General features: G+C 45.5%; 1 protein-coding gene across 1 annotated transcript; it reads left to right on the top strand.

Annotated features, from left to right (window-relative positions):
- Positions 1 to 42,817: 42,817 nt before the first annotated feature.
- Positions 42,818 to 123,945, top strand: USP40 (ubiquitin specific peptidase 40). Its single transcript, XM_088457577.1, has 32 exons — positions 42,818 to 42,916; positions 44,781 to 45,006; positions 49,064 to 49,131; positions 53,892 to 54,005; positions 55,461 to 55,625; positions 60,127 to 60,273; positions 60,457 to 60,600; positions 61,390 to 61,518; positions 64,585 to 64,668; positions 82,721 to 82,831; positions 83,241 to 83,514; positions 83,619 to 83,700; positions 84,700 to 84,871; positions 96,763 to 96,847; positions 99,249 to 99,319; positions 101,270 to 101,589; positions 101,740 to 101,866; positions 104,119 to 104,176; positions 104,310 to 104,360; positions 105,126 to 105,214; positions 106,731 to 106,817; positions 112,352 to 112,388; positions 112,499 to 112,566; positions 113,410 to 113,484; positions 113,590 to 113,695; positions 114,388 to 114,482; positions 114,720 to 114,838; positions 116,565 to 116,630; positions 116,764 to 116,974; positions 117,228 to 117,323; positions 118,274 to 118,368; positions 122,074 to 123,945. Exons 2-32 carry the CDS (start codon positions 44,802 to 44,804, stop codon positions 122,159 to 122,161), a joined length of 3,639 nt encoding a protein of 1,212 aa, XP_088313703.1. The 5' UTR covers positions 42,818 to 42,916; positions 44,781 to 44,801; the 3' UTR covers positions 122,162 to 123,945.
- Positions 123,946 to 144,179: the final 20,234 nt, after the last annotated feature.

The raw sequence follows: 144,179 nt of genomic DNA, 5'->3' as shown, positions 1-144,179 counted from the left end.
GAAACTGTAGATAGATAGATAGATAGATAGATAGATAGATAGATAGATAGATAGATAGATAGATAGATAGATAGATAGATAGATAGATGGATGTATAATCCCCCAGAGAGTGAGAGTGTAGATAGATATATAGATAGATAGATAGATAGATGTAGAAACCCCTCAGAGAGTGATTGACTGTAGATAGATGGATAGATAGATAAATGTAGAAACCCCCCAGAGAGAAATAGACTATAGATAGATAGTTAGATAGATAGATGTAGAAACCACCCAGAGAATGAGACCCTGAAGGTAGAGATAGATAGATAGATAGATAGATAGATACATAGATAGATAGATAGATAGATAGATAGATAGATAGAGATAGATGTAGTAACCCCCAGAGAGAGAGAGACTCTAGATAGATAGATAGATAGATAGATAGATAGATAGATAGATAGATAGATAGATAGATGTAGTAACCCCCAGAGAGTGAGAGACTAGATAGATATATAGATGTAGTAACCCCCAGAGAGTGAGTGACTGTAGATAGATAGATAGATAGATAGATAGATAGATAGATAGATAGAGAAACCCCTCAGAGAGTGAGTGACTGTAGATAGATGGATGGATAGATGTAGAAACCCCCCAGAGAGGAATAGACTATAGATAGATAGATAGATATATAGATAGATAGATAGATAGATAGATAGATAGATAGCTAGATAGATGTAGAAACCCCCCAGAGACTGAGAGTGTAGATAGATAGATAGATATATAGATAGATAGATAGATAGATAGATAGATAGATAGATAGATAGATAGATAGATAGATAGATAGATATCTGTAGTAACACCCAGAGAGTGAGAGACTGTAGTTAGATAGATAGATAGATAGATAGATAGATAGATAGATAGATAGATAGATGTAGTAACCACCAGAGAGTTAGAGACTAGATAGATAGATATATGTAGTAACCCCCAGATAGTGAGTGACTGTAGATAGATAGAGAGATAGATAGATAGATAGATAGATAGATAGATAGATAGATAGATAGATAGATAGATAGTGTCGAAGCTGAATAATTGGGTGAGACAAGTTTGGTTTAAAATTTAATCGCAGCGACGCCATCTTGCGAATGGTCGCAAGACTCCATTTTAGAAATTAGATCACAAGACTCCATTTTGCGAATGGCCGCCTAAGCGCCATTTTAGGTAAACTCACAGTATAGTACATGTGGCGATTTTTATGTTAGCACTATGCAATTGCTTCTTTCATCATTTCTCATACACACAATCATACCCACAAGAGCGCTATTAACTAGTCGCATATTAGCGAATGCATAAGACTTTGAATGAAACGCCTAAATTGTGTATATATCTATTGCGTGTAACTGACTGTACTTTTACCTGAATAATACTTGTGCGTTGGAACCACAGATTCCACTCCTGTCTTTATTTACGTCAGACTGCGTACGTAAATTAGCGTTATTCTTAGAGGTTTATAGGAAGGATTTTAGAAGGTATAGGCAGGGGTATATAAAGGTTCTGATCCAGTTTCGTTAGTTGGGGGCTCGTAAAGAAGTCACTTACCTGCTCACACGGTACATACGGTCATCGATATTTCAGCAAAGGGTGGAGTGGCCACATGCAGGGTTTGCCTGCAACCGCTTTGTGCTGAAAGATCGCTATCCGTCTCCGTGAGAATTAAGGAAGCTGACTAGAATCCAGGGACAAGAGAGGAAACAGTTTGTTTTCCTCTGTTGATAAAACCTTGCGTTTAGAGGGGTGCCGCAGTATTGCGTACGTGGCTAAAACGCATTTTTGCGTACGCAGTTAAAAAGTCATTATATGGTTGTGTGGTAGTCGCATTAATGTGTTTGCGGATGGTGGCACAATAGCATATACACACTTCCGGTTCTGCTGCCACGTGTTTGAACACAGCCATTGAGGTTTACATTTTTTTCTATTACCAATATCTGGGTTAAACGTGTATTTTTCTGCGCAGGAAAAAAGTGTGTAACAGTGAATACTTGTTGAACAAAGTTAAGGGTGTCGTATGATCCTTAAGGGCTAGGTGCAAGGGTTAGCCTAGTCACTCAGTAAGAAACCCCCCAGAGAGTGAGAGACTGTACATAGATATATCGGTAGATAGACAGATAGATAGATGTAGAAACCCCCCAGAGAGTGATAGTGTATATAGATAGATATATAGATAAATGTAGAAACCCCCATAGAGTGAGATACTGTAGATAGATAGATCTAGAAACCCCCCAAGAGAGAAAGAGACTGTAGATAGATATGTAGGTAGATAGACAGATAGATAGATGTAGAAACCCCCCAGAGAGTGATAGTGTATATAGATAGATAGATAGATAGATAGATAGATAGATAGATAGATAGATAGATAGATAGATAGATAGATAGATAGATGGATAGATAGATAGATAGATAGATAGATAGATAGATAGATAGATAGATGTAGAAACCACCCAGAGAATGAGACACTGTAGGTAGATAGATAGATAAGATAGATAGATACCCCCCAGAGAGTGAGAGTGTAGATAGATAGATAGATAGATAGATAGATAGATAAATAGATGTATAAACCCCCCAGAGAGTGAGACACTGTAAATCAATATGTCTTGCAACCATTTTAGCATGGCCAAATAGCAAAACTGTGACAGGGCATGCTGCCGATATGTAGTTCTACAACAGCTGGGGGGCTGCTTATTGTCTATCCCTACTGTAGATAGATGTAGAATCCCGAGAGAGAGAGAGAGAGAGAGAGACTGTAGGTAGATAGATAGATGTAGAAACCCCCATAGAATGAGATACTGTAGATAGATAGATAGATAGATAGATAGATAGATAGATGTAGAAACCCCCCCAGAGAGAAAGAAACTGTAGGTAGGTAGATAGATAGATGTAGAAACCCCCCAGAGAGTGAGAGACTGTAGATAGATATATGGGTAGATAGACAGACAGATAGATGTAGAAACACCACAGAGAGTGATAGTGTATATAGATAGATAGATAGATAGATAGATAGATAGATAGATAGATAGATAAATGTAGAAACCCCCACAGAGTGAGATACTGTAGATAGATAGATCTAGAAACCCCCCCAGAGGGAAAGAGACTGTAGATAGATATATAGGTAGATAGACAGATAGATAGATGTAGAAACCCCCCAGACAGTGATAGTGTATATAGATAGATAGATAGACAGATAGATAGATAGATAGATAGATAGATAGATAGATAGATAGATAGATAGATAGATAGATAGATGTAGAAACCCCCCCCAGAGAGAAAGTAACTGTAGGTAGGTAGATAGATAGATGTAGAAACACCCCAGAGAGTGAGAGACTGTAGACAGAAATATCGGTAGATAGACAGATAGATAGATGTAGAAACCCCCCAGAGAGTGAGAGACTGTAGATAGATATATCGGTAGATAGACATATAGCTAGATGTAGAAACCCCCCAGAGAGTGATAGTGTATATAGATAGATAGATATTGTCACAATCGAGGGATCTAAAGGCTGTGTTCCCAGACTGGGTCTTGGACCTGTATTACTTGGCGCAGATGCTCGCTGGAGGAGACTTGGCTTAATAAAGTTCCTCCGCATGAGAGGGAGTTTGAGTAATATAGACGTAGCGTGGTAGCTTGGGAGCCACTTGGAAGAGTGGATAGCCGTGAGTGAATGCTAGGAGCTGGGAAGCTACGTGGAGCGGCTGGGTAGCCGTGTGGAGACGTTGGTAGCTGGGTGGCTACGTGGAGCGGCTGGGTGGCCATGTGGAGACGTTAGGAGCTGGGAAGCTACGTGGAGCAGCTGGATAGCCTTGGGTAGACGTTGGTAGCTGGGTAGCTAGGTGGAGTGGCTGGGTAGCCGTGTGGAGACGTTGGTAGCTGGGTGGCTACGTGGAGCAGCTGGGTAGCCATGTGGAGACGTTGGTAGCTGGGTGGCTACGTGGAGTGGCTGGAGAGCCGTGGGGAGACGTCGGTAGCTGGAAAGCTACGTGGAGCGACTGGAGCACAGTGGGAAAGCTCACTAGTAATCTAAGAAACTAGTTGCACTGGCAACTTGTGTCAGCATTGGGGAACCTTTTATAGTGGACGCTGGGAGTTGACAGGATGAGAGAGAAGGAGAAGACTCCTCATTGTTGGTAGTGGAGTCACATGGGCAATCCAAGATGGCCGCGCCCATGGATCGGAGGACAGCGCTTCTCAGAAGAAGTCAGCGGGGACCAGCGACCAGCAGGAGTCAGCGTGGGAGCAGCAGATCAGCGGGACCCTCCAGAGGACAGCGGAGACCGGCCAGAGAGAGAAGGAAGCAGCGCACAGCGCGGGAGCTGGAAGACAGCGCGGGTCAGCGCCCGAAAAGGTAAGCAATGGGGTCTGATTCTGGGGTCTCCAGGGCGGCATGTGACAGTACCCCCTTCTTCATGAGTGGCCACCGGACACTTACTTGGTTTATGAGGAAATTTCATATGGAACGCTTTGACCAGACGGGGCGCATGGACATCGGAGGCATTTATCCAGATTCGTTCTTTTCCGGACCATAATTTTTCCAGTCGATGAGGTATTGAATACGATTGTATCGACAACGGGAATCTAAGATTCTGTCAACTTCGAACTCCTCTCCTTGTTGTGTTTGAACACTAGAAGCTTTGGGAAGGACCTTCTGAAATCGGTTTAAGACCAGTGGTTTTAGAAGAGAAATATGGAAAGAACTTGGAATGCGAAGAAATGGAGGAAGTTTTAGCTTGTAGGCCACAGGATTCAAGACTTTGACGATTGGGAATGGACCAATGTACCGCGGGGCAAATTTCATTGAGGGAACTCGGAGTCTTAGGTTTCGGGTAGAGAGCCAGACCATATCCCCAGGTTGGAAATTGGGAACCGCTCGTCTTTGGCGGTCAGCAAATCTCTTGTACCAGCCTGAGGTTTTAGTTAGAGAGGAACTAACCTTTTCCCAGATGTTGGAGAACCGTTGAAGAGACATCTTGGCCGCGGCACATCTAATGTTGGAAGAAGAGGGAAATCTGGCACTCGAGGATAATGACCAAAAACTGTAAAAAAAGGAGTTGAGTTGGTGGACGTGTGATAATGATTATTGTGAGCAAATTCGGCCCAAGGAAGAAGTTCAATCCAGTCATCTTGAGAGGAGGAGACAAAAGTGCGCAGGAATTGTTCCAGGTCTTGATTGACCCTTTCGGTCTGACCATTGGGCTGGGGGTGATAAGCGGTAGAAAATGTGAGTTTTATTTGAAGGGCTGAGCAGAGTGACCTCCAGAACTTCGCTACAAACTGTACTCCCCTGTCGGAGATGATCTCTTGAGGAAGGCCGTGGAGCTTGAAGATCTCTTTTATAAAACTCTGGGCGAGTAGAGGTGCAGACGGAAGCCCAGTAAGAGGTACAAAATGAGCCATTTTAGAAAAGCAATCCACGATAACCCAAATTGTGTTGTGGCCCCGAGATGGAGGAAGAACAGAGATGAAATAACTCTGTTATGAGAGGAAGAGGGTAGCGATTCTTAATAGTTATTTCATTAAGACCCCGGTAGTCTATACACGGGTGCAGCCCACCGTCTTTCTTTTTTACGAAGAAAAATCCAGCCCCGGCTGGAGACGTGGAAAGTCGAATGAAGCATTTACTTAAGTTTTCCTTAATGTACTCCGACATGGCTTGAGTCTCAGGGAGAGATAGAGGGTAGGTTCGGCCTCTAGGAGGATTCTTCCCGGGAATCAGATCTATGGGACAGTCCCAATCACGATGGGGAGGTAATAGATCTGCGCTCTGTTTGCTGAAGACGTCCAAAAACCCATCATAAGCTTTGGGCAGGTCTGTAGAATCCTGTATGATGGAAGATCGGACAGGTACTACCCGCTGAAGACAGCCTTTGAAACAATTGGAACCCCAAGAGGTTATTTGCATGGTGGTCCAATCAATTTGTGTTGAATGTCTCTGTAGCCAGGGTAGCCCGAGGACTAAAGAATGAGAGGCTTTGGGAATCACTAGGAAGGACAGTTGTTCGGTATGAAGCACCCCAATGGTAAGTCTAAGTGGTTCTGTACGATGGGTGATGGTTCCACTAGTAATGCGACTACCATCGATGGCGGTTAAAGTGATGACTCGAGGCAACGCTTCTATGGGGATTTGATGTTTCTGGGCAAAGTCCGTAGTGACAAAGTTCTCTGCTGCTCCAGAATCCAGGAGAGCTAATACAGCTTTGGAACCTCGAGGAAGCTTTAACTGAGCCTGGATGGTGGAATCAGACTTCCTATGTGATTCGATGGCAACTCCTAACTTAACCTCTCTGTCATAAGTTAGGAGGAGATGTTTCCCGGATGAATTGGATGGATGGGACAGGATCTAACTAAATGTTGAGGAGATCCGCAGTACATACAGAGGTTCTGTCTCCTCCTTTTCTGACGTTCCTCAGCCGATAGACGAGAGCGGTTGACCAGCATGGGTTTTTCGCCCATAGGAGGAGAGGGTAAACGGGAAGCTGGATGTGGCCTTCCGCGATCAAGCCTGCCTCTTTCCAAGGCACGCTCCCTGTGATGAAGATCCACCTTGTTGCAAAGGGAAATTAAATCATCCAAGTTGGTTGGAAGGTCACGGGAAGCTAGGTCATCTTTGAGTCTTTCTGAAAGGCCACTCCAGAAGGCAGCGATGAGAGCATCCTCATTCCAATTGAGTTCTGAGGCCAGAGTTTGGAACTGGACTACATATTGACCGACGGTCCTGCTATCCTGACCGAAGCGTAGAATATCAGCTGATGCGGAAGTGGTTCTTCCAGGTTCATCAAAGATCTTGCGAAATGTGGAAATAAATTCGGAGTAGTTGGAGAGCAGAGGATCCAACTTTTCCCAAAGGGGCGAGACCCAGTCGAGTGCTTGGCCAGAGAGCAGAGAGATGATATATGCCACCCTAGTTCTGGCTATCGGAAAATTGGCGGATTGTAGCTCGAATTGGATTTCGCATTGGTTTAAAAAACCCCTGCATAATTTGGGGTTGCCATCAAACTTACTCGGAGGGGAATGCTGAAGATGAGCAGGAGGTAGAAGCGGGGGAGCAGGTGACACCACAGGAGGAGAGGCGGCTTGGGAGCCAGCGGGAGCGGGATGAGCCAATAAGGACTGAATGTTGTCCAAGCGTGACAACATATCTTGGATGAACTGGATCAACTGGGCCTGAGAGGTCTCCTGTCTTTCCAGATGAGATAGTACATCCTGCGAGGGATCTACCCCAGATCCTTGACCACTTGCCGAGTCCATCCGGCCAGTGCAAACTGTCACAATCGAGGGATCTAAAGGCTGTGTTCCCGGACTGGGTCTTGGACCTGTACTACTTGGCGCAGACGCTCGATGGAGGAAACTTGGCTTAATAAAGTTCCTCCGCATGAGAGGGAGTTTGAGTAATATAGAAGTAGCGTGGTAGCCACTTGGAAGAGTGGATAGCCGCGAGTTGATGTTAGGAGCTGGGAAGCTACGTGGAGCGGCTGGATAGCCATGGGTAGACATTGGTAGCGGGGTGGCTACGTGGAGCGGCTGGATAGCCTTGGGTAGACGTTGGTAGCTGGGTGGCTACGTGGAGTGGCTGGGTAGCCGTGTGGAGATGTTGGTAGCTGGGTAGCTACGTGGAGTGGCTGGGTAGCCGTGTGGAGACGTTGGTAGCTGGGTGGCTATGTGGAGCGGCTGGAGAGCCGTGTGGAGACGTTGGTAGCTGGGTGGCTACGTGAGCAGCTGGGTAGCCATGTGGAGATGTTGGTAGCTGGGTGGCTACATGGAGCGGCTGGGTAGCCGTGTGGAGATGTTGGTAGTTGGGTGGCTACGTGGAGTGGCTGGGTAGCCGTGTGGAGACGTTGGTAGCTGGGTGGCTACGTAGACCGGCTGGGTAGCCGTGTGGAGACGGTAGCTGGGTAGCTACGTAGAGCGGCTTGGTAGCCGCGTGGAGACGTTGGTAGCTGGGTGGCTACGTGGAGCGGCTGGGTAGCCGTGTGGAGACGTTGGTAGCTGGGTGGCTACGTGGAGTGGCTGGAGAGCCGTGGGGAGACGTCGGTAGCTGGGAAGCTACGTGGAGCGACTGGAGCACAGTGGGAAAGCTCACTAGTAACTGGCACTGGCAACTTGTGTCAGCATTGGGGAACCTTTTATAGTGGACGCTGGGAGCTGACAGGCTGAGAGAGAAGGAGAAGACTCCTCATTGGTGGTAGTGGAGTCACATGGGCAATCCAAGATGGCCGCGCCCATGGATCGGAGGACAGCACTTCTCAGAAGAAGTCAGCGGGGACCAGCGACCAGCAGGAGCCAGCGTGGGAGCAGCAGAGCAGCGGGACCCTCCAGAGGACAGCGGAGACCGACCAGAGATAGAAGGAAGCAGCGCACAGCGCGGGAGCTGGAAGACAGCGCGGGTCAGTGCCCGCAAAGGTAAGCGACGGGGTCTGATTCTGGGGTCTCCAGGGCGGCATGTGACAGATAGATAGATAGATAGATAGATAGATAGATAGACAAATGTAGAAACCCCCATAGAGTGAGATACTGTAGATAGATAGATCTAGAAACCCCCCCCCCCAGAGACAAAGAGACTGTAGATAGATATATAGGTAGATAGACAGATAGATAGATGTAGAAACCCCCCAGAGAGTGATAGTGCATATAGATAGATAGATAGATAGATAGATAGATAGATAGATAGATGTAGAATCCATCCAGAGAATGAGACACTGTAGGTAGATAGATAGATAGATAGATAGATAGATAGATAGATACCCCCCAGAGAGTGAGATTGTAGATAGATAGATAGATAGATAGATAGATAGATAGATAGATGTATAAACCCCCCAGAGAGTGAGACACTATAAATCAATATGTCTTGCAACCATTTTAGCATGGCCAAATAGCAAAACTGTGACAGGCCATACTGCGATATGTAGTTCTACAACAGCTGGGGGGCTGCTTATTGTCTACCCCTACTGTAGATAGATAGATGTAGAATCCCGAGAGAGAGAGAGAGAGAGAGAGAGAGAGAGAGAGACTGTAGGTAGATAGATAGATAGATAGATAGATAGATAGATAGATAGATAGATAGATAGATAGATAGATATAGAAACTCCCCAGAGAGATAGAGACTGTAGATAGATCACATACAAAACCAAAACTTACTTCCTCTGTAGGATGTGTATAGGAAAGATTCCTGGACTGCACACTCTAAATATATATAATGGGAGGTGCTACCTGTTGAGACTTCTTGTAGGCACAAGAACATACAAATCACAGGTGCACAACTCCAAGTGACTGATTATATATATAAATACATTATGCAATAAAATTTTGCAATCAATAGAGGTTTTTACCATAATCATGACCAAGGTTATGGGCCGACCACAATATCCAGGTAACCTCTGTAGGGTAGGTCCTTAACATACTAGGGTTCAAATCCAGAGCGCAGGACACCCCTAAATCGGCGCAGCTGAGCTACCCCAGGGCATTGCCATAATGAGAAAAGTGAAATGTGAAGTAAGAAAGGTAAGAGCAGCTGCATATGGTGGGTAGGCCCATAACCTTGGCCATGATTATGCTAAAAACCTCTATGGATTGCAAAATTTTATTGCATAATGTATTTATATATAATCAGTAATTTGGAGTTGTGCACCTGTGATTTGTCTGTTCCTGTTCCTCTGTAGGATCCCAGCAATTGATCCTCCTGAGTGGGATCTCTGGAATCCCCCTGAGTCAGGTCTCTCCCCCATGCTACATGCTCCAGCCTCTGAGCTGCATGCCATCCCTCAGTTAGTTCAGCTTTCAGTTTGTGGTAAGCACTGCAGGGCCGACTTATGGCAGATGGGACAGCACAAATGGAGATGAGAGCATCTAGCGGCACCTGACAGTACTGCACCCAGCAGCGACACTGACAGCAGCTCTCTTTTCTGCGCCTGGCCAGCTCATAAGAGCCATCCTCTAGTCGGAGCTGTAGATAGAGTGTCTGCCGACCGGTACTGATCGGGGGGGGGGGTCTGGGTATTCAGAAACCCCCCTACATGCACTACTGTAGAGCATATTCTAAGGTCAATATTAAGTACTTCAACCATTCCCATTGGTTTATGGTTTTATCACTAAAATAACCTTATGTAGTAAAAAACACTTACAAATCTCCATTTATTTTGTTGAAAAATTTTCTTCTGGGCCCCTCCGAGGTTAGGGGCCCTTAAGCTTCATTAGTTTCACAGTAGATCTGCCTCTGCCTGGGTCACACTATTAGGTGGGGTTGCACTACCAACAACAGGGGGTGTGGAGTCTAACGCACTTGTGGTTTTCACCAGGGACCCCTACAAGGGGGCTCTGGCTTTCCTGGGCCAAGTATGCTGGTTACGGACCCTTGAAGTGGTAACCGTACTCAATAAGAGGGAGTCTAGTAACAGAGCAGATTTGGCATAACCACAAAAATAAGACAAGTGAATGATGAGGACCCTAGCTGATGTCAGGAACATAGGAATTATATTAATGCCCAGGGTAAATCCGAATAGAAGGGGGCGAGGAACAAATATATAGTTGTCATATACTGGTAAAAATAACAGAGATACAAGAACGCTGGAGATAGTTTATCATCATAAAACGCATTTGGAACTCGGAAGAATGGAGGATAAACCACAGAATTGATAATATGTGAAATTTGAACAGATAAATATACTATATACTTGGGGCCTGATTCATTATGGCTCGCTATTGCAATCGCAGCTACGATTACTCATGCAGTCTCACTGTGAAAATATGCTGATGATTACAATCGCAATGCCGTCGCAGCCTAACATAAAGTTACCACCCCCAAATGCTCACTTCCTATCAAGCACTCTGTCATGGGTCTGCGTAATCACTGCAACAGAAGTCCGATGGAAGTGGAGACTTCACATAGCGCACTGCAATGCATACACATGCGCAGTACACAACAATTGGCTGTCTGTGTGTATAATCGCAGTTGCGATCGGTAATGAATCAGGCCCTTGGTACACTACAAGTAGATAACCAGCGTGGTCACCAGGTAAAAGTTTGGGCACAATTTTCCTTTTGTGGTCTTATGAATGTTGGGGGATTTCATGAGATTTTTTCTTACTAAGGGCCTGATTCAGTAAGGATCGCAACTGCGATTGCAATAGCGGTTACGCACACAGGCTGGTGATGTCAGTAGGGCCGCCCACAAACGGCAGGCGTTCCTTCAGGAACGCCTCAGTTTATCCAACCCCACCCCCACCCCGCCTACAAAATGGGGCGAGCTGTCGATCAACATCGACAGCCTCCCCTTTGTAGCGAGTCCCGGAGCGAGAGAATATCTCTCACTATGGGGTTTGCGCACGCGCGCGGCACACGTGGCTCGTGCGCAGTGCCCCACCATTGACCAACTTGCGAGCGCATAGCGCTTATGAGCGGGTCTGAATGAGGCCCACGGTCTCACTGCGATAGTATGCTAATAAATTGCAATCACTATGCCATCACAGCCCAACATATGGACGCCCATCTTACCTTACACACATCCGTAATACTTAGCAAGACTGCGAAACCATCGGTAACATCGAGTACCATCACAGCCTTACACACACCGCGAGCCGGCCACTGTGATCGGGACCGCGATTGCAGTGGCCGGCTCGCGCACTGCGATGCATACGTATGCGCAGAACGCAACAATCGCTCCATTTCGTGCATAATCGCAGTTGCAATCGATAGTGAATCAGGCCCTAAGTTCCAATATTATTAGCAGCAAGAACAGACAAGCAAACCAGAGCTTCATAAATGGTCGATTGAAGACCATATTGGACATATAATGGACAATAGGAGGCAGCTTCATGAAACAGATTATTATGAGCAAATTCCGCCTAGGCCAGGATTTCTACCCAGTTGTCCTGTGAGGCGTAGCGGTAAACTCTCAGAAGCTTCTCCATATTTTGGTTCAACTGCTCTATTTAATCGCTAGACTATAGGCGATAAGCTGAACAGTAATTTTGCTTGATTTTTAAACATTTGCACAAAGCTTTCTAGAATCTTGACACAAACTGTATTCCTTTGATGTTATTTGATGTGGAAATCCATTTAACCACTTGCCTGGCATGGACGTAAGCTTCTGACCACACCAGGCAGTTCTTTATCTGTACTGGACATAAAATTTCATCCAGACAGATAAACATGAGGGCGGCTGCAGGAAGAGAATGTTCCCGCAGCGGCTGCTCTCAGAGGAACCTTCCGGTCCATCTGCTTGCCAGCACCCTCTCCCCCTCTGTCTGCTGTGCTGCCGATCACTGCTGATAGGTCAGCAAAGCAGGACCCCTTACCCAGCGCCTGCAGAACTGAGCAGCCGCTGGGGAAAAGTAAGTTAACTTCCCCCCTTACTCCCCTTACGTACCTGGTGTCTGGATCCAGTATTGCCAACTCTGAAATGGAAAACAAGCAACCTATAAGTAAAAAATAAGCCCAAAACAAGCCCAAACCAATCCTAAAAAACCCAATAAAAAGCCCAATTTATGGGGATGTCTTTTTCTCCTCACTCTCTACCTAGTTAACTTCCTTTATTCCCCCTCTACTCTAACCTAAATATGTTAGTGTGTGCACAGCCTTATTATCTGCCTATATTGTTTTTCTCCCTCTACACCGGCCTCCATATTTTTACCTCCTCCCTCTTTTCATACCTCATTCCCTTGCCAGTCTTCAGCTGGGTACACACTTGCCGATGTGTGTACCCAGCGATGCGATACCTGACCACGCAATATACAGTATATCGGGTGGTCGATACATACTGCACGATGTGGTGACCAAACATCCGATATGTAGGGCACCGACTCCATCCACTATGCCAGCGTCGGCATCTGGGTCGTTCCATCGGCCCTACATGCAGGCCGACGGAACGACCCCGATGGACGACCCGCAGGAGTGCGCAGGGTCATGTATAGTGGGTACACACTGGCCAATTTGGATGGTATGTCAGCCCAATCAGCAGGATCAGGCAATATATCATCTAGTGCAGGGTTTCCCAACCTCGGTCCTCAAGGCACACTAACAGTCCAGGTTTTAGTGATATCCATGCCTGAGCGCAGGTGGTAAAATAAAAATAACTGCAGTACTAATTAACACACTTGTGCTCAAGTATGGCTATCTTTAAAACCTGGACTGTTAGTGTGCCTTGAAGACGGTGGTTGGGAACCCCTGATCTAGTGTGTACCCACCTTTCCTTTACCTGACTCTTCTTCTCTGCATTTCTCTCACCCCTCTTCTTTACCTCCTTCATTCCTGTCACTTGTCTAATTCCATTATCCCCTCTTTTTAACAGCCTCAGTAACTTAAACTCGCCCCCATGTACCTGCCTCATTTCGATCATCTAGTCTTCCTCTCCTTCTTGCCTGCCCCCTCCAACTTCATCCTGTCCACTGGCTATGGCCCTCTATTCCCCAAACACAACCTTCCCCCCTCCCTCAGTCACTACCAGTGCAAAACACATAGACACACACACACACTTACTTACCTCCAGGGGTGCCTCTGCAATGCACACAAAAAAATAAGCCCAAAAACAAGCAACCTTATAAAAATAAGCCCAAAAACAAGCAACCATAAAAATAAGCCCAAAAACAAGCAACAAGCTTCTTGCAAAAAAAAGCAACTTGCAAAAAAAACAAGCCCAATTCCACTTCTTATAAGCGGATTTGGCAACTATGCCTGGATCCGGTCTCAAATTGAACGTCGCGATGGTCGCAATGTTTCCGATGTTTTCGATGGAGGTTCCGATGTTCCAGTATTTGAAAAACAAAACGATTTAAAAAAAAAAAAATCTTTAAAAAAATAAAAACTTTTTTTTTTTTTTTTAATGAAACCATTTAAAATAAGTTAAAATGGATGTTCCTCACCTAATTCACTAAAAAAAAGACCGACAATTTTTGGAGCGGCTTTTAGAAAAAAAAATCATCAGTTAGTGGTTAATCTGAAAGTCTCTATAACGATGCATGCTGCCAGTTTTGGAGCTGAGGGAAATCTCTTGAACTGTATGAAGTGTGTGTCTTTGGAAAATGTATCCACCACCACCCATATGGTGTTAAAGCCTTGGCATGTAGGTAAGTCTGTGGTGGAGTCCATTCAGTGTCGGACTGGAGCATGAAGGGCCCACCAGGGGAATCCAGTGGTAGGGGCACATGCTTTGGGGCATTGTCAGTTACCACAAGGGATGAGGCCGGCCCCCACATAAGCTTGGACAGACATTAGTGATCATTTAACTGATCTTCTAAAAGAATAACAATGTATAGTTCAAGTGCACAGTCTGAAGCTGACATTAGAGCAAGTGGTAGGGCCCTCAGGCAGTGGGGCCCACCGGGGATTTCCCATGTACCCCTGTGGGCCAATCCAACCCTGAGTCCATTGACAGATGACACCAGAGGCACTCAGGAGTGGGCAATAAAAGCAAAGGACCTATAGGAGCCTCTATGGGCACTTTATGCTGAGCACCAGTAGCAGTACTGAAGCTGGGGCAGTCCAAAACATAAAGAGGGTAGGCACACCAACTGCACCCCCAAATGCTGCCTAGCTGCCCCAGCATTACAGAGTCTGTGTCACTAGTGGGTGGGCAGATAGCTAGCCAATGAAAGTCGACTGGCAACGGAGTCTGGGAGGCAGGTGATCCACTGCCACTGTACCGTGTGTGCAGTACCAGGAAGATCACTGATGGCTTCCCGCTGACTCTCAGCCAGCAATGTTGGGGTGGATGGGCAGCATTTGGGGGTGCACTTGGGGCCTCATTCAGAGGCGGTCATAGGAAGCAAGCAGTCGCTCAGAAACAGGGCGGCCGCTTGCTTCCTGAACGGCCACCTCCATGTCGGTCGTTAGGCTGTGGGTTAACACCCACAGCTCTAACCACCGCTAAGGGAGATGGTCGCGATGGTCAAGACCATCGCGACCATCGGGGCTTACGACGAGACCCTAGGGTAGGGTCTCGTCAACCTTAAGCCCCAGGAAGCTTCCTGCTCTGTTTGAGCAGGAAGCTCCCCACTGACATCACTGATGATGTCAGTGGGGATGCCCACAAAACGGCAAGCGTGCTGAAAGGAACGCCTCTGTTTGGCCGGGCATACCCTCTGCCTGCCCGGCAAACGGAGCGAGCTGTCAATCAACATCGACAGCTCGCTCAGTCTGCTTCGAGCCCGCTAACGACGGGTGATCCGTCGTTAGCGGGGTTTCGCGCATGCGCACGACGGAGCCGTCTCCGTCATGCGCCTTCCCTGTGGACCAACATCGAGTCGGTTGCGAGCGCTCAGCGCTCGTGACCGACTCTGAATAAGGTCCTCGGTGTGGCTCCCCTCTTTTAGCTTGGACTGCACCTCAGCCTCAGAAGCACCACTGCTGAGCACATTGAGAACATGCAGAAGCCGTCTTTGACATCGGCTCGAATAGAAGGCAACCAATACGAGCCAAGGAAGAGGAACTCTAATATCTTGTTAATTCCAGAATGGCCTGATAATTGAGAAGCATGTCAACACTGGAGGAATGAGACTTGGGTGGTACAAAGGTTTTGCCAAGTGGGACTTTCTGGGTAAGTGATATGTGGCTGGATGGATCCAGGATAGTTTTATGCCTGAACAGTAGTTCCTTATCTTGGGGATCAAAAAAGCGTTAGAAGGCACCTGCTTTCTTGGTCTTTTCTTCTGATTGAAAGGTAATAAGCAGGCTGGAGCAGGTACAATAAAGAAACCAACAGGGTTCAAAGGGATTCATACAATGGAGAGAAAGTAATAGCTTTGAATTTTGAAATACACCATAATCACTGACCACTGGATACAAGTCACCATCCCCATTTATGCAATATCAAACATATAAATCATCAGATGTAATACAGTCGATGCAATAGTCTGCGACTTGTTAACTCACTTTTTCTGGACACTGGCAAAAATGGGAGATACTCAGACGGAGGTTCTTTGAAACACACAGAAGGCCTGATTCAGAGCCGGACGCTCTGACCAGAGCGCTCGCTCTGAATTAGGGCCCTCCTACCTGAAAATGGAGTGGCCTCTTGGACGCTCGCATAGCTGTGGGTGACCACCCACAGCTATAGCGAGCGTCCATGATGATGGTCGCGATGGTCAAGACCATTGCGACCATCGGGCTTGCGACGAGAACCTGCGGTAGGGTCTCGTGGCCACAAGCCCTGGAGTGATTTTGGCTCTATCAGAGCCAAAATCACTCCCACCGACATAACTACTGATGTCAGTGGGGCCGGCCCCAGACGGTAGGCGTTCCCATGGGAACGCCTCCGTCTGGCAGCCACACCCCCGGCACGCCCACCAAAGGGGGCGTGCTGTCAGTCAACATCGACAGCACGCCCCCTTTGGTACGAGACCCGAAGCGACAGCTTGGCCCGCTTGCGAGCGTCTGCGACTTGTTAACTCACTTTTTCTGGACACTGGCAAAAATGGGAGATACTCAGACGGAGGTTCTTTGAAACACACAGAGGGCCTGATTCGGAGCCGGACGCTCTGACCAGAGCGCTCGCTCTGAATCAGGGCCCTCCTCCCTAAAATGGAGCGGCCTCTTGGACGCTCGCATAGCTGTGGGTTACCACCCACAGCTTATGCGAGCGTCCATGAAGATGGTCGCGATGGTCAAGACCATCAGGCTTGCGACGAAACCCTGCGGTAGGGTCTCGCTGCCGCAAGCCCTGGAGTGATTTTGGCTCTATCAGAGCCAAAATCACTCCCACTGACATCACTAGTGATGTCAGTGGGGCCGGACCCAGACGGTAGGCGTTCCCATGGGAACGCCTCCGTCTGGAAGCCACGCCCCCGGCACGCTCCCCAAAGGGGGAGTGCTGTCAGTCACCATCGACAGCACACCCCCTTTGGTGCGAGACCCTGAGCGACGTATTCCTCGTCACTCGCCGGGTCTCGCGCATGCGCATGACGGAGCTCTCTCCATTGTGCGCATGCGCATTCGGGCACCATCGACCCGCTTGCGAGAATCCTTCGCTCGCGAGCAGGACTGAATCAGGCCCAGAGTTCTACAGTAAATTGATCAATAGCTCCTCTCAATCTATCATCTGTCAGTGAAACCAAACTTGCTTTAAACTTTGTGTTTGTGGCTGATGAGGCTTTGCCTTTCACCACCATCTTTTGAAGCATTGCCCACATAGAACACTCAATCACCAGGGGCATATTTTCAAGTACAGGCAGGGGGGGTGGTAACAAAAATACCTTTGGTATCATGAGCAACAGGTTCCACATCTTCCAAAAAGTAATTAAACTACACATTGACAATATAGATTTGGTGGCACTGGCCTGAGGTCTTGCATAATTATTTATGCTGTAAACAGTGCCATAAGAGCAGGGATGTGCAGTTAGTGTAGGCAGGGGAGGCAGAGCCTCCCCTGTCATACTCCTGAGATTTGATATGAAAATGATTAGAATAATACAAAGAAGATATTTATAACTTAGAAACATCTTCTTTGTTCATTGTAATCATTTTTATAGTTAACACTCACCAGCTTTGTGGAGCTCCCTGGGACTGCAGGGAGATGAGAGATGAGGCAGCAATAGCTCAGCATCACTTCTGTATAGTCAGACACTGCTTGCAGAGTTGGGGGCAGGGGCACACAACAGGCAGTAAGCTGCACAGAAAGAGAGCTAATAGAGGCATGCCTCTGAGTATCGGGGGGGGCGGCACTGATGGACACCTTGTATGTGTCCTGTGACCAGGAAGTGCACTGCAGTGTTTTGAGATCGGAGCTGTCAGCAGCAGCAAGAGAAGACACAGTGATGCAGGTAGGAGATCAATGGATTAGATACCAAAGATTAGTGTAGTGAGTAAAGAAATACAGTGAGTAGGGGGTGAGATAGGCCCCCAGCACTCAGACCCATCTCCATGTGTGCCTCCCCAGCCATTGACCACACCGCACGCCACTGCATAACAGGACTCTATGCGGCCCCCCTAAACTCATGACGTCATACTTAGGGGGTGGGACCTCAGGCTCCAATAAGTAGAGCAATGCTCCACAGACTGCAGAGTGCCGGTCCTGAGTATCCCTTGGATGTTCCAGTTAGCTCTGCAGTAGTGCTAGTGGCTACAGGGTGTCATTCCAGGAACCCTGCAAGCCACATACTGGTGCTGTGGGGAAGCGACAGTGTTGCCCACAGGGCCCAGCACTCTCACCCCACTAGTTATGGTCAAAGTATGTCTACTGAACAACAATGCCCAGCAAGTTTGGAGAATGCTTTGGAATGTGCTGAAGACGTTGCTACATGGACACTGCTACAGTCTAAGCCGCTGAGAACACCCTCTGAATGGGCTAAATGGAGCAGGGAAGATTACCAGGCCTATTTTAATGGTGTGGGGGCTGCCCCATTGCAAAATGATAGTGTGAAATAAAGATTATACCACATGTTATGTTTCTGAGAAATAAGGTTTCTGTAATCCTATTAGCAGTGTTGTAAATGTTAACTTACTATGGTATTGAGGCAATCACCCTCACGGTCATCCAAGGCATCAGCTGACAGACCAGCACTAGAACACCCTGCCCTGTCATCAAAGTTATCAATTGTGCTTGATGATCTCTGGGCATCCCGCCCAATTGTGAAAGTGAGTAGAACATACTCCTGCTAAAGAACATTTGAATAAAGCCAATTATGATTTCCAGGGGAGCAGTTATAAAGGGTGCAGGGTGTGCAGTGCACACGGACCCCTGGGTCCTGGGGGGTCCACACCGCACACCCTGCACCCATATTATACTTACACTTCGGAGTCCCACGTCGGCACTAGTGTAAGCGCTGTAAAAAATACCTAAAAAATGGCCACAGCAGCCATTTTCCCACCGTTTTGCGCATGTGCAGTATGGAGAATGAACGATAATCCAGGAGTGTAAGAATATATGGATGATAGTTCGCTTTTGCCTAATCATTCATAGCGAATATTGAACAAAGTTTAAAAGTCATGAATTTGCATGTGCTAATGTGATACCCCTAAAGTGTTTATTGGCCAATTCCTATATGTACTGTATGCTCTGTTGGACTGAGAGAGCTACCCATTCATGTATGAGGTACCCCCCTTATGGAAGGAGAATGGAGCACGCTGCCCACCCCGGACACAGAGAGTCAGTGGGCACGCAGCCAGGAGTGGGACATTCCAGCCACAACAGAGGGGGAAAGAGAGAGCCCATAGAGGGCTATTTACAGGAGCAGCAGAGCGGCGCGTGCGGTCGTCGGGAAGCTGACCCGCGTGCGACCATTGTTATGTAAGGGGACTCACGCGGGGATTGCCGGGTAGAGTACCTGAGGTGAGCCAGTGTGAAAGAAGCGCTGCACTTACCGAGAGGAGTGGGGGGGCTAGCGGAGCCCTGAGTAATGAGCAGGACTTACCAGGAGCTGTTGTGTATATCCGCGGGTCTCCGGGAAGTGAGCGCTGGGACCGGAGCTGCCAAGTAGCGAGGAGGCACTGCCGTAGGAAGTCGCGTCAGCAGGGGGCCGCCTCTAAGCCTGCCCTCCTAAGAGACTGAGAGCCGGAGAGCTGAGGAGATTGCTGCGGGGGTGTTGATAGGAGGAAGCGGCCTCAGCAGTGGAGCCGCCCTGCTTCCGTCCCCCTTCACATTGACTGACAGCCGGGGGCTGGAAAAGAGGAGGGAGAGCTATCACTGGTGTAACCAACGGAACAGGACTGTAAGATGTTTATTCATTGGCACCTCAACACTATCACAACTGCTTAGCATATGCACAGTAGTACAGTGCCAGCCAGACTTTCAGTCAGTACAGTGCCAGCCAGACTTTCAGTCATACCTTGCCCTGTTCTCTCAGGAGAGATTTAGGGCCAAATGTAATAGGTAGTCTGTTTTAGTAACAGTACAAACTCGCACTTTCTCACACTTTTAAAAAGTGCGAGTTTGTACTGAAACTCGCAAATTCAATAGCCTGCGAACTTTTCAGCTCGAGGCTACTGCATTGGCGAGTTTAGGCGAGTTTAGGACTATGTAAACTGACACCTTTTAATGCGAGTAGCATTAAAAGGTGCGAGTTTTAGAGAAGCCATCACAGATCAGTGAGATCCGTGAAGGCTTCTGTGTGTGTAAAAAAAAAAACCGTGCACCCCCTCCCCAAAAGCATAACCAGCCCCGGGCTTTATAAAGCCTGTTCTGGTTCTAAAAATACAGCTGCCAAAATGCGAAGGGGGCCCCTGTATATTAAGAACCAGCACAGGGCTTTGTTGAGCTGGTCCTGGTTCTGGAAAATCAGGGGACAAAACGAGTAGGGGTCCCCTGAAAATTCCAGAACCAGCACCGAACTCTTTCTAGCGGGGGGATAATGCCACAGCCAGGGAAAACCTTTCACCGGTTTCCCCGGCCAAAGCACTATCCCTGACCGCTAGTCAGTCCAGGCTGGTGATCCCTGGGGAGTTGGGTACCCCCCCAATAAAGGGGTACCCCTCTCCAGGGCACCACAGGCCTAGACTGATAGCCCGGGGCTATCCCCGGCACCCTAGGGCGGTGGGTGCCGGGTTGATAGTGTTAGTGTAAAGTGTAAAATTAAATTTTCCATATTGTCTTTATTTGTAGAACCACTAGTACCAGCAAGCCTCCCCTGCATGCTGGTATTTGGAGAACCACAAATACCAGCATGCAGGGCATTACAGGCCCGCTGGCACTTGTAGTTCCACAATGAAAGATATACGTAGATAAACAAACATACACCGTGAAAGTAAAATTTTAATAAAACATACATGCACACTCACATTCACACTCACACATACTCACCTAGTATCCAAAGTAATCCATAGGGGTGTACCTGAAAAAAAAAATCCATACTCACCTCTCCTATGCGTCGATCACGTCCACTGGCAATCCAGGGGTTAAAATACAAAAAGCAAAAAAACCCGATCCATGCCGGACACAGCAAAGATATATGTGTATACATATCTTTGCTCCGCGTAAATGACCGGGCAGAGCCGGATTTAGACCTCATGGGGCCCTAGGCAAGATACCAGTTTGGGGCCCCCCTACCTCAAACAATCCATAGCACTTTATTTGCATTCCTGATTCATGCAAAGCACCCCTACCCTAATCCTGACCCTAACTCAACCCTAAGATCAAACCTGATACTAACCATAACCTCTAACCCTAATACCCTAACCGCTAAACCCTATACCATCCTTAATACCCTAACTCAAACACCTAATCTGACCCTAATACCCTAACCCAAACTGATACACCAACCCTAATACCTTATCCTTAATGCCAAAACCCAATCTAAACCTAATACCCTAAGGTTTTACTCCTCATTATCCATTGAATACATCACATAAACCTGAGGAGTACTAAGGATTAGAAGGTAGCTGCGAGGTGGCATCTGCAGTGGGGGTTGTGGTGTGGCCATGCCCAGTATTGTGTGTGACTGTGCTCAGCTGAGTACAATGATGGGGATGAGACAAGACTGCATTATAGTATAGTATATTACAAGTACCTAACATGAATATACCATCATCCTGGATTGATGTACTAATAATACTAATAATGTCATGATCATCATAATGTATATTATTATTTGCTTGTAATATAACACAGTCCTGTCCACTTCCCAGATCCCATCTGCCATAAAAAATAAATCCTACATAAATCAATCTATATTAGAGTAGTTGAGAATAGCACAGTACTTGACCTTACCTGCCTGGCTGCTGTGATTCCCTGAGATCTGGATCCTCGGTCACTGTCTCACTCAGCCAGACTCTGCCTTGGCCTGTCCCTCTGCAAGCCTGGCAGTCAGTGGCAGAAGCTGCTGTGCTGGGGGTGGGCTGGAGCTGGATGGGGCTGGTCGGAGGACCTGGTGACCCTCGTCCTCCCTCTTATGCACAGTCACTCTGTGACAATGCAGACAGTGGTGCCGCAGCAGGACTCTACAAGTGGGTCCTCGTGACATCATGACGTCACATGGTACTTGTACAGTGCTCCTCTGGGAGCATTTTGACTGCCCAGATTTCTTGGGGAAAAGGGGCCCATCTAGGGTCCTGCGAGTCAAAAGGGGCCCATCCACGGGCCCCTTGGGACTTGTGGGTCCCTAGGCGAGCGCCTAGGTTGCCTTGTGGGAAATCTGGGCCTGTGACCGGGGCACACGTGTGCCCCGTCAGTGAAGGAGCCACCAGCCAATCAGGGAGCATCTCCGTCGGAGCAGCTCCCTGATTAGCTGAATGCGGCCAGGCTGTGTGTCCCATAGACTGCTATGGTGAGAAATCCCCATAGACGTCTATGGTGGGAACCGCTACATCGTAGCCGCAAGATTAATTGAGGTTAATCTTGTGGTTATATCACTGATACAATGTCGCGACACCTTTATTGGGGGGGTACCCAACTCCCCAGGGATCCCCAGCCTGGACTGACTAGCGGTCAGGGATAATGCTTTGGTCGGGGAAACCGGTGAAAGGTTTTCCCTGGCTGTGGCATTATCCCCCCGCTAGAAAGAGTTCGGTGCTGGTTCTGGAATTTTCAGGGGACCCCTACTCGTTTTGTCCCCTGATTTTCCAGAACCAGGACCAGCTCAACAAAGCCCTGTGCTGGTTCTTAATATACAGGGGCCCCCTACGCATTTTGGCCCCTGTATTTTTAGAACCAGAACAGGCTTTATAAAGCCCGGGGCTGGTTATGCTTTTTTTTTTTTTATTTAAAAACATTTAACATAAGTACACACAGAAACATGTACATATCTCATGGATATGTGCATGTTTCTGTGTTAATCTGACCTGCTCAGGATGTACTCGCTAGCCTGAAGCAGGTCTATTATTTGGGGACTTTTGGTAAACTTTTTTTTGCGAGTCTGAAACAGACACCCTATTACATTGGGCGAGTTGATTGTTTTCAATGTGAAAACATCTGGATGTGAGTTTGAGAATGGAGAGTTTTAGTAACTCTGAAAAATGCGAGTTTTAGTGAACAGACACCCTACTACATTGGAGAGTTGTGAAAAATTGCGAGTTTAGAACCAAACTCGCAATTTACCAAAACAGACACCCTATTACATTTGGCCCTTAGAGTCAAAAGGCAAGTAAACGCTGTGACACTAAAGCAGGCTACCTTCTAAACCTTGCAGTATCAGCTAATATAACCAGAACTCTATATTCTCACTCAGCGAAAATAGCCAGAAAGGACTAGCAGAATATTCTCGGCTGATGGCAGATTAGAGTTCTGCAGGGAAAGAACATCTCAGCAGGCGTAATTAAGTCCGAGGCTGCAAGATTATTATAGGCACCAATCCTCTGCAGGGATAGCAAAGAACTTGTAAAAAAGCTCAGGAGGGCACCTGGCATAAGTCTCAGTAAGGACATTGAGTGGAATTATCAGTTTCTCTCGGCCCAATTGCAGGGAACATAGCCAGGACAGGCTGTTACAATTTATCCCTAAATGAGTTTAATTGGAAACAGACTATCTACCCCAAAGGAATTGCGCAACAGTAAATTTTGTCAGAAGAGCAGTCAGTGAATCCATCTAACACATAGCTTTTTAGGACTTTGTAATAAATAAGGATCTGTAAACTCTTCCTCTAATAAGCTACACTTCAACCTGGGCAACGGTATACCAATATTAAACTGATAGTCAGTTATCTCTTGCATGCAGAGATAGGACAAGGAGAGACTAGTGAATTATAGGTTCAGGTGCAACTGATGGTAGTGGGACATTTGGGACTGAGGGCCTGATTCAGACCCGCTCGTGAGCGCTGAGCGCCCGCAAGCAGGTCGATGGTGCCCTAGAGCGCATGCACACGACGGAGGGAGCTCGATTGTGCGCATGCGCGAGACCCGCATAGCGACGGCCAAGCCGTTGCTATGGGTCTCGCACCAAAGGGGGTGTGCTGTCGATGCTGAGTGACATCGAGGAGGCCGCTCCAATTTTAGGTAAGAGGGCGCTGATTCAGAGCGAGCGCTCTTGTCAGAGCGTCCGGCTCTGAATCAGGCCCTCAGTTAAGCTATCGCACCAAAGGGTAATGCTATATGATTTTTGCTATTAACCCATTACTCTCACAGGTGAAGAACATACCAGAGTTCCAGCTTAATAAAAAGAAACGGACCAGAGTGTACTTTAATCTTTAAAAAAAAGTGTCCATTATAGAATTTTAAAGTATATTTATGTACTGAATGGTATCTTGTTAATGCTTTCATTTGCTTTATTGTACTCACTTGTTTTTCACGTGAATTTGTGAATAAATTTGCTTTGTTATCTAAATGTGAGACCATATTTAAAGTGTTAAAGCCTTACTACAACTGAACCAGAACAGTCAAGCGGATTGGTAAGCAAATTGATTTGGGGTAAAATCTCATCACCCCACATACCCCCTACGCAACTTAAATCTTAGAAATTAAGTGTATATTACACTAATAAACTCAAATATGTCTCTAATCCTCAATCTGCTTAGGCTATGAGTATGCGGTTTTTCCCCACATGTGTGAAACCACTATCCCCATACTCATAGCCTAACCCAAAGGCGTCTTTATAATGGGTGCAAGGTGTGCGGTGCACACGGGCCCCTGGGTCCAGGGGGGTCCCTACCGCACACCCTGCAACCACAGGTAATCATACTTACCTCTCCACCGATTCCCGAAGTGCTGCTCCGCAGCGCCAGACTGGCACTGCAGAGCTGCAAACACTCACTGGGAAAATGGTGTTGGCCATTTTCCCAGAGACCCGCGCATGCGCTGTAGATTCTGGCATGAAGCTAAAATCTACAGCGCTCAGTGCTGTGCTGAGCCACCGACAGAGAGGAGGGGGCCCAAATGGAGGCTGCACATGGGCCCCCTCCTCTCTTAAAACGCCGCTGGCCTAACCAGATTGAGGATTAGAGACATATCTGAGTTTATTAGCACATGCAAATTCATGACTTTTAGGGCCGTATTCAATTTGGCTGCGATGACGTCATTTTCGCATGTTTCAATGGAATTGGTATGTAATACCGCCGGCCGCATGGCAGGCAGTTTGATTCCCGGCAGCGTCAGGCCGACAGAGGAAGAGATCCCAGCAGCGGCAGCCCGACAGCGCTGGAAATCCCGATCGTCCCCAGGTAAGTATGAACTAACCTAACCTACCCACCTAACCCTCCCTTAGGGGTGCCTAACCCTAACCTCCCCCCCAAGTGCCTAACCCTAATCCCCCTTCCCCGCTGCCTAAACCTGAGTCCCCGGGGGGGTGCCTAACCCTAACCTCCCCCAGGGGTGCCTAACCCTAACCCTCCCTCCCCCTAGCCTAACCCTAACCTCCCGGGGGGGTGCCTAACCCTAAATCCCCCCTGGGAGCCCTAAACCTAACCCTCCCCGCCGCGGCTGTCCCCTTGCAGCGCCCGGCATCGGTGAAATGAGCGGCATCTACATCTAGACGCTGGTCATTTCACCCTCGCTGGGATATGACAGTCGATTGCATCCCGTTTCAATTATCCCCGTATTCAATTACAAAGACTTTTCGCTGGTGCGAAAAGTCTTTGTAAACAACGGGGATAACTTTTTACTATGTTTTACATGGCGAAAAAAAAGTGCAGAATTGGGGTTTAGGGGTGCAGGCTTAAAAAAAATAGCCTGCACCCCTGGGAATGACCAATAAAAAAGATCTGTGTAAAAAAAAGAATTAAACTAAAAATCGGAACACCCCAAAATGAATGTTTAATTTTGGGGTGTTAAAACAATAATTAGGGAACACAGTTCAAAAATAGTAAAATAGATTCCAGAGGGGTTCCCTTAAATGCGGCAGGTGTTTTCTTCATTGCAGGAGTAGCAGCAGGTGCATTTTTGCAGAATTTTTAAATATCATTTTAGGGACTTAAAAATATACTTACCCCCATTTTCATGTACCCCTAGGAATAGTTATTTTTACCAAAAATAAAATCTAAGTGCTATTTTTCACCACTTCTTCATAGCCGCAAATATGCACCTGCCACGGCTATTAGAAACCCCAACTTCCTTCAGAGGGTAAAAATGGGGGTACCCATAGTGATCCCCTATTTGTAGACATCTTTAGGGTGGTCCCTGGAATTCCCATTTTTTGGCGATACTTACCTTTCTGCCGGCTCCCGTTATCGTTGATTTCTAATTGATTACGGGGATAAAGCGGGCACGCGCCCGATACTTTATCCCCGGAAAACCTCCAATGTGGAGCGAAAAGTCCAGCACCGACTTTTCGCTCCAAATTGAATACCCCCCTTAAACTTTGTTCAGTATTTGCTATGGAGGATTAGGAAAATAACTATCTCCTTACACTCCTAGATTACCGTTAGAGACATTGCTATTTGTGTTTCATTTGTCATTGTTACAATATATCATCATATTTAAACAATTACAGTGTAACTTTTTCAATATGTGAAGGAGCTATTGTACATTTACTCCCCATGTTTATGGTTTAATATTGACATTGCTATTTCTATGTACTCCTGGGAGTCATTTAAACTGTGAATTACTTGTAATAAATATATGCATATTGGAATATGAATTATTATTATTGCCACAGTTTACTGCACATTTTCTTCTTTGTACCAACTTTTGTGTGCAGGGGCATGTCCTAATCACAGGAGGCGTGGCCACGCCCCATTAGGTAAAAAAAAAGTTTTGAAGCGACGCTGCATGCTGGCAAGGGGGGTATAGTGAGCCCCCTGCAGCCCGGCGCATAACCAGTGGTGGGCATGATCAGCTTGATCGCTCCCCCCACAAGCATAGGAGATTGCTGTGGCTGCTTCTTAGCGCCGCAGTCTCCCAGTGCAGCCCAGCACACAGCAGCGTGTGCTGGGCTGCTGTGATGTAAGAGGGGGGGGAGGGGTGCCGGACCCAGGCCCCCACCGGGCCCCTCCAGCAAGCCTGGGCCCTGGTAATTAGTACCCGTTCCCCCCTCTCGGCACCACTGCATTTGGGAGCAAATTGTTGATTGTCATTTGCTTTCATACCTTACCAGGTTTTCATTCCAACCAATCAACTAGTTGGCTGGTTGGATGTAAGTTGGTCTAGTGTGTGGCCAGCTTTAGGCCGCAAATTTGACATTTGCAACCAACAGAGGGGGGACCACTTACATACGAGCCTCTTGCATTTTGCCTGGCCCAATAAAATTTTGGGCAGGAAATAGGCTGGCAAAGTGGGTGCAGGCACCATACTTTACCATTTTGAATAAGTAGCTGTAATGTTGCAAGTGTTAAATAGCCTTGGGCCAGAAATTTGACAGACATATGTCCAACTTGAATTTTTGCCTGGCCCAACAAGGTTTTGGGCAGATGGCAAAGAGGATACAGGCACCATATTTTACCATTTTGAATAAGCTGTTGTGTTGCAAGGGTTAAATAGCCTTTGCCAAAAATTTGATACTTGCAACCAACAGAGGGGGGTCACTTACATATGACACACTTTGTCTGTCCCAAACAAGGTTTTAGTCATGAAATAGGCTGACAAAGTGGGCATAGGCACCATAGTTTACCATTTTTAATTAGTAGCTGTAGTTTTGCATGGGTTGAATAGACTTGGGCCACAAATTTGACACTTGTGTAACCCTGGGTAAGGATTAAAAGAAATGTTGTATTAATGACTATGGGGCCCATTTATTAAGGATCGCATTTTGCAATGCGATCAGGGCATGCAGTACCGCCCATGATCGCATTGCAAAATGCGATCATACCGGCCGAATGTATGACCCGGCACATGCAGGGAGACGGGCTCCGAAAAGAGCCCGTCCCTGCGATGTGGCCGGAGCGAAATCCGGGCTGCTGCGCATGCGCAGTCCTGTGGACTGCACACGAGCAGCGCCCATTGCAGGTAATGCGGGTAAGTGCCCATAGGACACAGCGGCTAACGCTATCTTCAGATATCTTCAGGTGTTTTCGGGGACTTTACCTCAAATGCACTTTGATAAATGGGCCCCTATATACTGAGGTAAAATATAAAAAAATATATATATATTTAATGTATGTACAAGTTGTGAGGTAAACTGTGTATACAGATATATGTTAATTTATTTAACTATATTGTTTATTGAAGTGACTTGTATATAAATTAATTTACGTTTATATAACATGTGTATAATATGTATTAATACCCTCTTGAGGTAAAAATATGGGAGGATATAAGTGGGTACAAGTAGCAACATGGGAGTTAGTAACCTGGTGTCCCTTTTAGAGGTAAAAAGGGGGGGTTACATTTGAGCAGCACCGCCTCCCCTGCAGTAACCAGAGACGGTAACAGCTGCTGGTCTCTGCATTCCAGCTCCGCTCCACTGTGTACCCACTCAGCAGTGCCTACAAATGTAACCCCCTCCCCTTTACCTCTAAAAGGGACACCAGATTACTAACTTCCATGTGGTTACGTGTACCCACTTATAACCTCCCCCTAAGTGGTGTACAGCCTTTCATCAGTACCTCCACCCAAGTATAAGTAAATAGTGTTGGCCTACTTGGGAAAACCCATACTAACAATTTAGGCTTGCTTGGGTAAGCCTAGCAAATATGTAGAGTGGGTTATGTTTCCTATAAGTAATGGAGGAAGAGGAGTACGAGACAAAAGGGGGTAGACGCAGAACTTGGGATGATGATTATGTATTGAAAAATACATCATATAATGCAACACAATATATGCTTACATAAGAGCAAACCACCTGTTCCGCAATCTTCTTAATGCTTAAAGACACCAGATGCCACACATCAACCCCCTCCAGGTAAGTAATACAAAATTATGTTTGGTTTTCTGTAATGTTTACTTTGCAAATATTTAGCTACCAGATAATTGATAACAGATCAGATCACATTACATATAGATATACATATATAACGATTCATACAATGTAACTGAACAATGAAGCGAGGATATATATAAATGGTGATAACATATACAGGTAAAATTCCTTAGTGCTGAAGTCTATAAGTCTATGGCCATCCTTAAAGTAGTGAATCCTTAGTTTAATAGATACAACTGTCACTGTAATTCCAAATCCATCTTATATTAGAGTAAATTGGAGATAAAAAGGTTCCATTGCAATTTAGATGCTGACCTCCATTGAGAGCTGGATAATTTTAATAAGTTATGCTCCAAGATATTGTGGCAGTATCACCAGATGTGGCACTGGTGAGCAGCAGATTCTGTGTGGGGCAGGGGAGATCCACCCACACAGACTAGAAAAGCATTGTGGGAAGATGCCTAATTGCTGCCTTGTGGATAGAGCTCAAGTGTGGGCTGAAGAGAAGGCAGACCAGTCAGGCTGCTGTGGGAAACAGTCCATGTGGGATTGTGGCGGCAGAGAGCCCAGTGAAGCTAAGCTAGCCATTGGGGGCCAGGAGGCCAGTGTCTGAACCTTGCAGGAGGCAAGGGAGGACCACAAACTCTCAGACTGAGTGACATTGAGGCAGCTAAGCTGCAGGCTGAGGAAGCCAGGGCCTCTGTATACCTGGAGGATACAGGGAAGGCACATAGACTGTGTTTGTAAGCTGAGGAAGCTATACTAGGCCAGGAGGCCAGGTCCAGTCCTGCATGTGGCAGGAAGGACCACAATCTCAGAGACTATGTTGGCAGACTAGCTGCTCCCTTATAGAGAGGATTGAAGAAGTGAGCTAGTGCCCTAAACAAGGGCTAGGTTTGTTTGTTATTTTCTGTTTCCTGATTTCATATGCTGGAAGTAAAGCATCAACTCATTTATTTCACCTGACTGCTGTGTGTGGACCCTCATTAAGCACCTAAACACTGCACCCATTCACCCTCTAATTAACCCCAAGACATCACAATATATTGTATCTGTATTGTATCTGTATTTCTTTCTCAAATGCCTTTTCCTTTGTACATATATTTGTGGAATCCAAATAGCATAGATAACTTTAGGCTGCTTCCATACTCTGAGCTTTGTTAAGCTATACAGTTAGTTTAGCAATGAACCTATATTTCTCCAAACCTCCGAGGGGAAATGTTCAACAACTGTCTATATGGTGAATTGTACAGTACAAGGGCTGGATGTACTAAAGGTAAAAATGCGGTAAACCCCCCGAAAATGCAGTTTTTGGGGGGTTTTACCGCATTCCCCGAATGTACTAAGCACCAGAATGCATTCTGGTGCTCTGCCCCGTTAGGTAACGCCACCTTCAGGTGGCATTTCCCAAAAGAAGCCTATGGGATTCTTATCGGGATGCTCCTGGCTGGGAGAGATCCGATCGGATCCCTCCCATGAGCCCCCGCGTCCCGCATCCTTCTGCGCAGGACGCCAGAGGAACTCCTGGGTGTTAAACCTGGCGGCATCGCAAAGGACAGCTCTTATCGGGAGAGCTGTCCTTTGTGAAATTCTTAGTACATCACGCCCTAAATGATCTACAATCTGTCCTTTTTTATGGCGGAAGGTACCCAATAGACAAGGGATACTAATGTTTCAGTGTATACTGCTGTGAGAGACTGTGGGGACTATTCATCATCGATAAATGGCCCGTTAAACATGTGGAAATACTAGTTTCCGCATATTTTACTTACCGGTCCATTCATCATCAGGAGTACGATATTCAGCAAACTCCAAAATCTGTCCGTTTTTGGAGTTTGCTGCCGAGAACAAGCATCATCTTCAGACAGCGCTTGTTCTCGGATCCCCACTGCTTCCTATGGGAATGAGATTCGGGCAGGGGCGTATCTACCCATTGGCCAGGATGGCACTTGCCAGGGAGGCCGACCAAAGGGGGAGCACCATCCGGCAGTGCCACCAGCAGCCAAGGGGTGGACAAGTCGCCCGGCCCCACAAGGGTAGGGAAGACCACAGTGAGAGCTGTCTGCCTTACACAGTTTACAAACAGACAGCTGCCAGCAGCAGCTGTGTGCTTGTAATAGCAGCCAGCCAATGAGAGAGTGAGACAGAGGAGGGAGCCAGCTGGAGCTCACTAATGAGCTCCGTCTTCCGACTCCCCCCGCAGCATGTGATGGGAGAGACGTCATGACTTCTCTCCCATGCAGGAGAAGAGCGGGCTCGGACTCAGAGCGGACAATAGCAATCGCGTCAGGAGCGGGGATCGGGTAAGTTGTATTTTTTTTCTGTGTGTGTGTAAGCCTGGCACTGCAGGGGGGGGGTGCAATGAAATAGTGGGTGGCTGCTACTGGGGGCACTTTATGGGGGGTGCCCACAACTCTTGGCACTGTACAGGGGTGGCCACTACTGGGAGCAATTTAGGGGGGGGGATTATGCTGACCCTGTCACAATACATTAAATATATATTTATATATATATATATATAATATTTTACCTCAGAATATTGTCATTAATACAATATATCCTTTAACCCTTAACCAGGGTTACACTTGCAACCAACAGAGCAGCCTTGAGTCTCTTTTTAGAGGGATTAGGTTGAACACTACACTCGTGTTTTACATATTGTAGTTGAAAACCGGACTATTTATTTAACTTTGGGGCAGGTTACTATATCATAATTTTTTTTGTAGAGATGTGTGCCGACCCCTGTGTTTTGGTTTGTTTTAAATTCGTCGGCAGGTTTTGGTTTTGCCATAACCGCCCTCACGTGTTTTGGTTTTAGATCTGTGGTTTTTTTTTCAAAAATTGATAAATACAACTGACATCACATCATTTGGGCCTCAATAACATTAATTTCCAGTCAATTTTGACCACTTCACAACTCACAATATTGTTTTCATCCAGTTTAGGTTAAAAGGCTGCACCGAGTTAGCTGGCTGACTAAACTTAGCGACAGCAGTGAGCGGCGCAAACACGTGGCAGTTCAACTTCAAACATGGCACATCTAGGAAACAGAATGGCACTGCAGTGGCAGAAAGGATGGCAGTTTAATATAAACTATACAATGCTATAGAATGTTTTCATTAATCAAGAATCAGATCAGAACTACAGGGAATTGGAGGTGGAGTATGTAGTGGAAGAGAGATTGATTGAATTGATTGGTAAATCATTATTTTAGTACTATAGTAGTGCTATAAAAAATCAAATCAGAGAAGTGGAAAATGCTATTAAAAAACAAGCACCCAAAATGGATGAAAGTGATGCATTAATTAATTGATTGATTAATTAATGATGATTGATTGATTTATTAAAAAAATTAAATTTAAGGCCATAAAAGATTACGATGTTAATAGCTAAGGAACCCTCACAAGGGTTGAAAGAGAAGCCAAGAAAATTAATAGCTGCAAACTCCAAATCAGCCTGTCTTATACTAACAGATATAAGGAAGCTGACCTATTAGCCATACTACCCCCCAATTGGGTAACATACCCCTGTAGTACATTATGAGGTGCACCAGAGAGTCTGAGTATGAGGGACAATACACACAAAAAAAAATATTTTACTAAAAGTAAAACAAAAGAGTGTCCACCAACTGCAACACACTGTGCAGATATTAAGCCAGTGGCCAGTGTCAGATTAATGTCCACATGGGCCTGGAGCTGAAATTTATAAAGGGCCTATTGTGTGCTGCTGCTGGGGGTTGTGACAGTGCTGCGGCTGTGTGACTAGTGATTTGGGGGGGGGGGAGGCAGTACTTGCGGGTGTGGTCAATAGAGGAAGTATGGCCTGTGCAGTGTCTATCTCAATGGAGGTCATAGTTGGCGCCTACCTCCTTACCTTTAACAACTTTATAGTGGAGCTATAACAGAAAAATGTTGGGTTTTTCGTGTAAGGGTGAGAACTGTACTGTCTGTCTTTCTTTGCGTGCTAAAATAGGTTAGATTAAAAAAAAAAATTTGAAAAAAATCCAAAATTGTTCACTTATAATTGGCATATTTCTACGAGTGTTCATCCCACATCCCTAGCCACTGCAGTAAATTAGCTGTTGCCTTTTTTGAAAAAAAAAAAACTAAATAGCTACAGTACAATGGAACTAATGTAGCAAGGCAGTAAATATTATATATATTTTCACACATACATACATATGTTATTTTTAATATGTGGGGAGAGTTGGGAATATTTATATGTACGGTATATGTATACATACATGGAGGGGTGAAGCTAGGCTTTCTGTTACCCAGGACAAAGACAAGACTCGACTCAGTGCCTGTGTTTCTTGGGTTTCTACTCTTTTCAATGGAACATGCAGACTCAGCCAGGGGCGTATCTATAATGGGTGCAGGGTGTGCGGGGAACACGGGCCCCTGGGTCCAGGGGGTCCCCGCACCGCACACCCTGCACCCATAATTTTACTTACCTCTCCGGAGTCCCACGTGGGTGTGGGGGTCCGGCGCTGTAAAACGACTGGAAAATGGCCACAGCGGCCATTTTCCCATTGTTTGCGCATGCGCAGTACAGGGAAAATGGCCACCGTGGCCATTTTCCCGGTGACCTGTGCAGACACTATAGACTCTGGGCACACTCTAGTGCCCAGAGTCTATAACTCCGGCGCTGGCCGTGCACAGTCAACTCAGTGCGCTGCCGGCCGCCGGGTGGAGAGGAGGGAGCCCGTGTCGGAGACTCCTTTCTAGAAACGACCCTGGACTCAGCTGTCTCAAAACTCAATTGCTAAGTATTGCTGCCTGTACTACACTACCTCGCCAATCACAGAGCATTGTAGTAACCACCTTTCTATACAGAGAGCATCGCAGTGACTTCCATTTAATACAGAGACCACCAGACAATGCAGAGAACATCGCAGTGACCACAATATAATATATAGAGCATCACAGTGACCGCCATGTAACACAGAGAGCATGGCAGTGACCGCCATATAATACAAAGAATATTGCAGTGACTGCCATATAGTACACCAAGCATTATTGACCACCGCTACACTACAGAGAACATTGCAATGAGTGCCATATAATACAGAGAAGTGCAATGACCACCACAAAGTACATAGCATATCACTGCCAGACACTATGGCCCCTGGAATTGGATAAATTAAACAGCAAGCTGCTGGCAGATCTATAACAACTATAATATATATCAGGAATAGATGGCTAGCACTCTGGACATCAAGGCCTGATTCAGAGACGAACGCTAATGCAATTGCAGCTGCGATTTTGTACGCAACGCAGCTGTGAAAATATGCTAATGGTCCCAAAGATCCCCCGGGCATAAGGACGCCCGCCGCTGCATTTTCATATACGTACGACGTCGCTTACCTGCATAAATATCAGTAATATCAACGCACATCGAGCAGTCATCTTGCCCATGCGGAAGGTCTGACCATGACTTGCAGAGAGCTCTCATGCTGCGTAGGAGATCACAGGGGCTAATTTACGCACGCCCATGTAAGAGCGTTTAAATAGACATGCCTGTGTTTTTCTGACCACCCTCCTTTACCGTCCCCAAACGCTGACTATCTGTCACTCACTTTGCGATGGATTACTCTGTGCGTCCGTAAATGCAGTGAAGCTTATATGCATGCGCAATGCAAAACAATCAATTGATCTGCGCACGTAATCACCATTGGGTTCATATCTGAATCAGGCCCCTAGTACAAAAACACAGGAGATCGACACATTTTGCACATATGAACACTGGTACACACACACACACATTTTGCACATATGAACACTGGTACACACACACACACATTTTGCACATATGAACACTGGTACACACACACATTTTGCACATATGAACACTGGTACACACACACACATTTTGCACATATGAGCACTGGTACACACACACACACACACATTTTGCACATATGAACACTGGTACACACACACACACACACATTTTGCACATATGAACACTGGTACACACACACACACATTTTGCACATATGAACACTGGTACACACACATACACACACACACACACACACACACACACACACACACACACACATTTTGCACATATGAACACCAAAACACACAGAGGCATTAAAGTATTTTTTTTTTATTTTGGTCTGTTTCGTTGTCATGCAGATGCAGGGGCATACAAAAGAGCAGTGACACACAGAGCCCTCTCTATGAGGGGAATTCAATTCAAAGCGATGTTGAATAGCCGCGGGAGGGAGCTCCTGAAGCTATTCAATACAATGCTCTTTTTGGGCTGCCTGGGGATGTGAGGAGAAACCCAACAAAAGTGCCAGGCGTGCAGCTGGTTTCCTGTTTAGCATGGCGTTAACAGCCGTGCACCCGGGACTTTACACACGCCTTTTCTTGCGCCTACACACCCATGTTAAGTCGTGCAAACCGACATAACAGCGCACTGAATTGAATAGCTCCAGGGACTCCCCCCCCCCTGCGCTATTCAATTCGCGTTGAATTGAATTCCCCCCAAATATTATCTGTGTTATGGTCATTTATAAGCCATGAATAAATTAGCAGAGCTACACATAATTTTTTCCTAGAATTTGCCTATTATAGGAGCACACTCCAAAGCACTCTGAAAATGTGGCCCAATAGAGAATCACTTGTGACAGGCAGCTCATACCTCCCCCATTTCTTACCTGCCCTGATGTTCTGCTCCCATCTAACAGTACACTACCTCATTACTGTTGTCACCAGGTACCTGGACAGTTGAGCCTAGACGAGAGCACCCAATGAGAGGCATCTTAACACTTCACCCGGTCACCACTGTGGGATATACAAATCTCTGGGGGGAGGGAGGGGTGAATGAGCAGGGCATCAAAAGACTGGAGCTTTAATGCCATGCACACAAATGCTGATGGACCAGGAGGTGGAGCTTAGCGCAATTGGGGTGAAGCTTCAGGCAGCATGGGGGTGGGGCTTCATACAGCCTCCATTGGTGAGGGGGGTGGGGGGTAGAGTAACGGGGTTTCGGAGCTCGGATTGGCCATTCAGAAGATGAATGGATTGGGGCATTGGAGTCCTGTAGGTGGTGTCAGGAGAGAAGTTTTTTTCCAATCTGCACTGGAGCGGATCCTAAAAGGGCCTATTGTCATTCATACGGGGCCTGGAGCTGTAGCTCCACCCGCCCCATCATTAATTCGGCCCTGGCGGTGGCCCTTGACCACCTGACCATTACTGTTCTTAAACACTTCTGCATCACTGCCTGAATTTTTTAGAACACACAAAAGATTATTTTGATTTTGATAAAAGTTAAATAAATAAAACAAAAAACACCACCAACTGCAACACACTGTGCAGATATAAAGGCGGTGGCCCTTAAACCTACTGACCCTTACTGACTTATATATCACAGTCACAGTACCACGGCCTGAAGTTTTTCCCACAAAAAAAAAATATAATATTCACTCTCGGACACACTTAGGAGTATAAGTGCGCAGGGCTGGCTCTAGGGGTGTTCGACCAGTGCGGTCGAACAGGGGCTCCACCCATAGAGAGTGCACCCCTCCCCAACATCCCAAATTCAGCGGGACAGTCTTGTCCCGCTGTTCCACACGTGGGCCGAAGTGGCCCGCGGGTGGTCAAATCAGGAGGTTGGGGACCCCCACCGCTGCAGCTGTGCGGTGGTGCCGGACCCCGGAGTCTGCATGGATGCTGTACGCATGCACGCGCCATCCATTCAGTGACGGGAGAGGGCTGGGGAAAGCCCAGCTAGTGAGGCTCCCCACAGCTTGACGTTATTTGGAGGCGTGCCAAATAACGTCACGTAGGGGGTGTTGCCTATGGTAATTAGGCCACGTCCACATTTATATACGCACTGTGGGGCAGTGCACAGGTGTAATAAAAACAATAGAAAATAATATATACTTTTAATTTATCCTACTTATTTTTAATTCTCATCTCACACTGCGTAGAATTACAGCGCATTTATATGTACAGGAACAAACGCATTGGGGGAAAGCGCAGAGACATAGACCCTGATTCAGAGCCGGATGCTCTGACAGAGCGCTCGCTCTGAATCAGGGCCGGGCTTTTTTTTTTTTTGAGCGGCCTCCTGGCCGCTCGCATAGCTGTGGGTGCCCACCCACAGCTATAGCGAGCGGCCAGGAAGATGGTCGCAATGGTCAAGACCATCGCGACCATCGGGCTTGCGATGAAACCCTTGTGGCAGGGTCTCGTTGCTGCAAGCCACAGAGATATTCTGGCTCTAACAGAGCCAAAATCTCTCCCACTGACATCACTCGTGATGTCAGTGGGGCCGCCCCCAAATGGAGGCGTTCACATGGTAACACCTCCGTCTGGGCAGCCACCCCCCCGGCCCGCCCACCAAATGGGTCGTGCTATCACTCAACATCGACAGCACGCCCCGTTTGGTACGAGACCCGGAGCAACGGATTGCCCGTCGCTATACGGGTCTCGCGCATGCGCACGACGGAGCCGGCTCTGTCGTGCGCATGCGCTCTGGGCCACCATCGACCCGGTTGCGAGTGCTCAGCGCTTGCGACCGGGTCTGAATCAGGCCCATAGTACAAACACTAGAAAATACATATTTTTCATTTATCCTTCTAATTTTTAATTTGCAGCTCAGCTCACACTGCATGGAGACAGCACTTTTACATGTACATGAACAAACACACTGTGCGACATCGCACAGAGGGCCTGATTCAGACCCGGTCGCAAGCGCTGAGCGCTCGCAACCGCGTTGATGTTTGCCCACTGGGCATGTGCACGACGAAGCCGGCCTACCACAAGGGTCTCATCGTAAGCCCGATGGTCGTGATGGTCTTGACCATCGTGACCATCAACCTGGCCGCTCGCAATAGCTGCGGGTGGTCACCCACAGCTATGCGAGCGGCCAGGAGGCCGGACAAAAAAAAAAATGCCCTGATTCAGAGCGAGCGCTCGTTCAGAGCGTCCGTCTCTGAATCAGGCCCAGACATTGTGCAAACACTAGAAAAAAATCTGCTTTTTTTAAATTTGCAGCTCACCTCGTACTGCGTACAGTCACAGCGCTTTTTTATACGTGAACAAATGCAGTGGGGACAGCGCACACAGGTTGTATAAACAAAGACAAAATGTAAACTTTTTTTTTTTTTTTTACTTTTTCCGTAAATGACACACTGTAGAGTCACACTGCTTATATTGCAGTGGGGTATGGCCTGCGGAGTCACAGTGCAGCACCACTGGGTGTGACAGTTAGACTAGTAAGGGCGTGGATGGACACAGCAGCAGCCATTGAAAACAGGAAGTGGATGGACACAGCCAGGGTCGGACTGGCCATCTCGTATTTCTGGCAAGTGCCAGAAGGGCCGATGGCCAGATAGGCCGGTCCGGCGTTAAACCCTAGTCGAGCAGCTCTGCCTCCGTGTGCTTTGCTCGGCTGAGATACTGACTCGTGGCATGCCCCCGTGAGATGTAACCACACCCCTTTTGTAGTGATGCCATACCCTTTGTATGGGCACGACCGCACATGGGGACTGCCAGGGCTGTACAGCAGCCCCAGAACGTCCCTTGTCACAGCACAGCATCAGCCACTGGAGTTGAAGAGGATGGACACAGCACAGCAGCCACTGGACACAGGGAGTGGATGGACACAGCAGCAGCCACTGGACACAAGGACAGGAGTGTACACAGCACCACAGCAGTCACTGGACACGTTATCTCAGCACAGACTGGAGTCAGTGTGAAATGGTGTCCAAATCACAGCGGGACTTATAGAGGATCCAAAAACCACAAGAATCCAACGCCAGGATGATGATGTTTTGTGTCGATTTGGAATCCGACCAAGGCTGTAAAACCTGAACCAGAGCTTGCATTCACTCAGATCATACTTGCCGACAATCTGGCTGCTCCTTCCGGGAGGGAGCAGCCAGATCGGCAGAACAGGGGGCGTGGCCGGCAAAAGGGGGCGGGTCCAAACAAGGTGAGGTCAGTTTGCGGGCGTGACAGGGGGCGGGGCCATGCGATCGCGTCATTTTAGCCCCGCCCCCGCTACACAATGCAGGAAAAATAGGCATTGCAAAGCAGGGGGCGGGGCCAAAATGACGCGAATCGCGTCAGTGGCCCCCCCGCTGCGGGGGTTTATCAGGTAATTCGGAGGGGGGTCGGGGGATCGGCGGCAGGCGGGAGGCTTGCCTGCCTTTCCGGGGGGGCGGGAGCTGCACCCGTTTATCGGGAGGCTCCCGCCCGAATCGGGGGGGTAGGCAACCCTGACTCAGATCCATGTAGTTTGGGTGGCCCCAGTTTTAAAAAAAACAAGCCCGCAAATCTCTACTTTTTTGGTACCAGTCCCGGCTACCCAGCACTAACTGTCTGTTTAGTATTGGGCCATTGTCATGCTCTTATATCTCCATGTGTAGTAAATCAATATGAACGTTGTTCTTTGGCTTTTATATTGCTTACAGAATGCATCAGTGCCAGATGATGGTCCACCAGCACCCCGGGGTGTGTGAACAGTGTTGTGGTTTTGTGACACAGTAATCCCTTTATAACACATTATGCCACACAGTAATGACCCTTATAACACATTATGCCACAGTAATGCCCCTTACAACACATTATGCAACACAGTAATGCCCCTTATGCTGCTCGCAAACCAATTGGAGCTCACGGACCGGCAGCCTCTGCTGATTGGCTGCTGGTCCACAAGCACTGATTGGCTTGCAACCGGCACCACATTCGGTGTCTCTGTGTCTATCAAGGCCGAGCTGCAGCTCCAAACCCACAAGAGCAGCACCCTAGCCTCCCGGCACTCTCTCCCCGGCGCCTCCTCAAGTCCAGCACCCGGGTCACGTGCCCCCTTAGGGCCCCCCCAGTTGCGGCCCTGCTCCCTCCCAACTCTACTTATATCAATAGTGTAATGTTAATCTACAGATGAACAAAGGGAACCACTCCTTGTTAATGTGACCTTACTATGACAAAAAAGAAAAATGGCACTTAATGATGACGAAAATGTGAAACCCCTCTACAAAAGAGCATGCGGGTCACTTAGTGATCTCTCTACATAAAATCTCTCTACATAAAAAAAAGAGAGACCTTATCTTACTACAAGCTATAGGGGCCTTTTTATTAAAATATGCTTTCTGCTCCCGAAATTTAAGAATTCTTATTGTAGTAAATCGCAGCAATAAGAATTTTTGATCCGCTCTGATGTATTAATTTTAGTAGGACAACAGCTCAGATAACAGCCTGTACCGGCAATATGGAATAAGTGATAGCATCCGCGATCACTCTACTTCTATCTACAGACCCCCTTTGCTGCTACTGCAAATGCGCGACTTTCCAGCTGGGCAATGGGGCAAAAGCCACTAATTACTTCAGGACTTCCTGTGGTAATATATACATTTAAGGGCCTATTCATCATTGAGGGGCCATCCTGCCCCCAATAATTAAGATTCTAACTTAATGCGAGTAGCGTCGTTGGATAATTAGCAGAGCAATTCAGTATTGCACAGGTGCAGAGAAAGCTGCTCCGAAAAGCAGCTGTCTCTGCGATCCCCAAACATTGCTACAGATCGCTCTGTGCGAATGCGGCAGAGGGATCCGCTTAAATCACTCTTCACAATCCCATAGGAAGGAACGGGGTCCAGGAAATCTCAGAAAGCATACTCTGAACTTTCAGTTTTCTGAGTTTGCTGAATATTAGGTGGCCCTATCGTGTCACTCATAATAAATGGGTCTGTTACATAAAATATGCAGAAACTAGCGTTTTTGCATGTGTAACGGGCCCATGAGTGATGATAAATAGGCCCCTTAGTGACTTTTTTAGGAAAGACAAATAAAACAGCTATCACTCTATAGTAAACAATTGCTATTCCGCATTAGGGTCATATAATAGACTACAGGTATAGGTGAGCCCATATGGAAAAGGATTAGTGTGTGTGCTTAAGGGATCATAGAAAAATCGGGGTCTTTACAAGGGACACTGTTTCAATTATATTTTTGCATAGGGATGGCTAATAAAACAGCTGTCATTCCTTAGTAAACGTTCGTCATTCTGCATTATGTGACATGTATAGTAGTGTATAGGTGTAGACGGGCGCATAAGGAAAGGGATTAGTCAGGCTTGTCTACCCTCCTGATTTGGCCGGGAGCCTCCCGAATATCGGGTGCTGCTACCGGCCCCCCCGGAAAGGCAGGCAAGCCTCCCGGCATCCACCAATCCTCCCGACCTCCCCCCCAGAATAAACTAGAAATCCCTGCAGCGGTGGGAGGGCGGTGACGCATTTCGTACTGAATTTCGTCATCGTGGCCCTGCCCCCTGCTTCACAATTCCAAAAATAACGGTATTGTGAAGAGGGGGCGGGGCCATGGTGATGCAATTGTGCAGCCCCACCCCCGGCTCCGCCCCCAATGTGTCATAACTCAAAACTGTCCGGACACCCCCCCGCTGTTAGCCGACAGGAGGGAGCTGATTGTCAGCAAGTATGGGATTAGGGTGTGTGCTTAGGGGATCATTGGGGTCTCTATCTGAGACATATGCACTCTTTAATGAGATTTTGCTTAGGGATGGCAAATAAAACAGCTGTCACTCCATAGTAAATGGCTGTCATTCCGCATTATGTGACATGTATGGAAAGGGATTAGTGTGTATGCTTAGGGAATCCTAAAAAAATGGGGTCTTTATATGGGACATATGCACTATTTTAATATAATTTTGGCTTAGGGATGGCGAATACAACAGCTGTCATTCCAAAGTCATTCCCCATTATGGGCAACCTTGCCTATTCTCACGGAACGGCCGGGAGGCTCCCGACAATCAGGTGGCGCACCTGCCAGCTGGAAAAGCAGCTAAGTCTCCTGGTGCCGGCTGCCACCCCGGCCGTCGCCGATCACTTCCCGAGTGAAGTGGGCTGTACAGCTGGCTGATGACGCGTCATCTTGGCCTCGCCCCCCGCTTCACAATGCCAGTATTCACTTCAGCTGCTCCACTCCCCTGCAGTGCCGACCCAAAGGACAGCAAGTATGATCATGTGACATGTATAGAAATGTACAGGTCATACTTACCCGGGAGGGGGCAACCAGGTCGGCTGACACGTCACAGCAGGGGGGCATGACATCATCATAGGTGAGCGGTGCAGGGGGCGTGGAGGCTCAATCGTATCATTGTGGCCCCGTCCCCTCTATACAGTGCTGAAATTACAGGCACTGTAAAGCGAGGGGCGGGACCAGACATGCCTACTTTCCCGGTTTGGTCGGATGCCGTTCCAGACCTCCCGAAAAAGTAGGCACATGTCCCGTTAATAAAGCCCCCCTCCCACCGGATGTATTAGCAAAAATATTTACCTGCAGCGGGGGCGTGTGGGGGGGCTGATGACGCGATTTACACTAAATCGCGTCATTGTGACCCCACCACCGGCAACACAATGCTGAAATTAAAGGCTTTATGTTGCCAGGGGTGGGGCCGCGATGACGCGAATTGCAAGGTCACGCCCCGGCCCGCCCTAAAAACTTTGCCACGCCCCCCAGCTGTGCCGAGCTGGCTGCTTCTCCCGAAAGAGGCAGCCAGAAAGTCGGCAAGCCTGGGCTGGGCTACGATGACACGATTCAGCCGTCCATTTTTGCTCAGCAAGTGGGCGGCCACGGGGGCGTTCTGGCAGCTTGGGGGGGGGGCTACGGGCAGCTTAGTAGGGGAGGCCCTCCGGCCATTCCAGGAGAGTAGGCAAGTATGGTACAGGTATAGGCGGCATATGAAAAGGTATTAGTGTGTGATTCTAGAAAAATCAGGGTCTTTATGGGACATATGCACAGTTTTAAATATATTTTTGCATAGGGGTGGGGAATACAGCAGCTGGCATTCCATAGTAAACGGCCGTAATTCCATGTCATTCCGCATGTAAAATATGTGAAATCACCTTAGCAAGAAGTGTGCTGAAGATATAGTGCATAGGTTTTGAGATTTTTTTTATTAATATACTTTTATTACGTCCCTATTATTTCTTTCCCCTCTATTCATCAATAGTGATTGTACGTAGTTTGTGATATTCCTCCCTAATAAAGCTTTTCCGTTTTGAAGGCAAGCTCTGTATTTCCTGAAGCCGGCGCACAGCATGCTGGTATTTGTAGTTCTTGCGGCATTGTGTGACACATCTCTTCATCCTCTAAAGACTACACATCCCAGCAGCCATCACTGATCCGAAGCATCCACAACAAACATGGCGGCTCCCAGGTAGCAGGTCTCCTTCTTGGACAGCATTTCTTTCCACTGGGCTCGGTTGCTGGCAGGTAAAGCTTGTTCCTGCAGCTGTACTTGTCTGATCCCTGCTACAACTGAGATTATTTTGTTTTCTAAATCCAATATTCATATCCTGAATCAACATCTCATCCCTGCTCCTTCTGTCTTGACACCAGTAACACATACAGCTCTGATGTGTAGCTGTAGCAATGCCTACCAACAATTATATATTTTTTCCCTTTTTCTCTTAGATCCCTTGATCGAAATTTCTTTCTTTATTGCATAACAATGCAAGTAAAGCCATTTGATTTGTTTGTAATAATAAACATGTCCATACAATTCTGGAATTAAGAAACCTCATCTCATATGAAAAAATGACATGTATCCAATTATGCATTGAAGTTATAAAGTAATAATTTACACTGTGATGCTATGTACCATTTGAAGTGGATTTCCACCTTCAGACAGCTCCATCTCTATTTGTATGTACGCTCCCTCTTACAACTTTTACTAAATCATTGTTTCATCCTGCTAAGCTCCTTCTGTTGTTGTTGGGTTTTTTTTACAGCAAAGTTCATCCAGGCAGAACTGTTTATTTTAATTGCCCTTAACATATAACACAAGATTTCTATGTGTATACAGTTGTATTAAATAATCAGAGTAGATCTGTGCTTTATCCAATAGAAGAATGTTGTATGTTTGAAGCTTTGTGTTACATTGGGCAAGATGAGCCTAGAAATGCACTCCTCTTCTGTAGTGCAACTCAATGGGACGAGATATGTGCCACTAAAAGTATGGGGTGAGACCTGGGGGCAAATTTACTAAAGTGAGAGTTTTTAGAAGTGATGTTGCCCATGGCAACCAATCAGATTCTACTTAACATTTAACTAGCTCCTCCTAGAAGATAATAGCTAGAATCTGATTGGTTGCTATGGGCAACATCCCTTTTAAAACTCACTTCTAAAAACTCTCACTTTAGTAAATTTACCCCCTGATCTCCACTGTTTCTGAGCTGGTGTAAAATTGAAGTACCTTTGTTTTGCAGAGTGGAACGCCCCTTAAAAGGTGATATATATTTTTTTAAATGTATTAACTTATTTTAATAATCCCACTGGGGCAGTGCCGTATTTTGGGTAGTGTTATGAGCCCAGGGCTCAGAGTCTAGGGTACGGTACAGTGGGTTCCAGTTAATAGATAGACATTAAAAAGGTTGACAATATCTATATAGATGACAGATGTTAGACAGGCAATACATCACCAGGGACAAAAGATCGATATGGGTAAAGATCGACAGGTACAGAATGTCGACACAATTTTTTTTAATAGGGTTAGGCACTTACCTCGACAGGGTTAGGCACCAAGGGGAGGATTAGGGATAGAAAAAGAAAAGTGTCGACCATTGTTGTGGTGACCTTTTGCCCCTGTCAACCTTTCTTTTTCCTTTCGACCTTTTGTCCCTGTCGACCTATTGCCTGTCTAATATCTGTTGTGTATCTAGACATTGTCTATCTTATTCTTGTCTGTCTTTCTATATTTTATACCTAACCCCGGTACAGGTGCTCATTACTTGCCCTGAAGGAGGAGTTGTAGTATATGCCTTCTGGAGGGGACAACTTTTTCCTGTCTCTTCTCAGTTGACCAAAGATTAATCCATATATCAGGGCTGCCATAGACTGCTTCAAAAACATTACACATAATTTTCTTATGATAGTTTGTCTCTCTCCCAAACAGTGACTTGGTTTGTGATCCCATTATTGGGAGGGAGGGGTGATCATGGTCTATTATCTTTACCATCCAAGTAAGAATATAAAATAAATAAATAAATACAGTATGGTATCGGTATGAGGCCTTTTGTAGCTGCTTTGTGGCTTCTTCATCTTCTTGTACCATGACTGACTTTTATTTGGTTTTCAGATTTACCCCTCTTGACTAGAGATGTTTGGAGATCTGTTTGAAGAAGAAGAGGACTTCTCCTTCCTATCACACAGTCCATGCACTAATGGCAGGAAATCAAAGTCCAAAGATTCTGAAATACTGGAACCACGGGGAGAGACCAGACTAAGTGGCCTCAGGAACCAGGGCAGCACCTGCTACCTTAACTCTCTGCTGCAGACCCTTCTTTTTACTCCAGAATTCCGAGGTATTCACAGATATTATTTACAGCACTGCTAGTAATTATATGAAACAGGAAACATATATGTTATAAGTCACATTTGCAGGTGAATAATATGGCAAAAAAATATTATCATAGAATAAAACCATCTCAACTAACCTAGCATTACATCTAGCTAGACATCTACAGAATACTGCTCACTCCCAATGCAATGCTTTAAAATTGAGTGTACAGCCTAGATCAGTGGTTCTCAAACTCGGTCCTCAGGACACCACACAGGTCACAGTTTCCAGGTAACCCAGCAGGTGCACAGGTGTAGTCATTACTCACTGACACAGTTTAATAGAGCCACAGGTGGAGCTAATTATTTCACTTGCGATTCTATGAGGAGACCTGGAAAACATGCACTGTTTGGGGTCCTGAGGACCGAGTTTGAGAACCTGTGGCCTAGATTATGAATAGACCTAAAACAATATGCTTTGAAAAATGGGAATAACAAGAAAGTGTCATAAATTCATATTGACATTAAAACATCCATGGCTATTGCATAGTCTACTTTATTCATGTTACTTCTCTGTTGTTTTCACATTACATCTCTATGGTCCTCTTGGGGGACACCAGGATAAAGAAGCTTATGCTGGTGTTTGGGCACTTTCTATAGCAGGGAAACCATTTTTTTTAAGTGCCACCTGGAGTTGGTCACTCTTTTCCTAGGCTACCATTGGCAGAGTTTTTTACCAAAATATTTTTTTTTATTTGTTTCACTTCTGTCAGCATTACCACAGCTGTAGTGGCTACTGGATGACAGTGGGTCTGCCTTTGGGAGTACTGGTAACTGGTAGTGACTTGGGCAGTTAAGTATCTAGCTCCCAAACCCTCAGATGAATAGTTGGCATGAAGGGCAGGCTGTCCACACAAGAACACTCATGGCGAGAGCCTGTTAACTTCTCTTCTGGGACCAGTCATTTGATGTCACCTCAGTTGCCTTGGTGATCAATCATAGATCACAGGAGTCCCAACCAAGACAATTTATTACCACTGGCCTTCCTAGAGACAATATAATATGTTTTGCCCCATAAGAATTAATATAGTCCTTCGACTCATTGCAGTAAGGGAAGAGCTGAACTCAAATCTCTTCTTGGTTCACCGATCAGATGGATATTTTTGGATCCTTTTGAACTTGAAGTCCCTAAACCCCCAACTTTGGATGGACTGGTTCAATATAGAGTCTTTGAGGTCTGTGATAAACAGCATGGAACAGAATGAGGTCATGGCGTCTATGGGCATCAATTACGGGTTCTTTCATGTTCCAATCTAGGGAAGACGTTAGAGCCTTTTCATTTGCAATTCAGTGTCATCAGTTTCAATTTTAGCCTCTACCTTTTAAACCTAAAAACCGCACTGAGGATGTTCATGAATATTATGGGCCTTGTGGCTGCTCTTCTGAGGTGTAGGGAGCTGACTGTTATTCCCTACCTGAATAATCTGCAAATTAAAACAAGATATTTGACCTGCTCCAAGCTCAAGTCCAAGAGACGGTCCAGACATTAAAATCTCATGAATGGATCGTCAACTACAAAAAAGAAAACAACTTCCTTTTCAGCGGGTGGTTTCCTGGGGCTGCTGTTCTTGCAGGAGGGCAAGATTAATTAATTACAGGGATCACTAGAGTCTCTGCTAGTTCATAGACAGATGTCAATTTTGCGCAAGTGTTCATGAAGATGGCACCTCCAGTTTGCACACTACAATTCGAGGCAGTTCCAGATGATGGAAGAAGTCCCATCATCACCTGTCTCCAAAAGTGCTTCAGTTGCTCCTCTGATGGCTGAGGATTGACAGCCTCAGCCGGGTTCACCTCTTTATCCTTTGCGAGCTTCTTGGATTGGGTTTTCATGACAAAAAAAAAATACACATACAAAGCCTCAGATAAAGACACACAATGGCAAACATCGTCTGGAGTTGTATAAGTCACGCCATCCTTGGACTCTGCAGTGCAAATGCATTCTCTGGAGTGACGCGTTACGCTTCACCATCTGGTAGTCTGATGGAGGTGTCTGTGATTGGCAGATGCCAAGAGAATGCGTACTGCCAACTGCAAAGTGTGATGCAGGAGGAATAATGGTCTCGGGCTGTTTTTCGTTGTTTGTCCAGGTCTCCTTAGTTCCTGTGGAAGTAAATCTTAATTCCTCAGCATAAAATTACATTGTAGAGAAATCTCTGCTTCCAACTTTGTGGCAACAGACTACAGAAGTCCCTTTTCTGTTTCAGCATAGCAATGACACCATGTGAAAAGCGAGGTCCATCAAAAAGTGGTTTGACTCATTTGGGAAGAGGGAAGGGGAGACTGGTCTGAACAGACCCATCACCTCAACCCAGTCGTACACCTTTGGGATGGATTGGAACTCTTAATGCCAGCCATGCCTTATCACCCTACATTAGTGCCCAAACTCACTAATGCTCTTGTGGCTGAATGTATTCAACTTCCGAGTCATGTTTCCAAATCTAGAGGAAAGCCTTCCCAGAAGATTGGAGGCTGTTATAATATCAAAGGGGGCGTACCAGCTCCATATTAATGATCGTGGTTTGGGAATGAGATATTCAATAAGCACATACCGTTGTGATACTCTGGTGTCTACATACTTTGGGTCATGTAGTACATAAGAGATTAATATAAACTCCCTGATTGGAAGAACCAGAGTAAAAGCCTCTGGGAACATTTATGAAAACTGGTTAACATGAAGGGGGGAATTCAATTCGACCCACAGCTAATTACCTGCGGCCAGCAATTCAATTAGCGGGTTTAACCCACCGCCTCATTTCCCAGAGGTGGACTCCGCGAGACAAAGGCACCATCGGGGATTTAACATGCAGGGAAACCCATTGAAATTTGCTGTTTACTCAGAATCAGTGGGTTTCCACGTGGGGAAAATACTATTTAACAGCATTTCCCCACATGGCGTGGGGTAATTAGCCGCGGGGACTAATTGAATTCCCCCCTTAGATGTTATGTAACAGATTGTGGTGATTTTCGTCATTTGCTAAACTGTGCTGGAGAAGTGACTGAATATTAATGATTGCTATGAATTTCAGCACTTTCCTGATTTAGATGTGGGCTGCCATGTTAGAGACCAAAGAATAGATAACTCACTAATTAAATGAATCAAAACACAGGGCATACTTGCAGCTAGCATATATACATCAAGTCACACTACTGAAACGTTTCATAAGTGATTGTTTAAGGCTCATTCACGTGGTAACAACAACCATAAATACTTCTTGTTAAGGTGCATACACACGGTCAGATGAACAATTGAACGATTTTACCAACGATTTGAACGATTGAACAAACAGTATTAAAATGAATGGAATCGTCCAGATCTGACTGCAAACACATCAGATGTCAGATATCGTTATCTGACAAACGGGAACGCTCATCGCAGGCTGACATGTCAGATTCTCTTTCAGATATGAACGATTGAACGATTTATAAAATCGCTATCGTTCAGACCTGACCAGAAAATCTGACCGTGTGTATGCACAATTACAGTAACAATATTTTCTTCTTTATACCGTCTAAGTCGTCCCTCCAGCTTCTGTAGAACTACACCTCCCAGCATGCCCTGCCACAGTTTTGCTATTGGGCATGCAGGGATGTGTAGTTTCACAGCAGCTGGAGAGCCGCATGTTCAATAGGGGATGTAGTTTAAATCCTGGCGTGCGGGATGCCGACGATCAGAATGGCGGCACAGGAATCCCGACACTAGCCAGAATCCCGATCCAGACATTAAGTAGTGGGGTTAGGGGAAGGGTTCGGGTTAGGCACTAGGGGAGGAGGGTTAGGTTTAGGCTGGGGGGGGGGTTTAGGTTTAGGCACTAAGGGGAAGGGCTTAGGGTGTGGGGTGGAGGGGTAGGGTTAGGATACCTACCGACAGGTGTCGGTGTCCTAACACTGTTGAGATGCTGGTGTCGGGATTCTGACTGCTGGGATCCCAAGTGCCGGAATCCTGTACCCAACCCGTTCAATAGCCCTGGTCTAAGTGCTAGTGATGCAGAGTCATTGGGATCTCTGTTTGTGTTTTGACAGAAGCCCTTTTTGCCTTGAGCCCTGAAGAGCTTGGATCTCTAGAGGAGAAAGATGTTCCCAATTCCAAGGTATTCGTGTATCTTTCACTTGCATGGTGTATGTGTTATTTGTAAGTGCTCTGAGATTATTCTATTATGACTAAGAGGCCTATTCATCATCACTTAATTTTAACAAAAGCAGGTGAAAAAGCAAATTTTCACCTCATTAAGAAGGTGAATCAGGAGATATCACAGATATCTCCTACTTACCTTCTGTTTGCGGAATGGCCCGCTGTCCCCATACACTAGTATCACAGATATCTCCTACTTACCTTCTGTTTGCGGAATGGCCCGCTGTCCCCATACACTAGTATCACAGATATCTCCTAATTACCTTTTGTGGAATGGCCCGCTGACCCCATACACTAGTATCACAGATATCTCCTACTTACCTTTTGTGGAATGGCCCGCTGTCCCCATACACTAGTATCACAGATATCTCCTACTTACCCTCTGTTTGCGGAGTGGGTCCCCATACACTAGTATCACAGATATCTCCTACTTACCTTTTGTGGAATGGCCCGCTGTCCCCATACACTAGAATCACAGATATCTCCTACTTACCTTCTGTTTGCGGAATGGGGACAGAATTCATCAAGCTCCGAAAATATAATATTTTCGGAGCTTGACTGCAGGGGAATTCTCCATCTTCAGATGGCGAATACCCCCGCTTGTTCTTCGCCGCCCGCTCTTCCCTATGGGAAGAGGGACCGGCTTGCGAGAAGGGATCCTTTCAGATCCCTCCTCCCCTGTCCGGCTCCTTCCGCCGGACGTCGGGGCTCTTGTGCGCATGCGTGACCTGTAGCTCCGCCACCCCCCTCGCCGTCACTGCTCCTAAAGGAGCAGTGAAAAGATTCATTGCTCCGAAAAGGAGCAGTGAAGCCGCTCGCTGGGGCAGCTGATTTTACATCAGCTGCCACCATGCCGGAGCAATGATGAATTTCTCTGGTGGCCGCGGCGAATTAGGATGTTAATTATCGGGGTCCATTCAGACCCCGTTAATTAACATCATGAATAAGCCCCTAAAGCAGAAGAGGAAAAACTCAGAACTAATACTGGGGCTTTCAGTTTTGTGGCTCCAACCTTTTGGAACGCACAGTTCGAGAGGCCTCCACTCTAGAATCCTTCAAAAATAGTCTCAAGACTCACCTATTCACCCAGCATTTCACTAATGTCCCTTGTTTAAGCTTATTTAGCATTTTGTACTGTAAATGATTAGCACTATATAAATTAAATTATTATTATTACAAGACGAAATATTACTGTATCTTTCTACAGCCCGGGGACAAGAGACCGGGCAAGACATTGGGGAAAAAATCTGACTTTTCCTTTCCCCTATTCTGTTCTACTGCTCCTTTTCATGTTTTTCCCAGTGCTGTGCATAGGAGGGGGCCATACACTGGTATTCGTTGCTATATTTTATTTTTCCTTGTGTCCTTGTAGCACCCGTGGTGAGGGGCTGTCCCAGCTCTATCCTGTGGTGCCTGCACTACTTGGAGGAACACTTTTGGCATTCCCCTGAAGCATGAAAGGGGGTATAAGACTCTGATCTACCCATCAATATTCCAACAAAGTGTATGCCGAGGGAGGAGCTTCATCAGACAGCTCTCATACCGTGTTTCCCCGATAATAAGCCCTACCCTTACTTTTGTAACCCGGGCTAAATTAAGCCCTACCCTGAAAATAAGACCTACCAAAATCCCATTTTGAGCTGGGAACGCTTCAGAGGCCAGCGTTCCCAGTCATGCAGTGCGCGGGTGACGTCATGACGTCACCCGCGCGATGAGGATCCTGTGCGGCCGCGCCTGCTGGATCATGTTAGATCCAGTCAGCGCGCAAGTGAGAAGGACATCCCGGATGGCGGCAAGTCAGGTAAGTACCGTACTGTACTGGTGGGTGGGGGATCAATTACAGGGGGGCTTGCAATGCAATAAGGGAGGCTGCATAAGGGACACTGCTACAGGGGGAGGGGGCTGCATAAGCGGCACTGCTACCGTACAAGGGAGGCTGCATAAGGGACACTGCTACAGGAGGGGGGGCTGCATAAGGGGCTCTTCTACAAGGGGGCCTTCATAAGGGGCACTGCTGTCAATGTTAATTAAAATAAGACCTACCCCGAAAATAAGCCCTATGGTGTTTTTTTTTAACAAAAAAAAAAATAAGACAGTGTCTTATTATCGGGGAAACACGGTATTAGGGATGTGCTGTCATATTTGGAGAACGCACCTTTGCACTCTGTCAGGATAACAGCGAGAATGTGGTGGCTCCGACTTGTCCTGCTGCGGAGTTGAGCGATGGTTTAGGGTTTCTTTGCTACTGCGCATGAGCCAAGATCCTTAAAAACTAATGCGCATGCGTTACACAGTGTGTACACACAAAGGCACTGTTACTTAGCCTTGGAGAGTGAAAAAGTGGAGAGAGATAAAATACCAACCAATCAGCTACCAACTTTCATGTCACAGGCTGTGTATGAAAAACGACAGGAGGTGAACGGTTGGTACTTTATCTCTCTCCAAGGCTTACTACATAGACCCCAGTATCAGAAATGTCTTGGAAAAGTGCTGGGCGTTCCCGAGCAGTGACTGGTAGGTGTCTAAACAGATGCACGGCGATGACCCGTGTTATGGGACTGTTGCCGGCTGGTCACAATTTATTCGAATTTCAAGCCATACTCAGTCGGAGAATCTGCTCCTTCCAGCAGGGCTGGTGCAGGTTCGATGATGCGACCAATGGGGGCATCTAAAGACACCTGGTGAAATATTTGCGTGGAGAATGCTAACAGTGGGCTCTTAAGGTGCCTACACACTTGGCGATATTTTACCTGATCTGACCGATTCCGACGCATTGGAACGACAGATCATGTAAAATATGCCCAAATCGTGAGTCCCCACTCACGATCACGATGCGATGCGCGTCCCCACTGGCCGTACAGCGCATCGTCAGATCTGCCGTGCTGTAGGGTACAATTGCCAATCTGCGACACAATGCACTGGAAAAAGTCTGGATGCACGATAGATCGTTTATAAATTGGACACTTTAAACATCAAATCATGTGCAGAGCTGCCGGGGAGGAGCTTCAAGGGAAATCGTACACATCGTGAGATCGTGAGCAGGTTGCCAAGTGTGTAGGCACCATCAGTCCTTGCACATACGGACACACGGATGTACACCAGGGAAAGGATATGTAGCGTCATTTTCAGAACGTTGCTGACTAGCAACCGCCAAAAGTCGCGGCTGCATCCACCTCTGAATCGGGCCCAATGTTTTCTCATTCTCCTTGCTGGGCCAATGCGAGACGGAGGGTGAGAAGGACAGTTATTGGGGAGAGGGGCACTTTGCCTATGAGGCAGGCATGGGAATAAAACAAACACATTTGGGGGACTTTTCATGTGTGTCGGCCACTAATGAATATACTTGTGCACCAGATCTAGTAAACATGCACTCATATAGCCAATCTATAGGGTCAGTTATTAAGGGTTGGGTATGGGTTGCCAGCGGTCTAGAAGTAGACGCCCGGCATTTCCTCGATGCCGGGAGACCGGCGCCCGGCATCCCGATCGTAGGGATGCCGGGCGCCGCGAGAGGACAGCCGCTGGGGGGAGGGTTAGGTTTAGGGCTCCCGGGGGGGACTTAGGGTTAGGCACCCCCCGGGAGGGTTAGGGTTAGGCTAGGGGGAGGGAGGGTTAGGCTTTTAGGCACCCCCGGGGGGAACTTAGGTTTAGGCAGCGGGGAAGGGGGGGATTAGGGTTAGGCACTTGGGGGGGAAGTTAGGGTTAGGCACCCCTAAGGAGGGTTAGGTTAGTAGATACTCACCTATCCACGATCGGGATTTCCAGCGCTGTCGGGCTTCCGCTGCCGGGATCTCTGCTGATGTCGGGCTGCCGCTGCCGGCGGTATTTCATACCAATTCCAATGTACTGACACTTGTTGGTCGTTATGCTAAATCTCCCCCTCTCTCTATCCAAACCCTAACCCTCTGTTACTGGTGTTTAACCGTAACCTCCCCCCATAGTGCCTGAACCTACCCCCTGCACCCTACCCTCCCCCTTAGTGCCTAACCCTAGCCCTCCCCATAGTGTCTAACCTAACCCCACACCCTAACTCCCCGATACTTACCTTCGGGATGCCGATGGTCGGTATTGTGGAGCCAGGATCCCAACTGCTGTCGGGTTTCCAGCGCCGGTATGTAGACCGTCGGCATCCCGTCAACCGGGATGCTGATTACACCTCGTTATTAATACTGTATAATAATACTCTATCCAGTACATAAGGAGACCAATCTATACATATATGTCCAGGGCAGTGCAATGTTCTTTTTCTTCCCCCCCCACCCAAGATTCCCGAACTTGCTCAAATGATCTGGAATGGAGCCCACATCTGAAATAAAAACATTCAGCTCAGGCAGGGTGGTCCTAGTGCCGCATATATAATGGCATACTGTTATCGCTTGTCCTGTATATGTCAGAAATATTACATACCTCCGTATGACGTATATTATAGCTGGTTAGGTGATGATTATGCCCTCTTCATGGACTGGCCACACATGCTTTAAAATCTTAAAATCAAGCATTTGGAAACCCCCCTCTGCGTTTGCCATTGTGCCTTATAAAATGGAGTGTAATATAATTATCTGACTGCCCCCCCCCAAACATAGCAAACTGTGCCGTTACTAATGTGACAGATGTTATAATGATCTGTGTAATGTATGAAATGATGGTTATAACATGGAACGTGCATCAACCAATTTAGCCATAGCTCCATCCTCGCTTACTGTACACCTTGATTTTCAGGTTCGGATCATTCCATTGCAGTTACAGCGACTTTTTGCACAGCTCCTATTGGTGGATCAGCAGGCGGCGTCCACCTCTGACCTTACAGGCAGCTTTGGCTGGGATAATAACGAGGTGGGTTTGAGAATTTTTAGATGGTCATGTTGGTTGTGTTCTAATTTTATTTAAATACAACTCTTCATTGGCTGCGACACATAAAAAAGATGTCCTGTTCTCTACAGCCACAATATTTGCTGATGAATGTGCAGGGCACTCTCTAAGCCAGGTGTGGGGAACCTTTTTATCTGCCGAGGGCCATTTTGATAATTATAACATTATTTGCGGGCCTGGTGGAGGCCACGCTGGTGATTACAGCAATACCCGAGGCATCCTGAGGATGGTCCGGGGAGCTTATAAGGGCAGCCGTGTGACTGTCTGAAGTGTCCTAAGGACGCCCCAGGTGGCACTGCTGCATAGATTCTGGCTGCAGGGTGCCATTCTACACACCCTGCTAGTCAGATGAGGCTAGCAGAAAAAAGCTTTCGAGGGCCAGACCAAATGGTTCCGCGGGCCTTATACGGCCCCTGGGCCTGAGTTTCCCCATCCCAGCTCTAAGCAATGTTCCCTGTAAGCTGGGCGATCTGGAAGGGAAAGAGTTAAAACATATTGGCTCTTTTTAATTTCCTAGCAAGTTCGATTTTTAAGAAAAATCATTTCCAGATCGCTTCATTTAAAGTGTACAACGCTTACTTGAGAGGGTTCGGGGCATCAGTGCTTTGTGAAACTTTTTGGTTTGGAGACTGAGGGCCTGATTCAGACCCGCTCGCGAGCACTGAGCGCTCGCAAGCGGGTCGATGGTGCCCTAGTGTGCATGCGCACGACGGAGGGAGCTCCGTCGTGCACATGCGCGAGACCCGTATAGCGACGGCCAAGCCGTCGTTATGGGTCTCGCACCAAAGGGGGCGTGCTGTCGATGGTGAGTGACAGCACGCCCCCTTTGGTGGGCGTACCGGGGGCGTTGCTGCCCAGACGGAGGCGTCCCCATGGGAATGCCTACCGTCTGGGTCCGGCCCCACTGACATCACTAGTGATGTCAGTGGGAGTGCTTTTGGCTCTGATAGAGCCAAAAGCACTCCTGGGCTTGCGGCAGCGAGACCCTACTGCAGGGTCTCGTTGCAAGCCCGATGGTCGCGATGGTCTTGACCATCGCAACCATCTTTTTGGCCGCTCGCATATGCTGTGGGTGGTCACCCACAGCTATGCGAGTGGCCAGGAGGCCACTCCAATTTTAGGTAGGAGGGCCCTGATTCAGAGCGAGCGCTCTTGTTAGAGCGTCCGGCTCTGAATCAGGCCCTGAATTCTAACACAGATACCAAAGAATGTGCCCAGAGGCTTACAGACTGAGGAGAGGAATGGCTAACACAAAAAAACATGTTCTTTGCAAATAAAGTAATGCAGAATTTTTTATTTTTTTTTGAATTATTGAAATTTTTGTTTATAACAACGGGTCTCATTAAACTTCTCCCCCTGTATTTCACATTTTAATTGATCTTTAATTGTATCCTTTGTTACAATGCCTGGTCCTTGCAGGAGGCTGGCCAGCATGATGTCCAGGAGTTAAACCGTATTTTGTTCAGTGCCTTGGAAAGCTCCCTGGAGGGCACCACCGGCCGCAACCTCATAAAGAGCTTATATAATGGGACGTTGGTGAACCGTATACAGTGCCAGGAATGCGGATGTGTCAGTGAGAGGCAGGTGAGATGTGCTGCATGCCAGCTATAGGTACAATCAGAAACGGGAATGGTCAGTGAGATGTGCTATATACCCGCTATAGGTAGAATCAGAAACGGGAAGGGTCAGTGAGAGGCAGGTTAGATGTGCTATATACCCGCTATAGGTAGAATCAGAAACGGGAAGGGTCAGTGAGAGGCAGGTAAGATGTGCTATATACCTGCTATAGGTAGAATCAGAAACGGGAAGGGTCAGTGAGAGGCAGGTTAGATGTGCTAGCTATATACCCGCTATAGGTAGAATCAGAAACGGGAAGGGTCAGTGAGAGGCAGGTGAGATGTGCTATATACCCGCTATAGGTAGCATCAGAAACGAGAATGGTCAGTGAGAGGCTGGTTAGATGTGCTATATACCCGCTATAGGTAGAATCAGAAACGGGAAGGGTCAGTGAGAGGCTGGTTAGATGTGCTATATACCCGCTATAGGTAGAATCATAAACGGGAAGGGTCAGTGAGAGGCTGGTTAGATGTGCTATATACCCGCTATAGGTAGAATCAGAAACGGGTAGGGTCAGTGAGAGGCAGGTGAGATGTGCTGTATGCCCGCTATAGGTAGAATCAGAAACGGGAAGGGTCAGTGAGAGGCAGGTGAGATGTGCTGCATGCCCGCTATAGGTAGAATCAGAAATGGGAAGGGTCAGTGAGAGGCAGGTTAGATGTGCTATATACCCGCTATAGGTAGAGTCAGAAACGGGAAGGGTCAGTGAGAGGCTGGTGAGATGTGCTGTATGCCCGCTATAGGCAGAATCAGAAACGGGAAGGGTCAGTGAGAGGCAGGTTAGATGTGCTATATACCCGCTATAGGTAGAATCAGAAACGGGAAGGGTCAGTGAGAGGCAGGTTAGATGTGCTATATACCCGCTATAGGTAGAATCAGAAAAGGGAAGGGTCAGTGAGAGGCAGGGGTAGATGTGCTGTATGCCCGCTATAGGCAGAATCAGAAACTGGATGTGTCAGTGAGAGGCTGGTGAGATGTGCTGTATGCCCGCTATAGGCAGAATCAGAAACGGGAAGGGTCAGTGAGAGGCAGGTTAGATGTGCTATATACCCGCTATAGGTAGAATCAGAAACGGGAAGGGTCAGTGAGAGGCAGGTTAGATGTGCTATATACCCGCTATAGGTAGAATCAGAAAAGGGAAGGGTCAGTGAGAGGCAGGGGTAGATGTGCTGTATGCCCGCTATAGGCAGAATCAGAAACTGGATGTGTCAGTGAGAGGCTGGTGAGATGTGCTGTATGCCCGCTATACGTAGAATCAGAAACGGGAAGGGTCAGTGAGAGGCAGGTGAGATGTGCTGTATGCCCGCTATAGGTAGAATCAGAAACGGGAAGGGTCAGTGAGAGGCAGGTTAGATGTGCTATATACCCGCTATAGGTAGAATCAGAAAAGGGAAGGGTCAGTGAGAGGCTGGTGAGATGTGCTGTATGCCCGCTATACGTAGAATCAGAAACGGGAAGGGTCAGTGAGAGGCAGGTGAGATGTGCTGTATGCCCGCTATAGGTAGAATCAGAAACGGGAAGGGTCAGTGAGAGGCAGGTTAGATGTGCTATATACCCGCTATAGGTAGAATCATAAACGGGAAGGGTCAGTGAGAGGCAGGTTAGATGTGCTATATACCCGCTATAGGTAGAATCAGAAACGGGAAGGGTCAGTGAGAGGCGGGTGAGATGTGCTGCATGCCCGCTATAGGTAGAATCAGAAACGGGAAGGGTCAGTGAGAGGCAGGTTAGATGTGCTGCATGCCCGCTATAGGTACCATCAGAAACGGGAAGGGTCAGTGAGAGGCAGGTGAGATGTGCTATATACCCGCTATAGGTAACATCAGAAACGGGAAGGGTCAGTGAGAGGCAGGTGAGATGTGCTGTATGCCCGCTATAGGTAGAATCAGAAACGGGTAGGGTCAGTGAGAAGCAGGTGAGATGTGCTGCATGCCTGCTATAGGTAGCATCAGAAACGGGAAGGGTCAGTGAGAGGCAGGTGAGATGTGCTGCATGCCCGCTATAGGCAGAATCAGAAACGGGAAGGGCCAGTGAGAGGCAGGTGAGATGTGCTGTATGCCCGCTATAGGTAGAATCAGAAACTGGATGTGTCAGTGAGAGGCTGGTGAGATGTGCTGCATGCCCGCTATAGGCAGAATCAGAAACGGGTAGGGTCAGTGAGAGGCAGGTGAGATTTGCTGTATGCCCGCTATAGGCAGAATCAGAAACGGGAAGGGTCAGTGAGAGGCAGGTTAGATGTGCTGTATGCCTGCTATAGGTAGCATCAGAAACGGGAAGGTTCAGTGAGAGGCTGGTGAGATGTGCTGTATGCCCGCTATAGGTAGAATCAGAAACGGGAAGGGTCAGTGAGAGGCAGGTTAATGTACTGCATGCCCGCTATAGGTAGAATCAGAAACGGGAAGGGTCAGTGAGAGGCAGGTTAGATGTGCTGTATGCCCGCTATAGGTAGAATCAGAAACGGGAAGGGTCAGTGAGAGGCAGGTGAGATGTGCTGTATGCCCGCTATAGGTAGAATCACAAACGGGAAGGGTCAGTGAGAGGCAGGTTAGATGTGCTGTATGCCCGCTATAGGTAGAATCAGAAACGGGAAGGGTCAGTGAGAGGCAGGTGAGATGTGCTGTATGCCCGCTATAGGTAGAATCAGAAACGGGTAGGGTCAGTGAGAGGCAGGGGTAGATGTGCTGTATGCCCGCTATAGGTAGCATCAGAAACGGGTAGGGTCAGTGAGAGGCAGGTTAGATGTGCTGCATGCCCGCTATAGGTAGCATCAGAAACGGGAAGGGTCAGTGAGAGGCTGGTGAGATGTGCTGTATGCCCGCTATAGGTAGAATCAGAAACGGGAAGGGTCAGTGAGAGGCAGGTGAGATGTGCTGAATGCCCGCTATAGGTAGAATCAGAAACGGGAAGGGTAAGTGAGAGGCAGGTGAGATGTGCTGTATACCCGCTATAGGTAGAATCAGAAACGGGAAGGGTCAGTGAGAGGCAGGTGAGATGTGCTGTATGCCCGCTATAGGCAGAATCAGAAACGGGAAGGGTCAGTGAGAGGCAGGGGTAGATGTGCTGTATGCCCGCTATAGGTAGAATCAGAAACTGGAAGGGTCAGTGAGAGGCAGGGGTAGATGTGCTGCATGCCCGCTATAGGTAACATCAGAAACGGGAAGGGTCAGTGAGAGGCAGGTGAGATGTGCTGTATGCCCGCTATAGGTAGAATCAGAAACTGGAAGGGTCAGTGAGAGGCAGGTGAGATGTGCTGCATGCCCGCTATAGGTAGCATCAGAAACGGGAAGGGTCAGTGAGAGGCAGGTGAGATGTGCTGCATGTCCGCTATAGGTAGAATCAGAAACGGGAAGGGTCAGTGAGAGGCAGGTGAGATGTGCTGTATGCCAGCTATGGGTAGAGTCAGAAACGGGAAGGGTCAGTGAGATGTGCTGCATGCCCGTTATAGGTAGAATCAGAAACTGGAAGGGTCAGTGAGAGGCTGGTGAGATGTGCTGTATGCCCGCTATAGGTAGAATCAGAAACTGGAAGGGTCAGTGAGAGGCAGGTGAGATGTGCTGCATGCCCGCTATAGGTAGCATCAGAAACGGGAAGGGTCAGTGAGAGGCAGGTGAGATGTGCTGCATGTCCGCTATAGGTAGAATCAGAAACGGGAAGGGTCAGTGAGAGGCAGGTGAGATGTGCTGTATGCCCGCTATAGGTAGAATCAGAAACGGGAAGGGTCAGTGAGAGGCAGGGGTAGATGTGCTGTATGCCCGCTATAGGTAGCATCAGAAACGGGTAGGGTCAGTGAGAGGCAGGTTAGATGTGCTGCATGCCCGCTATAGGTAGCATCAGAAACGGGAAGGGTCAGTGAGAGGCTGGTGAGATGTGCTGTATGCCCGCTATAGGTAGAATCAGAAACGGGAAGGGTCAGTGAGAGGCAGGTGAGATGTGCTGTATGCCCGCTATAGGTAGAATCAGAAACGGGAAGGGTCAGTTAGAGGCAGGTGAGATGTGCTGTATACCCGCTTAAGGTAGAATCAGAAACGGGAAGGGTCAGTGAGAGGCAGGTGAGATGTGCTGTATGCCCGCTATAGGCAGAATCAGAAACGGGAAGGGTCAGTGAGAGGCAGGGGTAGATGTGCTGTATGCCCGCTATAGGTAGAATCAGAAACGGGAAGGGTCAGTGAGAGGCAGGGGTAGATGTGCTGCATGCCCGCTATAGGTAACATCAGAAACGGGAAGGGTCAGTGAAAGTATCGCTACGGCACCAGACAGGGAGCACACCTCAATATGACCTTGTATGTGGGGTAAATGTTACTAGTTGAATTTGCATTTACAGACGCAGTGTGATTTGCTGTGATGTAGAATTATGAAACACTTTACATTTTTAAAGTAACAATAATTAAAGACATTCTCTGAAGCACATTAATATCTGCTGTCCCTTAATAACGCCTATTTCGTTTTTCTCATCTCTACCTATGTACAGGAAGATTTCCTCGACCTCACTGTGGCCGTGAAGGACGTGAATAGCTTGGAGGAAGCTTTATGCAACATGTATGTAGAAGAAGAAATGTTTGAGGGCGACAATCTGTACCGTTGTGGAGCCTGTGACAAGCTGGTCCCTGCAGCCAAGGTGACCAGGAATACTCCACTGATTGATCTGTTCTCCCTGATATTATTATATAACTGAATTTTGTGTTGTTGAATCACTGATGAACTTATCCATTAAAGTAATAGAGTAGACGTGTGTTCTGGCTAGCACTAAATGTACATTGCGATGTCTCACTTCTCATGTGCTTTTAAATGTTTCCTGCAGTCCGCTAAACTGGGAAAGTTACCACCCTTCCTCACAATGTCTCTGCTGAGATTCAACTTTGACTTCACAAAATGCGAGCGGTACAAGGAGACCTCACGATACACCTTCCCATCCCGCCTCAACATCCGGCCTTTTTGTGAGCAGGTTTGAGAGATTTTTTTTTTTTTCCCCCTTTTGAGATTTTGCCCAGCTCAACAGTAACTCCAAATGTAAAGACTGTGGATATCTATGTACTAACCTAAACTGTAGAATGTATACATGCAAGTGGTACAAGTTAGTGTAGCATTGATTTTATTGCCTGAAACCTTATTAAAGCTGCACTGCCACTCAGTTAAAAGAAGTTACTAAGGTGACCCTCTCCCTAGCCGAAGCCACTGGTTGCTGTCTCCAGGTGTTTTTACTGGTGCTCTGACTCTTCCGTAACTTCTAACTTTAAAAAGCAGTCGGGGTCTTTGAGAGAATGGGCCAATCAGATTCTACAAATAGGAGATTGAGGGTTGTGATTGGTCCTACCCACTCGCACACCCTCTGGCTTTTGCATTGGCTGTTAAGTACAGAGATGCCTCATTAGAATGGCTGAAGGTAGTTGCCCCTGTGGCTCTGAGTAACTGGAGGGTCTGTTAGTACATTTTGTTTATGTAAGTGCATCTTGAGATATTAATTTTACTTTGGGGATTATACACCTGCCCATGACTGCTTAATTTTCACTATGATCAGGTTACAATAGGGGGATTGTTCAGTGGAACAGAGGGAAGAATCTAATCTGATGCTTCCTTTGATAATACTAAGCTCTGACTCCTCTTCAAAACTCTCCCAGCTCATCACAGTGAGCAGCACATGATATAGAATAGGTTTCCCACTTTGTACAATACCACTTTTATTCTACAAGTGATTTATTTTTTCCTATCCCCTTACCTCTTCTTTGCCATGCAGAATCACCTGGAGGACTCCACGCAAACCTATGAGCTCTTTTCGGTTATCATACACAAGGGAGGATGTTATGGGGGCCACTATCATGTCTATATCCGGGATGTGGACGAGCTGGGGCACTGGAGTTGTCAGGTAGGTTCCTTGCTGTAATTTCATTACCAGAGGTTTTACTATTTGTCAGCATAGGTCATAAAATAAGTGATGAGGTTACAGCAAGAGGGTCGAGCAATTAAACCTGTATGAATGAACTAATCAGTCGGGCACAGTAGTACTGTCACATTGTATAATAGAAATGGGAAGGGGGGAGGCGATGGAGGGAGAGAAAAGCATCGACACCGGCACATTCGGAGGAGGATGGGGAGAAGGCACGCCTCCTGGAGGTGACAAGGTACCACCTATAGTGCATTTTGTTTTCTCTGCTTCTTGTCTGAAACGCACAGATTTTAGGTAAGTTTTTGTCATATTATTTCCAGTTCTCTTTACTGAGAGTGACCCCCATCTCCTGTTCCCTTTTAGGATCAAGGCAAACTTTTTAGAGGTGTGGTGGGGCAATCATTGCTTTATACAGCTACAGCGTGGAGACGAGTCCCTTAGTTGTCAGGTGAAATACATACAGCCTCTAGGTAGGAGCTGGAAGAACCATGACAAGAAATCAAAAACTATACAGGAACTGTACTGGGTAGGCTGGTGGTGACATTCTAGGTGGCAATTTGTTTGTAATTCCACAAAGGGCATAACGAGTGAGAAGATGCTGTGCAGATGTCATCAGATACCATAGGTTACTGGGGAAAGTCATAGTGGGACAGTTCTTCTGTAAGGTCAGTCTAAGGGTCCTTGGGAACTATAGGCAGGTGGTGCTAGTAACCATATGGAGCAAGCCCGATTCCAAGTCAACCCAAAGTTTGATCATTGGGACAGAGCATTTTAATGTGTTGAGAGAGGTTGGCTACCTGATGGTATCTCTTTGAGATCTAACACACAAAGACCGCCATCCGGGAATGTGTAAGTTTAATGTTCTCATCCCCAATCTTCTCGTAGCCACTGTAAATCTGGAGGTTAATTTATGTAAGAACTGTGAGAGGTAGAACTTGAAATAAATATAGTAACCGGAAGTGGACATTTATTTTAACGGTTGCTACTTTGCCAAACCATGAGATGTACATCAGATGCCATTTGGCAAAGTCTTGTTTGATGTTTTTAAGAAGTGGTGGAAAGTACTCGGTCGCACCACTAAGTTATATGCCAACTTCTTGATGGGTGTAGATCAAAAGGTCTACAGTAAAAAGGTAGACAATATGTAGGTAGACACCACAAGTTAAACAGGCAATAGGTCGACAGAAACACAAGGTCGACACTCTAAAGGTCGACATATAAGAAGGTTGACCCAAAAATGGTCAACACTTTTTTTTTAAAAAATTCTAGCCCTAACCTTCACTCTAGCCCTCCCTTTGGTGCCTAACCTTAACCGCAGGGTAGGTGCCTGACCCTAGCCATCCCTTCTAGTGCCCAACCCTAACCCTACGTTAAGTGCCTAACCGTCAGAGTAAGTGCCTAACCCTCCGATAAGTGCCTGGTTTAATTATGCACGCCCACAGAGGCGGCACAGCTTTTGGTGTAGAATCATAAGAACGTTATAAAAGGTGCTTACACACTACACTTTGGCTCCGATCTCGCCCGATCAAATCGGATGAATATTAAACTGCACATATGATGCGATCCTTCAATTCGACTAGTTTCCTTCCGACAAAACATGATCAAAGATGTGTAGAAACGCTTGCGATATCACATGATGGGGTCAAAATTTAAAGAACGATCCGTGTCATGTGTTTTTGCTTAACTTTATGCATGTTTCACCACTTTCATTACTTAGCTTGAGATGCATTTTTTCCCCTAAAGTTCAAATGGAAAGTGCAAAATGCATCCAATTGAAGTTATACCATCTCTGAGCAGACAGAAACATCTGTTGAATGCAGAGAAACACTGGGCCTGATTCAGACCCGCTCGCGAGCGCTGAGCGCTCGCAAACGGGTCGATGCTGGCCAAGTGCGCATGCGCGATACCCGAATAACGACGGCCAAGCCATCGCTATGGGTATTGCACCAAAGGGTGCGTGCTGTCGATGGTGATTGACAGCACGCCCCCTTTGGTGGGTGTGCCGGGGGCGTGGCTGGCCAGACGGAGGCGTTCCCATGGGAACGCCTACCGTCTGGGGCCGGCCCCACTGACATTACCAGTGATGTCAGTGGGAGTGCTTTTGGCTCTGATAGAGCCAAAAGCACTCCAGGGCTTGCGGCAACGAGACCCTACCACAGGGGTGGTAGGGTCTCGATGGTCGCGATGGTCTTGACCATCGCGACCATCATTTTGGCCGCTCGCTATAGCTGTGGGTGGTCACCCACAGCTATGCGAGCGGCCAGGAGGCCGCTCTTAAATTCAGAGGGATGGCCCTGATTCAGAGCGAGTGCTCTGTCAGAGCGTCCGGCTCTGAATCAGGGCCACTGTGCTAATATCCATAAAACTGAGAACACTTCCACCGATACAGCTTACTAAAATAATCATGTCCCGTAAAATTAAATGTTCTTTCTTTTTCTTTTTTTACATTGGTGCAAATGTTGACGCATGATTTTGATCATTGTGTGTTTTAATAAAAGGTGATTTTTATTTGTGCTTTAAGAGTTAATAGTCCAGTATTTTAAATATTATATTAAGTTAGGCATACGGATATTGCAATTGGCGCTGACCATATTGTGTTTTTGGCTTTTTGTATTATACGGGGTATTAGGCAATATTCCCATATCTTGGACAGAAATCAGTGTTCTGAGCCTTCTACTAATTTTATTAGTAGTATCTGTTTAACTCCTATTACTTTGTTTGTGGAATACATCTCAGTAATAGGGCGAGAATAAATTATCAGTTACCATTTCATATACCTTTGATTGTTTAACAGTGATTTATCTATTAAAACAAATACTTATGTTGGTCTGTGATGTAACTTAACCTAACTCTAACTATTTGCAAGGATGTCCATAAGGGTTTCTCTGTTTGAAAGGTGTTTAATACTCGGCTGGACGTGGGCCTAGAAATACACTCTTATCTAAAATACAGCCGGACAGGAGTCTATTAAGGTTTTTGACAAGCATCTGATAATTACATTTCATGATCAGTTTTGTTTTTTCTTCCTATTTATTTGTAATGCAGAAAGAGAACAGGAAGACAGTAGTTGAGGATACGTGGGAAGAACAGGACTGTGCTGCTGATATTCTTGCCGCTGTTATTGCGGAGGTAGGCATCTTTCCACAAACATAGACGGGATCTCATTTTCCACAATGTCCATCTGTGCTAATTAATGCTGATTATGGTACACATTCCTACACATTATTGTTTATTACGATACACATTGCTGCTTATTACAGTACATATCATTGCAGATTATGGTACACATTGCTGCTTATTACGATACACATTGCTGCTTATTACTGTACACATTGCTGCTTATTACTGTACACATTACTGCTTATTACTGTACACATTGCTGCTTATTACGATACACATTGCTGCTTATTACTGTACACATTGCTGCTTATTACTGTACACATTGCTGCTTATTACGATACACATTGCTGCTTATTACTGTACACATTGCTGCTTATTACTGTACACATTGCTGCTTATTACGATACACATTGCTGCTTATTACTGTACACATTGCTGCTTATTACTGTACACATTACTGCTTATTACTGTACACATTGCTGCTTATTATGGTACACATTGCTGCTTATTACTGTACACATTGCTGCTTATTACTGTACACATTACTGCTTATTACGGTACACGTCACTGCTTATTACTGTACACATTGCTGCTTATTACGATACACATTGCTGCTTATTACTGTACACATTGCTGCTTATTACTGTACACATTACTGCTCATTACTGTACACATTGCTGCTTATTACTGTACACATTGCTGCTTATTACTGTACACATTGCTGCTCATTACTGTACACATTACTGCTTATTACTGTACACATTACTGCTTATTACTGTACACATTGCTGCTGCCTACTGTACACATTTCTGCTTATTATGGTACACATTACTGCTTATTACTGTACACATTACTGCTTATTACTGTACACATTGCTGCTTATTACTGTACACATTACTGCTCATTACTGTACACATTACTGCTTATTACTGTACACATTACTGCTCATTACGGTACACATTGCTGCTTATTACTGTACACGTCACTGCTTATTATGCTACACATTGCTGCTTATTACTATACACATTACTGCTCATTACGGTACACATTACTGCTCATTACGGTACACATTACTGCTTATTACTTTACACATTACTGCTCATTACGGTACACATTTCTGCTTATTATGGTACACATTACTGCTTATTACTGTTCACATTACTGCTCATTACTGTACATATTGCTCCTTATTACGGTACACGTCACTGCTTATTACGGTACACGTCGCTGCTTATTACGGTACACATTGCTGCTTATTACAGTACACATTGCTGCTTGTTACGCTACACATTGCTGCTTATTTCAGTACACATTTCTGCTTATTATGGTACACATTGCTGCTTATTACTATACACATTACTGCTCATTACAGTACATATTGCTCCTTATTACGGTACACGTCACTGCTTATTACGGTACACGTCACTGCTTATTACGGTACACATTGCTGCTTATTACAGTACACATTGCTGCTTGTTACGCTACACATTGCTGCTTATTTCAGTACACATTACTGCTTATTAATAAACATTACTGCTTATTACAGTACACATTGCTGCTTATTACGGTACACATTGCTGCTTATTACGGTACACATTGCTGCTTATTACTATACACATTACTGCTCATTACGGTACACATTATTGCTCATTACGGTACACATTACTGTTTATTACTGTACACATTACTGCTCATTACGGTACACATTGCTGCTTATTACTATACACATTACTGCTCATTACAGCACATATTGCTCCTTATTACGGTACACGTCACTGCTTATTATGCTACACATTGCTGCTTATTACTATACACATTACTGCTCATTACTGTACACATTACTGCTTATTACTGTACACATTACTGCTTATTACTGTACACATTGCTGCTGCCTACTGTACACATTTCTGCTTATTATGGTACACATTACTGCTTATTACTGTACACATTACTGCTCATTACTGTACACATTGCTGCTTATTACTATACACATTACTGCTCATTACAGTACATATTGCTCCTTATTACGGTACACGTCACTGCTTATTATGCTACACATTGCTGCTTATTACTATACACATTACTGCTCATTACTGTACACATTACTGCTTATTACTGTACACATTACTGCTTATTACGGTACACATTTCTGCTTATTATGGTACACATTGCTGCTTATTACTGTACACATTTCTGCTTATTACGGTACACATTTCTGCTTATTATGGTACACATTGCTGCTTATTACGGTACACGTCACTGCTTATTACGGTACACATTGCTGTTTATTACGGTACACGACATTGCTTATTACTATACACATCACTGCTCATTACGGTACACGTCACTGCTCATTACGGTACGCATCACTGATTATTACGGTACACATCACTGCTTATTACGGTACACGTCACTGCTTATTACGGTACACTTTGCTGCTTATTACAGTACACATTGCTGCTTATTACAGTACACATTGCTGCTTATTAGGGTACACATTGCTGCTTATTAGGGTAGACATTGCTGCTAATTACAGTACTATTACTGCTTATTACAGTACACATTGCTGCTTATTACGGTACAGATTGCTGCTTATTACGGTACAGATTGCTGCTTATTACGGTACACGTCACTGCTTATTACTGTACACATTGCTGCTTATTACTATACACATTGCTGCTTATTACGGTACATATTGCTGCTTATTACGGTACACGTCACTGCTTATTACGGTACACATTGCTGCTTATTACGGTACACATTGCTGCTTATTACGGTACACATTGCTGCTTATTACGGTACAGATTGCTGCTTATTACGGTACACGTCACTGCTTATTACTGTACACATTGCTGCTTATTACTGTACACATTGCTGCTTATTACTATACACATTGCTGCTTATTACGGTACATATTGCTGCTTATTACGGTACACGTCACTGCTTATTACGGTACACATTACTGCTCATTACGGTACACATTGCTGCTTCTACGGTACACGTCACTGCTTATTATGCTACACATTGCTGCTTATTACTATACACATTACTGCTCATTACTGTACACATTATTGCTTATTACTGTACATATTGCTGCTTATTACGGTACACGTCACTGCTTATTATGGTACACATTGCTGCTTATTACTATACACATTGCTGCTTATTACTGTACACATTACTGCTTATTACTGTACACATTACTGCTTATTACGGTACACATTACTGCTTATTACGGTACACATTTCTGCTTATTATGGTACACATAGCTGCTTATTACGGTACACGTCACTGCTTATTACGGTACACATTGCTGTTTATTACGGTACACGACATTGCTTATTAATATACACATCACTGCTCATTACGGTACTCGTCACTGCTCATTACGGTACGCATCACTGCTTATTACGGTACACGTCACTGCTTATTACGGTACACGTCACTGCTTATTACGGTACATATTGCTGCTCATTACAGTACACATTGCTGCTTATTAGGGTAGACATTGCTGCTTATTAGGGTACACATTGCTACTTATTAGGGTAGACATTGCTGCTTATTACAGTACTATTACTGCTTATTACGGTACACATTGCTTCTTATTACGGTACACATTGCTGCTTATTACTGTACACATTGCTGCTTATTACTATACACATTGCTGCTTATTACGGTACATATTGCTGCTTATTACGGTACACGTCACTGCTTATTACGGTACACATTGCTGCTTATTACTGTACACATTACTGTACACATTACTGCTCATTACGGTACACATTGCTGCTTATTATGGTCCACATTTCTGCTTATTATGGTACACATTACTGCTTATTACTGTACACATTACTGCTCATTACTGTACACATTGCTGCTTATTACTATACACATTACTGCTCATTACAGTACATATTGCTCCTTATTACGGTACACGTCACTGCTTATTATGGTACACATTGCTGCTTATTACTATACACATTACTGCTCATTACTGTACACATTACTGCTTATTACTGTACACATTACTGCTTATTACTGTACACATTACTGCTCATTACGGTACACATTTCTGCTTATTATGGTACACATTTCTGCTTATTATGGTACACATTGCTGCTTATTACTGTACACATTTCTGCTTATTATGGTACACATTTCTGCTTATTATGGTACACATTGCTGCTTATTACGGTACACGTCACTGCTTATTACGGTACACATTGCTGTTTATTACGGTACACGACATTGCTTATTACTATACACATCACTGCTCATTACGGTACACGTCACTGCTCATTACGGTACACGTCACTGCTCATTACGGTACGCATCACTGCTCATTACGGTACGCATCACTGCTCATTACGGTACGCGTCACTGCTCATTACGGTACACGTCACTGCTTATTACGGTACACGTCACTGCTTATTACGGTACACGTCACTGCCTATTACGGTACACATTGCTGCTTATTACAGTACACATTGCTGCTTATTACAGTACACATTGCTACTTATTAGGGTACACATTGCTGCTTATTAGGGTACACATTGCTGCTTAATAGGGTAGACATTGCTGCTTATTACAGTACTATTACTGCTTATTACAGTACACATTGCTGCTTATTACGGTACACGTCACTGCTTATTACGGTACACGTCACTGCTTATTACTGTACACATTGCTGCTTATTACTATACACATTGCTGCTTATTACGGTACATATTGCTGCTTATTACGGTACACGTCACTGCTTATTACGGTACACATTACTGCTCATTACGGTACACATTGCTGCTTCTACGGTACACGTCACTGCTTATTATGCTACACATTGCTGCTTATTACTATACACATTACTGCTCATTACGGTACACATTACTGCTCATTACGGTACACATTACTGTTTATTACTTTACACATTACTGCTTATTACTGTACACATTACTGCTCATTACAGTACATATTGCTCCTTATTACGGTACACGTCACTGCTTATTATGCTACACATTGCTGCTTATTACTATACACATTACTGCTCATTACTGTACACATTACTGCTTATTACTGTACACATTACTGCTTATTACTGTACACATTACTGCTCATTACGGTACCCATTTCTGCTTATTATGGTACACATTGCTGCTTATTACTATACACATTTCTGCTTATTACGGTACACATTTCTGCTTATTATGGTACACATTGCTGCTTATTACGGTACACGTCACTGCTTATTACTATACACATCACTGCTTATTACGGTACACGTCACTGCTTATTACGGTACACGTCACTGCTTATTACTGTACATATTGATGCTCATTACAGTACACATTGCTGCTTATTACGGTAGACATTGCTGCTTATTACAGTACACATTGCTGCTTATTAGGGTACACATTGCTGCTTATTAGGGTACACATTGCTGCTTATTAGGGTAGACATTGCTGCTTATTACAGTACTATTACTGCTTATTACAGTACACATTGCTGCCTATTACGGTACACATTGCTGCTTATTACGGTACACGTCACTGCTTATTACTGTACACATTGCTGCTTATTACTATACACATTGCTGCTTATTACGGTACATATTGCTGCTTATTACGGTACACCTCACTGCTTATTACGGTACACATTGCTGCTTATTACTGTACACATTACTGCTCATTACGGTACACATTGCTGCTTATTACGGTACACGTCACTGCTTATTACTATACACATTGCTGCTTATTACTATACACATTACTGCTCATTACGGTACACATTACAGCTCATTACGGTACACATTGCTGCTTATTACTGTACACATTACTGCTTATTATGGTACACATTACTGCTTATTACTGTACACATTACTGCTCATTACGGTACACATTTCTGCTTATTACGGTACACATTTCTGCTTATTATGGTACACATTGCTGCTCATTACGGTACACGTCACTGCTCATTACGGTACGCATCACTGCTTATTATGGTACACATTGCTGCTTATTACGGTACGCGTCACTGCTTATTACGGTACGCATCACTGCTTATTACGGTACACGTCACTGCTTATTACGGTACACGTCACTGCTTATTACGGTACATATTGCTGCTCTTTACAGTACACATTGCTGCTTATTAGGGTACACATTGCTGCTTATTAGGGTACACATTGCTGCTTATTACGGTAGACATTGCTGCTTATTACAGTACTATTACTGCTTATTACAGTACACATTGCTGCTTATTACGGTACACATTGCTGCTTATTACGGTACACGTCACTGCTTATTACTGTACACATTGCTGCTTATTACTATACACTTTGCTGCTTATTACGGTACATCTTGCTGCTTATTACGGTACATATTGCTGCTTATTACTATACACATTACTGCTCATTACGGTACACATTACTGCTTATTACTTTACACATTACTGCTCATTACGGTACACATTACTGCTTATTACTGTACACATTACTGCTCATTACTGTACACATTGCTGCTTATTACTATACACATTACTGCTCATTACAGTACACATTGCTCCTTATTACGGTACACGTCACTGCTTATTACTGTACACATTACTGCTCATTACGGTACACATTTCTGCTTATTATGGTACACATTGCTGCTTATTTCTGTACACATTTGTGCTTATTACGGTACACATTTCTGCTTATTACGGTACACATTTCTGCTTATTATGGTACACATTGCTGCTTATTACGGTACACGTCACTGCTTATTACGGTACACATTGCTGTTTATTACGGTACACGACATTGCTTATTACTATACACATCACTGCTCATTACGGTACACGTCACTGCTCATTACGGTTCGCATCACTGCTTATTACGGTACACGTCACTGCTTATTACGGTACACGTCACTGCTTTTTACAGTACTATCACTGCTTATTACAGTACACGTCACTGCTTATTACGGTACACGTCACTGCTTGTTACAGTACACATTACTGCTTATTAATAAACATTACTGCTTATTACGGTACACATTGCTGCTTATTACGGTACACATTGCTGCTTATTAGGGTACACATTGCTGCTTATTACAGTACACATTGCTGCTTATTAATAAACATTACTGCTTATTACGGTACACATTGCTGCTTATTAGGGTACACATTGCTGCTTATTACGGTACACATTGCTGCTTATTACTGTACACATTACTGCTCATTACGGTACACGTCACTGCTTATTATGCTACACATTGCTGCTCATTACTGTACACATTGCTGCTTATTACTGTACACATTACTGCTCATTACGGTACACGTCACTGCTTATTATGCTACACATTGCTGCTCATTACTGTACACATTGCTGCTTATTACTGTACACATTGCTGCTTATTATGGTCCACATTTCTGCTTATTATGGTACACATTACTGCTTATTACTGTACACATTACTGCTCATTACTGTACACATTGCTGCTTATTACTATACACATTACTGCTCATTACAGTACATATTGCTCCTTATTACGGTACACGTCACTGCTTATTATGCTACACATTGCTGCTTATTACTATACACATTACTGCACACATTACTGCTCATTACGGTACTCATTTCTGCTTATTATGCTACACATTGCTGCTTATTACTGTACACATTTCTGCTTATTACGGTACACATTTCTGCTTATTATGTTACACATTGCTGCTTATTACGGTACACGTCACTGCTTATTACGGTACACATTGCTGTTTATTACGGTACACGACATTGCTTATTACTATACACATCACTGCTCATTACGGTACACGTCTCTGCTCATTACGGTACGCATCACTGCTTATTACGGTACACGTCACTGCTTATTACGGTACACGTCACTGCTTATTACGGTACACATTGCTGCTTATTACAGTACACATTGCTGCTAATTAGGGTAGACTTTGCTGCTTATTACAGTACTATTACTGCTTATTACAGTACACATTGCTGCTTATTACGGTACACATTGCTGCTTATTACTATACACATTGCTGCTTATTACGGTACATATTGCTGTTTATTACGGTACACGTCACTGCTTATTACGGTACACGTCACTGCTTATTACAGTACACATTGCTGCTTATTACTGTACACATTGCTGCTTATTCCTATACACATTACTGCTCATTACGGTACACATTACTGCTTATTACTTTACACATTACTGCTCATTACTATACACATTACTGCTCATTACTGTACACATTACTGCTTATTATGGTCCACATTTCTGCTTATTATGGTACACATTACTGCTTATTACTGTACACATTACTGCTCATTACTGTACACATTGCTGCTTATTACTATACACATTACTGCTCATTACAGTACATATTGCTGCTTATTACGGTACACGTCGCTGCTTATTATGGTACACATTGCTGCTTATTACTATACACATTACTGCTCATTACTGTACACATTACTGCTTATTACTGTACACGTTACTGCTTATTACTGTACACGTTACTGCTTATTACTGTACACGTTACTGCTTATTACTGTACACATTACTGCTCATTACGGTACACATTTCTGCTTATTACGGTACACATTTCTGCTTATTATGGTACACATTGCTGCTTATTACGGTACACGTCACTGCTTATTACTATACACATTGCTGCTTATTACGGTACACGTCACTGCTTATTACGGTACACGTCACTGCTTATTACGGTACATATTGCTGCTCATTACAGTACACATTGCTGCTTATTACGGTAGACATTGCTGCTTATTACAGTACACATTGCTGCTTATTAGGGTAGACATTGCTGCTTATTACAGTACTATTACTGCTTATTACAGTACACATTGCTGCCTATTACGGTACACATTGCTGCTTATTACGGTACACGTCACTGCTTATTACTGTACACATTGCTGCTTATTACTATACACATTGCTGCTTATTACGGTACATATTGCTGCTTATTACGGTACACGTCACTGCTTATTACTATACACATTGCTGCTTATTACTGTACACATTACTGCTCATTACGGTACACATTGCTGCTTATTACGGTACACGTCACTGCTTATTACTATACACATTGCTGCTTATTACTGTACACATTACTGCTCATTACGGTACACATTGCTGCTTATTACTGTACACATTACTGCTTATTATGGTCCACATTTCTGCTTATTATGGTACACATTACTGCTTATTACTGTACACATTACTGCTCATTACTGTACACATTGCTGCTTATTACTATACACATTACTGCTCATTACGGTACACATTGCTGCTTATTACGGTACACGTCACTGCTTATTATGGTACACATTGCTGCTTATTACTATACACATTACTGCTCATTACTGTACACATTACTGCTTATTACTGTACCCATTTCTGCTTATTATGGTACACATTGCTGCTTATTACTGTACACATTTCTGCTTATTATGGTACACATTGCTGCTTATTACGGTACACGTCACTGCTTATTACAGTACACATTGCTGTTTATTACGGTACACGACATTGCTTATTACTATACATATCACTGCTCATTACGGTACAAGTCACTGCTCATTACGGTACGCATCACTGCTCATTACGGTACGCATCACTGCTTATAACGGTACCCGTCACTGCTTATTACGGTACACGTCGCTGCTTATTACAGTACACATTGCTGCTTATTACAGTACACATTGCTGCTTATTAGGGTACACATTGCTGCTTATTAGGGTAGACTTTGCTGCTTATTACAGTACTATTACTGCTTATTACAGTACACATTGCTGCTTATTACGGTACACATTGCTGCTTATTACGGTACACATTGCTGCTTATTAGGGTACACATTGCTGCTTATTACAGTACACATTGCTGCTTATTAGGGCACACATTGCTGCTTATTAGGGTAGACATTGCTGCTTATTACAGTACTATTACTGCTGATTACAGTACACATTGCTGCTTATTACGGTACACGTCACTGCTTATTACTGTACACATCGCTGCTTATTACTATACACATTGCTGCTTATTACGGTACACGTCACTGCTTATTACTGTACACATTGCTGCTTATTACTGTACACATTGCTGCTTATTATGCTACACATTGCTGCTTATTACGGTACACATTACTGCTTATTACTGTACACATTACTGCTCATTACAGTACATATTGCTGCTTATAACGGTACACGTCACTGCTTATTAAGGTACACATTGCTTCTTATTACTATACACATTACTGCTCATTACTGTACACATTGCTGCTTATTACTGTACACATTACTGCTCATTACGGTACACATTTCTGCTTATTACGGTACACATTTCTGCTTATTATGGTACACATTTCTGCTTATTACGGTACACATTTCTGCTTATTATGGTACACATTGCTGCTTATTACGGTACACGTCACTGCTCATTACGGTACGCATCACTGCTTATTATGGTACACATTGCTGCTTATTACGGTACACGTCACTGCTCATTACGGTACGCATCACTGCTTATTACGGTACACGTCACTGCTTATTACGGTACATGTCACTGCTTATTACGGTACATATTGCTGCTCATTACAGTACACATTGCTGCTTATTAGGGTACACATTGCTGCTTATTAGGGTACACATTGCTGCTTATTACGGTAGACATTGCTGCTTATTACAGTACTATTACTGCTTATTACAGTACACATTGCTGCTTATTACGGTACACATTGCTGCTTATTACGGTACACGTCACTGCTTATTACTGTACACATTGCTGCTTATTACTATACACTTTGCTGCTTATTACGGTACACATTGCTGCTTATTACGGTACACATTGCTGCTTATTACGGTACACATTGCTGCTTATTACGGTACACATTGCTGCTTATTGCGGTACACGTCACTGCTTATTACTGTACACATTGCTGCTTATTACTATACACTTTGCTGCTTCTTACGGTACACATTGCTGCTTATTACTGTACACATTACTGCTCATTACGGTACACATTGCTGCTTATTACGGTACACGTCACTGCTTATTATGCTACACATTGCTGCTCATTACGGTACACATTACTGCTCATTACGGTACACATTGCTGCTTATTACTGTACACATTGCTGCTTATTATGGTCCACATTTCTGCTTATTATGGTACACATTACTGCTTATTACTGTACACATTACTGCTCATTACTGTACACATTGCTGCTTATTACTATACACATTACTGCTCATTACAGTACATATTGCTCCTTATTACGGTACACGTCACTGCTTATTATGCTACACATTGCTGCTTATTACTATACACATTACTGCTCATTACTGTACACATTACTGCTCATTACGGTACACATTTCTGCTTATTATGCTACACATTGCTGCTTATTACTGTACACATTTCTGCTTATTACGGTACACATTTCTGCTTATTATGGTACACATTGCTGCTTATTACGGTACACGTCACTGCTTATTACGGTACACATTGCTGTTTATTACGGTACACGACATTGCTTATTACTATACACATCACTGCTCATTACGGTACACGTCTCTGCTCATTACGGTACGCATCACTGCTTATTACGGTACACGTCACTGCTTATTACGGTACACGTCACTGCTTATTACGGTACACATTGCTGCTTATTACAGTACACATTGCTGCTTATTAGGGTAGACTTTGCTGCTTATTACAGTACTATTACTGCTTATTACAGTACACATTGCTGCTTATTACGGTACACATTGCTGCTTATTACTATACACTGCTGCTTATTACTATACACATTGCTGCTTATTACGGTACATATTGCTGTTTATTACGGTACACGTCACTGCTTATTACGGTACACGTCACTGCTTATTACGGTACACGTCACTGCTTATTACAGTACACATTGCTGCTTATTAGGGTAGACATTGCTGCTTATTACAGTGCTATTACTGCTTATTACAGTACACATTGCTGCTTATTACGGTACACGTCACTTCTTATTACTGTACACATTGCTGCTTATTACTATACACATTGCTGCTTATTACGGTACATATTGCTGCTTATTACGGTACACGTCACTGCTTATTACGGTACACGTCACTGCTTATTACGGTACACGTCGCTGCTTATTACTGTACACGTTGCTGCTTATTACTGTACACATTGCTGCTTATTACTGTACACATTGCTTATTATGCTACACATTGCTGCTTATTACTATACACATTACTGCTCATTACGGTACACATTGCTGCTTATTACTATACACATTGCTGCTTATTACTGTTCACATTACTGCTAATTACGGTACACATTACTGCTTATTATGGTACACATTACTGCTTTTTACTGTACACATTACTGCTTATTACTGTACACATTACTGCTCATTACTGTACACATTACTGCTTATTACTGTACACATTACTGCTCATTACTGTACACTTTACTGCTCATTACTGTACACATTACTGCTTATTACTGTACACATTACTGCTTATTACTGTACACATTGCTGCTCATTACTGTACACATTGCTGCTTATTACTATACACATTACTGCTCATTACAGTACATATTGCTGCTTATTACGGTACACGTCACTGCTTATTATGGTACACATTGCTGCTTATTACTATACACATTACTGCTCATTACTGTACACATTGCTGCTTATTATGGTACACATTGCTGCTTATTACTATACACATTACTGCTCATTACTGTACACATTACTGCTTATTACTGTACACATTACTGCTTATTACTGTACACATTACTGCTCATTACGGTACACATTTCTGCTTATTACGGTACATATTGCTGCTCATTACTGTACACATTACTGCTCATTAGGGTAGACATTGCTGCTTATTACAGTACACATTGCTGCTTATTACGGTAGACATTGCTGCTTATTACAGTACTATTACTGCTTATTACAGTACACATTGCTGCTTATTACGGTACACATTGCTGCTTATTACGGTACACGTCACTGCTTATTACGGTACATATTGCTGCTTCTACTGTACACGTCACTGCTTATTATGCTACACATTGCTGCTTATTACTATACACATTGCTGCTTATTACTATACACATTACTGCTCATTACTGTACACATTACTGCTCATTACTGTACACATTACTGCTTATTACTGTACACATTTCTGCTTATTACGGTACATATTGCTGCTCATTACAGTACACATTGCTGCTTATTAGGGTAGACATTGCTGCTTATTACAGTACACATTGCTGCTTATTACGGTAGACATTGCTGATTATTACAGTACTATTACTGCTTATTACAGTACACATTGCTGCTTATTACGGTACACATTGCTGCTTATTACGGTACACGTCACTGCTCATTATGGTACATATTGCTGCTTCTACGGTACACGTCACTGCTTATTATGCTACACATTGCTGCTTATTACTATACACATTGCTGCTTATTACTATACACATTACTGCTCATTACGGTACACATTACTGCTCATTACGGTACACATTTCTGCTTATTACGGTACACATTTCTGCTTATTATGGTACACGCTGCTTATTACGGTACACGTCACTGCTTATTACGGTACACATTGCTGTTTATTACGGTACACGACATTGCTTATTACTATACACATCACTGCTCATTACGGTACACGTCACTGCTCATTACGGTTCGCATCACTGCTTATTACGGTACACGTCACTGCTTATTACGGTACACGTCACTGCTTATTACGGTACACATTGCTGCTTATTACGGTACACATTGCTGCTTATTACGGTACTCATCACTGCTTTTTACAGTACTATTACTGCTTATTACTTTACACATTACTGCTTATTAATAAACATTACTGCTTATTACGGTACACATTGCTGCTTATTAGGGTACACATTGCTGCTTATTAATAAACATTACTGCTTATTACGGTACACATTGCTGCTTATTACAGTACACATTGCTGCTTATTAATAAACATTACTGCTTATTACGGTACACATTGCTGCTTATTAGGGTACACATTGCTGCTTATTACGGTACACATCGCTGCTTATTACAGTACACGTCACTGCTCATTACAGTACACATTGCTGCTTATTACAGTACACGTCACTGCTTCTTACGGTACACATTGCTGCTTATTACTGTACACATTACTGCTCATTACGGTACACATTGCTGCTTATTACGGTACACGTCACTGCTTATTATGCTACACATTGCTGCTCATTACGGTACACATTACTGCTCATTACGGTACACATTGCTGCTTATTACTGTACACATTGCTGCTTATTATGGTCCACATTTCTGCTTATTATGGTACACATTACTGCTTATTACTGTACACATTACTGCTCATTACTGTACACATTGCTGCTTATTACTATGCACATTACTGCTCATTACAGTACATATTGCTCCTTATTACGGTACACGTCACTGCTTATTATGCTACACATTGCTGCTTATTACTATACACATTACTGCTCATTACTGTACACATTACTGCTCATTACGGTACACATTTCTGCTTATTATGCTACACATTGCTGCTTATTACTGTACACATTTCTGCTTATTACGGTACACATTTCTGCTTATTATGGTACACATTGCTGCTTATTACGGTACACGTCACTGCTTATTACGGTACACATTGCTGTTTATTACGGTACACGACATTGCTTATTACTATACACATCACTGCTCATTATGGTACACGTCTCTGCTCATTACGGTACGCATCACTGCTTATTACAGTACACGTCACTGCTTATTACGGTACACGTCACTGCTTATTACGGTACACATTGCTGCTTATTACAGTACACATTGCTGCTAATTAGGGTAGACTTTGCTGCTTATTACAGTACTATTACTGCTTATTACAGTACACATTACTGCTTATTACAGTACACATTGCTGCTTATTACGGTACACATTGCTGCTTATTACTATACACATTGCTGCTTATTACGGTACATATTGCTGTTTATTACGGTACACGTCACTGCTTATTAGGGTACACGTCACTGCTTATTAGGGTACACATTGCTGCTTATTAGGGTACACATTGCTGCTTATTAGGGTACACATTGCTGCTTATTAGGGTAGACATTGCTGCTTATTACAGTGCTATTACTGCTTATTACAGTACACATTGCTGCTTATTACGGTACACGTCACTTCTTTTTACTGTACACATTGCTGCTTATTACTATACATATTGCTGCTTATTACGGTACATATTGCTGCTTATTACGGTACACGTCACTGCTTATTACGGTACACGTCACTGCTTATTACTATACACATTGCTGCTTATTACTGTACACATTGCTGCTTATTATGCTACACATTGCTGCTTATTACTATACACATTACTGCTCATTACGGTACACATTACTGCTTATTACTTTACACATTACTGCTCATTACGGTACACATTGCTGCTTATTACTGTTCACATTACTGCTCATTACGGTACACATTACTGCTTATTATGGTACACATTGCTGCTTATTACTATACACATTACTGCTCATTACTGTACACATTACTGCTTATTACTGTACACATTACTGCTTATTACTGTACACATTACTGCTCATTACGGTACACATTACTGCTTATTACGGTACATATTGCTGCTCATTACAGTACACATTGCTGCTTATTAGGGTAGACATTGCTGCTTATTACAGTACACATTGCTGCTTATTAGGGTACACATTGCTGCTTATTACGGTAGACATTGCTGCTTATTACAGTACTATTACTGCTTATTACAGTACACATTGCTGCTTATTACGGTACACGTCACTGCTTATTACGGTACACGTCACTGCTTATTACTGTACACATTGCTGCTTATTACGGTACACATTGCTGTTTATTACGGTACACGACATTGCTTATTACTATACACATCACTGCTCATTACGGTACACGTCACTGCTCATTACGGTACACATTGCTGCTTATTACAGTACACATTGCTGCTTATTAGGGTAGACATTGCTGCTTATTACAGTACACATTGCTGCTTATTAGGGTAGACATTGCTGCTTATTACAGTACTATTACTGCTTATTACAGTACACATTGCTGCTTATTACGGTACACATTGCTGCTTATTACGGTACACGTCACTGCTTATTACTGTACACATTGCTGCTTATTACTATACACATTGCTGCTTATTACGGTACATATTGTTGCTTATTACGGTACACGTCACTGCTTATTACGGTACACATTGCTGCTTATTACAGTACACATTGCTGCTTATTAGGGTACACATTGCTGCTTATTAGGGTACACATTGCTGCTTATTACGGTACACGTCACTGCTTATTACGGTACACTTTGCTGTTTATTACGGTACACGACATTGCTTATTACTATACACATCACTGCTCATTACGGTACACGTCACTGCTTATTACGGTACACGTCACTGCTTATTACTGTACACATTGCTGCTTATTACTATACACATTGCTGCTTATTACTATACACATTGCTGCTTATTACGGTACATTTTGCTGCTTATTACGGTACACGTCCCTGCTTATTACGGTACACATTGCTGCTTATTACTGTACACGTCACTGCTTATTACAGTACACATTGCTGCTTATTACTGTACACATTGCTGCTTATTAAGTTACACATTGCTGCTTATTACGGTACACGTCGCTGCTTATTATGGTACACATTGCTGCTTATTACTATACACATTACTGCTCATTACGGTACACATTGCTGCTTATTACTGTACACATTACTGCTTATTATGGTACACATTGCTGCTTATTACTGTACACATTACTGCTCATTACTGTACACATTGCTGCTTATTACTATACACATTACTGCTCTTTACAGTACATATTGCTGCTTATTACGGTACACGTCACTGCTTATTATGGTACACATTGCTGCTTATTACTATACACATTACTGCTCATTACTGTACACATTACTGCTCATTACGGTACACATTACTGCTTATTACTGTACACATTACTGCTTATTACTGTACACATTACTGCTCATTACTGTACACATTACTGCTCATTACTGTACACATTACTGCTTATTACTGTACACATTTCTGCTTATTATGGTACACATTGCTGCTTATTACGGTACACGTCACTGCTTATTACGGTACACATTGCTGTTTATTACGGTACACGACATTTCTTATTACTATACACATTACTGCTCATTACGGTACACGTCACTGCTCATTACGGTACACGTCACTGCTCATTACGGTACGCATCACTGCTTATTACGGTACACGCCACTGCTTATTACGGTACACGTCACTGCTTATTACGGTACACATTGCTGCTTATTACAGTACACATTGCTGCTTATTAGGGTAGACATTGCTGCTTATTACAGTACACATTGCTGCTTATTAGGGTACACATTGCTGCTTATTAGGGTACACATTGCTGCTTATTACGGTACACGTCATTGCTTATCACTATACACATTACTGCTCATTACGGTACACGTCACTGCTCATTACGGTACACGTCACTGCTTATTACGGTACACATTGCTGCTTATTACGGTGCACGTCACTGCTTATAACGGTGCACGTCACTACTTATTACGGTACACGTCACTGCTTATTACAGTACACGTCACTGCTTATTACTGTAAGGAACATTGAACTTTCGCTAATTCCTTGCACTACTCAATGAGGTTCAAGAAATACGTTATCCTTTCCCGAGGCACATTGCAGAGAATAGAACTGTGCTTCTCCTAAGAACGTGGAAAAATATGTTATATATTGTGTGTGTGTGTGTGTGTGTGTGTGTGTGTGTGTGTGTGTGTGTGTGTGTGTATGTATATATATATATATATATATATATATATTTATAATAATATATATTACAATCTCATAGCTACAGCCGGTGCACCAGCTTTGGTTGTATAGTATGTGATACCAGTAGCTGATTCCTTCATCCTTTATTAGGCTGGTGTTGATAAAATGGTTCCTGTTGATCAGCTGAGTCAAAAACTTCTGGAACACACCGGATCTTCCTGGAATAAGGTGTACCGGAAACAGCACGGAGCTATCCGCAAGGTACACGCATCCGATAGGCGTAAGCATATAGAACATGGTTACTAAGTACGGAAATCGGAAATCTCATATAAATTATCTGTAAAGGGACACAGATAGGGGCCTGGTCTGAAAAGAATGTATGGCATGCTGATTTTGCAACAAAGCTATCCACGGTGCAACCTTGCCACCCAATTCCATTTAGCTGATTATTTGGAGCGAGTGGTTAATGGGCACTCTTCGTTCATTTTCCAGTCCCCACTTAACTCTAATTTTGTTTAAAAAGTCCATAGAGCGGCTCCCTTTCCAGTCTGGTAATTAGTCACTGGTCAGATGGAAGTAACAGCTGGTGCAATGATCCATCTACTGTAATCTGTGCTCCTAGCTATTTCATGGATGGTGCTGCTTGCTGAGTAAGCTGTTATTTTCTTAGTTCCTACAGAATCATCCCTCCATCTTTCAGCTAAGCTCAGACGGTTCACTGGTGGGCTTAGCACATACAGTGAATGGAGTTGATCCACAATGTTGTAAGCAGAACAATACAGAAAAGACGCAAACTCCCAAACCAGGTGCCAGCCATTGGTTTGACTTCAATGACTCTACAGTGCAGTGCATCCAGGAAAGAGACATTGAAAAACAATTCCAGGGAAAGGAGAGCGCCTACATGCTCTTCTACCGCGACAGCCAGCTGAAGAGACCCCAAGAAGGTAACACTATTATGGATGCCTTTCTGCATTGCCTTCTCCTGTCTTATCACGCTGCCAGGGTACGTAAGACAAGTATATTATGCAGAACCTTTGTTTCCTTGTAGCAAAAGGCAACGTTCGGTTTGGAGTCCCTGATTACCTCTTACACCAGATGGACCAGGAGAATGAGGAGCTTCAACACAGGAGGCAGGTTCCAACTTTCCCTTTACACTTCATTACTTATGGAGCTAAAGTACTGATTACCCCTAACCAGCAATCCTTCAGTATTCAAGTCTAATTCTTATAGCTGCCACTAGACGTTAGCAAACTAGTTTCCACGCCGGTTACATTATCATTTGCCTGTATTTTATAATGGCAGTATTTTACATAGACAACTGTGTTAAGGAAAGGCCTGTATAATCCAATGGTCAAAAAAGTGATGTATTTCGGAGGGGGATGTAGAAAGACAGGATGCCCACAGTCACGATACCGACAGTGGTATCCCGAATACCGACGGATTGCGGAGGAAAGTATTAGGGTTAGGGGGAGGCTTAGTATTAGGCACTATGGGGAGGGTTAGGGTTAAGCTGCGGGGTGGGAAGGTTAGGCTGCGGGAGGGAAGGGTTAGGGTTAGGCTGCGGGACTGAAGGGGTGGATCAGGCTTATGTTGCGGGAGGGTTAGGGTTATGCTGCGGGACAGGAGGGGTTAGGCTGCGGGAGGGGTGGGTTAGGGTTACGGACAGGGTTAGGGTAAGGGTAAGGCTTATAATACTTACCTAAATCTGTATCTGGATTTTGACTTTCGAGGTGCTGCTGACGGTATACCCAAGCCCTGATTTGCTCTTCTGCTGATCAGTAGTAAATATTTAATAAGGGATATTCTTCATAAAAATCCTCAAACCAAGTTCATCTTGTCTTACAAAATTGTTCCAAAATAAATCCACCCATGTCCTTATGTTGGGAGTCATGACTGTCTCAATCGATGGCGGCTTCTGCGCAGTCTTCCATTGTAATTAGGTCACTGGCACAAGCGACATTTATTTGCATTCATCCATCTTTGTGACTGTCCTGTAATATGACCTTGAACATGCCCGACCTATCAGGGTGACACTGATGGTATATGTGCAGCTCCATGTCTATATACTGTACTTGCTTCCTTGCATAAGTTACATACGCAGAAAGTGATGACATTTCCGGCATATGCAGGACGGAGTCTGACAGAAATGCCAACAGCATGAACCTCCGTCTTCACCTGTCGTCCGGTTACCGTTTTGAAAATGGTGCTCTACACCCAGTGATCTCCCAAGGAGACAGCAACTTAGACCTAAGTGTGGATCGGCGAGGGACTGTCAGAGACTTGAGGAAAACAGTTTTCCAGGTAATGGTGTTAATGCATATAACGCCCCCAGTTTCATGTAGGCTGTGTTTCTCTGCTTCTGTCCTTGCCCCCTTCCTTCCTCTGTATGCTATTGTGTGGTGTTTCCCTTTTTATTTTGTCTGTGTATTATTATACCAGTTTCTACCTTTCATTACCTGGCATGACTGCCTGCATTCCAATTTGCAAGCCAATGTGGTCTCCTCTCCAGGGCCCAAGCTGCATAGACTAGATTAAAACACTGGGGAGCGGTCACTGTACTGGCTTGTCTTGGTGAATAAAGAGAAAGTATTCTGTGCTATTTTCTGATGGCAACACGGAAGATCACCTTCCATGATAACATCTCTGTTAGAATGCTAGATGATTTTTAGGTGGTTATCATGCAGTACTCTAAGGGGCAGAGCAGATCTCAGGTGTGTGATGGAGAGCAATAAGGAGAAGCCATGTGGGCCAAGCCTTGTAGAAATGTGAGGAAGGGAAGCAGAGGGATACGGTAAATGGATTACAAGTGGCGAGAGCTGAGCATTTGAGGAGCTATTGCTCCAGCCCAAATTATAGCCCAACTGTAGGAACTCCAGAAAAGGAGCAAGAACCTGGGTAGAAGAACCACAACCAGTAGGTTACTTGTACAGCTGAAGTTAACTCAGAGTGTTCCTTTAGGACCATTACTTCAAGGCCATGTAGTTAAGTTCATAAGCGGTGGATTAAGATAGGAGACATCATGGGCTATCTTAGTCAGGCCGGGGCTATGAAAATGGCCAAGACTGCCTCCTGCTTGACTTCCTTGATTATCTATGGAAGCATAGCCAGGGGACGTGAAAGTAGACCAGTTAGCAATGCCAGTGAACAACGGAGACAGAACCCTGTTGGCCTATGCCATTGCATTCCTACTCTACATGCCCCCCCTACCCTACCCTTTTAATTGATATAAATAACCGCATTGGGATTAGCCAATTGTTTTCGCAACAGGTGACCATGCGTGCTTGTGGAGCCTTGGAAGTAGAAGCACAATTATGCCATAACTTCTATTATCGTTTAGGGAAATGCATAATCCATCCAGGTTCTAACAGCTCTGAATAGTGAGGAAATATCAGATGCTGCACCAAGTCCTGAAACTGGTTTTCATGGAACCCGTACACCTCCGTTGCACTAAGAGAGTAACCTTGAGACAGCGTGTGATCCATCGTCCACCAGGAGACACTCGTAGGCTGTGAGACAGATTAAACAGCAGTTCAAAGTAGTTGCAGGGACATTTTATATTTTGGAAAACTGTATATCACCGATATGGAAATGGGAAAAGGGTACAGCCTCCAAGGATGATCAGAGCCCAGGAACTTTGTTAAATCAAATACTGGTCCAAAGCACCAGTGACAGAGAACCAAAACCATAGACTGCAGGTGACAGATAATGGATAAGGAAGACCCTGACCTTGATTGTATAAAATGCTTCACAAGATTGAGGGCATACAAGTGGTATTTATAAACCTGAAGGTTATGTCAGATAGCCCATTGTTCCATAATAAAATTTCGACCTACATCCTTGGTTCATGGTTCGTACATCTGGGAACCAATTTATAGGGGAGAAGATTCCTGGTCAACTTGGTTTTGTGGCCAAGCAAGTGCTGCTGGTCAGTTACTTTGGTGCGCTTACTATGGATTAGGGAGCCCACCCTGATCGTTCCTTCGTAAGGTTTCTCAGTGCTCTATTCGAGGGACTAGTGAGTGAGTTGTAAGCTGCAGGAAGGTCACCAGTTTCAGGTTGGTGCTTTCATGGTTCTTCAAACTTCTTATGCGGCGGGCCGTACTTCTGGCCAGGTAATCGCGACTTTCTTCTTCACGTTCCATAGGGGACACAGGGACTACGCAGGGTATAGGCTGTGCAGAAGGAGGACTGGGAACCAAACAGTTAAAGTCTTTGACTTCCCAAGCAGCCCAGCCTCCTACTCCCCTATACCCCGTCCCCAGCCGCAGGCAGGCCAGTTTTTCGTTTGGTGCCAAGGCAGGAGCCAGGCTTACTTACAAACGGGCTGCTTCTGCAGCCTAAAAGTCTTTATTTTATTTTACTTTGAGTGGGCAGCGCAGAGCGTCCTATAGGACACTCAGCGCTGCCGCTCCAGCACTCCCGGCGCTGGTGGCCATGGCGCTTGCGACCAGGTCAGCGGCCTCGGCCGTGTCCTCCACAGGCACAGAGGACCACAGACACTGTTGGGTGGCTGGGCCATCCACACTTTCCCTGGACCACCAGGACACACAGGTAACGGGCACTATTATAGTAGCAGCCACTGCCCTGGGGGATTTATGTCAGAAGGGGGAGGTGGCCTCTACCCCAGCTTCTTGCGGGTTCCCTCAAGGAGGCTTCCTGCCAGTGGGTTTATTATCCTCCTCCACTCCCTTCCACAGAGACGCCGAGTGGCCATTTCAGTACAGCTAGTCTCCGGAGAGCTGGGCTCATGTCTCCCTGTATACCTCACTACTTAAGTCAGGTTATACAGTTAAGCTCCTCCCAGCCGACTGGGACTTGGACTGTGGAGCACTTTTCTGCCGATTATAGGCATTTATTGCATTGAATGTACTGTGTGCCCCTGTATTACCAGGGTGAGGGGGTTCACTGTGCCCCCCCCCTTTATTTACACCCGCTTATTATCACTAATGGGGCATTACATTCATTGCACTTTCCCCTTATTGCACACATCTGTGGCTACAGCTTCGTGTGTGGGGGATTGCCTTGGATTCTAATATGTCCTCCAAGAGCAAGACACCTGTGGAGGTGACCAAGGAGGTGGGAGCTTCTGTGTGTTACGCACATGCATAGGAGGTGTAGCTCAGTGGTAGAGAACATGCTTTGCATGTAAGAGGCCCCGGGTTCAATCCGCGGCATCTCCATGTTTATCTGTTGGTCTCCCCGCAAGATCCAATCCAGGCTAGACTCTGTATCTGGTACTGCACGGATGCGCAGCGAGAGGTCCAATTCACAGTCTCCATCTTGGAGCCGTCTTGGGCAGTCTCCCTGTCTCAGGTAAGGTTAAAGCTGCTTAACCGTTTAATACCCAAGTGTGGGTCGGGTCCGTTATCCCCCCTCCCTCTGACGGGGGCCCACCCTGCCGCGGTTCTGCAGTCACCCACTTGAGAACCACTATGGATTAATACCCTCTTCTACTCAATTTTGGGTTGGGCACTAGTGTCCCCCTCCTTCCAACAGCTACTGGATAAGGACTGACATGGACCGTCCAGGCGGACAAGCACTTCCCTTTGATCTGCTTATGCCTCGGACCTGATGAGGTCAGGTCCGTTATTTCAGAAGTGGGGACCTCATGGTGGAATCTTTGTCTCAAGTAGTCCAGTTTTTCAAGCAGCATCCCACCATTCCTGACAGTTGTTGTCAGAACTCCCAACAATTGGCCTTTAGTGGCGGCGTGCTCCTCTCCTCCATTCCCTGCTGAACAGCATTACTAATGGCAGTCTGCCCCCGGGTGACGCACATATTGCCGGCTGGGTTAGGAACTCTTCACTTCCTTTCCCTACTTAGGCTTCCCTTACGGAGCCAAGGATTGGAAGTTGGAAGCCTTACCTAGGGTTTATTTCCATGAAGGTACATCCGGCTATAGCTTCCGCTTGTTTGACTATGGCCATCGGTAGTGGACCGACGCTCTAGAGGAGGGACCCTCCTCTGGTACTCCCAGGAATCAGTAGTATCCTAATTCTAAGGTGACAACTTCCTCTGAGATAGGAGAACCCTCTGACTTGGTTCCTCACAGGCCGGTTCAGACGAACCCCAGTGCACACTCACTCTGAGCACAGAAGGCTCTGGAAGCTCTTCTTTATTCTAGGGGTATTCTCTTTCATCCTGCCTGGGACAGAATAATTGCCTCAACGGCGCAAGCTAGGAAGGCGTTTCCCCCCTACTGCACCGGAAAAAAAAAAACCTGGGTTCTGAGTCAGTTTTTCTCCAGGTTTCAGGTGCCCAGGTGTAAGCATTCTGGGCTGCCAGATGCCACACCACCAAGCCTGCTGGGGCAGATTTCCATCTGGAAAACGTAGTCTCAGGGCTACGCATTACCCTTCCGGGAATGTCCTCTATCCTGGTTACAGGCCTTCCATTGATTCCAGACAAAGCAGGAGCCGTACTGGAGTGCATGCTCTTCCTTCTGGTCTCCAGAGTATTTTTCCCAGTACCCCAGATCATGAGAGGCATGGGATTCTAGGCCAACTTCGTCTTGGTTCAAAAGCCGAACAGGTTTTTTTGACCAAAACTCTTCCTGAAGGCTCTCATCCGCTTCTGCGGGTCCCCAGGTTCTGTATAGAATCTTTATGTTCTATCAGTTTGGTGCTGGAACAAGGGGTTTTTATAGTTTTCCTGAACATTCAGAACAGTCAACAGAGTTTTCTTTGGTTGCTGTCTGGGGGGGGACCTTACCAGTTTCGGGCTGGGCCACTGGGTCTCTCTGTGATTTCTTGTGTCTTCACGTGAGTCATGGTGGTTATGGTTCCTATGTGGTGCACAGGCGTCAGAAGTCTCCCTTACCTGGACAATCCTTTTATCCTCGCCCAGTCTCTGGTGGTCCTCAAGAACATCTTCACCTGGCTATAAGATCTACTCCAGTCATGAGTGGATCAGTTATTGGAGATAGTCTCCCTTAGCTCCCTGTTAGTAGATACTCCACCTGGATGTCATACTTGACTCCCTTATATCCGTCTTAGTAGATACTCCACCTGGGTGCCTTACTTGACTCCACTGTTTAAAGAGTGTCCCTTCAGGCGGACAGGATTCAGGTCCTTCAGTACAGAATGCGCGAAGTCTTTCATCTCCAACGAGTGTCAATTCACTCCTGCATGCCAATACTGGGCTCAGGATTGGCACATCCTGGGCTCACTGGTCTTCACCTGTGACGTTAGTAATTGCCCTGTTTCACTCCGGGCCAGCTCCAGTGGGAAGTTCTACATGTTCAAACGGTTTCTATCTCCTCATCAGGTCGCAGCCCATCATCCTCTCTCGGGAGGTCCACCTATCCCTCTTTTGTGGGTTACAGGTGTCCCACTTGGTCTAGGGCTCCCCCTTTGGATTCAAGTTTGGATTCTTTTTGCCACCGCCGCAGGCCTGCGGGGGTGGGGGCCAGAGGACTGCCCACAGTTTTTCCAGGGTCGGTGGACAGTTCAGGGTAGCCATCTTCCAGTCAGCATTCTAGGGCTCCGCAGGGTCTCTTGGGCTTTGTGTCCAGCGCACCCCCAGCATTGTTCGGCCCAGGGTCAGCCCAAGAGCACAGCCTCCGTTGCCTACATAAACCATCAGGGAGGCACTTTCCGTCGCGCCGCCATGAAGGAGGCCAGTCGCATTCGTGGCTAGGCAGAGGCTCTTCTTCTTCTGGCTATTTCTGCGATCTTCATCCAGAGTTGGGCAGCGAACTTACTAAGCCTCCAGGACGATCGCTCGGGTGCGTAGTATTTTCATCCAAATGTCTTTCAGCCTTTGGTTCATTGCTGGGGCCTTCTGGACGTCTGCTATGGTGTCTTGACACAACCACTGGCTGCTGAGGTAAGGCTCTCGCACCAGGGATCCGGCGGGGGTCTTCTGGTGGAAGCTTGGGTGAATCGGTGGGTCTTTCGACTCGGGTACATATTCCCTGATTCTGCAGATTTACTCAGGAAGGTTTCACTGTGCTCCTAGTGGAGGCACCGCGATCCTCGTGGCAGCACCGCGATCCTTGTGGTTCCCGTTTTGCCGTGGCGAGCTTGACACGCGGCTCTTTTGCGTCTCTGCGTTTTCCGCTACAGCCGGATCTTCTGCTTCAGGGCTGGTGCTTCCATCCGGTTTGCGCCCATCTCTCTTTGAAGGGGTGGCTTTTGAGACATCCATCCCGAGGGCCGAGGGGATTTTCAGGTCGTTACCATGCCCCATACCCACAAATTCGCTTCAGCTAGGATTTATCTCCCTTTCCTGCAGGTGGGCCTGGATTTGGCTTTTTGTTCCTGAAGGTTCAGAGTTTTTGCCCTCTCTGTACTCTCAGAGACGGATTCTGTTGTTACCTGAAGTTATGTCCTTCCATCAGGGAGTCCTCTGTTGCTGTTCCTCGGGTGGCTCCTTGGGATTTATCCTTCATGCTGAGGGCTCTTTAGTCTCCTCCCTCCCTTCAATTTTTTTAGGTTGGCTTTTTGTTGGGAAGACTCTATTCCTTCTGGCCATTGCTACGCTCGGAGAGTGTCTGACATGAGCACACTGTTGTGTTGCTCTCCATTTCTGGTCTTTCAGCCTGACGGTTTGGCTACCATTGCTAAGGTCATTTCGCTGTTCCACATCAACCAGGTGTTTGTGATTCCGGCCTTTCAGTCTCCTGATTCTTCGCCGGAGGTGGTCTCTTTGGATGTGGTGACGGCCCTCTGAGTCTATGTGGACCATGCTAAGGATCTCCATATGTCTGATCTCCTTCTTCATACTCTATGGGCTTCCCAAACTGGCTAGCTGGCTGCAAAGCACTTGGCCAGCTGGTTTCTTGGTCCATCCACCATATTCGTGGCGGCAGACGTGGTGACTACTCATACCACCAGGTCAGTAGGTACTTGGTAGGCAGCTCGCTAGGGGTGCCTCGGCGGAGCAGCCTTGTAGGGCTGCACAGCCTATACCCAGCATAGTCCCTGTGTCTCCTATGGAGTTCAAAGAAAAGGACTTAACCAGGTAAGACATAAGTCTCCTTTTCTCATGTGATACCCATCCCTGGGAGGTGTTCTGCATCTTGCAAGCTCCGCTTTTCTCCTCTTGCTACATTCAGTTATCATAAAAAATGATAGAGGCAAGTGGGATCTGTCATCAAACATGGCTAGGCTTACTGTTAAGGGGTTATTTTTTTTTTTTCGCCACTTTATGTAAGACGGGGTCCTACAGAAGTGAAGGTTTCTTGTCTTCAGAGTCACAGGCTGTTTTGTTCTGTTGTTGTCTTTGAAGGCCCCGTCATCAAGCATCACACTTACGAATTGTTGTAACCATGGTGGAGATTGTGGATGATCCGTTATGTTCATGCATCTGGTTTTCAGGAGTGCTGATGGGGTACCTTCAGCTTTGGAGGTTTAGGGCCTCGGCGGAGTTATCTAAATTTTTCCGTTCTCATGTTAACAATGGTGCTATATTCTCTGCTGTGCACTCCCTTCTAAGGGGCGGTCACCGTTGTGGTGTATGTCGCTTTGGTAGTGGCATCCTGAGGCCTTTGGCATAGGCATTTACCGTATGTGGTTTCTCTGTTGGCAGGTAGAATGTCCTGGTGGTTTGTATCTGGCAGTTGTGGACTATAACGCTGACATGACCTGTAGACAGTTTCTTTTGCGCAAGACCACAGTTCCACCTGTATTCTTATGGGATGCCATCATAGTACTTCTGTTGTTTTAACTGTGATCTTCTTTTTCAGGCAATATTCATATCACTATCATTTATATCCAGCTCCCACCTAATCTGCCATGTTACCTCCCCTCCTCCCATGAATAATTCAAGATGTCCCGAAGCAGATATTGAAACTTATAGACCACATTTTCATGGCTTCTAGATGCCTTATAGCTCTTAACTGGATGAAACCAGATCCCCCACAGTGCTTATCCTTATCGATAAACTTTGGTATCATATTCCAGTTTAAATTTTTGCCACTGATCCGGCGTTTGAAGTCCTATAGGGAATTCCAGCCATGAACCACTCAGATATGTTTCTGCAGATCTGAAGTGACAGAGAATAGCTAGTGTAGCAGAGGCACACAAATAGCCTGGATGCTATTCCTCAAAAATGTAGAGATTAGCCTCCACAATTTGCAACTTGGCCAGCTCAGACAGGGGTCATCAGAGAAGTGTATAGCGGGTTTGTCAAAATGTTCATAGCCTAAAGCTGGGTACACACTGCAAAGATATATCTGCATATCTATCTGTAGATGATGGTCATTCATATACATTGAACGACTATCATCTTCCAGGCACCAGCAGAGTCCCCATGGCTGCCGCTGCATGTGTACAGGCGGTCGGCAGACCGGCCGTACACACTTGCCGATGGACAAATATATTTGCAGGTATATCTGTCCATCAGCTGTGCAGCACAGCCGACGCGATATGTCTGTGAACGATGTCGTTCACAGATATATCGCTGGTATACACTGGCCGACGGGCACCCAATATATTGGCCGATCAATTGATTGGCCAGTATATCTGTCAGTCTGTACCCAGCTATACTGATCCAGGCTATGGCAAAGTGAACCCTAAGGCTAGCAAGATGTGCTTACAGATAACCTCCATAAGCTTGTCTACAAGATTTTTAAAGGACCTTGTTTGCTGCCGTTCTTTGGCAACCACGATTTCGGGGAGTAGACCAAAAAAGGTTCTGACTGTTTTTAGAGGGTAAGGGCAAAATTGACTAAGCGGTGGTTTGACAGCGGGTTCTATTCTGTTCTAAATGCTGGTGGTTTGACGGCGGGTTCTATTCTGTTCCAAACCCCGGGGCTTTGGTGGCGGTTTTGCAGCGGTTTCTAAATGACAGCCCTGTTTTATTCTAAAATGTGTTTTGGCGGCGGTTTGCTATCTGCAGATTTACTAAGGCCAAAACCACTGCAAAACTGCTGTCAGAACACATTTTAGAATAGAACAGGGCTGTCATTTAGAAACCACTGCAAAACCGCCACCAAACCCCCGGGGTTTGGAACAGAATAGAACCCGCCGTCGAACCGCCGGGGTTTAGAACCGAATAGAACCCGCCGCCAAACCGCCGCTTAGTAAATTTTGCCCAAAGAGTGAAAAGACTGAGTAAAACACCTATTGATCAAGGTCTCTTAAGCTGGGCATCCACTATACAATTTTCTGTCAGATATCTGTCCAATCTGGCTGGTTGGAATGAAAACCTGGTAATGTATGGGAGCAAATGACAATCGTCCATTTGCTCACAAACACTGGAAAACAGACAAAAATGGTTGTTCAGACAAATTGGTTAAAACACACAAATGTAACCAGTTTGAACAATTTATTTGTCCTTTTTTCAGTGTTTAAAACCATATGATCGACTGTCATTTGCTCCATTACATTACCAGGTTTTCATTCCAACCAGCCAGATTGGAAAGATATCTGACAGAAAATTGTATAGTGGATGCCCAGCTTTATTCAAATGTCAAACATTGTTATTATGCTCTTTGTTAGCAAGAGAAATCATTATAAGAATAAACTATTCTTCTCTTGGTGTCCAAACGCAAGGATGCAGAGCCTGTATATTGATTATACTAGTATCCTCCTCATATATATATATATATATATATATATATATATATATATATATACAGTCAGGTGCATAAATATTGGGACATTGACAGAATTTTCATATTTTGGCCTCTATTCACCACCACAATGGCTTTGAAATGAAACAAACAAGATGTGCTTTAACTGCAGACTTTCAGATTTAATTTGAGGGTAATTACATCCAAATCAGGTGAACGGTGTAGGAATTACAACGGTTTCTATATGTGCCTCCCACTTTTTAAGGGGTCAAAAGTAATGGGACAAACTAAACAATCCTAAATCTAACTTTCACTTTTTAATACTTTGTTGCAAATCCTTTGCAGGCAATTACAGCCTGAAGTCTGGAACGCATAGACATCACCAGACGCTGGGTTTCATCCCTGGTGATGCTCTGCGAGGCCTCTACTGCAAATGTCTTCAGTTCCTGCTTGTTCTTGGGGCATTTTCCCTACAATTTTGTCTTCATCAAGTGAAATACATCCTCAGTCGGATTCAGGTCAGGGGATTGACTTGGCCATTGCATAACATTCCACTTTTTAGCCTTAAAAAACTCTTTGGTTGCTTTTGCAGTATGCTTCAGGTCATTGTCCATCTGCACTGTGAAGCGCGGTACAATGAGTTCTGAAGAATTTGACTGAATATGAGCATATAATATTGCCCGAAACACTTCAGAATTCATTCTGCTGCTTTTGTCAGCAGTCACATCATCTATAAATACAAGGGAACCAGTTCCATTGGCAGCCATACGTGCCCAGTCCATGACACTACCACCACCATGCTTCACTGATGAGGTGGTATGTTTTGGATCATGAGCAGTTCCTTTCCTTCTCCATACTCTTCTCTTCCCATCACTCTGGTACAAGTTGATCTTTGTCTCATCTGTCCATAGGATGTTGTTCCAGAACTGTAATGGCTTTTTTAGATGTTGTTTGGCAATCTCTATTCTGGTCTTCCTGTTTTTGAGGCTCACCAATGGTTTACATCTTGTGGTGAACCCTCTATATTCACTCTTGTGAAGTCTTCTCTTGATTGTTGACTTTGACACATATACACCTGGAGAGTGTTCTTGATTTGGCCAACTGTTGAGAAGGGGTTTTTCTTCACCAGGGAAATAATTCTTCTGTCATCCACCACAGTTGTTTTCCTTGGTCTTCCGGGTCTTTTGGTGTTGCTGAGCTCTCCGGTGCGTTCTTTCTTTTTAAGAATTGTCCAATCAGTTGATTTGGCCATACATAATGTTTTTGCTATCTCTCTGATGGGTTTGTTTTGATTTTTCAGCCTAATGATAGCTTGCTTCACTGATAGTGACAGCTCTTTGGACCTCATATTGAGAGTCGACAGCAACTGATTCCAAATGCAAATGTCACACCTAGAATCAACACCAGACTTTTTACCTGCTTAATTGATAATGAAATAACGAGGGAATAGCCCACACCTGTCCATGAAATAGCTTTTGAGTTGATAGTCCCATTACTTTTGGCCCCTTAAAAAGTGGGAGGCACACATAGAAACCATTGTAATTCCTACACCGTTCACCTGATTTGGATGTAATTACCCTCAAATTAAATCTGAAAGTCTGCAGTTAAAGCACATCTTGTTTGTTTCATTTCAAAACCATTGTGGTGGTGAATAGAGGCCAAAATATGAAAATTCTGTCAACGTCCCAATATTTAAGCACCTGACTGTGTATATATATATATATATATATATATATATATATAACATATGAACTGATATTATTTTTGAGTTCAACTGTTGCTTAATGACGAAAAAAGGAAAAAGCTGTTCATCAGTGTTTGCAATGAACACCCGCATATTGTGCTGTACACTTCTGACTGTACTGCATTCTGTGCTTAACAATTCTGACTGTACTGCATACTGTGCTTTATAATTCTGACTGTACTGCATACTGTGCTTTATAATTCTGACTGTACTGCACACTGTGCTTTATAATTCTGACTGTACTGCAAATTGTGCTGTACAATTCTGACTGTACTGCATACTATGCTTTACAATTCTGACTGGACTGCATACTGTGCTTTATAATTCTGACTGTACTGCATACTGTGCTTTATAATTCTGACTGTACTGCATACTGTGCTTTATAATTCTGACTGGACTGCATACTGTGCTTTATAATTCTGACTGTACTGCATACTGCGCTTACAATTCTGACTGTACTGCATACTGTGCTTTATAATTCTGACTGTACTGCATACTGTGCTTTATAATTCTGACTGTACTGCATACTGTGCTTTATAATTCTGACTGTACTGCATACTGCGCTTACAATTCTGACTGTACTGCATACTGTGCTTAAAATTCTGACTGTACTGCATACTGTGCTTTATAATTCTGACTGTACTGCATACTGTGCTTTATAATTCTGACTGTACTGTATACTGTGCTTAACAATTCTGAAGGCAGCAAACTGTTTATTCAGCATTGTAAGTCCAGTACGGCTGTGAGTACTGGAGGCTATAGCAAACTGATTAATATCCTTTTTCTGTTTTGCAATATGACCAAATTGAAGCCGTAGTCATCTCTTGTAAAGCCGATGTTAGTGTTTCTAAATTGGTATTGATTGCACTAAACTTCTGCTTGGAACGTTTAGGTGATGTTATTGATCTGCTGACTTGGCTATTGTTGCAGTTGTTGGACGAGTCGGTAGAAGGACATGTATTGAGCATCGCAAAGCTTCTGCCGGCAGGTTTACATGTCTTCCAGGACCTGTGTGGTGAGTGTTTAATGATCCAGCAGTTAATGAAATAGGGAAACAAATGAGCTATACAATATATAGTTTGCATTTGTGATTAGTTTACTGTACAGCTCATTCAAATGTCATGTCACACCGGATTAAATCTAATTGTTGTATTTAAAACAATGAATTGATATTTGCCCATTGGACCATAGATGGAAGTGGAGATGAATTTCACAAATTGCAGAGGGTCCCGTGAATCACGCAGACTTTTAAAAATTTCCAGAAGGAACAGTTTACTGTAGTGACATTTTTTTCTACCAATGAAGTATTTAAAGTACTAGGGATATGCAGGTTCGGATTTTCCCGCCAAAAATCGGGTCTCAAAAAGAGGCAAAACGTCATCTTTCATGGACAAACATCATCATTCATGGACGAAAGTCCATGAAAGATGATGTTTGTCCATGAAAGATGATGTTTTGCCTCTTCCTGAGACCCGATTTTTGGCGGGAAAATCCGAACTAATCCGAGCCTGCACATCCCTAATTTAAAGACTTGCACAACAGAGAGAGAGGATTGTGGTTTAGAAACAGTTCCCGTACTTGAATGTATGTAAATGTCCCGTGCGTCACACAGAGATTCACCCATAAGACAAATAAATAATACTCCACAAGATGGCAGCAGGAAAATATTAGCACGATGAGGATGATTGATCCTCAAAATGTTTCTCTCTTTAGATTTGTTGTGTGAATGACAATAAAGGTGAAAATATTTCAGGTTTTTCCTTTTTCGTTCTGTCTTTGGAATAAGACCTTTCTGTTAGAGACAGGTGCTTTGATGCAGGTGCGTGGTTGCGATTTTGTGCGGCGTCCCAGTGGCAGTAATATGCAAATGAGAGTTTCAGGCTTCTCCTTGTGTACCTTTGCCTTGCCGGTTCTAATGCCAGTGCCTCCGTAGCAGCAGTGGACTTCGCGTACACTCGGGAACGCATGCGCCATAGGGGTTTTCAGGACTTTTTGCGCATGCACAGTAGCAAATAGTTGCGAAAAACATTGGTATTGCATCCACCTCTGAATCAGTCCCAGTGAGTTTGTTTACTCACAGAAGATAACCATCTGCAGTCCCCTGAGCTCCCGCCTGCTCCCTCCTTCTCTGTTCTTCCTCCTTTCCTTCTACACTCTAAACAACAGTTTGATGAGAAAGCAAAGTTTGCAGCAGGTATGGTCACATAATGAACAGAAATCGTTTCTGTGCACACAATGATCGCACTGAGTTCAGAATTATGTGGGACGCAGACCTCCTCATGCCATCAGACCACCACCAAATGACCATCAGACCCTCACATGCCCCTTAAATGCCAATCAGACCTCCCCCATGCCATCAGACTTTCCCACATGCCCCTTTAGTGCCAAGTAGACCTTCCCCATGCCATCAGACCACCCCTCATACCCCTTAAGTGCCAAACAGATTTCCTTCACTCTATCAAACCCCTTTCACATGACCCTTAATTGCCAATTGGACTTCCCCCGTGCCATCAGTACCCCCACAAGCCCCTTATGTGCCATTCAAACCTCCCTCATGCCATCACACCAACCCCACATGCCCCTTCAGTGCCAAACAGATATACACGATGCCAATATACACCCCACATGCCCCTTATGTGTCAATCTCCCTCACACCATCAGACCTCTCCACATGTCCCTTTTGCCAAAGAGACCTTCCCCACACCATCAGACCCCCCCCCCTTATCTGCCTCTTAAGTGCCAATCGGTCCTCCACAATGCCATCATAACACCCCCACATGCCAGTTATGTGCCAATCAGATCTTCGCCATGCCATCAGCGCACCCCCAATCGCCCATCAGACCCACCCCACATGCCGCGTAAGTGCCAAACCTCCCCTATGTCATCAGACACCCACATGCCCTTTAATTCCAAAACGATCATTTCCTATGAATAAAACTTGCTGGCATAAGAAGAGAACGACTGCAATACAGAGAGCTACTCAATCTTCTTTCTGACAAATATTAAACTGAAGGCAGATGGAGGGGACCAATAACTAGAAATTGTTATTTGGGGGGGGGGGGGGGTTACCATGATACATAATATCATGGATTGGTGGCTTTACATGGGTCAGTCCTGTTGCTCAACCCAAACAATAGGATCGCTGCCCAGTTTAATCACACAGGTGATCAATATGAATGTGATCCGGCCATTCATCCAATCCTCAAGCTGCAATCTCTGGGGTCTTCTAATGCTGTCATAAGATAACCAGGGATAGTGGTCGTCTTTCTGCTGCACTTACTAATATGTCTGATAATGATACGATTTTCCAGAAAATATTATGAAGTATAACTACATACATCCTTTTTCTAGTTATAATGAAGTGCTATCATTGTTAGATGTGAACAAGTAGTTTGATGCTGTTTAATGTTTCTCAGATGCGGAGCAGAATCTTCTGAGTGCCGGTGTCACAGACAGCTGTGATATATTTCTGTGGGATGGACAGCAGGTAAGAGAATTGGATTCAGAATTGGAAAGAGAACCCAATGATATAACATTAAGAGAAGTTCCGCTCACGTTTTAATTTCTTCTTTCTGTCCCACAAGGGAGTATAGGTTGTGGCGTACTTCAATCTCTTGGTCAGCCGAAAGGAGAGAGGTTATTAATAAGTGGATGAAATTACAGGGTTGTAATAAGCTTAATTACATGATAACCGTGTTGTAATAAGATTGTTACAAACATATAACATATATAAGTTTTGGACCATATGTATCCGTAAAGCACTTTGAATTCGGGCAATTTGGTTTTCTCTTAGGTAGTGCCACTGAAAGACTTTATTGTATTCCAGGTCTTGGTCCTACAGACAGGCACGATTACGGCGTTGTGTTCAACCTTTGTGATCGTACAGAAGGGTGTGGATTGAAAGATGTACAGTGTCTAGATAGACAGTCAATAGGTTGACACCAGATAGTCGACAGACAAAGGGTAGACAGGGTCAAATGGTCGACATGGCCAAAAGGTCGACACATCGATGGTTGTCACAGAAAAGGTTGACACTTTTGTTTATTTTAACCCTAATCTCCACCCTAACCCTCCCCTTCTGCAGCCTAACCATCCTCTTCCACAGCCTATACACAGCTTATTTGTGTGTTGACCTTGTGATCATGTCGACCTTTAACCCTGTCGACCTAAGTCCACATCGACCTTTGAACGGTCGACCATTTGAACCTGTCAGTCGGTTGACCCTGTTGACCATTTGCATGTCGACCATCTGGTGTCGACCTATTGGCTATCTAGTCACTGTGGATCTTCTATCAGAATACACATGGAGAAAAACAAATTTTCAACAATTGCCTAGGGGCTCCTTTTGTCTTTTTACGCCAGTGATCTTACAGACCACTGAGGAGGAAGCATGTTCAAGGGGATGTAGTCAGCATCCCGGCGTGCGGTATGCAGACGGGTGAAATACTGGCGCCGAAATCCCGACAGCAGAATCCCTATCGCCGGCATCCCGAAGGTAAGTTTCGGGTGTTAGGGGGAGGGCTAGGGTGCGGTGTCAGGGTTAGGCATTAGGGGGAGGGTTAGGCACTAGGGGGTAGGGTTAGGTTTAAAGTGCAGGGAGGGGGAGGTTAGGTTTAGGCACTAGGGGGGAAGGTTAGGTTCAGGGTGCAGGGTGGGGGAGGTTAGGTTTAGGCACTAGGGGGGAAGGTTAGGTTCAGGGTGCGGGGAGGGGGAGGTTAGGTTTAAGCACTAGGGGGGAAGGTTAGGTTCAGGCTGCGGGGAGGGGAAGGTTAGGTTTAGGCACTAGGGGGGAAGGTTAGGTTCAGGGTGCTGGGAGGTTAGGTTTAGGCACTATGGGGGAAGGTTAGGGTTAGGCACCGGGGAGAGAGGGTTGGGGATAAGGGTGAGTCTTACCTTCTTTCCTTATGGGTGTTGGGATTCTGACTATCGTGATGCCGCTGTCTGTATTCTGACCATACCCAACCCATGTTCAAGTACATGTAAATCTAAGGTGTTGGATTCCATAAACACAAAATAAGCAAAGTACTGTGTGAGAGATTCCATACCAAATGATAGAATTATTGATCTGTAATTAATACATTATCATGCTCAGGCCATAGTGGAGGTAAGGTTAAGTGACATCTTAGAACTATCTTTGGAAAATGAAGGCTCACAAGTAGATAGGTTAGAAACACCTTTATGATAGGCTTCTTTTTCTGCTAAAAGCCAGGAAAAAGTTAATATCAATATACAGATATACTATTAGTATTTTACTTTATGCAGTGATTTGTATTTCTCACACTGGTGAAGAGGTACCAGTGCCGGAAGCCAACTTAATTTACACGATGGTTATTTTTATTCCCAGTACAGTTTAGTCCTATTGGTTGCCCCATTTCTATCGTTCCCTCTTCACAAACGTCCGTGTGTCTAATGGTAATATCGGTTATTGACCATGTAGGTTGGAGGGCTGCCAGTCCAGGGTGGTCCAGACTGCGCCCCTCTTCTCCTAACCATCATGCGTCCACGTCAAGCCCAAAGCAATGGTTCCTCGCCAAGCTACTCGGAGAGTCAAAGAGTCTTCCCATCCAACTTTCAGCTGAGAGCGGTGCAGGAGAAGCTAGCCGGTAGCCCCTCAGAGGAGTCGCTGCTTTGCTCTCCATCCGCAGAGACCAGTGAGGGTTGGAGTGTTTTTGCCATTGAAGATATGAACAAAACCCTCAGAATGTTGGGGCTTAAAGATGGAAGTTCCCTTCTGCTTTTGGATTCGCGTGAAGAGGGGTAAGTTAGCATTGCACTAGTAAGACTGTCTGATATCTAGTTCCATGTCATTTCAGGGAATTAAAATGCATTCTTCAACTCCCCAGCTTCCCGTGTAAAACTCACTGATACCTAGAAGTTGCTTGAGGAGACCCTGTGTTTGTCTTTTAGAGAGGTGACACTAGCCACGGAAAAAGAGACAGCCGGTGACCTGGGCCTTCACTGCGTTCAGGTGCAGGATTGGTGCAGATCAGAAGATGGAAAGGAAACGGTTCAAATTCCTGCCGACCCTGCCTCAGTGAGTAATAAAAATGCCCATATGCTGCTGATGAAATACAAGTTTTCTCTATAGTAGGGAAATAATTAGGTTGGGTCAGGATGGCGACAGTCAGAATCCAGACAGGTTTTTGTCAGGTATTACAACCCTTACCCTAACCCTCCCCTTCCGCAGCCTGACCCTAACCCTAACTTTCCTTTCCCGCAGCCTAACACTAACCCTCCCCTCCCACAGACTGACCCTGACCCTAACCCTCCCCCTAGTTCTTAACCCTAACTCTCCCATCCCGAAGCCTAACCCTCCCCTACTGCAGCCTCACCCTAACCCTCCCTCTAGTGCCTAACGCTAAGCCTCCTCTTCCGTAGCCTAACCCTCCCCTCCTGCAGCCTAACCCTAACCCTCCCACTAGTACCTAACCCTAAGCCTCCTCTCCCATAGCCTAACCCTCCCCTCCTGCAGCCTAACCCTAACCCTCCCACTAGTACCTAACCCTAAGCCTCCTCTCCCGCAGCCTGCCCCTAACCCTGCCCCTAGTGCCTCACCCTAACCCTCCCCTCCCGCAGCCTAACCCTCCCCCTAGTGCCAAACCCTAACCCTCCCCTTCAGCAGCCTGACCTTAACCCTCCCCCTAGTTCTTAACATAACTCTCCCATCCCGCAGCTTAACCCTAACCCTCCCCTGCTGCAGCCTAACCCTAACCTTCCTCCTAGTGCCTAACCCTCCCCCTAGTTCTTAACCCTAACTTTCCCGTCCCGCAGCCTAGCCCTAACCCTCCCCCTAGTTCCTAACCCTCCCCCTAGTTCCTAACCCTCCCCTAGTTCTTAACCCTAACCCTCCCCCTAAGTGTCTAACACTCCCCCTAGTTCTTAATCCTAACCCTCCCCTCTCGCGGCCTAACCCTACCCCTAGTGACTAACCCTAAGCCTTCTCCTAACCCTGATACTTACTTTTGCAATCTGTCTGTATTCTGACAGTCTGGTTGCTGTTGTCTGTATTGTGACCATCAGCATCTGCCATGTGATCAGTGGGTGTTACCTTGTCATCATGGAGCTATAAATTGTGATCAGTGGGTGTTGCCTTGTCATATACATTGTGATCAGTGGGTGTTGCCTTGTCATATACATTGTGATCAGTGGGTGTTGTCTTGTCATATACATTGTGATCGGTGGGTGTTGCCTTGTCATATACATTTTGATCGGTTGGTGTTGCCTTGTCATATACATTTTGATCGGTTGGTGTTGCCTTGTCATATACATTGTGATCAGTTGGTGTTGCCTTGTCATATACATTGTGATCAGTGGGTGTTGCCTTGTCATATACATTGTGATCAGTTGGTGTTGCCTTGTCATATACATTGTGATCAGTTGGTGTTGCCTTGTCATATACATTGTGATCAGTTGGTGTTGCCTTGTCATATACATTGTGATCGGTGGGTGTTGCCTTGTCATATACATTGTGATCGGTTGGTGTTGCCTTGTCATATACATTGTGATCGGTTGGTGTTGCCTTGTCATATACATTGTGATCGGTTGGTGTTGCCTTGTCATATACATTGTGATCGGTGGGTGTTGCCTTGTCATATACATTGTGATCGGTTGGTGTTGCCTTGTCATATACATTGTGATCAGTGGGTGTTGCCTTGTCATATACATTGTGATCGGTGGGTGTTGCCTTGTCATATACATTTTGATCGGTTGGTGTTGCCTTGTCATATACATTGTGATGAGTGGGTGTTGCCTTGTCATATACATTGTGATGAGTGGGTGTTGCCTTGTCATATACATTGTGATCGGTGGGTGTTGCCTTGTCATATACATTGTGATCAGTGGGTGTTGCCTTGCCATATACATTGTGATCAGTGGGTGTTGCCTTGTCATATACATTGTGATCAGTGGGTGTTGCCTTGTCATCATGGAGCTATAAAAAAAGGTTTATATTCGATGGCAGAAATGTTGACATAAAAGCTAGAGGAAGACAGATGGAGGTTCTGCAAGGAAGAAAACAATACAGTTGAAAGGACAGAAATGAGAATAAAAGCAGAGAATGGAAGTGTAACGTTAGGAATAGGCAAACACAGAATCTCAGAGATGGGAATAAATGAAGAAGTTTATTGGTATTTGTTAAATGTCATATACATTATTTAGTTGGTAGCGAATTACATGGAATATAATTTAACAAGCAGCCCCATGATTATGATAACATGCAATTTACAAGATGAGATAATGGAAAGATGTTGGGAAATGTCTAATGATCGATCTCGGCTTTGTCCTCAGACTATGTCCGAGATCCGCAGGAAGGCTGTGGAATTGCTGGAGTTGCAGGAGGACACTGGTAAGATGTCTAGTGTTGCTAGTGTTGTTGCTATTAAACTGTATTATAGAATTACATTAGATTCTCACTTGTTTTTGCTTTGTATAAGATTACACAATTTAAAGGTTTACTTCTTTCTGGTGTATTTTGTTAGATGGCACCTGTCTGAGACCTCTGCATAGAAGCGGGAAGTTGCTTCCACCAGGTGAGATATATAGGGAACTATACGGCAGATCAGTCGTGTAAACAACTTATTGTTTTATTGGCTCACCCTAATAGAAAAGGCTAAAAAAACAACAGCAAAAAATTATTGGAGAGTGGAATAATTTAACCCTCAAAAGTAATTATGGTTGAACCAATCGAAGGTTAATTTTCAAGCATATGATAGTGAAAGGGCCAGTTTCTTACTTATCTATATATATAAAAGGCTAACGCTGCTCCTCACCTCTAAGGGGGGAATTCAAGTGTGTTGCCCGTCGGCGGCTACTAGATGGCGCCCGACTGAACAATTCAATTGTTCCGTTCGGCTGCGCACAGCCGCCAGCACTGACATTTCTACTAGTAGTAATGACTGAAAAGTGACCCGTTTGGGGGCTCAAACGAGACATTTCGCAGGCGCGACAATGTCCCGTCACTTTGACGGACTGCGAAGTAATTTATTTATCAATGAGTTGGAAATAGAAGATCTCCATCCGGTATAAAAAGTTAAATTCCCTTATTTTGAGTTTAAAAGAAATGAAATTTAAAATCCATTGCTCAAAAAAAAAAGTGACCGTATACATCCTGGAGGATAAATCTCACAATGATGGACTATTGGTAGAGGAAGATGGTCGTCACAGTACAGTAACTGCCTGCGGAAGGAATGGACTGTATATTTATTCTTATGCTCTGTTCAATCAGTGGCACAGAACCCTGCACAGTGATTGGCCTGGCAGTGCCATGCCCGGTGACCTAGTCTCTTGTTTTGCAGTTCTGGAGCATGTCACAGTGCAGGAGGCAGAGCTTAAAGCCGGGAGCATCTTGGGCCTGTGCAGAGGAAAAGCACCAGGCACCTCAGAGGTGACGTATTAACCACCTAAATGACAATTATTTTTTCCAAAAGTGACCTTATTTTTTTATTTTATTTAAAAAATATATTTAAATATTTTAGTTGAAATAAAATGTGTCCATATGTCCCCATGGTACACCCTACTCCTCATTGACAATAGATTCCCCAGTGTCAATACCCCTCACCCTCCTAGTGGTAGTACATCCCTCAGTGACATTACCAGTCTTCTCGTATTTTTTAAAGCGGCAATCATTTTAAAGGCAAAACCAGCTTGATTTTACTTTTTAAAATGATTGCCGCTTTAAAAATACGGGAAGACTGGCAGGAGTTCCCGCAGCGGCTGCAGCTCGCAACCTGTTTAGGCAACAGTGATCTGGTTAAAGTAGGGATATGCAGGCTCGGATTAGTTCGGATTTTCCCGCCAAGTTCGGATTTTTCCCGCCAAAAATCAGGTCTCAGAAAAAGGCAAAATGTCATCTTTCATGGACTTTTGTCGAGTAATAATGATGTTTGTCCATGAAAGATGACGTTTTTCCTCTTTCTGAGACCTGATTTTTGTCGGGAAAAATCTGAATTTGGCGGGAAAATCCGAACTAATCCGAGCCTGCACATCCCTAGTTTAAAACATCTCCATTAATGGCTGTTAAAAACTCATGTATAACACTGGTACGTGCGAATAGAGAATAGAATTATAACTCTCCCTAGTGGTCTAGTGGATCCGGTGGGACCCAGTGGCGGGGGGGATGCCTTCCATTCTCATGATTGTAGGGTACTGGAGAAGGCAGCGCTGGGAGGGTCTTACATTCCTGTAGAGTAGGGGTGGGCTATAAGCGGCCCTCCAGCTGTTGTTGAACTACACATCCCAGCATGCCTTGCAACAGTTTTAGCATGTTGAAATAGAAAAACTTTGGCAGAGCATGCTGGGATGTGTAGTTCTACAACAGCTGGGGGGGGGGGGGGCTGCTTATTTCCCACCCCTACTGTAGAGCCAGTAAGATTCATTAGAATGGTTGAAGCAGCGCAGCTGAGCTCAAAGGTAAGTACTGCTGCTAAAAGGCCTGAATCCCATCCTTGTTGAACTACAAACACCAGCATGCCCATGGCTGCCAGTGCTTGATGTAAAATATGCAGTATATAGCTAAAATATGAAAAAAAGATTAAGACACTAAAATAAGACACCCCCCCCCCCCCCCCCCCAAACAAACCTCTCTGTTACCACTTTAGCATAACCCGCTTGTGATTTGGCTGGGTAGCGATTCACCCTCTCAGACAATTGGCGAGATCAGTCAGTTCCTTCCTACATGAACCAATACAGTTGTCACCCATCCACAGCGTCTAGCTTATCTGATCAAACTAATGCTGGGTCCCGAGCTGGATGTATAATGATTAGGCTGCGCATGGTAGGCAATGGGGATACACTCATCATTGATCTGTGTGAGCAGCGTGTGGACTTGTATTGCATGAAAATACATCTAGAACTGTCATAAGTCCCAGATAGATGGTGCTTTGTTTCCTGTATATCTGCAGGTCTTCCTGTCTTTTATTGTCGGCACTGATCTCCAGGAAGGACAGGAACAAGAGATTATACTGGATGAAACGCTAACAGTGGGGGAGGTATAAACCATCATCCACCTTGTCTCAGTCTCCCCACCCCTTACTGTATTCATTCAGTTATAATAGGTTGTGTTTTGGTATGCCCTGTAAAATATGGCAGTGTGTGTGTGCTGGGTATAGTAGTTCAATCTGCTCAGCCTCTTTAATGATGCATCTGTCACAGAATGACAGAGATTATTGCTGTTGTATCAGAGAGAAATTCCTGGTGTGGAAATGTTTGCATTGTGTAATACCCTGTTTTTAAATGTCCGTATCGTAATCAGATGTAGCTGGACTACTCTTCTGCCTTTAATTTTGGTTTTCGTATATCCCATGGTATTAACTAATCTCTGTCTTGTTTATATTTTCTCTTTCATCCTGTTGGGGGATGCGGGACCATGGGGTATATAATGCCTCCATTAGAATTATGGTGCTTTAAATCATTTAATTCTGTTTTTGCTCCACTTTCAGGACAGGGTACTGTGTTGCTGAGCTGTATTGGAAGCTTGTGAGTTTCTTTTTAATAGGCTTTATTACTATTATGGCGGTCAGCCTGGATTCAGACAGGTCCATCCGGCTGTCTGAGAACTGGAATTGGCTGAGAAGGAGCCGCCCCAGTACCTCCTTCCACCATCTCTGGATCCTGTGCTCGGGGCAGCAGACTCCTTCATTACCATTGCCAGTAGTGTCCACGGGTCAAGTGCTGAACCGCTTGTTTGGGATGGTACAGCAGCACCAGACAGCGTGCCAGAGTGTGGGCATGTAACTGCCTCCTAGTTCTGGGTCCTGTTCTTTAGATCACTGCCAGCCTCTGGTGGAACTTCGTGAACTTTACTCCATAGTCTTAATCCCGCTTGTATCCATCCTTCCAGCTCTTTCACTGAAGCATCAACAGATAACCCCAGGCATGTAAGTGTGATGTGCAAGGCACGGATTAAACATGAACGGTAGCTTTATGTTACCAGGTAGATCTTTTATTCTTTACCTAAAGGGAATAATGTAAAAATCAACGTAAGGTGGATGCCCCAGTAGCGTGATCTTCTATGTCCGCCTCTATTCTGATACTGAATGCCACTGCCTTTAACAATAGCACAGATAAATCAGACCATTACTATTGTATTATGGTGGCTGGGGCGTCTCCCAGGCCCATTTGAACTTAAGCTTGGGTCACAAAGGCTGTGGGAAATGTGGTCAACGTAACTTGATAGGTTTGCAGTCAGGGAGGCCTAGGTCTGTATTAGTGGCATTGGATAAACACATCAGAGAGGGGTCTGACTGTGATAGTGGCTCCGGATGCCAGTCTCATTGGGGCTATAATTTTGGCTTCAGTCATCTCCACTCTCCAAACTCTCTGGCGGAAATCTTGGGAGGCGGATTCAGGGCCTGATTGGGAGTTGGGCGGAAATTGTTCATGTGGTGCTGTATTGCATGCAGTGATATAAATGCATTTGTCTGCCCGTATGTAGAGTTGTCTGCATCTTGCAGGGCACTCACCCATACTCTATCTGTATGGTTTGCATACTAGTCATGGTCATCAGTGCACACTTGCTGCAGCCTTACGCTAGGGGGAAAAAAAAAGCCTGGCGTATTTACACTTACAATCCATTCTGCATAGCCCTCGTTGAATTTTGCGAAGTGCAAACGCCCCTTTACAGCCCAGTTACACCTCTTCAGTTGAAAGCGGAGACGCAATCAAACTGCACACCACATCGAGACGTCCATACGTGCGCACAGCAAAGGAGAATTCACAGCACGAAAACATGTAAGATGAGCTCCGGTCACAGTCTTCTGTTCAGTTCCGCAGCAGAGCCTTGAGTCGTTACCTTTTACCGGTGGTGTCTTATTTGCCCTGTAGCTGGATAAGATCATCAGGCAGCGGACGGGAAGATTTCCTTCCTACAGGTAAATTTGTAGAAAGCGCAGGGATCTAGTTCTAATTTCTTGTGTGCGTTTGGTAAAGATATGACTCAGGAGTTGAGAAGGCAGTTCTGTCCCTTGTGGAGGAGAGCATAGAGCACAACAGACCTGGTCTCCAAAGAAACCAGTGCCCAAGCCTTCAGACTATGAGCATGATGGACAGTTCGCTGTGGTGGGAGCCCGTTGGCTCCACTACCAGGATAATTTTTTCCGTTCCACTTTAAAAGCATTGTGGAACAGTTACATATCATAGGGGTATAAATCACAGCCCCTTCTGTGGGAATTGGTATGAAATACCGCCGGCCGCATGGTTCGATTCCCGGCAGCGGCAGCCCGACATCAGAGATCCCGGCAGCGGAAGCCCGACAGCGCTGGAAATCCCGATCGTGGATAGGTAAGTATTGTCTAACCTAACCCTCCTTAGGGGTGCCTAACCCTAACCTCCCCCCCAAGTACCTAACCTTAATCCTCCCTCTAAGTGCCTAACCCTAACCACCCCCTTCCCCGCTGCCTAAACCTAAGTCCCCCGGGGGGGTGCCTAACCCTATGCCCCCCACGGGGTGCCTAACCCTCCCTCCCCCTAGCCTAACCCTAACCCTCCCGGGGGGGTGCCTAACCCTAAGTCCCCCCCCGGGAGCCCTAAACCCTAACCCCCCCGCAGCTGTCCGCTCGCGGCGCCCGGCATCACTACGATCAGGATGCTGGGCGCCGGTCTCCCGGCGTCAGGGAAATGCCGGGCGGCTACATCTAGACGCCCGGCATTTCACCCTTGCCCAGGATATGACAGTCGGGAAGCCGGCTGCCGGTATTTAGGCAGTCGGCTTCCCGATTGCATACCCTTCTGTGTCCTGGGTAGGCCCTGAGAGAAACTGTTCCTGCATTACTCACCTGTAGTCACCCTGGTGCCATAAGATCAGAGGGGAAGAGGTTTTCATTAAAAAAAAAACGATTTTTGGTTACAAACACAAACTGGTCCCTTCTACCTATTTTGAACATGAGGACACTCAACACCTGTGTTCTTATGGACAGATTCAACATCATCCACGACATGGAATAGGACAAGCTCATCCTTTTCATGGACTTGCATGTTCCAATCTGGGAAATCCACCAATGTCTACTCAGATGTGCATCTCATTCCCACCATGCCCAGTTCCGGACCCTGGGCCTGATTCAATACGGATCGCAATTGCAACAGCGTACGCAGATCGGCCAATGGTGCATCCTGCGCATGCGTATGCACCGCAGTGTGTGTATGTTAGCATTGCGATCACTTACGCAGATACAAAGCCAACGCAGATCAAGGGGCGGGATGTCGGCGTTTGGGGGTGGTGACGGGGGAGTGGTTGCAGAAATGCAAGCGTGCCTGTCCGTTTGAACGCAGTTTCCTGGGCGTGCATAAATTAGCCACTGCGACGGCATACGCAGCTTGAGTACTCGCTTTGCTATTTCTGAGTAAGGTCAGACCTGTTGTAAATCTGCGTGAGGGGCCGATGTTAACGATATATACGCAGGACTGCGAGGTATTACGTATGAGAGATAGTGGTAGTCGGCATCTCTATGCTGTCTTTGCGTTAGCAAACATTAGCATATTTTCACAGCAAATCTGTGTGCGTAATCGCAGCTGCAGTTTTAGTCTGGTGACAGATCCTCGAGCTGTCTTGAAATTTAAAAACGTGCAGCTAGCAAGGTTCCTTTAGAGGGTTCCAGTCCAAACTTGGACTAGTCATGTGACTAGAGAATAAATGACCTTGCTGTTTTCAAGAATGCATTGGCCACTCCTCTGAAGACTGAGGATAGACAACCTCAATAGGGATCCTTCTATTTGCCACATGGAATTGAACTATTGTTTCGACGGATGACAGCATTCATTTTTGCTGGTATCTGCGGTTCTGTGGTTCCGATGGAAGTCAAGCCTCCTATATATGTTCTGGTATTAAGAGTGGCATTAGACGCTCTAATTCATGGACAGCCTGTGTTGCTGGTTCAGTCAGACAATGCAGTAATGTGCATCAATCACCCGGGAGGCACAAGCCGTTCCCTGGCAAGGAAGGAAACCAGCAGGATCATGTGCTGGTCTGGACAAAATTTCTGTGATATCAGCCATGTTTATCCCATGGGTGGGAAATGGGGAGGCCAGTTATCTCAGTATGCTCTTCCTGTATCCTAGAGACTGGTCTCTCAGTCCAGACATATTCCAGCAGATTAGGTCAGCCAGACACCAACATAATGGATTCCCTGTCGAACCTCAAATTCTACTACAGGGCATGTGATCCTCTAACGTACCTTGTCAATATGACGTTGGTCCTGTGGGACTCTCACCTAAGTTAATTGTTCCAGCCTTTGGTGGGGCTTCCACAAAATCTTAAAAAAGGTAAAAAGAAAGAGGAATCCAATGCTGTTGGTGACACCAGACTGACCAAGATCGTTGTGGTAAACAGACATTCTCAGGCTTTTATTGGGTCTGCCGTGGTGTCATCCTCAATGGAAGGATCTGTTGATTCAGAGGTTTTTTTAGCATCAGGGATTGGAGTGACTGGCTATGGTGTGGCAGTGATGTCTGTGATGCTTAAGAAGAAAGGTTTATCCAACCAGAAGGTTGAGACCGTGCTCATATCTAGAAAGGCTGTTACAGCAAAGATTATCATAGGGGGTCAGTTCAAATACATGCAACCTTACATTACATGTTCCATAGAGAGGTACAGGGTATGTGCAGAGTGCACATCTCCCTTATATATCTGAACCTAACATTGTGCATTTTCCTGTACACCCCTATGGGTGCGCATAGTAAAATGCACAAGGTAACGTGCTGTAGCCAACATTCACAGGCTGTCCTAATGGCTTATCACCTCTATAATGCATTTAACGGAATTGCCCATATAGAGACTGAGAGATTTATGTTTCTTTGTGTAAAAGAAGGAAGTTCCTGGCTAATTCCTTCCAGTTGGCCTGTTTCCGCAGGAATGCATGGATTAATGGATTAAAGATGAGTCATTGAAAGATTCAGATCTCTGCACCCACTGTTTTCTTCTAGACATGGTCGCTATCCGGGTCTCGCGCATGCGCACGACGAAGCCGGCTCCATCGTGCGCATGCGCACTGGCCCACCATCAACCCGGTTGCGAGCGCACAGCGCTTGCATCCGGGTCTGAATCAGACCCTGAGTTCCCTGCAGTATGGGGATATAGAGGATGGAGGAGCAGAAACAGATTTGAATTTATCGAAGGTGCCAAAGTCCTAATGGAGGCTCTATTTCCCTGTGGTCAAATGTCCCCCAATGGATCCAGAGAAAAAGACTTAGCGTAAGTATAAAAATCCCATTATTACAATGTTTTTTCGTCTCTGTATGTTTACATTTAGCTTTCATTTTATTCGTTTTTAACTTTTCTAGACTTTCTTTTGTTTTCTTTTGGAATTTTCCTGTATATTTCATTGTCCATAAGACTTTCCTGTCTCTCACAGACACATTAGTGTACCCTTCCCCGTGCATACCGCAGCAGCGGACATTTTGTGTCTGAGCAAATATGAATTGAGGAGGTTAGGCCTAATGGCTACATGATGTCACTGGTTCCAAAATGGCTCCCTCTAGCCTGTATAGAGGGGTTTACTCTGTGTATGTCATCACTTCTCTTTTCTTTCAGTGCTTAGAGATAATGCTGCAGAGAGTGGGGCTACCAGGTGAGAATTAATCCAGAGTTAAAGTTTGGAGCTGTAGAATTGATCATTGTAACTCCTGAATCACAGTACATTTCTTTATATGGGGTGATAACAAACGTCTCCTCTCTCAGGTGAGGCTGGATGGCACCTAAGAAAAATGGACTGGTGCTATGAAGCAGGGGATGCTGTGAGCGACGAGGTATGTGACTGATAATACATCGATCGTATATGCTGAGGGGTTGGCTCACGTTCTGCCTTGTGGTAATCTCCTTTTATTTCTGCCCCTCAGTGTCGCACTCATTCCGCCACTTGTGTAGCAGTTTTTCATCCCCTCTTTTCCTTCACATGTAAGATAATCATCTTGTCAGCCAATCATATTCACTGTTCTCTACTACAACTATATCCCACCATACAACACTCTATCCCATTGGTTGCACTACCCCCAGTAGCCGCAGCTGCACTGAGGGAGATGGGAGAAATAAGGGGCAAGGGGTCTCTCTTCTATCCCCTCCACACCTTCACTTATCACACACAAACACACATATATATATATATATATATCACACATATACACACACAAACTCACACACACACACACACACATATATATATATATATATATATATATATATATATATTATAATATGTATATACACACACACACTCATATGCATATATATATATATATATACACTCACAGACCAGCGGCACTCTCCTTTGATGAACAGAAGCTTAACAGCTTTCTGGCTTGACTCAGTTGCTGTCCCTGTTAGAGGTAGCCCTGTCCTGCGTATTCATCCTCATCCTCGCATGTAAGAACCGTCTCCATGCATTCATGGTATTGGCACATATTTACACTGATGACATATCTAATGCTGCATCCTGTCCCTGTAACACTGGTGACCCAGCCCTGATCTACCTGACGGCAGAGATGAGAGAGCGCCTCTGATTGGCTGGCCTCAGTCACATAAGATGGGTACCCGGCGATTGGCCTTTATTGTGACCATCTTGCATGGAGTTAGTACATTTGTTGTATTTACAGGACTCCTCACTCAAGGATCTAAAGATACGATCTGGAGATACTTTTGTTATAGCAGAGGGAAGACTGCCCCCTAAGGTGCGTGTTTTGATGACGGAAACCTACACCGCGTGCAGCCCACAGCACGTTATTATTATCCATGCATTTTATGTCTGTATGTGATCTCTTGTCACCTTCTCGCAGGGGTTCCTGAAGTTGCCGATATGGTTGTACAGCCCTAAAATACAACAAAACTCTGTCAATCATGTCATCCCCCATCTGGCTACACTGCCCATGGCCCAGTCAGGAGGTAATCGGCAACTAGATTTTATTCATTCTTTCAAATTATCTTTAAAGCTGGGTTTATATTGTTTTTTGTGTCTCCGAATTAACAAATGCATAATTTGCAATAAAGACAATGCCCGATTGAGGCAAACACATTACTGTCCAGTTGTTTTTAGACACATTGTTTCTCATGGCACACGCTCCTGTTTAATCGTTAGACCATAGTTGTGCAATAACGATACAATGACGATACACACTCTTCAATACACTTCAGTCCGATACTTTCGGATGAAAGTCCTCCACCCAGTAATCTTAGATATCCATGAATTTGATCATTCTACATTTGGTTTTTTGGACCCTCAATTGGCAATTTTTTAATGATTGGATAGACGCAGAAGCTGCTACATACACAGATCACTACGTAACCTCTGTGCGGGTCTTTTACCTCCAGTCTTTGGGGGAGATGTATCAAGAGAAGAATGTGGAGAAGTTGCCTATAGCAAAGAATCAGCTTCTAGCTAGCAATAATCCGGTACATTCTATAAGATGGTACGTAGAAGCTGATTGGTTGGCTTAGACAACGCCTCCACTTGTTCTCCTTAGAATGCTTGATACTCCTCCCACTTTGTTTCTTGCTATCAGTCTACACTCTCTCTGTCGTCATTGGACCTTCTCAATGTTTTCTCAGTCATTCCCTCCTTCCTTTTGCTTTCACAGATGACTCTGTGCAGGAAGGTGCAGACTCTGATCTCTGCTTTGTGCACCACGTGGAGATCTCCAGAGACGCTTCTCTGCAAGACCTGAAGATGCAGGTTTGTGCACGTGCGCAGAACATGCAATAAATGTCTACACATGCACCGTACATCTGTAGCGCCCTAAATGTGTATTGTAAAATATTTTGACAAAACAATGGAATTTTACTATGGAAATCGTGTAGTTCCTGCTCCCATGAGTTTTTCTGAATTGCAAACTGCCCTTGGTGTTATTTTCGAGTCCATGGTGTTTGTGGGCAGCGGCCAGCCGTATTCACAATATCGTCTCATGCACAGATCATGACATTGACGATTTTTGACGCTCTTGGGATCCTGTCTCCTGAGTTCCTCCGTATCTGGACATTGGAAAATAAACGCTTGGGAAAAGTGCTGCGCTGTAACCAGCGGCGGATCAGGTACACAAAATATCACCTAATAGGTGCTAAGAGTCAAATACTTATAGAATACCTGTAGCTAAGGATAAAACAATGAATCAATTTCAATAAACACCAGTCTGTGTACAGTATACCCCTGCGAGAGTTAATGCTGTTTTAAGAATGGTAAAAATAGAAGGTTATGCAGTCAGAATGTTTACTTTGTCCGAATGTTGATATGTACAGATTGTCAACACTGACATAATGTCGACATGTGAATATCGAGAGTGGGAATGCTGACCCCCGATTTTAGTGCTAGGGTCAGATTATGGTTAAGGTTAGGCTGCGGTTAGGTTTAGGGTTAGATTAAATTGCATTGTCGACATGCCGACTGTTGACAATCACAGTGTCGTCATTATTTCAGTGTTAACATTCTGAATATTGACATTCTGAATGTCGACTCAACATAACACACCCAAATCTAAGCATATACTTGATAAAACAAAAGTGTATGCTGATAAAAACAATGCATTGATTTAATAGTACATCAAATGGTAAAAACAGAGAAATAATTCTACTTCTATAATATGTGCCTTGAAAAAGGGCAGTGTAAATTTCTGAATGCCAAAGAAAAAAAAAGAAAAATAAATGAATTAGTCCAAAATGAAGTAAATCAGATTAATATTTTCTATTCTTAAGGTGGGTACACATTTGGGCGGGCATTAATCCTGCCGATGTCCAGGGACACCCTGGACTTGGCATGATTGCCGGTACACACTGCAGCAATTAATGAAGGACGGAACGAGCACTCGGTCCGTCCTTTATTATCTTGCATGGCCGTGGGAGCGCGCATATCCTGCGTACACATCGCACGATTTGTTGTTCTGATTTGGCCAAATGGGAACGATATCGCTCCAGTGTGTACCCGGCATAAGTCGGCATGATACCCTCACATAGTGACATATCTGAAAACCCATCTATATACATATAGATATTATAATGCCGGGTACACACTGAGCTGATGGATTGGTCAGCAGACCGATCCGCTATCAGAGAGGCCGATTGATAAGCTATACACACTTGCGGCCGCTCGAGAAGTCTGGTCTGATATCGCAACTGGGCGGGCATTTAAATGCCCAGTTGTGATGTCCGTGTCGGCGGTCCCTGCAGCCAGTGTATGGACGCATCGGCCTGATATGTCTGAACGACGTCGGTCACGTTCATATTGGGTGTACACACTCGCCTATGCACTTGCAATATATAGCGCATCCATCGAACGAAAATATATCAACGAATGTGTACCCAGTATTAGGAGCACTCTATGTCATCACAGACAAGCTAGAGTGTATAACCATTTCTCCATGGTGATAACCTAAGTATAGCTCATTGAGTGCATCACTTGCACACAGCGATGGTGGCTAGTTTCCTAGTGATTCCTTGGTTACATAGTGCCTCGGGAGGCTGCAGTTCCATTGGTCCAGTACACAAAATGGCTGCCTCCTCTGTGCAGTTTAAATCTTGGAGGGAAATGTCTCAAGCAGTAAAAAAAAAAAAAAAAAGTAGGGAAGTGGGCCAGTGGAGACGTTGCCTATAGCAACCAATTAGCTACTCCCTATCATTTTATAGAATGTACTTGATAAATGCTACCTCTAAGCTGATTGGTTGCTATGGGGAGCCACCTTCACTGGTGCACTTCCCCACACTTTTCACTGCATAATACATCTCACCCTTTGGTATTGTAATGTCGTGAGCTGTTTTCTGTTTTTAGTGACTACAAACTGGGGATTAGGACCACACTTTGCGTGGAGCCTCTATACACAGAGGAGTTCTTAGGGTGAGTACTGGGGTTATTAGCAGTTCTGCTGGAATTAAAAGGCTAAGACGCGTTTGTAGTTTGGTAAGATATTTACAAAGCAACGAGGCGATGAATATAATATACTGCTTTAATATCCTTCATGACCCTCCAGTCCCCAGGATCTACTGCTGAGGGTTCAGCTTTCTGTCCCGGGCGAGTGTCGCTACTTTCCCCCTGTGGACATTGCTTGGAATATCTCTCGTGGATGCACAGCCTCCGCCCTCCGCCAGCGGGTTGCCACCCATTGCTCACTGCCTGCAGACAAAGTGGAGATTGCAAAGTACTTTCCAGACAAACACGAATGGCTCCCAATATCCAGCTGGGTGAGGATAATAATAAGAGTGGGACTGTAGTTATATGAAAGGCTCATGTAATGATATAGTGAGTCCTCAGACCATTTACTGCAAAAAAGAGATGGATCTTAATGTATGTAATCACTGAAGGGATTTGTGCAGAGCATACGAATAGCAAGCATTTGCATATACATTCTGTTCTTCACTACAGTATGTAAACCTATATTTATCTAATAATCAGAGTGTGTTCCAAGCGTATGACTGTGTTGATCTTTTGCGTTAGACTCAGCAAGTATCCAAGAAAAAGAAGAAAAAGAAATCGGAGAGCCTGCAGGGTGCGCCCTATTATATAAAGGATGGGGACATTATTGGGGTAAAGGTGAGTAGCGTCCTTGAAATAAAAAAATAATAATAAGTTGATTTACGTCAACAGACCCTTTCTCACCCAGGATGCCACCAAAACCCTCATACACTCACTGGTCATCTCCAGATTGGACTACTGTAACCTCCTCCTATCTGTCCTCCCCAACTCCCATCTCTCTCCACTCCAGTCTGTGCTCAATGCTGCTGCTCGGCTCGTCTTCCTCTCCAAATGCTCTACATCTGCCTCCCCTCTCTTACAAGCCCTCCACTGGCTCCCCTTCCCTTTCAGAACCCAATTCAAGGTTCTCACACTCACTTATAAAGCCCTCACCCATTCCTCTCCCATTTACATCTCTGACCTCATCTCCCTTCACTCTTCTGTCCACCCTCTTCGATCACTTAATACACGCCGCCTTTCATGCCAACTGATTACTTCCTCCCACTCCCGCCTCCAAGATTTTGCCCGCGCTGCTCCTCACCTTTGGAACTCTCTCCCTCTCCCCATCAGACTCTCCACCTCTCTACGATCTTTCAAACGAGCTCTTAAGACCCACTGCTTCATTAAAGCCTTCCAGCTCTCATCCTAACTTGCTGCTACATCTTCCTTCCTCTCCTCCTGCCCCATCTGTGTCACTCCTGTTTGTCTGCCCCTCCCTTAAAGAAAGTAAGCTCTTTCGAGCAGGGCCCTCTACCCTCTCGTGCTTCTCCCTACTGTAATTTAATTTATCCCTTACTCCCCACTAGGGCAACTAACACTCGGCTGCTTATGTGGGCGTATTGGTCTCTAATATAACAATGCTTATTATATATGTCCGTATCCTGCATTGTATTGTATTGTAAGTCACTGGTTACTTATTTGTTCATGTACTTTGTAAGGCGCTGCGGAACACTTGTGGCGCCATATAAATAAATGATAATAATAATAATTTGCGTGGGCTGTGGGAATGAAAGCTGTGTTTCCGGCAGAACCTGCTGCTGGATGACCGGATGGACTTCAGTTCGGAGACTGACTATATTGCCAAAGAGAGACAGAGGCAGCTTGCAGACAACAAAAAGAAGGGGTGAGGATTGTGCTGGCCTTACATACTGTTATTTTGTTATAAGTGTTTAATCCGATGGCTGAATTCCCACCGATAGGTCACTGAATGGAGACAGTTGTTTCTTACTGCTATTGTTGACCTGCAACACTATATACAGATGTGTCCTTGTATGTCTTTGCTGCAGTCGAGCTAAAAAGCCCCTCTGTGCGCCAGGTCCCGTGAGACTCTGCTAGCGCCGGGCATCTTTTTTATGTCTCTTTTTTTGCAGGAAACGTGTCTAAGTTGTAATGTGATGCGACTAGCAGCAATGCACTGATTAATTTGATATGCGACACTTGTATATCTGTGTGCAACTGAGTCCCTCAATCTGTATATGAAGTGCTACAATGTAGCGGACGCAGCTTTTTTTGTTAGAACTATATACAGACTCAGGAGCACACAGATACACAGGTGTCACATATCACATTACTCAGCACAGTCTCCCATATACAGACTCAGGTGCACACAGATATACAGGTGTCACATATCACATTAATCAGTGCAGTCTCCTGTATACAGACTCAGGAGTACACAGATACACAGGTGTCACATATCACATTACTCAGCACTGTCTCCCATAAACAGACTCAGGAGTACACAGATACACAGGTGTCACATATCACATTAATCAGTGCAGTCTCCCGTATACAGACTCAGGAGTACACAGATACACAGGTGTCACATATCACATTACTAAGCGCAGTCTCCCGTATACAGACTCAGGGGTACATAGATACACAGGTGTCACATATCACATTAATAAGTGCAGTCTCCTATATACAGACTCAGGTGCACACAGATATACAGGTGTCACATATCACATTAATCAGCACAGTCTCCTATATACAGACTCAGGAGCACACAGATATACAAGTGTCACATATCACATTACTCAGTGCAGTCTCCTATATACAGACTCAGGAGCACACAGATATACAGGTGTCACATATCACATTACTCAGTGCAGTCTCCTATATACAGACTCAGGAGCACACAGATATACAGGTGTCACATATCACATTACTCAGTGCAGTCTCCTATATACAGACTCAGGAGCACACAGATATACAGGTGTCACATATCACATTACTCAGTGCAGTCTCCTATATACAGACTCAGGAGCACACAGATATACAGGTGTCACATATCACCTTAATCAGTGCAGTCTCCTATATACAGACTCAGGAGCACACAGATATACAGGTGTCACATATCACATTACTCAGTGCAGTCTCCTATATACAGACTCAGGAGCACACAGATATACAGGTGTCACATATCACATTACTCAGTGCAGTCTCCTATATACAGACTCAGGAGCACACAGATATACAAGTGTCACATATCACATTACTCAGTGCAGTCTCCTATATACAGACTCAGGAGCACACAGATATACAGGTGTCACATATCACATTAATCAGCACAGTCTCCTATATACAGACTCAGGAGCACACAGATATACAAGTGTCACATATCACATTACTCAGTGCAGTCTCCTATATACAGACTCAGGTGAACACAGATATACAGGTGTCACATATCACATTAATCAGCACAGTCTCCTATATACAGACTCAGGAGCACACAGATATACAAGTGTCACATATCACATTACTCAGTGCAGTCTCCCATATACAGACTCAGGTGCACACAGGTGTGACATATCACATTAATCAGCACAGTCTCCCGTATACAGACTCAGTGGCACACAGATACACAGGTGTCACATATCACATTACTCAGTGCAGTCTCCCATATACAGACTCAGTGTCACACAGATAAACAGATGTCACATATCACATTACTCAGCACAGTCCCCCATATACAGACTCAGGAGCACACAGATATACAGGTGGCACATATCACATTAGCGCAGTCTCCCATATACAGACTCAGTGTCACACAGATATACAGGTGTCACATATCACATTAGCGCAGTCTCCCATATACAGACTCAGTGTCACACAGATATAGAGGTGTCACATATCACATTACTCAGCACAGTCTCCTATATACAGACTCAGGAGCACACAGATATAGAGGTGTCACATATCACATTACTCAGTGCAGTCTCCTGTATACAGACTCAGGAGCACACAGATATACAGGTGTCACATATCACATTACTCAGCGCAGTCTGCTGTTGTGATCTAGTGGCATCTTCAGCAAAAAAAGATGCCCGGCGCTAACAGAGTTGCACTAGGCCTGGCAACTCACTCACACCAGGCAAGTTGCGCTCCGTGGCGTATTGAGGAGATATATATACCGTATATACTCGAGTATAAGTCGACCCGAATATAAGCCGCGGTACCTAATTTTACCACGAAAAACTGGGAAAACTTATTGACTCGAGTATAAGCCTAGGGTGGGAAATGCAGCAGCTACTGGTAGTAATCCCCCCCTGGTACTGTCCCCAGTAGTAATCCCCCCCTGGTAGTGCCCCCAGTAGTAATATCCCCCCCTGGTAGTGCCCCCAGTAGTAATACCCCCCCTGGTAGTGCCCCCAGTATTAATCCCCCCCCCTGGTAGTGCCCCCAGTATTAACCCCCCTGGTAGTGCCCCCAGTAGCAACATCCCCCCCTGGTAGTGCTCCCAGTATTAATCCCCCCCCCTGGTAGTGCCCCCAGTAGCAATATCCCCCCCTGGTAGTGCCCCCAGTATTAACCCCCCCTGGTAGTGCCCCCAGTAGCAACATCCCCCCTGGTAGTGCCCCCAGTAGCAACATCCCCCCTTGTAGTGCCCCCAGTAGCAACATCCCCCCCCCCTGGTAGTTCCCCCATTATTAATCCCCCCCCTCTGGTAGTGTCCCCAGTAGCGATATCCCCCCCCCTGGTAGTACCCCCCGGTAGTACCCCCCCCCAGTAGAAAGAAATGTAAAAAAAACAAACACTTACCTGTAACCCCGCTCCTGGTCCCGACGCTGCTTCAGGCTCCTCCGCCGCTTTGCATAATGGGAGAGACGTCGTCATGATGACGTCTCTCCCATTACCCACTGCGGGAGCCGGAAGATGGCTCCCGCAGTGGGAGCAGCAGCAGCCGCTGAGAGTCTGACAGACTCTCAGCGGCTGCTGATTATACCAAACACATAGCTGCCGGCACCAGTGGCTGTGTGTTTGGCAGTGTGTAGTGCTGACCGAACTCCGTCCGGTTAGCGCTACACACGCGGCGCAGGCTGTGTCACAGTGACACAGTCTGCACCGCGGCCCGCATGGTACGCTACTCAGCAGCGTACCATGCGGGCATGACTCGAGTATAAGCCGAGGGTGCTTTTTCAGCACAAAAAATGTGCTGAAAAACTCGGCTTATACTCGAGTATATACGGTATATATATATATATGTGTGTGTGTGTGTGTGTGTATATATATATGTATGTATATATATATGTGTATATATGTATGTATATATATATATGTGTATATGTATATATATGTATATATGTATATGTATATTAAATGTATTTTTTTATCTATCTCTGACTTAATATAACAAACAGCAAGTCAACTTATTAAATTATTGTTTATTGTATGTTTTTTATTATTTGCTATGCCTGTAGTAATTCTGTTCTTTTCTCCCTGTCTCTTTCTTGCTCTCTATTGCTGTCTCTTTATTGCTTTTCCGTTTATCCCTCTCACTCTCTTTTAACCCTCTCTCTCCTCTCCCTGTCTTTATTTATATCCCTCACAGTCCACAAGCCTTTTACAATGAAAAGGTTCGTCCAAGTGTCCGGAAGACGGAAACATCACTCTCCATCCGGGTGGGAGTTTTCAGATAGCAGAGACTTGCTTTCGTAATTAGAGCAATGTAGTAAAGGGATATCGTTTTCCTTAATCTCAGGGATGATCATATACTGTCGTTGAAAGGCAGTGTGATGTTGTGGTATAGATCTATATCTCCCCCTGGAGGTCATAATCAGGTACAGCACTACCTTCAGTAGGTGTCTATAAGTGCTGGTTCCTGTGCTCTGCTGCAGAACAGCCAGGGACGTCTCACCCTGTGGAGGTGCCTTCTCTCTTCTCGTTATCTCATGCAGATCACTTTTACTTGTTCTTGCTAAATTGCTGCTCTGGTGGAAAAAAATGAAAAGCTCATTTCTCTATTTCATCAAGCTGTTCTAACTTTCACAACATGTTATATTTTGGTTTTTTTTTGTCATGGTCGGTTTTCGGAAGGATTACATTCCCACTCATTATTGGGGGAATCGGCTGCTGTCAGGATATGACAGTATCCTATAGCGGACCTGGCCAACCTGTGGCGCTCCAGCTGTTGTGAAGCTACAAGTCCCAGCATGCTTTACCAGCTGATCGGTGGCTGGGACTTGTAGTTTCACAACATCTGGAGAGCCACAGGTTGGTCAGGCCTGTCCTATTGGTTACATCACAATATCCGAACGGTTACAAGGGCTTGTTGACAGACGTGCACTTCTGGAGTTATTGTTCCTGTGACCCTATGCCATGCAACACAGTATATGTAATGCAGTGTGTTGGGATGGTTTACATGGCAGCAGATAGACCAGTTTTATTTTCCACCTACGGGGCTTTGCTAACTGTGCCTTCACCTGGTCTGACCTCCCATAGTCCCTGCTGACGCTGGAGTCATTTACCAGACTCTCCCGGCACTGTCAGATTATGCGACCAAATTAAAACACTTTACTGCACCTGACTCAGAGCCCTCAAATTAAAATTGAGATCACAAAAAAAAAAAGTTTGCAAACTTCTGGTCTAAGTAATTGCTGCAATAAATACTGTACCAAGGAAAACTTTTCTGAAGCTGAACACTGTCAGTAAGTTCAGAGTTTCCCCTTTGACAGCCTACATACATAGCTTTACGATGTTGGGAACACAACGGTTTATTGTCACACACGGTTACTGTATGTATAAGATCCTGAAATCAGACCGATCACCAGACCAGATACATTTACAATAACTGCAAATGAAGTTTGAGAATTCCATAGTCACAATGTTTGAATTGTAATTCAAGTTTTGGAGATGTATGCGCATATATGGCTTTGTTTTCGTTTTTTCAAAAAATTGTATGTACCGTACCCATTAAATCTTAGGAAATAAGAAAATTTTTTTTACTTTTTTTTTTTTTTCTTCTGGTAAAACCATTTATAAACAGCATTAAAGGAGTTTTCTGACTTCTTACAACTTTACATTTTTTTTCTACTTACCTTTTTACTAAATATGTTGTTTTTTATTTCATGTGTCTGTATAATGTTTTTTTTTTCTTTTTGGCACTATGGTTATAACACTAATACTGTTCTCTGTGTGGTACAGTTGTATTTCGTGCACAGAACAGAGCTGAACTGTGTCATATCCAAAGGCAACTAAAACAAACCTCTGTCTGTTTCATACAAAATACCTTAAAACATAGGACAGCAAGTACAGTAAAGGAAGGTAATTGCTTTTTTTAGGGCAAGTAGAGACCAATTTGTTAAAGATGTCTGAAGGAAGAAAACCCATTTAAAGTGTTCAGTAGCAATATGTGTGTAAGACGCAGCCAACAATTCAATCATTTCTGCAGAAGTTCCAAAATAAAAATATGAAATGTACAAGATTCAATGTGTATGGCAATTCATTATTCCTTTGGCAAGCTGTATAATATTTATATAGTATGTTGCTTTTACACCTTACTTGCTGGTGTGATGTATTTATTTATGCATCCTTTATCGATGTCCTTTGCTCACTTCCTAGTCCAGGACCCTGTCCGCCAATCAGAGCCATAACTAGACTTTTTGGTGCCCTGTACCAGAGAGAGTATTGGCACCCCCCCCCCCCTCCCATTTTTAAATAGGGACATGAGATAGTGCACCTGATAAAGGGCCATGGCCTCATGGGGAAGAGCCAGGGAAGAGATAGAGGTGGCCAGGAGATGCTGGGGATAAAAGAAGAGGAAGCTACAAGTGAGATTGATAATAAACAGGTAAATTGACAGGTCCCAACAGCACCCCCTGCCCTGCAGTGCCCTGTGCCATGGCACTGGTCGCGCTACCCTAGTTACGGCGCTGCCGTCAATGATTGTTAGGATTAGTGCATACAGAATTCCTTGCTGTTAGTCATTCCTTCCATTTTCATTGGATCTACCAGTGCTGACAATGGCCCTGATTCAGAGCCGGACGCTCTGACCAGAGCGCTCACTCTGAATCAGGGCCCTCCTCCATTAATATGGAGCGTCCTACTGGACGCTCGTATAGCTGTGGGTCACCACCCACAGCATATACGAGCGTCCAACAAGATGGTCGTGATGGTCTTGACCATCGCGACCATCGGCCTTGCGAGTGAAACCCTGTGGTCGGGTTTCTCAACCACAAGCCCTGGAGTGATTTTGGCTCTATCAGAGCCAAAATCACTCCCACTGACATCACTAGTGATGTAAGTGGGGCCGGCTTCAGACGGTAGGCGTTCCCATGGGAACACCTCCGTCTGGCAGGCACGCCCACCAAAGGGGGCGTGCTGTCAATCAACATCGACAGCACGCCCCCTTTGGTGCGAGACCCGGAGCGATGGAAAGTCCTTCGCTCGCCGGGTCTCGCGCATGCGGACGACGGAGCTTCCTCCGTCGTGCGCATGTGCAGTGGGGAACATCGACCCACTTGCGAGCGTACTGCCGCTCGCGAATGGGTCTGAATGACCCTCAATGTGAGGTCTCATATGGCTCATCGAGGTCTCCCAATGCAACTATAGAATAGTAACGTATGGGACATTAGCCAGACATCATATCTGTATTGTCATTTTACTTTGTGGATTACTGATCAGTACAGTTGTGATGTACTGTCTGTCACCTGCACTTTCTCTCTCGATGTTTGCACAATCTGCATAACATATAAATGAGTACTTATCAGTGGCGGATTTTACCTAGGAAAACCCCAACCCCCCCCCCCCCCCCTGCCCCAGTAAAATCCACCACCCTCAGGTACTGCCTCAGCTAGTAGAGGTAGTGAATTCCCAATGGAAGCTCTCCCTGCTGATCACAGCCAGACAGGCAGTCCCAGGGGGAGGTGTTTTCTCCCCCTGGGACTGCAATAGCAGAGAGAGAGCAGCCAGTCCACTGCTATTACTGCAATCCTATCTGGCTTCTGGGGGCTGCAACTCATGCAGCCCCTATTATTTATTTATTACCAGTTATTTATATAGCGCACACATATTCCGCAGCGCTTTACAGAGAATATTTTGCCCATTCACATCAGTCCCTGCCCCAGTGGAGCTTACAATCTATATTCCCTATCACATTAGCACACACAAACACACTAGAGCCAGTTAACCTACCAGTATATTTTTGGAGGAAACTGGAGTACCCAGAGGAAACCCACGCAAGCACAGAGAGAATATACAAACTCTGCACAGGTAGGGTCATGGTGGGAATCGAACCCATGACCTCAGTGCTGTGAGGCAGTAATGCTAACCATTACACCGTCTGTGCTGCCCTAGCCCTATCAGCCAGCCTGTCTGCAGGCAGCTCCTGGCTTAATCTTAATCAGAATCTTAAGTAGTGAAGAAGGGATTAAGGGGGAAACTTAGTAAGAATCGTGTTTGGTCGATTTGGCCAAATTCCGTGATAAAGGCGCAATTTTACCAATCGGGAATTTACCTATGGTCATATCGCATGTCAAACACGACTTCGCAAACCAAATCGCGTTAAATCACCAACGAAACAAACATCGGCAAAATAACAGTGGTCCCAATGCAAATCACAAATTTATACTAAGAATCGTGTTTACCAAATCAACAAGACTCTCACCCAAATCACACCTCAATGCACGAAATCAATGTGAAAATCATTTTAATTAGCCCCAACTCAATCGGGATGCTTATAAAAGCTACATAGTCAGCTACAGCGCTCTCTTTCTGTTGACAAGCATGGCTGAGGCAGGATTCTCAGTGGTCAGTGCACAGGTGCTTATTTCATGTGTGGTCTGTACCTGCTGACTGAGAGGGCCCAGGAGCAATTCTGAGCAATCAGATTATGTTTGCGATTTTCTCCGATTTGACATGTGAATTTGGGGGGTGCGAATTCCGTCGCATTACACGTTTGCGAGTTCACTTGGAAATTCAGTTGCGAAACACACCCTAATTAACTGATCTCGCACATGCCATGACACGACTAGTTACATCATCGAACAAAACGCAAGCAAACCTGATTCTTGCTAAATGTGCGTTTTGTTGCGAAAAACATTCTGGCGATAAGGTGCGAGAATGGATCGCATCCCAACGCGATTCTTAGTAAATTTCCCCATAATTATATTAAGTTACTAGACTTTTTAGTCACCTATAAATCCAATGCTGCTTCTTTCTTCTTCTGAATTCAATCCTTCTTTCATGTTCTATATTACCCTCCATATTCCATTACAGAAACCATAGGTGCATCAAATGCACATCCATTTTGAACATAAAAAATAATTTATTCTACGGTACACTCACATTAAAACAAAATGTAAAGCAGACAATTCTTAAAGCCTCACATTGCAGTCCTGATCCCTTTTGCCCTGCCGCCTACCAAACCAATGGGAAAATAGAGCTTATAACAACCATAACAAGTCCCAGACACTCATTCACTTAAAGTCCCATTTAGCAGATGTAAATAAAAGACCCTGTTGGTGACAGTGGCTCTTGGTACCACTAACAAGTTTCTCTTTTTCAAAACGGATGTAATACGTATGTTCAGTTCCGTCTTCTGTTCCCCTTTTTGGCCATTCGATGTCAGTTATTATCTTTTTATTCATTGGTGAAACCCTCTTCCTGCGTTCCGCACCGCCGGAAGTGGCGTTCCACTGTCTGATGGCTGGAAGCTTTTACAGAATATATCAGCACAATCTGGTTATTTCCACAATTCAATTACTGTAGTTGTAAAATTAAGTTCTACGACTGAATTTCTCATCGCACCTACATCGTGGAAGATCATTTGCTCCCATAGACGCGCACGGATTCTGTAGCGATTCTGGGGGTAAAGTAAATGGTAAATATATATGTGCACCCCTGCAATCACAGCTTGCAGCTGAACCCATAAAAGCATCAAAAACATTGTTAATATATAAATCAAAAAGAGGCATTCAGTGCAAATCTAAGCAGGTGACAATAATACAATAGAGTTAATCACAGGGCTGTCATGTATAATCACACAGAGAGGGAATGGAAGGAGAAATAGAGCTAGTAGCCATATGCAATAAACTGGAATGTAAAACGTGGATGTTGCATAACGAAAGTCTGTCATCCCCGTGTTATGCACAGAACATATTTATGCTGCACAAGCTGAAGGAAGAGTTAATAAAATACATGATAGGATTAATTCATCTCTTGGAATTTGTTTCTAACGATTGGACAGATTTACGGCCTGAGTGAAAGGCAGGGGCGATGTCGGACGCAAGCGGATGATGTTTTCAGTCTGTGCCTGCGTCCAAGTCGCGCTGCGCATTTGTGCCGATGGTTACCGCTCAAAGATGCTTGGTGGGCATTTCTGGCTGGTAACGGGGGTGGCTATAGCCAGACGTGGGTGTTTCGCAGTCAGCGTCTGCGTATGAAGACGCAGTTGCGCTAACACCTGTGGCCGGGTTCAGACGGAATATCTACACCTCCATAGGGCTGGGGCAATCTGAAATGGTGCGGCCAATGGTGCGTCTTAATACGCATAGCGAGGGATCAGCTGCACAGTCGCGGCTACAAGTGCACCCCCCCTCTGTATCAGGACCTTAGTGTGAATATCCAGCAGGATTTAAGGCGCAGTACTTGTCCAGCCCCCTCATGCAGACAAGGGAATATAGTTTGCTTTGTTATATTTTAAAATGACAGCTCTGCAGCCAAATTCCTTAAACGGTGGAGCGCCGTTCTTTCTGGTTGTCTTACCAATGTAATATAAGGCGTATGAGCACACAAGGGCATAGACAGCACACTTACAGGTACAGGACAGTGTAGGTATAATTTAGAGATGTGCGGTTCGGCTCTCCAGAAATCCAAATCCACCAGAATTTCGTGAATCCGGGTAAATCCAGGTCACGGTTCTGATCTTTTTGCGGTTCGGAATTCGGATATTAAGGGCCCCTTTAACAAACGAAGGGAAATACCAGCAGGAATTTTCGTTTAGTATCACTGTGATACAAACGAAAACTCCACTGGTATTTAGTAATACTTACCCCTCCGGCGAGGTCCCGCAAAGTCGAAGTCCTCAGCGAGGTCCTCAGCTGGGTTGCTGGCAGCCTAACGCTGCCAGCGACGGGCTCCAGTGTCATGTGCATGACAGGGAGACCCGCAGTGCCTGGAAGGCTTCGTTGAAGCCGGAAAGGCACCGCCTGGTCTCCATTGCCGGCAATGGGGCCCGCATCGCTCTCGCCATCTTTTACAACATAAACCAATCACAGCCTCTCTCTCATTCTTACCGGGGGCCCTGTAACCAGTGTATACATAAGCTGAATATAGTGACTGTACAACATCAACCAATCACAGCCTCTCTCCCATTCTCACCGGGGGCCCTGTAACCAGTGTATACTGTACATAAGCTGAATACAGTCACTGTACAACATAAACCAATCACAGCCTCTCTCCCATTCTCACCGGGGGCCCTGTAACCAGTGTATACTGTACATAAGCTGAATACAGTGACTGTACAACATAAACCAATCACAGCCTCTCTCCCATTCTCACCGGGGGCCCTGTACTCAGTGTATACATAAGCGGAATACAGTGACTGTACAACATAAACATCACAGCCTCTCTCCCACTCTCACCGGGGGCCCTGTAACCAGTGTATACATAAGATGAATATAGTGACTATACAACATAAACCAATCACAGCCTATCTTTCATTCTCACCGGAGGCCCTGTAGCCACCGTATACATAAGCTGAATACAGTGACTATACAACATAAACCAATCACAGCCGCTCTCCCATTCTCACCTGGGGTCCTGTATTCAGTGTATACCTTTTTTTAGACAGAGGAGGGGGTCCCAGGAGAAGATGGTCAAAACCAAGAGAAGCAAAGGGGAGGGACTCCAGCAAAGAATAAGAATCATTGCAAAAATAAAATCTTGAACGCTGTAGGTGACTCTACCAATATTGATTCTACTGTATCTAATGAACAACCTTGCAGGATTTTCAATCTGAGTTTAAGGATACTAACTACATATGAGGAAAAGCTTAAAGGGTTGAAATTTGCTCCCACCTGTGATATGGACCCTTTTATAGATGTGCATAAGTTCATAAGGAGGATCACGTTGAAATAAATCTTCCTTAACCAAGAACCGGCTCCCGCTCCTGAACTAACACATGTAAAGGGAGCTACTTTGATAGTCTTAGTAAACTCATCCTGGACGATATTGAGAACATCAATAAAAAGCGATACATACGTAAATGGAATTTAACCAGGAAAGAATGAATGGCAATTAAATATTTACAACAGGATAAAGTAATTGTTATTAAACCTTCTGATAAGGGTGGTAGTATAGCTATTATGGATTGAACAATGAGAAAGAAATATATAGACAATTGAGTATACACACTTACTGCAAACTGAAAGTGGGTCCCACTAATAAAAAGATGAAAAGCTGTAATGCACCCATGCCAACTATCTACATCTTACCTAAGGTACACAAACAGGCAAAGAACCCGCCAGGATGCCCTATCATTGCGGGTACAAAGTGCTTCATAAGCAACATTTCGGAGTTCATTGACCACCATCTCCAGCTGTTGGTCATCAGGAATAAAGGATATCTAAGAGACACAATGGGCACCCTTTCAATGACATTGTATGGGATGACAACATGTTCATGGTCTCAGCAGATATTACCTCTTTATATACTATAATCAAACAGGAGAAAGGTATTGAGGCCACAGTATAGCACTTGAGAAAAGCTGGTATAGATCCATTCTTGATCGCTTTTCTTGAAAACAGTATTAGATTTATATTGAACAACAACTATTTTCTTCTTTAATGGAGATTACTACGTACAGCAGATTGGAACTGCCATGGGTACAAAATTCACCCCCAGTTACATCAACTTGTTTCTTACGAAATGGGACGTAGACAACATCTGGAATAACATCTACTGGGGGTGGAACTTGGTACCCTGGCTCAGCTATATTGATGTCTTACAATACTTTTGGAGGGGATCTGAGGAAACACTGAAAACGTTCTGTTTCTCACTAAACATCAGTTGCCTTAACCTCCATTTTACCTTCAACATCTGTAAAACAGAGTGTAACGTCCTTGATTTGAGTTTCTATATTGAGGATGGCACTATCCAGACAAAGTGTTACCAGAAACCAATGGACACAAACGGATATATTGATAAAATATAGCGCTCACCTGAATAGATGGTTAGGCAGAAAACATGAGACAATTAAGGAGAGTTAAATAAATTGTAGTGATTCTAAAGAACCAATAAATACAATGGGCGAAAACTTCTTAGCAAGAGGCTACTGAAAAGACCACATAGAACAAACTAAGAAAGAAGTAGAGGCAATGGACAGAAATCTCTTACTAGCACCCATAAAGACATTGCTGGAAGAAATGAATGGTCTTTCATCACTACCTATGGCAGCCACAAGAACAAGATAGAGCAAGTTTTTAGGCACCACTGGCATGTTCTATAGAAAGATCCAGTTTTAGCTTTTGTTTTTAAATCTTTTTATCTATTTCTTTGTTATTTATTCATATGTCTTAGAGAATACTAATTTGTCCCTTCCTTTTCGCGTACTATATCGGGGAAGATTATTAAGAGGACACCAATCTAGAACATCACACATGGACCGTGCAACTTCCCATATTATACAGCGTCATTTCCATCCAGCGTACCGGAAGATGCGGACCGGCGACATTTCTGGAGATCAGTATACCGGAGATCGCAGCCCGCGACTCTCCCACTCGTCAGTAGCACAAGCTCACTACTATGGTATTAGTCCACTGACTGTCTACGATATGTATTTTAATTACTTATCCATCAGCAACACTTTACTTGGCTTACGACTTTTATTCCTGTGATTTATAGCCATTTCAAGTACCAAAAGTCGCGGGTCATGCAACTTCCGGTACTACACTGCGTCATTTTTGGCAGGTTCTTGACGGAAGGTATATAAGGGACATGCCTGGACTTCACTTGCATAAACATTTTGTAGAAGAGCACAGCTCGAAATGCGTCAAAGTTACATGGAAGCCACATGGAGGGACTACCATCAGATGGCATCAGTCCTGTTAGATGCTGGGAGTATTATCCGGAATACTCCCTGTGCACACCAATACTGAATTTTTCAGCTACATCTGGTACGCAGGCTTTTGGCCATCTGGGGATTTCCTGTTTTTATTATTCTTATTAAAATTGTATGATCATCTTTTTTTTTTTTTTATTTTGTGCGATCTATTTTTATTGAGAACAAAATCAGTAATGGACACTGAAAAAGGCATATACAGTATACCAACACAGTAGACACAGTCAACAAAATAAAATGTAAAGAAAAATAAGAAATAAAAATAAAATAAATGACGCAGTAATCATTATTCAGTCTGATTAAAATCCACATAAAACAACAATACAAAATATGTAAAAGAAAGGATAAGAAAAGAAAAAGGAGGAAGAGGAGGGGAAAATGAAATTGTCGCCATATATATGAAAATTAAATAGGAGGGGGAGAGATGAGGTGGTTATTATAGTCTGAGGACCCCTTAAACTCCAACTAATCAAACCAAGTGGCCGTAAAGGCAGATGAAGTCCCTTGCACGGAAGATGTAAGGTCTTCCATAGTCATGTAATGGTCAATTCTCTGGGAATAGGAGGGCGCACAGGAGACTCCCAGAAACATGGAATTGTTGCTTGTGCCGCATTCAAATAAGTGTCAGAGTAGAGATTTCTTGTACTGAGAAATGGACATATCCATTAAGTTGAATAGCCAAAACTCAGGTGTGTTGGGAAGCGGGAGACCAGTAATCCTCTCCGAGATCTCACGGATACTCCGCCAGAAGCCAGCCCAAACTGGACAATGCCACCAAATATGTAGCGGAGTGCCCAGCTCCTGACCGCACCTCCAGCAGAGACCAGAGAGATCTGGGAACATTTGGCGAAGAATAGTGGGACATCTATACCATCGAGACAGAATCTTGTATTGCGTCTCAAGTACCTGTAATAACGGAGAGCTGGCAAAGGTATAACTAAATAACTGGGACCACTGGTCGTCCATCAATTCCCAGTTCAAGTCCCTATGCCATGCAGCAACATAAGCAGGCAGAGTATCAGTGAGGCCCTCTAGACAGAATTGATACAAAATAGATATTAAATGTCTAGGTGGTGTTTGGGAGAGACACAATGACTCAGACGGAGTTCTAGGATCCCACCCATATGATCATCTTTTTATGCTCTGTATGGAGCTAAATGTTATATTGTGCAATATAATTTTATTATCCTCTTTTTCATGCTCTATGTTGGAGCTAATTGTTATGTAATAAATCATTTTGGTGCTAGTACAGTATCACACTATATATGTGCCTGCTTTCCCCGTTACATGTATAGCACTAATTCCAGTTCCAGTACATCAAGAGCGAAATATAATGTTTTATTGCCTTTTTTCGGTGGGCATCAGGGGTCTTATACTTTCTTTCTTCCATCTGGATGTTTACAGATCGCTGCTGGGGCTGCATCTACCAAGCCCCCACCCGTGTGCACTGTCCATCCCTCCCTCTGAACACCGCCGCTTCTGGGATCTGGGGGGTGGGGTAGGTAGCTTGTAGGCAATATAATAATGTAGTAGTTACTAATCTGACATGACTCAGGCTCCACCTCCCAGCTCAGGATTGTGCCCTCCCTCCTCCGCACCCACCCGTCTGCGCCGTCCTTCCCTCCCTCATAGCATGAGTCCCCAGGGCCGCTGCTAATTCCCCATCTGCTGGCTGGGGGAAGAGCCGCTCAGAGCACCGGGTACACCACTGCTTCTGGAATCTATCTGCCCAGCATTTCCAGGGGCGACTTCAGTATCCGAAACTTATTGGGGAAACTTTGCTGGGAACATCAGACCGTGCACAGAGGATCGGACACCTGGGAAGTGATCGGGAGCGCCCGGGGTGCTGTCTCCTTGTCATTGAATTAAATTAATAATCACTCAGCAACGACGGGTAGGCACTGCTAGTCTATATATGAAATCGTTCATTTCTATGCATGCTCGTGATAAACTCGTGAACTACTGATCCTATTTTGATTGTGTTTGCACTGACATATTCCTTGAGATCCTCCCGTAACATAGGCTATATACACACACACCAATCCTCATCAGGAAGCCATTACAGAGATAACTTACTGGGCTTCTTCCAGCAGCAGAGGAAGGGGGGGGGGGGATTTGTAGGTATTATAATAATGTGATTACTAATCTGACATAACTTAGGCTCCACCTCCAAACTCACTATTGGGCAACAGAAGATTGTGTCCTCCCTCTTCAGCACGTGATTGGGCACAGGGAGAATCTGGCCCCACCCCCAGTAACGGGATTGGAGAAGGTGTGTGCCTCCTGTACTCTGCTATCCCTGGTCCGGGTGATGTCTGGGACGTGTCAGTAAGCCCAGAAGCGGCGGCTACAGCGGCTCTGCTGTACCCCACTGTGGGCTGGGATGTAGTGAAGAGACTGGCGGTCGCAAGGCTGCCGGTGTGTATCCCAACGCTGGAATCCTGACAGGGGAGTTAAGATAGGCGTCAAAATTCCGACACCGGGATCCAGTAGGACGCGTGCCCGAACTAAGGTAACCCTGGGCGCCCTTAGGGGTAAATTTACTAAAGTGAGAGTTTTTAGAAGTGAGCTTTAGAAGAGATGTTGCTCAGATTCTAGCTATTATCTTCTAGAAGGTGCTAGTTAAATGTTAAGTAGAATCTGATTGGTTGCTATGGACAACATCTCTTCTAAAACTCACTTCTAAAACCTCTCACTTTAGTAAATTTACCCCTTTGTTGGTCGCTGGGGGGGTAGGTTAGGGTTAGGCACCCCTAGGGGGGAGGGTTAGGATCAGGCACCACTGGGAGGCGTTAGGTTTAGGCACTAAGGGGGGATGTTTAGGCACAAAGGGGGGGGAGACTTAGGTTTAGGAACTAACAGGGACGGTTAAGGTTAGGCTACAAGAAGGGAGGGTTAGGGGGAGAAGGGGGGAGGGTAAGTATACTTACCTGACCCCTGTTGGGATACCAACCATCGGGCTGTCGCAATTGTCACAGGAGCCATCCCCTGCGGGCTGCCTGACGGTAAGCATGCTCAGAGGAAGCGGGCAGACGGGGAGCCAGCTTAGACCACGCAGCCTGAGTTGTGTGGTTGCCACGATGACCTGAACTGCTGGCAAAGCTTCCCGTGTGATACCCGGACATACATGTAGGTTCCATGCATGTTATTATTACTTTATTTTTTATACATGCTCAGCACATTACACAGTGCTCCACATACAGACGGGGACAAAAAGCTTGAGAAATGTCCCTATGAGGGTACCCCAGCACCATCTCAGTCATCACGTCCCCAGTTTCCATGATTGTAGGATGAAGTTGCTTTCGGGGTTGGTGCGATCATTGCCCTCTACATACCTGGTGATCCCAGATGGGTGTAACTTCCCTCCACAGTTATCAGCTCTACTTGTTGACATATGATCCCACACGGGTGCATTACCCCCCCCCCCCTTCCCTTCCTCTCCACGTGCCAGGTGAGCCAAAATAGAAGCAATCTCCTCATCAGTGGCGTAACTTCATCCCAGGTGCCCGAAGGCAAGATAAATGTTGATGCCCCCCACCCAAATTAAAAGGTACCACCCCCCCAGCACCTGAGCCAGCCTCATCTGCCGCCGCCCCCCCTATGCAGTTCCTTTTATACAATGCCCCCAGTAGTGGTCCCTCTATGCAGTGCCCGCCTATGTAGTGCCCCCCCCGTAATGGTCCCCCTATGCAGTGCCTCCAGTAGTGAGCCCCTGGTAGTTGCCCCCAGTAGTGAGCCTCCTATAGTTGCCCCCAGTAGTGAGCCCCCAGTAGTTGCCCCCGGTAGTTGCCCCCAGTAGTTGCCCCCAGTAGTGAACCCCCTGTAGTTGCCTCCAGTAGTTAGCCCCCTGTAGTTGCCCCCAGTAGTGAGCCCCCTGTAGTTGCCCCAGTAGTGAGCCCCCAGTAGTTGCACCCAGTAGTAAGCCCCCTCCTGCGCACGCACACACACACACACACAAAAAAAACCACTTACCTTTATCCCCGCTCCAGTGCTGCTGCCGTCCATCCCCGGCGTCCGCTCCTCGGCAATATGGGAGTGACGTCATGATGTCACTCCCATAGTGCACTGCGGGACCTGGAAGACGGAGGGAGCTCCGTCCTCCGGCTGCCGCCGGGGGTTTGAATAGGAGCCACCCTTCACCCTCCGTAGTTAAGCCAATGGAGGTGGAGCGCCGATCAGCGGTGCTACTTCTCCATGCAGCTCCCGGGGACAATGGAGCCAGGTGCCCCCTTCAGGGCTGGCACCCAGCGGCAAATGACTCCAATGTCTCCGGGACTTCTGCCACTGCTCCTCGCCACTGAATAAAATTAGTAATCGCTCGGCATCATTGAATAAAATAAGTCAACACTCGGCAACGACGGGTAGGCACTGTTATATATATATATATAAAGAATAAGACAATCATGCTTTTAGCATAAGTAGGTGAATGAACTTGGCTGAACCAGTGATTAAACCAAAGATAAAAGAAGATGCACAAAATTAACATGAGAAAATCACTGGTCCAACATCACCGCGTGCGTATAGGAAATCGGGATAATCTTTTATAACTTCAATTTAATTTTTGGAAGCCACTATGCTTTAGTGAGTCCAGGGATAGTTCAATTTGGTGACCTCGGGTCTGATTCAGAGATGTACACAAATGGCGCTGCTGCTGCGATTTCTGTCAATCACCCTGCGTCTCACTGCGAGCAACATCGCAGAGGCATCAGGATGCAAGCCAACTGCGTAAATATTGTCATAGCGTACTATGAATCAGGCCCTACAACATCAGTGACATCAGTGCTTCCTGTCCCCACATTACAGACAGGATCAACAAGTTACTTATAGCGGTGCTGCAGGCTCACTGTTGCCTAATTATAGCGGTGCTGCAGGCTCACTGTTGCCTAATTATAGCGGTGCTGCAGGCTCACTGTTGTCTAATTATAGCGGTGCTGCAGGCTCAATGATGCCTAATTATAGCGGTGCTGCAGGCTCACTGATGCCTAATTATAGCGGTGCTGCAGGCTCACTGTTACCTAAGTATAGCGGTGCTGCAGGCTCACTGTTGCCTATTTATAGCGGTGCTGCAGGCTCACTGTTGCCTAATTATAGCGGTGCTGCAGGCTCACTGTTGCCTAATTATAGCGGTGCTGCAGGCTCACTGTTGCCTAATTATAGCGGTGCTGCAGGCTCACTGATGCCTAATTATAGCGGTGCTGCAGGCGCACTGTTGCCAAATTATAGCGGTGCTGCAGGCTCACTGTTGCCTAATTATAGCGGTGCTTCAGGCTCACTGTTGCCTAATTATAGCGGTGCTGCAGGCTCACTGATGCCTAATTATAGCGGTGCTGCAGGCGCACTGTTGCCTAATTATAGCGGTGCTGCAGGCTCACTGTTGCCTAATTATAGCGGTGCTTCAGGCTCACTGTTGCCTAATTATAGCGGTGCTGCAGGCTCACTGTTGCCTAATTATAGCTGTGCTGCAGGCTCACTGTTGCCTAATTACAGCGGTGCTGCAGGCTCACTGTTGCCTAATTATAGCGGTGCTGCAGGCTCACTGTTGCCTAAGTATAGCGGTGCTGCAGGCTCACTGTTGCCTAATTATAGCGGTGCTGCAGGCTCACTGTTGCCTAATTATAGCGGTGCTGCAGGCTCACTGTTGCCTAATTATAGCGGTGCTGCAGGCTCACTGTTGCCTAAGTATAGCGGTGCTGCAGGCTCACTGTTGCCTAATTATAGCGGTGCTGCAGGCTCACTGTTCCCTAATTATAGCGGTGCTGCAGGCTTTCTGTTGCCTAATTATAGCGGTGCTGCAGGCTGACTGTTGCCTAATTATAGCGGTGCTGCAGGCTCACTGTTGCCTAATTATAGCGGTGCTGCAGGCTCACTGTTGCCTAATTATAGCGGTGCTGCAGGCTCACTGTTGCCTAATTATAGCGGTGCTGCAGGCTCTCTGTTGCCTAAGTATAGCGGTGCTGCAGGCTGTCTGTTGCCTAAGTATAGCGGTGCTGCAGGCTCACTGTTGCCTAATTATAGAGGTGCTGCAGGCTCACTGTTGCCTAATTATAGCAGTGCTGCAGGCTCACTGTTGCCTAATTATAGCGGTGCTGCAGGCTCACTGTTGCCTAATTATAGCGGTGCTGCAGGCTCACTGTTGCCTAATTATAGTGGTGCTGCAGGCTCACTGTTGCCTAATTATAGCGGTGCTGCAGGCTCACTGTTGCTTTAGTGAGTCCAGGGATAGTTCAATTTGGTGACCTCGGGTCTGATTCAGAGATGTACACAAATGGCGCTGCTGCTGCGATTTCTGTCAATCACCCTGCGTCTCACTGCGAGCAACATCGCAGAGGCATCAGGATGCAAGCGCCGTTCGTTGTAATAAAAACACTGGCCAACTGCGTAAATATTGTCATAGCGTACTATGAATCAGGCCCTACAACATCAGTGACATCAGTGCTTCCTGTCCCCACATTACAGACAGGATCAACAAGTTACTTATAGCGGTGCTGCAGGCTAACTGATGCCTAATTATAGCGGTGCTGCAGGCGCACTGTTGCCTAATTATAGCGGTGCTGCAGGCTCACTGTTGCCTAATTATAGCGGTGCTGCAGGCTCACTGTTGCCTAATTATAGCGGTGCTGCAGGCTCACTGTTGCCTAATTATAGCGGTGCTGCAGGCTCACTGTTGCCTAAGTATAGCGGTGCTGCAGGCTCACTGTTGCCTAATTATAGCAGTGCTGCAGGCTCACTGTTGCCTAATTATAGCGGTGCTGCAGGCTCACTGTTGCCTAATTATAGCGGTGCTGCAGGCTCACTGTTGCCTAATTATAGCGGTGCTGCAGGCTCACTGTTGCCTAATTATAGCGGTGCTGCAGGCTCACTGTTGCCTAATTATAGCGGTGCTGCAGGCTCACTGTTGCCTAATTATAGCGGTGCTGCAGGCTCACTGTTCCCTAATTATAGCGGTGCTGCAGGCTTTCTGTTGCCTAATTATAGCAGTGCTGCAGGCTGACTGTTGCCTAATTATAGCGGTGCTGCAGGCTCACTGTTGCCTAATTATAGCGGTGCTGCAGGCTCACTGTTGCCTAATTATAGCGGTGCTGCAGGCTCTCTGTTGCCTAAGTATAGCGGTGCTGCAGGCTCACTGTTGCCTAATTATAGCGGTGCTGCAGGCTCGCTGTTGCCTAATTATAGCGGTGCTGCAGGCTCGCTGTTGCCTAATTATAGCGGTGCTGCAGGCTCTCTGTTGCCTAAGTATAGCGGTGCTGCAGGCTCACTGTTGCCTAATTATAGCGGTGCTGCAGGCTCACTGTTGCCTAATTGTAGCGGTGCTGCAGGCTCACTGTTGCCTAATTGTAGCGGTGCTGCAGGCTCACTGTTGCGTAATTATAGCGGTGCTGCAGGCTCTCTGTTGCCTAAGTATAGCGGTGCTGCAGGCTCACTGTTGCCTAATTATAGCGGTGCTGCAGGCTCACTGTTGCCTAATTATAGCGGTGCTGCAGGCTCACTGTTGCCTAATTATAGCGGTGCTGCAGGCTCACTGTTGCCTAAGTATAGCGGTGCTGCAGGCTCACTGTTGCCTAATTATAGCGGTGCTGCAGGCTCACTGTTGCCTAATTATAGCTGTGCTGCAGGCTCACTGTTGCCTAATTACAGCGGTGCTGCAGGCTCACTGTTGCCTAATTATAGCGGTGCTGCAGGCTCACTGTTGCCTAAGTATAGCGGTGCTGCAGGCTCACTGTTGCCTAATTATAGCGGTGCTGCAGGCTCACTGTTGCCTAATTATAGCGGTGCTGCAGGCTCACTGTTGCCTAATTATAGCGGTGCTGCAGGCTCACTGTTGCCTAATTATAGCGGTGCTTCAGGCTCACTGTTGCCTAATTATAGCGGTGCTGCAGGCTCACTGATGCCTAATTATAGCGGTGCTGCAGGCGCACTGTTGCCTAATTATAGCGGTGCTGCAGGCTCACTGTTGCCTAATTATAGCGGTGCTTCAGGCTCACTGTTGCCTAATTATAGCGGTGCTGCAGGCTCACTGTTGCCTAATTATAGCTGTGCTGCAGGCTCACTGTTGCCTAATTACAGCGGTGCTGCAGGCTCACTGTTGCCTAATTATAGCGGTGCTGCAGGCTCACTGTTGCCTAAGTATAGCGGTGCTGCAGGCTCACTGTTGCCTAATTATAGCGGTGCTGCAGGCTCACTGTTGCCTAATTATAGCGGTGCTGCAGGCTCACTGTTGCCTAATTATAGCGGTGCTGCAGGCTCACTGTTGCCTAAGTATAGCGGTGCTGCAGGCTCACTGTTGCCTAATTATAGCGGTGCTGCAGGCTCACTGTTCCCTAATTATAGCGGTGCTGCAGGCTTTCTGTTGCCTAATTATAGCGGTGCTGCAGGCTGACTGTTGCCTAATTATAGCGGTGCTGCAGGCTCACTGTTGCCTAATTATAGCGGTGCTGCAGGCTCACTGTTGCCTAATTATAGCGGTGCTGCAGGCTCACTGTTGCCTAATTATAGCGGTGCTGCAGGCTCTCTGTTGCCTAAGTATAGCGGTGCTGCAGGCTGTCTGTTGCCTAAGTATAGCGGTGCTGCAGGCTCACTGTTGCCTAATTATAGAGGTGCTGCAGGCTCACTGTTGCCTAATTATAGCAGTGCTGCAGGCTCACTGTTGCCTAATTATAGCGGTGCTGCAGGCTCACTGTTGCCTAATTATAGCGGTGCTGCAGGCTCACTGTTGCCTAATTATAGTGGTGCTGCAGGCTCACTGTTGCCTAATTATAGCGGTGCTGCAGGCTCACTGTTGCTTTAGTGAGTCCAGGGATAGTTCAATTTGGTGACCTCGGGTCTGATTCAGAGATGTACACAAATGGCGCTGCTGCTGCGATTTCTGTCAATCACCCTGCGTCTCACTGCGAGCAACATCGCAGAGGCATCAGGATGCAAGCGCCGTTCGTTGTAATAAAAACACTGGCCAACTGCGTAAATATTGTCATAGCGTACTATGAATCAGGCCCTACAACATCAGTGACATCAGTGCTTCCTGTCCCCACATTACAGACAGGATCAACAAGTTACTTATAGCGGTGCTGCAGGCTAACTGATGCCTAATTATAGCGGTGCTGCAGGCGCACTGTTGCCTAATTATAGCGGTGCTGCAGGCTCACTGTTGCCTAATTATAGCGGTGCTGCAGGCTCACTGTTGCCTAATTATAGCGGTGCTGCAGGCTCACTGTTGCCTAATTATAGCGGTGCTGCAGGCTCACTGTTGCCTAAGTATAGCGGTGCTGCAGGCTCACTGTTGCCTAATTATAGCAGTGCTGCAGGCTCACTGTTGCCTAATTATAGCGGTGCTGCAGGCTCACTGTTGCCTAATTATAGCGGTGCTGCAGGCTCACTGTTGCCTAATTATAGCGGTGCTGCAGGCTCACTGTTGCCTAATTATAGCGGTGCTGCAGGCTCACTGTTGCCTAATTATAGCGGTGCTGCAGGCTCACTGTTGCCTAATTATAGCGGTGCTGCAGGCTCACTGTTCCCTAATTATAGCGGTGCTGCAGGCTTTCTGTTGCCTAATTATAGCAGTGCTGCAGGCTGACTGTTGCCTAATTATAGCGGTGCTGCAGGCTCACTGTTGCCTAATTATAGCGGTGCTGCAGGCTCACTGTTGCCTAATTATAGCGGTGCTGCAGGCTCTCTGTTGCCTAAGTATAGCGGTGCTGCAGGCTCACTGTTGCCTAATTATAGCGGTGCTGCAGGCTCGCTGTTGCCTAATTATAGCGGTGCTGCAGGCTCGCTGTTGCCTAATTATAGCGGTGCTGCAGGCTCTCTGTTGCCTAAGTATAGCGGTGCTGCAGGCTCACTGTTGCCTAATTATAGCGGTGCTGCAGGCTCACTGTTGCCTAATTGTAGCGGTGCTGCAGGCTCACTGTTGCCTAATTGTAGCGGTGCTGCAGGCTCACTGTTGCGTAATTATAGCGGTGCTGCAGGCTCTCTGTTGCCTAAGTATAGCGGTGCTGCAGGCTCACTGTTGCCTAATTATAGCGGTGCTGCAGGCTCACTGTTGCCTAATTATAGCGGTGCTGCAGGCTCACTGTTGCCTAATTATAGCGGTGCTGCAGGCTCACTGTTGCCTAATTATAGCGGTGCTGCAGGCTCACTGTTGCCTAATTATAGCGGTGCTGCAGGCTCACTGTTGCCTAAGTATAGCGGTGCTGCAGGCTCACTGTTGCCTAATTATAGCGGTGCTGCAGGCTCACTGTTGCCTAATTATAGCGGTGCTGCAGGCTCACTGTTGCCTAAGTATAGCGGTGCTGCAGGCTCACTGTTGCCTAAGTATAGCGGTGCTGCAGGCTCACTGTTGCCTAATTATAGCGGTGCTGCAGGCTCACTGTTGCCTAATTATAGCGGTGCTGCAGGCTCTCTGGTGCCTAAGTATAGCGGTGCTGCAAGCTCACTGTTGAATAAGTATAGCGGTGCTGCAGGCTCACTGTTGCCTAATTATAGCGGTGCTGCAGGCTCACTGTTGCCTAATTATAGCGGTGCTGCAGGCTAGCTGTTGCCTAATTATAGCGGTGCTGCAGGCTCTCTGTTGCCTAAGTATAGCGGTGCTGCAGGCTCACTGTTGCCTAATTATAGCGGTGCTGCAGGCTCACTGTTGCCTAATTGTAGCGGTGCTGCAGGCTCACTGTTGCCTAATTGTAGCGGTGCTGCAGGCTCACTGTTGCCTAATTATAGCGGTGCTGCAGGCTCTCTGTTGCCTAAGTATAGCGGTGCTGCAGGCTCACTGTTGCCTAATTATAGCGGTGCTGCAGGCTCACTGTTGCCTAATTATAGCGGTGCTGCAGGCTCACTGTTGCCTAATTATAGCGGTGCTGCAGGCTCACTGTTGCCTAAGTATAGCGGTGCTGCAGGCTCACTGTTGCCTAATTATAGCGGTGCTGCAAGCTCACTGTTGAATAAGTATAGCGGTGCTGCAGGCTCACTGTTGCCTAATTATAGCGGTGCTGCAGGCTCACTGTTGCCTAATTATAGCGGTGCTGCAGGCTCACTGTTGCCTAATTATAGCGGTGCTGCAGGCTCACTGTTGCCTAAGTATAGCGGTGCTGCAGGCTCACTGTTGCCTAAGTATAGCGGTGCTGCAGGCTCACTGTTGCCTAATTATAGCGGTGCTGCAGGCTCACTGTTGCCTAATTATAGCGGTGCTGCAGGCTCACTGTTGCCTAATTACAGCGGTGCTGCAGGTGCAGGCTCACTGTTGCCTAAGTATAGTGGTGCTGCAGGCTCACTGTTGCCTAATTATAGCGGTGCTGCAGGCTCACTGTTGCCTAAATATAGCGGTGCTGCAGGCTCTCTGTTGCCTAAGTATAGCGGTGCTGCAGGCTCACTGTTGCCTAATTATAGCGGTGCTGCAGGCTCACTGTTGCCTAATTATAGCGGTGCTGCAGGCTCACTGTTGCCTAATTATAGCGGTGCTGCAGGCTCTCTGTTGCCTAAGTATAGCGGTGCTGCAGGCTCACTGTTGCCTAATTATAGCGGTGCTGCAGGCTCACTGTTGTCTAATTATAGCGGCGCTGAAGGCTCACTGTTGCCTAATTATAGCGGCGCTGCAGGCTCACTGTTGCCTAATTATAGCGGCGCTGCAGGCTCACTGTTGCCTAATTATAGCGGTGCTGCAGGCTCACTGTTGCCTAATTATAGCGGTGCTGCAGGCTCACTGTTGCCTAATTATAGCGGTGCTGCAGGCTCACTGTTGCCTAATTATAGCGGTGCTGCAGGCTCACTGTTGCCTAAATATAGCGGTGCTGCAGGCTCTCTGTTGCCTAAGTATAGCGGTGCTGCAGGCTCACTGTTGCCTAATTATAGCGGTGCTGCAGGCTCACTGTTGCCTAATTATAGCGGTGCTGCAGGCTCACTGTTGCCTAATTATAGCGGTGCTGCAGGCTCTCTGTTGCCTAAGTATAGCGGTGCTGCAGGCTCACTGTTGCCTAATTATAGCGGTGCTGCAGGCTCACTGTTGCCTAATTATAGCGGTGCTGCAGGCTAGCTGTTGCCTAATTATAGCGGTGCTGCAGGCTCTCTGTTGCCTAAGTATAGCGGTGCTGCAGGCTCACTGTTGCCTAATTATAGCGGTGCTGCAGGCTCACTGTTGCCTAATTGTAGCGGTGCTGCAGGCTCACTGTTGCCTAATTGTAGCGGTGCTGCAGGCTCACTGTTGCCTAATTATAGCGGTGCTGCAGGCTCTCTGTTGCCTAAGTATAGCGGTGCTGCAGGCTCACTGTTGCCTAATTATAGCGGTGCTGCAGGCTCACTGTTGCCTAATTATAGCGGTGCTGCAGGCTCACTGTTGCCTAATTATAGCGGTGCTGCAGGCTCACTGTTGCCTAAGTATAGCGGTGCTGCAGGCTCACTGTTGCCTAATTATAGCGGTGCTGCAAGCTCACTGTTGAATAAGTATAGCGGTGCTGCAGGCTCACTGTTGCCTAATTATAGCGGTGCTGCAGGCTCACTGTTGCCTAATTATAGCGGTGCTGCAGGCTCACTGTTGCCTAATTATAGCGGTGCTGCAGGCTCACTGTTGCCTAAGTATAGCGGTGCTGCAGGCTCACTGTTGCCTAAGTATAGCGGTG

The sequence above is a fragment of the Taudactylus pleione genome, unplaced genomic scaffold, assembly GCF_031769625.1.
Source record: "Taudactylus pleione unplaced genomic scaffold, aTauple2 ptg000769l, whole genome shotgun sequence".
Lineage (NCBI taxonomy): Eukaryota > Metazoa > Chordata > Amphibia > Anura > Myobatrachidae > Taudactylus > Taudactylus pleione.
The sequence above is the reverse complement of the archived record's forward strand: the minus strand, read 5'-3'. Positions and strand labels throughout refer to the sequence as shown.

Bases quoted from the DNA above. Each gene is read 5' to 3' on its own strand.
- USP40 (XM_088457577.1), top strand. From the start codon at position 44,802: ATGTTTGGAGATCTGTTTGAAGAAGAAGAGGACTTCTCCTTCCTATCA. The intron at 45,007-49,063 runs GTATTCACAGAT...GTGTTTTGACAG, and splicing joins TTTTACTCCAGAATTCCGAG to AAGCCCTTTTTGCCTTGAGC. The intron at 83,515-83,618 runs GTAACACTATTA...GTTTCCTTGTAG, and splicing joins GCTGAAGAGACCCCAAGAAG to CAAAAGGCAACGTTCGGTTT.